At 59.6% G+C, this 138,695-nt stretch overlaps 6 protein-coding genes across 8 annotated transcripts in view; 2 read left to right on the top strand and 4 right to left on the bottom strand.

Moving 5' to 3' along the window:
• SCARA5 (scavenger receptor class A member 5) overlaps positions 1-36,954 on the bottom strand; it is a 40,907-nt gene extending 3,953 nt beyond the window's left edge. For 2 of the 3 annotated variants that reach the window (XM_082480925.1, XM_082480927.1), the window contains exons 1-7: positions 36,716-36,954; positions 35,342-35,463; positions 29,753-29,881; positions 20,491-21,165; positions 15,196-15,276; positions 12,661-12,759; positions 4,333-4,380 (exon numbers count right to left, since the gene is read on the bottom strand). In XM_082480925.1, the coding sequence (XP_082337051.1) occupies positions 4,333-4,380; positions 12,661-12,759; positions 15,196-15,276; positions 20,491-21,165; positions 29,753-29,881; positions 35,342-35,453 (1,144 nt within the window). In that variant the 5' untranslated portion in view covers positions 35,454-35,463; positions 36,716-36,954. The remainder of the gene's footprint in view (positions 1-4,332; positions 4,381-12,660; positions 12,760-15,195; positions 15,277-20,490; positions 21,166-29,752; positions 29,882-35,341; positions 35,464-36,715) is intronic. The other variant, XM_082480926.1, reaches the window with a different exon arrangement.
• A 13,750-nt stretch (positions 36,955-50,704) lies between these two features.
• Positions 50,705-76,033, bottom strand: LOC309669983 (L-gulonolactone oxidase-like; the record flags this gene model as incomplete). The annotated part of the gene is made up of 12 exons (XM_082480781.1): positions 50,705-50,833; positions 51,149-51,239; positions 51,706-51,870; positions 52,263-52,412; positions 54,095-54,171; positions 54,561-54,668; positions 63,188-63,373; positions 64,082-64,172; positions 65,817-65,911; positions 67,185-67,310; positions 67,952-68,053; positions 75,947-76,033. 12 exons carry the CDS (start codon positions 76,031-76,033, stop codon positions 50,705-50,707), a joined length of 1,407 nt encoding a protein of 468 aa, XP_082336907.1.
• Positions 76,034-77,805: 1,772 nt separating this feature from the next.
• On the bottom strand, positions 77,806-88,686 carry EPHX2 (epoxide hydrolase 2; the record flags this gene model as incomplete). The annotated part of the gene is made up of 19 exons (XM_082481003.1): positions 77,806-78,009; positions 78,128-78,186; positions 78,540-78,620; positions 78,706-78,775; positions 79,002-79,104; positions 79,183-79,228; positions 80,860-80,934; positions 81,267-81,378; positions 81,589-81,674; positions 83,797-83,823; positions 83,930-83,964; positions 84,193-84,271; positions 84,569-84,664; positions 85,020-85,094; positions 85,372-85,494; positions 85,618-85,808; positions 86,853-87,012; positions 87,130-87,214; positions 88,586-88,686. The coding sequence occupies 19 exons, from the start codon at positions 88,684-88,686 to the stop codon at positions 77,925-77,927; spliced, it is 1,689 nt and encodes a 562-aa protein (XP_082337129.1). The 3' UTR covers positions 77,806-77,924.
• A 3,101-nt stretch (positions 88,687-91,787) lies between these two features.
• Positions 91,788-92,894, top strand: LOC309669982 (uncharacterized protein; the record flags this gene model as incomplete). Its single annotated transcript, XM_082480780.1, has 2 exons — positions 91,788-92,260; positions 92,732-92,894. The coding sequence occupies 2 exons, from the start codon at positions 91,788-91,790 to the stop codon at positions 92,892-92,894; spliced, it is 636 nt and encodes a 211-aa protein (XP_082336906.1).
• Positions 92,895-100,336: 7,442 nt separating this feature from the next.
• CHRNA2 (cholinergic receptor nicotinic alpha 2 subunit) lies at positions 100,337-105,672 on the top strand (the record flags this gene model as incomplete). Its single annotated transcript, XM_082480999.1, has 6 exons — positions 100,337-100,400; positions 101,634-101,788; positions 102,599-102,643; positions 102,864-102,973; positions 103,447-104,557; positions 105,547-105,672. The coding sequence occupies 6 exons, from the start codon at positions 100,337-100,339 to the stop codon at positions 105,670-105,672; spliced, it is 1,611 nt and encodes a 536-aa protein (XP_082337125.1).
• A 2,845-nt stretch (positions 105,673-108,517) lies between these two features.
• Positions 108,518-128,758, bottom strand: PTK2B (protein tyrosine kinase 2 beta). Its single transcript, XM_082480448.1, has 30 exons — positions 128,516-128,758; positions 126,744-126,922; positions 126,521-126,608; positions 124,881-124,960; positions 124,621-124,683; positions 123,856-123,910; positions 122,863-123,003; positions 121,149-121,223; positions 120,945-121,046; positions 120,385-120,502; positions 120,083-120,122; positions 119,942-119,988; positions 119,547-119,600; positions 119,099-119,196; positions 118,920-119,004; positions 118,258-118,358; positions 118,037-118,152; positions 117,406-117,506; positions 117,171-117,260; positions 115,923-116,127; positions 115,374-115,482; positions 115,170-115,235; positions 113,316-113,441; positions 112,356-112,502; positions 111,150-111,182; positions 110,418-110,445; positions 109,978-110,024; positions 109,613-109,756; positions 108,834-108,914; positions 108,518-108,745 (listed from the first exon to the last, which is right to left on the bottom strand). Exons 1-30 carry the CDS (start codon positions 128,720-128,722, stop codon positions 108,530-108,532), a joined length of 3,042 nt encoding a protein of 1,013 aa, XP_082336574.1. The 5' UTR covers positions 128,723-128,758; the 3' UTR covers positions 108,518-108,529.
• Positions 128,759-138,695: the final 9,937 nt, after the last annotated feature.

The following is a 138,695-nucleotide window of genomic DNA, read 5'->3' as shown; positions in this document are numbered from 1 at the left end:
GGGTTTTCCCTGGCTCGCTTCCAGTGGGAAGGGGGCCACCTCTTCCAACAACCTCCGGAAAGCACAGCCCTTGCTTGGCCTCGGCACCAGCCGATCTCCCACTTCCAGGAGCCGCTTGGGGTCGGGCTCAAGAAGGGATCTGGAAACCCTGAGCGTGTTTTCCTGGATTGGGTCAGAGCATCGGGTTCGCAGAGGAGCCAGGAGACATCTCGTGTTGTCCCCGAACCATCTCACTGATATTTTGCACATGGACCTGGAGGGGTGGCACCACGTCTTAGCAGAGGGGCTCGCTTGGGATGCTGCCGGCTGTCCTCTTCAACCAGTCCTGACGATGAAACCCGATTGCTATCTGGGATGGAGTGCCTCCTCCCCGCCGCCGCGTGGCTTTGCCTTGGCTCGCCCCAGGGATGCTGTCATCTGAGGGCTGCACGAAGTGACTCTTCCAAGTCCAACCCGTACGCCAGAGCTGCGGGCACTGCCTGGAGCTGCCACACCAAGCTTGTGCCACATCCAACGCCAGTGTCCTCTGCTAGAGAGCCAGCTCAACCTCCCTGCTCCAGCAGAGCAAGCGGAGGGTGGGATGCAGCCAGGGAAACCCGGGGACCACCACTTCTCCTCCATGGCTCGGGTCGAGGCGGTGAGCCACGCAGTGTCACCTCCCCAGCTCCACGTGTTCGGTGACACCGACCACCAGCACCGCGGCACCTGGGGGGTGCCCCTTGCCCCCCGGCACCAGGGGATGCTGTGGCTTTGGGACCGCTGTCCCTCTTGTACCCTGCAGCATCCCAGGGCGGAGGATCCTTTCCTGGATGCTGTCACCTCCTGTCTGCGATGGCAAGAGCAAAACGGGGCACGGAACCCCCCAGCAAGTGTAATCCCCTCTGTGAAACCATCCAGCTCTGCCCCCAACGCTGCCCACGTTCCCTGGAGAACAGGCAGGTTACTGACAGCCCAGGACCAGCTCCCTGCATCCAACATCAGCTGGTTGCTCATCCTGTCCAGGACCAGCTCCGTTATCTCCAGCTCATCCCGACGTCCTCGTTCCTCCCCCTGCGAGTCCGTCCCTCACCCCAGCTCTCCGCTGGACGCTCCTCAGAGCCTGTGCGTGCCGGAGGACACCGACCGCTTCTCCGAGGAGGGGAAGCGATGCGCAATCAGGGCACGGGGCCAGGCACCGCCGGGACGTTCCCATTAATCAGTAGGGTGAGGACTGCTAATAAAGCCTCGGAGCTCAGCCACGTGAGCCCTGGCCACAGCCCTTCCTCTCGTCCTCTAGCAAACATTGCTCAGAGGGCTAATAAAAGCTAATAAAACCCAGAAGTCTCCTCCCGAACCAGTGCCAGCCGCCTGTAACGGCCCCGCAGCCCAGCCCAGCCCAGCCCAGCCCAGCTCAGCCCAGCTCAGCCCAGTCCGGGGCCGTTTCGGTGCCCGCGAGCCCTGGGGATTCGGCAAAAAAGATGCAGCTGGAGTTGGGGCTGCGCTCAGGTCCCGGCCCCGAGGAGCTGGCGGAGGCACCGGGAGCTGCGCAGGGACCAAAGCGGGTTGCCCACCTCGTCGCATAGCAGAAGGTCGCCCAGGATCGGGCCCTCCTGGGCTGCAGCTCCAGAGCTGCAACCCCCCGCCCGCCGGGCGGCCCGCCCCCCCCCCGCCTCGGAGCAGCTCCCTGACCCCTTTCCCTCTCCAACATACCCCAAAGTGTCATTTCTTTCTCATCCTCTGCGTGTGCGTTTGGTTTTGCTGCAGCAATTACTTCCGAAGCCCTCAACCTCCCTCCCTCCCGCCCCCCTCCCCGTCCAGCCCCCAAAAGCGGCAAAACAAGAAAGGAAAAGCTAAAGAGGAGAAATAACTCCCGGTGGCCGAGAAGACAAGGGCCTGATTCTTTGCAGCTGGGCTGAGATATCATCTCCCCCCTGGTAATGGAGACCATCTGCCCCCGGTTCCCCCGAGGTTCCCCACCGCCCTCTCCCGCTGCCCCCGCTCCGCTCGGGTCCCTCTGGTTTGGGAATATGGATGCGGAGGTCAAATTTCCAGGGAGGAGATGTGGGGTACGTCCCATCCCAGGAAATTAAATAGTGATGTACCCCATTGTTTGTACTTTGCGGGTGGGAACCGGCTGCGCTCGCCCACCAAGCAGTGGCTGGAGGGGACTGGGGACCCCCGTCCTTGCTGGGGTGCTGGTGCATCCCACTGGGGCGCTCCCCGCTCTCCAGCCACCTCTGCTGCTGCTCCCCATCCCACCCGGCTGCATCCATGCTCCTGCTTGGCACCATTTGGGTCTCGTTGGCGGCTGGTGGCAGGGAGCTGGAGCCCCTGCACGGGTGCCAGAGGCAGGAGGGATGTCCCTGGAGGGGCAGGAGGGATGTCCCCAAGGACGCATGTCCCTGGGGTGGCAGGAACTACGTCCTCAGGGAAGCAGGAGGGATGACCCTGGAGAAGCAGGAGGGATGTCCCCAGGGAGGGATGTCCCAGGGGTGCCAGGAAGGAGGTCCCCAAGGAAGCATGTCCCTGCAGTGGCAGGAGCGATGTCCTCGGGGAAGCAGGATGGATGTCCCCAAGGAGGGATGTCCCCAAGGAGAGATGTCCTGAAGGAGAGATGTTGCTGGAGAGGCAGGAGGGATGTCCCCAGGGAGGGATGTCCCAGGGGTGGCAGGAAGGATGTCCTCAGGGAAGCAGGAGGAATGTCCCTGGAGAGGCAGGAAGGATGTCCCCAAGGAGGGATGTCCCTGGGGTGGCAGGAGGGATCTCCAAAACTTGGAGGAAACCATCAGCATCTCCAGGGGTCTCAGGGACAAGGTCCGTGCACAGCACGGAGGAGCAGAGGGTGGGCAGGATCTGGCCCTGGGCTCCTTCCCTGGCATTTCTTGGCTTGCGGGCCCAGAAGGCCAATGCTGGGGATCGGTGGGTATGTGCTGGGCTTGGCCCCAGAGGAAGCCCCAAAGCAACGGCAGTGCTGCCGGGCACCGCCGCAGTTGGCAGCACGGCATGGCCCAGGTGCCTCCATCCAAACTGGCGTTTCCATCTTTAATCCCCGGAAAAACGCTTCCTCAGGCAAATCCTGCCGTAGGGCGATGGATGGAAGAGATGTGTCCTTCCAGACCCTCGTTCTTCTCACTGCCAGCTCCGGGCTGGTGATGATGCTCTTTGCCAGCAAAACGCCTGCGTGGGTGGGTGGGCTCAGCCCTGAGCTTGGTCCAGTTTGTTTCCCAGGAAGAAGTGGGGAGAGAAAAACCCCACCTGGCTTTGGGCATCCTCAATGCAATTGTTGAACCTCATGTGAACCTCCTGAGGGCCAACCAGGACAAGTGCAGCGTCCTGCACCCCGGGGGGGGGCAGCCCCCGGTGCCAGCACAGGCTGGGGGCGGCGGGATGGAGAGCAGCCCCAAGGAGAAGGGCTTGGGGGTGCGGGGGGGAAAAGCTGGCCAGGAGCCGGCACCGTGCGCTGGCAGCCCAGCGAGCCCCCGGCATCCCGGGCTGCATCCCCAGCAGCGTGGCCAGCAGGGCCAGGGGGGGTTGTGCCCCTCTGCTGCGCTCTGCTCTGCTCTGCTCTGGGGAGACCCCCCCCAGTGCTGCCTCCAGCTCGGGGGCCTCAGCACAGGAGAGACATGGGGCTGGTGGAGCGGGGCCAGAGGGGGCCCCGGAGATGCTGGGAGGGCTGGAGCCCCTCTGCTGGGAGGACAGGCTGGGAGAGGTGGGGGGGTCAGCCTGGAGAAGAGAAGGCTCCGCGCAGACCTCCGAGCCCCTTCCAGTGCCTAAAGGGGCTCCAGGAGAGCTGGGGAGGGACTCTGGGTCAGGGAGGGGAGCCGTGGCACGAGGGGGAACGGTTTGACACTGGAAGAGGGGAGATTTAGGTGAGATATTGGGAAGAAATTCTTGACTGTGGGGGTGGTGAGCCCCTGGCGCAGGGTGCCCCGAGAAGCTGTGGCTGCCCCATCCCTGGAGGGGTTCAAGGTCGGGTTGGACGGGGCTGGGAGCAACCTGGGCTGGGGGGAGGTGGCCCTGCCCAGGGCAGGGGGGTGGACTGGATGGTCTTTAAAGGTCCCTTCAACCCAAATGATTCTGTGATTCTACAGTCCCGCCCTACCAGCCTGGCTGGGCTTTCAGTACGCCGAGGGCTCTTGGGGGTGCAGAGCAAGTTTCTTCTCCCTGCTCGGCTCTGCCTTAACGTCACAACCACTTTCCTTGAGCATCCTCGGTCCTTGCATGCTGCCCACATCCCTCCCACCTCCCCACCGCTCCCTCTCCTCCTTCCCCAAACATTTCTCTCCTAATCCCCCAACCACCACCAAAACCGTGCCTGGAGCACTGGGGAGACAACCGCCAGCGAGCGCTTACCTGTGCCACCGCCTCGGTCCCCCTTCTCTCCCTTCGGGCCTCGGTCACCTGGGAAAAAAAAGAGCATGGGGCATAAATTTTGCTAAAATCCAATTTTTACTGGATATCCCGCTCTTAGGTAATGCTGTGTGCCTGAAGCTCTTGGAGGACTTTATCATTTAGGGGCAACTGAGGCACAAAGTACCAAATGACTTGTTAGCCCCTCTCCTGACCTTCCAGCCGTGCTGCGTGGTGATGGGACCCACCTCCTGCTCCTTTTTAAAGCCACGTCTTGGTTTCGGCTGGGAGGGGGCTGACTCTCCTGCGGGCAGCCGGGGCGGTGCTGCGCTTTGTGTTTGGGATGAGAATAGCGCCGATGGCACACCGGCGGGTTTGGCTGTCGCTGAGCTCTCAGGGCCGTTCCTGCTCCTCACACCGCCCCACCGGCGATGGGCCGGGGGGCACGAGGAGCTGGGGAGGGACACGGCCGGGACAGCCGACCCCAGCGGAGCATGGGGCTGTGCCATGCTGTGGGACGTCACGCTCAGGGTATGGAGCTGGGGAAGGGGGGAGGTTGGGAGCGATGGTGTTTGTCTGCCCAAGTCACCGTTGGGCGCGATGGAGCCCGGCTGTCCCGGGGATGGCTGAGCACCCCCTGCCGTGGGGAGCGGGGAAGGAATGCCGTGCGCTGCTTTGCTTGGGCACGGCTTTTGCTCTACCTATTAAACTGTCTTTATCTCAACCCACGAGTTTTTCCTCCCTTTTACTCTTCCAATTCTCTCCCCCATCCCACCTGGGGTTGAGCGAGTGAGCGGCTGCATGGTTCTGGCTGTCGGCTGGGGTTCAGCCACGACGTGGCAAAACCAACCTGGCCCTGGGACCACAATGTTTATCCCGTGTGGGGCCAGAACCTTTCCGGGCTCCACGTGTTCATATTTTATGCCCAAATTTCCTCTTTCCCTCTCCTTCTGTGGGCTGGGGGAGGGGTGCTGCCCTGGGTACCCCCTCGGTGGAGGCGTTGGGGCTGTGCAGTCCCTCTCCATGCTCGGGGTGCAAGGGAAGGATGGGAGGATGGGGAACCCCCCAGAAACCCTCCTGGGGTGCATGTCCCATAGCAGAGGGTGGACAGAGGGCTGGCGATCCCTCCAACTGTCCCAGCAGCCCTGTGACCCCCCACCCCGAACAGCCGAGCCCTCACTGCTGGGCAGCAGTGCAGCAGAAATAAAGGAAAGCAAACCCTGAATTTGGGGCTAAAAAAACCCTATTTAGGTCTAAAAAGGATTCATTTTGCAGGGGGAAGGGACAAGGATGTGTTTTCCCGCAGCCCCGATGGAGCATCGCCCCTTCCCGCACGGAGCTGGTACCTCCTCTCAAGCAGATTTACTGAACCAAACCCTGTAAGCCATCGAAAGGCGGTGATGCTGGGGGGCGTCAGACCAGCTGGGTAAACAGGCTGCCTTCAAAAACCCGCCTGTTTCCATAGAAAAATAATGAGCTCAACAATTATCTGTGTCAGGGCTTGGCTTCCCCCGCGGCTGGAGAGCGTGGGCTGCCTCTGCCCGCATCCCACCACCTCCCCCAGCCCCTGCCCGCGCTCCGGCTTTGCTCCTGGCGGGCAACAGTGGTGTTTTCCCGGGGCGTGTGCCGCTGAAAACACCATCCTGAGTGGGGCCGTGGGGTTGGCTTTGCCCACCCCGGCTTTGCCCCGGGGCTGCAGAGGGAAAGGGCCGGGGAAGGCTCCGGGGCTGCTCTGGCCAGCGATGCTTCGGGCAAGTTCCAACCCTGCGGAATGGCCCCGTTTGGATATATCCTCCTTTTTTGTCTCCGTGTCAGAACAGCAAACAACACAGACACGCTCTCAGAAATTTCTTATAAAAGAAAATAATAATAATAATAAAAATAAAAAAAATAATAATAAAAAAACCCACGTGCAGGAAATTCTTGCCCTTTAACTTGGAGGCTCTGGGAAGGCGAGATTGCTCCCCTGGGCGGCCGCAGCTGTGTCAGATGGAGGAAAGCTGCCTGCAGCCTGCCCCGCTGATGGGAACCAGATGACAATCTCCCCCCCCACACCCCCCCGGAGCAGCGGGAGAGAGGCCAGAGATGCTGCTCGCCAGCACGTGATGGTACTGGGACGCTGGAGCAGCCCGTGCTCTCCACCACCTTCCTTCCCCAGCCCAGAGGAGAGGAGGTTGGAAAGCAACAGTTCTTTTGCGTTCGTGCCCGAAAAATCCAGCTCTTCCAGAGCAGAAACGCTTTCCCTGTGGGGTCCGGGCTGCATCCTGTAGGGCATCATATAGGAATGATGGAGAGAGGTGCAGGTGGAAAGGTGGAGCTTGAGGGACAGGAAGATATCAGCTGTGTTGGGCAGAAGTGTGGTCTGAAACTCTCAGAGTAAATAACTCAAGAGGTTTATCATCGCTGGTCTCATGAGGGAGGTGACAGCAACTGGGACAAGTGAGGGACTTCAGAGATGCTGCAGGGGAAGGAAATACTCTAACGATGGGAGACCTCAACCATCAGAAGTGGTTAGAAAGCTTTAAGAAAAAAGAGACCAAGGCAAAAAAAAAAACTCCGCACAAATTGAAACTGTGCTGCGCCACTGCAAGAGGAACAGGTTGCCCAGAGAGGTGGTGGCTGCCCCATCCCTGAGAACATTCCAGGCCAGGTTGGACGGGGCTCTGAGTGACCTGGGCTGGTGGAAGATGTCCCTGCTCGTGGCAGGGGGTTGGACCAGATGGCCTTTGAAGGTCATAGAATCATAGAATTGTCTGGGTTGGAAGAGACCCTTGGGATCATCGAGTCCAACCACCTACCCTACTCTACAAAGTTCTCCCCTACACCATATCCCCCAACACCACATCTCAACGTCTCTTAAACACATCCAGGGATGGGGACTCAACCACCTCCCTGGGCAGTCTGTTCCAATGCCCGACCACCCTTTCTGGGAAAAATTCTTTCCTAATGTTCAGTCTATGGTCCCTTTCCACCCAACCCGTTCTGTGATTCTATGAAGAGGCACGGCTGACAGAAGGCAGCAGAGATGGTGCTGAGACCTCTCCAGCAGCCGGGAATGCCGCGGGGGAAGCCAGGGGGTCCTGGCACGGGCAGAGCGAGGTGCCCACAGAACTTCAGGGCCAAATGCTGCTCACCTGGGAGCCCTGATGTGGGTGTCATCAGCCAAAGGAGTGCAGTGGGATCACTAAAAAGCAGTAGATGGGCTCAGGTTAAGGATGCTGAGCTGCTAAAAATGGGTGTGGGGGCTCTTGAGGAGCGGGAACTGGTTACGGATGGGGAAGGAGGAGCCGGTGCAATGGGAGCTGCTGGAGGAGACAGGGAGGGCAGCCCCAGAAGCCATCCTGAGATCACCTATGGCCTGGGACAGTGCCACCATGCTCTCTGCAGGGCAGCTGGACCCATCCCAAATGTCACTGGGAACGGGCCATCGTGGAAGCTGGTCCTGCTCTGGGGTGGGTTAGTGGGACTCACCAAAAGTTCCGTGTGTCCCCATCCCCGACCTGTGCTACTGCAGTAGGTTTCAGCTGAGTCGGTTTGGGGTTTTTTTTAGCTTCGTACACATCTAGCAGAGGAAAGACCCTTTAAAAGAAAGAAGCACTTTATGGACCATGCCAACAGCTTCGCAAGGGTGCTTTGAAACGCTTCCCACCTTCCCCATCCACCTTGGCTTTTCCTGTGCAGCCCTCCAAGCCCCTTCGATTCCTTGCTCTCCTGGAAGGCTTTTCTTCTTCTTTTCTCTTTTTCCCTTCTTCCCGTCTCTCTTCTCTCCACAGAAGCTCTCCGGTGAGCAGAGAGGACAGCCCCTCCGGCGGCACAGCTTGCTGACTTCACCCTGGGGTCAAGCCCAGCTCTTTGGGCTGCCAGGGCTGGAGAACATCCCTAGCTGGGGACAAAGCCCCTCCGAGCTGGAAAGGAGAGAGCCTCAGGGCTGAGACAGAGCCCGTGAGTTCAGGAGAGCCCCTTGCTAGCATCACCGCTGGTCCTACCAGGAGGTCCTGCCTGGTGCCTTCACGCACCAAGTGTCAAGGTCTTGCTCAGCCGTTTCCCACCGTGGGTGAATCAGTGCAGCTTAGTCTGTTTTTTCTGGACCACGCGCACAATTTTGGCACAGGTGCCATGACGAGTGACCCTCAGCTCTTCCCACGGCAGATGCTCGGTCTCCACCAGTGTCCTGCTCCTGGACATCACCTCCACTCCAAAAATTGGCACTGCTGAGAGAGGCAGGGCACAAAACCTCCAGAGCTTGTGGGAGAAGACATCGCTGGAGGAGGGGGAGAAGAGTTCCTGGGTCTGTAGGGTGAGGTGGACCACCATGGTCTCAGAGCAAGCTCCAGGAGAAGCTGCAAAAGCCCCATCTTCAAAGGCAGAAACGTGCTCTGCCTTCAGCAACACTTCAGAAACCTCCTCCTCGCCTGCGCGTGGTGTTTAGGAAGGGGACTTCTCTTATTGTCCTGAATTTATCTATAGATTGGCAATCCCTTCCTTGGCTCATTTATCGCTGTTTCCTCCTGAACGTGTTCCCTGCACGACATTCCCCATGGAAGAGTGAAGAAGACTGATGTACACTCACTTTCCAGAATAATTTTCCCCATTTGGAAATGAGGAAAATAATACTCCACTGGGGTAATTTAGAGGGGAAAACGCATCAAGGATAGGAAAATACCAACAAGGGAAAATACACAGGACTCAGCTGTGGAGAGGAGAAGCTGTCCCTCGACCAGGTCAGACCATCTCTATGAGATGGTTTGACCCGGGATTTTCAGTGAGGAGGCTCATCCGCCCCAGATGCCCCCCGCCCCCAGAGTTTCCCGGGCAACCGATAGCTCTCCTGTGCTCAGAAGAAAGTCATTATAGATGTGTAAGACTAGTGCTTCAGAAAAACAGGCCTTTACTTAAAGCCCGGGCTTGGACCGTTGCCTGGCTCGGTGTCTGTTTCCTATAAATTTCAGAGAATCCCATAAACCGTAGAAATTCAGTGCTTGCTGCCAGCGTGGTTTGCTGTTTATTGGAGAAGGGGTTGGATGAAACCCCCGTATCTGTGCACCCCTGACCTCTGGGAGGTGGGAAACGGGGGCTGTAGTTTGGGGCTGTCTTCGTAGGGGACATGTCCAAGCACTGGAGGTGACTTCCACCCACAGGGGCCAGCAAGAAGAGGTGAAGGAAGGGACCCCTGTGCTGCCGATGGGTTCTGGTAGGACTGGGGGTGGTCCATCCCACCAGCAGAAATGCCTGATGGCTTTGCCACAATGGAGTCATCCTCATCCCAAACCAAGGATGCCTCCAAGAAATGCACAAGGGAGTGCATCCAGCCATGGCTGGTGGACCCCTGGAGACAACTTAACCTTCTTCAAGCCAAGAGGACTCCTCAGATACAGGGGTTACTCAACACCAGTGAAAGGATGATAGCTAGAAGCAATGCATCATATGGCAAAGATCCGATGACCTTCTGGAACGTCATCTGACACATCGCCTCCCAAAACCAAGAGCAGAAGTGCTTCGTCTTCCCAAGCAAGGGGGCTTGAGGTGCAGACTGGCTTTGAGGAAGGGTCACCAAGCTTGTGGGGTTTGATGTTCTACTACTGTGGCATGGGTATGGCGCTCTCCTGGAGGCAGAGGCTGTACTGGGGGTGGTCTCCACCACCTCCCGGGCTTGTGAGCACTGGAGAAATTCTTCATCCTCAGTGTTGTGTCTCCAGAGACCTCCTTGCTGGAGCTGTGATACCCACCATGGGGTCTGTTAACACATCTCAGTGCTGACCCAGCACAGCAGCTATTACCATCTCTGTCTCAGGGGTGGAAACGTGACGCAGGAGCCCATCGGCCTCCTCCCTCCAGAAGGGACACGTCCTCCGGGGATGCATTTTGCAAAACAAATCTGGCATCAAGGCTTGGTCCTCCACTGAAGCCCAATTCAACTGGCCCGGGCTCCTTGGGATAATTTGCTCATCTAATGAGTACTTGGCACCAGCCAGTGAGAAAAGCCCACTTTCCTCTGCTCCGGGGAAGGAAAGGAAACCGCAGTTCTGAAGCGTGTTGTGGTTTTGGTTGGCGGACCTCGGCGTCTGATGCGCTGCCAGGAACATCTCGGCACCAATGTCCCCCTTGCGTTAGCAGCCATCCCCCTCCAGCGCTCACGGCAAGGCTTGTGCCAGGGAGGCATCCGGGGGTTAGTTTGACCACCCGCAGCATCACGCCAGGCGTTTTCACCCCGCAGCTCAGATAAAGCCCTGCACCCCCCCAACACAATATTGCAATCCCACAGGCCAGAGTTACCTCCAAAAAACCCAAGAGAGAGTGCTGGAACACAAGCAGGAAATGCTGGTTTCTTTATTCTTGCAGCATTTATTCTGTATTTCGTGCCCCGCTGGCAGCCTCTGCCTTGGTGGGAGAATGGACACCCGGCCACATCAGCCCGGAAACCCTGAGCTTCCAGTTAGATGGGATGGGGTGGTGGGAATAGCACCCAGCAACGTTCTTCAAGACTACGCAGCACTACATCAATGTCATCTAACCAGCCACGTGGCCTGGAGAGCCACCTCCAGCAGCTATCAAGCCCCAGGAGGTCAGCTTGTGCCTGGACTGGGGTGACTGGGAGAGCGGTGGGATGAACAAAGCCATCGTGTAGGTAGGGTGGGTGATGACAGCAGCGATGGGTCGAAGGAAAGAGGACCGGACAGGCACTAATCCTGCAGGAGACCTTCTTGCTGTGGGCTGCAGCTCTGGGAGCTTCACGCTGCTCCCTTACTACAGAAGGAGGTCACTGGCGGCGTCTTATCTCCTGCACCTCCTTTCTACCTGGACCTTCCTGGGGCTACCTGGACCTAACTGCAGCTTCCTGGGACTACACGGGGAAGCAGTGGCACTGGGACGCAGATGGTGTGTCCCTAGGAAAGGTCCTTCTCCTAAAGACACCGTGAAGTGGAGAAGGGACAGAAGATGTGCTCCTAGACTAAAAGGGGCTTTCCGGTGGCATGCAAGATACAGGAGATGGCCACCACTGTGGCTACTGCACACAGAGGACGGGCCACCAGACACAAGACGGGGGTCTCACCCCGTCCCCTGCCCCTGGCCATGACCAGCACTTTGGAGGACGTACAGGAAAACTGGACGCCAATTCCGGCCAACTCGCCGGCTTGATGCCAAGTTTGCAGGTAGAGGAGAGAGAGGACATTTAAAGGGGACATTTTTCTTCAGCTTTCCCACGTGCAATTCACCCAAGGAGCTTGCTGCATGAAAGTGAGAGTTTGTGAGACGAATAGCACAGCGAGACCTGCCCGTAGGGCTCCGGGCATTTTCCAGACCTGGACACACTGGTTTGTGGCCACGGCCCCGGGTGCTGGTGGCCAGTGTGGCCACATCCCAGGTCGACATCCCCCACAAGCATGAGATGAGGGGAGCGCACCGCTTTGGCTCCCCTCGGCTCTGCCCGGGGTGGTGTCCCTTCCTTGGGCTGGGCTCTTCCTGCTACCCCCGCCCACAAGGTATTTTGAGGCAGAAAGAGCCTGTTTTGGGATTATCCGTGCTGTTTTAGGTTGGAGCGTGGAACTTCTTTTAAAAGGTCTCCTGGGACAGATCTGTCCTGCTAAATAGGTGAGTGGCCACTTCCTACGCCCACAGCTTCTCCCTGCTCTTAGCCGGGGTGTGGTGAGGCGCTGCGAAACCACGGCAAGCCAGAAAAGGTCACCAGAAAACAACCACAAGGCTATTCCTAAAACCCTGCCGGAGCCAAGCGTGGGAGGACAGCCCAGCAGGTCCTCACGGGGCTCTGGTGAGGGCTTGGTGTGGGCAGCGCTGCCTGCCTGCCCTCAACCCCCCGTCGTGGCAGGAACATCACAAACCCAACTGTTTTGCCTTTCTCCCTCCAGTCCCTGGACTTCCTCCACCGCTGGGCCTTGGTGGAAAGGTCTCGGTGCAGAGGTTGTTCACTGAAAGGGTTATCGAGCACTGGAATAGGCTGCCCGGGGAGGTGGTGGATTTGCCATCCCTGGAGATGTTTATAAAGAGGGTAGATGTGGTACTTGGGGACATGGTTTAGAAGTGGTTTAGAAGTGGTTTTGTCAGGTTAGGTTAATGGCTGGACTTGACGATCTTCTTCGTCTTTGATGGTCCCTTCAAACCTCAACAATTCTATGATTCTATGTGCACACTCCCAACGCAGAGAAATTTCCTCTCCCCCCAGGAGCCCCAGGTGGGTTGGGACCCACCACACTCACACCCATGACCAGTGTTTCTGCCCCTCATCCCAATGGTCTCCAGAGCCGGTTTGCCGCCCAACAAGCCCAGCCAGATCCCATGACGCACCCAGGAGCATGCACAGAGGCTGGTCCTTACCTTTGAATCCCCGCATCCCCACTGGACCTGGAGGGCCGAGGTCTCCTTGGTCCCCTTTCAAGCCACGTGGTCCTGGTGGTCCTCTCTCCCCGGGAAGTCCTGGAGTGAGGACAAAGAGGTAAAATGACCCCCTTGAAGCAGAGACCTACAAAAGACAGATGTGCACACACACACACACGCATGTCCCACTTTGGCAGCAGACGTGCCAGGTAGTCTCTGGTTCTTTGCCAGGAATTGGGGACCATCAGGAGACACCTGAGAGTCCAGCCCAGCCTCTCTTTCTACACCCACCCCTGGATACAGGATGGATTTAACCCAGAGGTGGGCTGGTGCTAATGCAGCTCTGAGCATCTTAAGGCTCAGATTAAGGTAATTTGGGCTCCAAAGCTGGAGACCAAGGAGGAAGAGCCAGAGTGGAGCAGAGACCCCAAGGAGACATGAGGTGCCCAGCATGAGCTGCAGGTCCCTTGCATCCATGCTTGCTGACCAGGTGGGTTTGCTATTTATCGGAGAAGGATTTGGATGAACCCCCCTTATCTGAGCACCCCTGACCTCCAGGAGGTGGGAAATGGGGGCTGTAGTTTGAGAGCCTGGGATCCTTTCGTAGTGGGCACATCCAAGCTCCAGAGGTGACCTCCATCCACACGGGCCAGCAAGGGGAAGTGGAGGGAGAGACCCCTGCGATGGTGAAGAGCTCTGGTGGGACCTGGGGGTGGTCCTACCAGATTGACCCAGCAGAGACTCACCCCGAGCCTGAGCCTGGACTGGATCCGAAGCTCCTGGGGAAGAAACCCTTCAGATGGAACTCTTCCAGCACGCGAGCTCAGCCCCCTGTCTGGCACGAGGCCACCCATCTCCCCTGCCCATGCTGAGGGAGCTCTGCATTCCCTTGGCCCTGTGCCTTCCACCCCTCCTGGGCTGGGCTTCTCCAAACCTAGTCAACATTTTCCTCTGGTTTAAGAGGAACAAAAGCTGCCAGGAGGAATTTGGGCACCAACTCCAGCGGAAACGGTCAGGGGGGCTTAAACTCTTTCCCTGCTGCATCCGGCCAACACCGCACCTCCCTCCCTGGGGGGATGCTGCAATGTGCCGGGACCTGGCTATGGATTTGGTAGAGAAGCCGGGGCAGAGGGAGGAATGATAAATTCGCTGTGGGAAAGGGGATTTACCAGGGATGCTTTACAACGCCTGGCTGCACCTGAACCTGACCTTCTCATACCCAAAGGGCTGGTGCTGCGACCGCATCCAGAAAAGCACCGGAAAAAGCGAGACAGAGAAAGACTTAAAAATAGTGGCTCTTCCAGCGACTCTTCCTGAAGGTGAACCCTCCAGAGTTTGTTTTGTTTTTCTGTTTAAAAAAAAAAAAAAAGAAAGAAAGGAAAAAAAAAAAAAAGGAAAGAAGCCAGACAATATATTTCTGATGCTTGTTACACCCAAGAAAAACAGCCATGAATCTGTCAACGCAAAAAAAAAATATAGCCGTCGGTGAAAGGAGCATGGGCAGCCAGCGCGGAGAAGGGCTTTCAGAGAGCGATCGGGTTTCCAAACTGGCTCTGCCTAACTTGGCTGGTCCTGCCGCCCGCCGGGGAGCCAGGCAAAAGGGGGTACCAAAATATGAGCTTCTAAACCCAGCCCAGGACCAGCAGATGCTCAGATGTGCTGGACACCCCCTGCTCTGCCACCAACAGTCCTCCGTGGGTCATGTTTTCAGCGGTCAAGGTGAAGCCAAGGCTGGGCAGCCTGGATGGAGAAGGAGGTCCATGCCCCTGACAGGATGGATCCTGTCACCTCAACCTGGAAGAGCCTCGTGGAGATAGAAACCCACAGAAATTCCTCACCTCCATCACCTCTGTGCTCTCCCCAGCTCCTGGATGCAAAGCCAGGATTTCTAGGTTTGGCTTAAAATTAGAAACAGGCTCAAGGCAAGTGCCGTTCTTGGGGGGGTGGGGGTGGTAGGGATTTCTGTTGGGTTTTTAATTGAATTTCTCTCAAAAACAATAGTTGGAATTAAGGAGGGGGGGGGGAAATTGGCATTCTTGACATTGAAAAAAATGTCCTATGAAAAACTTCAGAGCTGCAGCAGGTGGCCGAGTCCCCTCTGCCAGGTTGGAGGGCCCCCATGCCGGGTCCCCGTGTGCCGGGGACCGGGGGGTGTACAGGCAGTGGGGCTGGCCCTGGTGCCTTGTAAGGGCTTGTTTTTAGAGAGCACGGGGTGGTGGCCAGGTCCTGCGCAAACCTGGCCTGGGTGGCTATGTCAAAGGAGCCTGAGAGCATCAACCCGCAGGTGGTGGACCCTTGCAGCTCTTGCTGTGCTGGGGCCAGCTGGGAGGTGAGAGAGACTTTTTGCCCCTAATGACTGGTGGTCTGGCAGGAGATGGGGCAACGGGTTAATCCTGTTGGTCTTCAAGACTTGTGCATAGCCAGCAAGGTCCCAAGGGACAGGTTGGGGAGTCACCAGGAGGTGTCTCATTGACTCTATGGACCTTGGGTGAAGGCTCGCAGGGTTACGGGCACCCTGGATGTGGCGTTGCTTACCTCGCAGCCCAGGCAGGCCGGGAAGACCAGGTTCACCCTCCATCCCTTCATTGCCTTGGTCTCCTTTGGGTCCTGGTGGCCCTGAAACACAACAGCTATTGGAGTGCAGCCATCGCGCCCCAGCTTTGCAGCCGTGCAGCAGATGCATGAGTGCGTGCACCCACCCACCCACCCACCCTTCACCAGCCGTTGTCATTTATCGGCTCTCCAGGCAGCTCTAATAAACACAGACCCCTGAAGACAGGAGCAGAGTGTCAGGGAGGGAGCTTGCCAGCAGCCTTCTTCCACCATCTATGGATTTTGAAGGCCAAACACAACTCCATCAACCCATCTCGCGGGCCAGAAATCTTCACCTCGCAGCTCCTGCGGTTCCACCTTGAGCGTGACTCTGTGGGAAATTCCAGTCTCCTGGAATTTCCTTTTGACCACAACTTGTGACATCTCCAATGAAATAACGTTAAGAAAAAAGGAAAGAAAGACAAAAAAAAATATGCATTTGGAAATATTGAGATGCACCTTCAGGAGGGGATTTGCATCCCTGATCTCATCAGGAACTGCCCATCGGTGATTGCTTTTCGGTGTAAACTCTCGTGAGCGAGCAGAAAGTCCAACCCAGTAATAAAGTTATATTCCTCAGCCTGCAAAAGGGCCAAGTCTGCAAAGCTGAAAACAATTACGGGCTAAATCAATTGGAAGAAAGAATTTGAACAGAAAAGAAAAGAAAAGAAAAAAGACTCATGGGATGACAGAAAATAGGGCAGAGAGAGGCCTGGAGGGGTCATTTGGTCTTTGTCCTACCAAGCCAGGGTGATAATTGGAAACCGTTAAACACTGTTTTCCTAGAAACCCCAAAAGCCGTAATCTCACAGTTGTGCAGAAAGCAAACGGCCGGCCGGGGCTGCGGGCAACGTGGTAATGCAAAAAGGATGAGGGGGGATGTTCAGCAGTCCTAATGAATGAGCAATTAGGATCGGTGAATATTATGCAGAAATCAGCGAGTTCCTGAGCAGATGAACCTCAGCAAGCTCAGGAGACATCCCGAGCTGGAGATGGTCAGGGGTTGGGAGAGGACTACAGGGAAATACGGCATTATCTCACCCTGGGTTTCCTCCTCCCTCGGTGATGCACGCCTCAGGGTGCTGAGAGGACGTGGGGCTGGACCCTGGGGACACGTCTCCTGTTCTGGGTTGGCAAAATGAAAGGATGGAAAGAACAATGGGCACCCAGGAGAGCTGAGTACAACGAGGAGGCATTTTTGGGTGGGAACAAGAGGAACCACACACAGCAGGGATGCTGCCTGGCCCTGGGTTGGAGAGGCAGGATTCTCCACCATGCAGAAGGTCCAGCAACGTTCAAGAGTTGCTCCCCAGGGGCACGTGGGGCAGGAGCCAGGCGAGGTGTGCGCTGTATGAAGGTGCTGGGATGGCCGGTGAGAGCCTTTTCATTCCCATAGCGCTAAAGAAGGGCGTCACACAACAGCCATTACATCACAGAATGGTTTGGGTTGGAATAGACCTTCAAAGGCCACCTAGTCCAACCCCCCTACCATGGGCAGGGACATCTCCAACAAGATCAGGTTGCTCAGAGCCCCGTCCAACCTGGCCTTGAACACCTCCAGGGATGGGGCAGCCACCACCTCTCTGGGAACTTCAGGGTTTCACCACTCGCAGCGTAAAACTACACATTCTTAAAACCACACGTTCTTAAAACCACTTATTTGCCTGCTGGAGTCTGAAAAACTGAATAGACGGGCAAATAAACGAGCAATAGGAAGCACCTCATCGCATAAATAGATGGTGGTAAGTACAGCCATTGATTCTCAGTGCCCCAAAAGAGCGAGAGAGAGGTCAAGTCATGCCAGTTTGCTAGAGTGGAACACTCTGGGTATGTTTAGGCTGCCCCGTACCATCCAACCCCTTCAGAAATAAAGAACTAATGGAGAATGTAGAAGTAAAGAATTAAAAAAAGTCAATACCATTAAGTTCAGCCTATGGGGCGCTACAGAAAGCAGAGCCTCCCCGAGATCCATGGCTTTATGGAGGTGGTGGTGGGTTTGATGGGCAGCATTGGGAGTGTCAAAGCAAAAAGGGTTTTCTACCAGCGTATCTCCTGCCCGAAGGTCCCAGGTGTCCCAGGGTGAGCAGTGAAAACTCTGCATGACCCAGTCATGCTCCTGGGTTGGGGACAAGTTCTTCCCTCCCCTGCTGCAGCCCAGCACAGCAAAGGTTGGGCTGCTGAAAACCACTTGCTCAAACAAACCAGATGCTTTCCCACCGCGAGCAAAACTGAAAGCAACCCTGGAAACATCCGCGGTGGGAGCCACCAAGGAAAGGTCCCCCATTTCATCACCCTGCCTTTGCCCCTGGCATCCTCTCCGAGGGGAAAGGGTCCCACACCAGCGGCACTGGAGGAAAACTACTGCTGACACGAAATGACTTGCTACCCCCACGCCGGCTCCAGCATGGCTCGGCTGATGTCCCTTGTGCGGGGGCAGCTCTGACAACTTCCATCTGCTCTCGTTTTATGGGCACACTGGGAAATAACGCACAGTAGGGCCCCACCTCAGTTCTGTTAACCCTGGAAGGGACACGGGAGCTGCCTGCTCAGGGCACCTCTCAGTTGGGATGGGGGCTGGAGCTGCCCTTCCTTCTTAAAATCAACTGCTACAGTGCAGGTCCCCAGTCCTCTCCTCTCCTCTCCTCTCCTCTCCTCTCCTCTCCTCTCCTCTCCTCTCCTCTCCTCTCCTCTCCTCTCCTCTCCTCTCCTCTCCTCTCCTCTCCTCTCCTCTCCTCTCCTCTCCTCTCCTCTCCTCTCCTCTCCTCTCCTCTCCTCTTCTCTCCTCATCTCATCTCATCTCATCTCATCTCATCTCATCTCATCTCATCTCATCTCATCTCATCTCATCTCATCGCCTACACCATCACCATCACCATCACCATCACCATCACCATCACCATGTCTCTCTTATACCGACTCAGACAACCATCCCATGGGACCCTGGGAAGGTCAAGGGCATGGACAGGCTAAGAAAGGAACTAAGTTTCGTGGAAGATGATCATGGGCAACAGGCAATCTCATCTGCTCCGTAAGAGCTGGAGGCTGGGAGAACACAGCCAGGAAAGAGACATGCTGTCCCTCATTCCCTTTCCCTAATGCCTGGGGTTAGGAATGGGGCTTGGGGATGAGCAGATCCTGTTTGCTGGCTCTGAGGTTTTGGCATTCATCCTTCAGAGCTATTCCCACAGTAGTGAGCCCTGTGGTCCATCAACCACCAGAACATCTCCTCCTTGTTCCATCCAGGCAGCTGCATGAGCAGAGATGGTCCCATCCCCAGGGACAGCCGGTGGGATGGGACACGGGGAGCAGCTGGGGTGAGGGACGGAGGAGCGCTGGGAGGGGCGGCTGGGAGAGGCCGAGCAGCGCTGCAGACACCCTGCCAAGCTGGTCCCCACCCCACAGCGTTTGAGGTTTGCACTCAGGAAAGAAAACCCCGTCCCAGATGCACCCTTCCTTCACCCTCCTGCCTGCACAGGGCTGGGCTGCTCCCTGCATCAGTGGAGGAGAAAAACCCTCCGAAACCATCGGGATGAGGACTTTCATGACGTGCGCAGACCCAATGGCCAGATGGGACTGTTGCAACCAGCCCACCAGACCTGCCGCGAGCCAGCACATGACATCCCACCCAGCGAGTGGTGCCAGCGGATCCAGGTGGGCGGTGGATCCTGGGCATTCCCCCTCTGGGTGACACCGTTATTTAAGACCCAGAGCCTCTCTGCGCTGCGAGGTTGAGCCCTCCCCGAGACATGAGAGCTTCTTGGTGTGGTCATCTCCTGGAGATGAGCCTGGGGACCTCCCCAAGCTGCCATCACCAGCAAACAGCCTCAAACCTCAGAGCCCGGGGTAGCTAAGGTCTTGGGGAAAAGGAGAATGCACCCCCAGGCATCTCCCAGGACGGGCTCCGCTGGTGCCAATCCAGCTGGGAGCACGGCAGATTCATCTGAGGATGTTTGGAGCTGGGGTGAAGCTAGCTGGGCACAAAGATCCTAAAATTATCCAGCCCCAGGGTCCATCACTGCCAAGAGAAAGAAGGGAGGGTGGTGGGACGGGGAGAGAGGGAGGTGGGGGCTGCCAGGAATGTGTCAGAGCAGCGGCTGATAAATCAGGTGCCGGCTCGTGAGGAGGGGGGTTGTTTTGCTTTTGGCTCGTGTTAATGGGAGTAACATGGTGCATGGATGTCAGGCTCCGTGACAGTCCCCTTCCTCGGTGGCTTCACCCAAGGGAGGGTGACATCCTCCTCCACGGTGCCAGGGAGGGGTGGGCAGCTATGAAAACCTCAAAGCGGTGGGTGCGACGTGGTCCCAGCAGCCCCAAACCAGGCAACGGGAGCCAACGTCCCCCAAGGACCAGGGAAATGACCCCGATGAGCTGCTGGGACCCAAAGGCGATGGTTGGCCTGGGTGGGGAGATGTAGCTGCTGCGGTTCAAACCGCATGTGTCCCCTCCCAGCTCAGCAGACGGCCAGAGGGAGCAAGTGACTTGGCGTCAATCCCTTCCTTCCCCATCTGGTATTTCAGCTGGAAGCACCAGAAACAAAGCTCTGGTTGGAGTCGGGGGTTTCATAGCAGAGGAACAGCTCGTTGCCCCTCCTCAGGCGCACCCCGACAGCGTAGAAGCGGGGCAGCAACTGAGCAACCTCATCTGGTTGAAGATGTCCCTGCTCATGGCAGGGGGTTGGACTAGATGGCTTTTGAAGGTCCCTTCCCACCCAAACCCTTCTGGGATTCTATGATTTGCGAGGGGCTGAGGGTGGTAAAGGAGGAGAAGACAGGGGGAGGAAAGTGGAGTAAAGGGGATGTACTGTAAAGGGAGTGGAGCGATCGACGATGACTGGGGGTGGCTGGTGGGCAGCCCCCTGCTTGATCACTGCAGTGAGAAGCAGGACCAACTCCCCACCGTCTGCCGCGCTCAGTCGGGCTCACTTTCATGGTCAGGAGGGACCTGGCAGAGTTTTCCCAGGCATTGTTGAGGGAACCTCAGGAGCTTTCTTCCTATCATGGATGGGGGAGCATTTGGAAGGTCCCAACTGCACAGAGTCCAAGGTGATGAAGACGCCTGAACACTGCAGACACCTAAACAGCGGTGTCTGATGGATTTGATGCACCCTGAGACATCCCCGCAGGACATCCCCATGCCAGAGGGACCGTTTCCACTACCCAAAGCACTGAGGACACCCTCCTCCTCACGACAGCTTCACGCACCAGCGAGGGAGCTGCTCACAAGAGGTTTTCAGCTTACCCCGTATCACGGAGATGTTCTTCAGTGCGACGGAGTGCTCCCAGTCCTTCAGCCGCAGGTCCTCCGTCACATTGTTGAGGATGGCCAACTCATGCTTCAGCTGCTCTTCCATGGCTATGTGGATGAGACGCATCTGCCGGGCATCTTCGGTGGCGTTGCTGATCAGCACCTGCAGGTCCTGGATGCGGGTGTGGTGGATGTTCACGTCGTAGGAAAAGGTCCTGTTCATGGTGTCCACGGCCCCGTTCACGGCCGTCACCTGGTCGCTCAGGCTCTCCACCCTGCTGCCCAGGTGGCTCAGGAGGTGGTCGTGGTGCTGCAGCAGCAGCCGGCTGCTGTTGCCTTCCACAGAGAGCTTGTACATCTCCTGCTGAGCTGCGTCGCTCTGCTGGGTCAAGCTGTCCCAGAGGTTGGACACTGCCTTGTCAGTTTGGCTGGCCTGGGTCTGCAGGCTCCAGAGAAGCCCTTCCAGCTTCTGCAGTGACCCCGTCATGAGGAACAAGGAGTCTGAGTGGTTCTGCAGGAGGTCCTGGAGCCTCCAGATGTGATCCAGCACGTCCCCCTTCAGAGGTAGGTGCAGCAGCTTCAGCTGCATGTCCCGAAAGCTCTCGTTGAGGCGGTTGACGTTCCCCATCAGTGCCTTCAGGTCCTCGGGAGATGTCTGTGGCCTGGAAACTGTAAGGGACGGAGAGGAGGGGGCATCAGAAACCACCCCATGGAGGTGGGAGACCTCCTGAGGAGTTCAACTCCGTCTCCTCCCAAGGAGCGCTTGGACATCCCCCCTGTTCCTCGGTGCTTGGAGGTGAAAGCCCTACCTCAAACCAGAAAATGTTCATCCCAGCAACCCCTCTTTGGCCCCACAGTTTTCTCCAAGGTTGGAGAAGGAGGTTGGTTGCTGAAGGGCTGGAGAAGGAGGTACCTGGCTCAGGAAGGACAGCAAAAGCTCCCAGCAGCTCTGGGCTTCGGGGTGGCTCTGGACTGTGCCAGATGGGTCACGATGCTACAAAGCTCTGCCTTGTGTTTGCCTTTGGTCGGAGGACTGGCTGCTAACAGCATCCGCTTCCCTTTCCTAAAAACCGACCTTTAAAACTGCTTCTTCCCCCACTGAGGTTTTAATTTTCACTTTAACAGTCAGGTTTCCCTTCTGGCCGCTGCTCCTGGGCCTGAGCTCAGCCCTTTGCTCTATAATGAAGACCATCAGGCTGGGTCGGCAGGTCTCCACGGCTCTGGGTGCGGTTTGCTGACAGCCTCCAAGCACCGCATCCCACATCCCGGGGCTGCCAGGGCTCTTCCCGAGGGAGGAAACCCACCCTGGCTCCAGAGCATCTGCATCCCGCATCCCACACCTACCAGGGCTCTTCCCAAGGGAGGAAACCCACCCTGGCTTGGGAACATCATCCTTCATCCCACATCTACCAGGGCTCTTCTCAAGGGAGGAAACCCACCCTGGCTTGGGACCATCATCCTGCATCCCACATCCCGGGGCTGCCAGGTCTCTTCCTGAGGGAAGAAACCCACCCCAGGATGCTCAGGAGCATCCTTCACCCCCTGCCTCTGCACCCCTGGTGGGAGAGAGCTCCTGGCCATCCACGCGCCCACCCCAAACCCCTCCTGTGGTCTTGCGCCATCTCCCAGAGCACCGAGATGGGATTCAGAGGGGGAACCTGGAAATCTGGGGGGAACCTCTTACTCTCAGCAGCTCCTAGCACTGCTCCAGCAACCCCTTGACCAGCAAGCCCAGTAGCACCCAGTAAAACGCCATCTTGGACCCCATCATCCCACTGCACGCCCAAAAAAGTTGATCCAAGTAGGGGATAGCATCATCTCCCTCCGCCTTGCTGGGTTTCCAACGCAGCCCAGGGTGGGGGAGACTCAAAGCCAAACCCACAAGAATAATGAGATTTCAAAAAAAAAAAAAAAAGAAAAAAAAAAGAAAATTAAAAAAAAAAAACCTTATTGTTCTTTAAGCTGCGGTGGGGCTTGGGCTGGCGTGACGCCACGGGCTGGCGCGGGACCGGCCTGGCAGCTCACCCCCCTCATTTCCACGGAGGAGAAGCTGAGTGAAGGCATTTGGTTCGAATTAAAATCGCGGGAGTCGGGAGAGGGCGAAAGCAGCCGTGCACACGCGAGGGCTCGGGGCCACCCGCGGCGGCGCTGGGTGCCCGGGACAAGGGGGGACCGGGGACACCCACCGTGCCCAGAGAGGGGACTCTGGGAGCACCATGGGGCCAGCAGCCGCCCCCCAGCTCTGCCACGGGCTGGCGGGTGCTGTCACGGAGGAGCTGAGCATCTTCCAGGCACCGAAGGCATCTTTCCTCTGTTAATTAGCCCCCGTTAATAAATCCTGCTGCTGGATTATCCCAAGCTGGGCTGCAGCGTGCCAGGTCAGAGCTCTCCTGCCAGGGCATTTTGTCGCCTCTGCGTGTCCCTGCTTGTCACCTGCATCACTGCATGGGGACATCTCAATGTCACCGGTCATTGCGCGTCCCTGCTGTGCTGGGCGCCCAGTGGGCACCATCTTGGGAGATGAGGGGGAATGGCTTTAAACTGGAAGAGGGCAGGTTCAGGCTGAACATTAGGAAGAAGTTTTTCCCTGTGAGGGTGGTGAGGCACTGGGACAGGTTGCCCAGAGAGGCTGTTGAGGCCCCATCCCTGGAGGTGTTCAAGGCCAGGCTGGAGGTGGCCTTGGGCAACCTGGGCTGGTGGGAGGTGTCCCTGCCCATGGCAGGGGGGTTGGAACTTGCTGATCTTCAAGGTCCTTTCCAACCTAAACCATTCCATGATTCTATGATTCTATAACAGGGAAAGCAACCAAGCAACGTGCCCAAGGTCACCCCGAGAGGGGACAAATGGCAAGGAAAGACCTTGGGAAGAACCACCACGGGGCTGGCAATGGGGTAGGTGCTGCTGCCTTTGGCATGAGTGACCATCAAGTCTTTCTAGAAGCAAAGTGTCCGCAGTGAGAGCGGAGACAACCGCGGGTTCCTTGTGGTGAAACCAAGGGGAGAAGCAACCCTGCGTGGCCGGTGCGAGGAGACATGACCCCAACCCCGGGTCCCATTGTGTCCGAGGGCTGGGAAGCACGGGCGAGCTTCCCTCACTTTACACCTGCGGTTAGCTGCAAAGCCCACAGGCATTCCCCAAATTCCCCCAAAATTGCTTCCAGCCACCAGCCGGGATCCCAGTGGCTCTCTCTTGGCACCGCAACTGCCAAACCCAGAGCATCCCAGGCTGCTCTGGAGCAACCCCCCCTAGGGAGGTCATCCTCCCCCTCTGCTCTGCTCTGCCCCGGGGAGGCCACATCTGGAGCACTGTGTCCAGTTCGGGGCTCCCCGGGTCAAGAAGGACAGGGAACTGCTGGAGAGGGTCCAGCAAAGGCCTACGGAGATGATGAGGGGACTGGAGCGTCTTTCTGATGAGGAAGGGCTGAGGGACTCGGGGCTGTTCAGTCTGGAGAAGAGAAGGCCGAGGGGGATCTTATCAATGCTTATCAATCCCCAAAGGGCGGGTGCCGGGGGATGGGAACAGGCTTTGTTCAGTGGTGCCCAGTGACAGGACAAGAGGGAACGGGCACAAAGGTGACCATGGGCAGTTCCATCTCAACCCGAGGAGGACCTTCTCTCCTGTGCGGGTGGCAGAGCACTGGCACAGCTGCCCAGAGAGGGGGGGGAGTCTCCCCCTCTGGAGCCATTCCAAACCCGCCTGGAGGTGTCCTGTGCCACTGCGGGATGGGGCTGCGGGCACGGGGCTGAGCCAGAGGAGCAGAACGTGGGCGCTGTGGGTCCAGAACGCCCTCTTCGGGTTCTGCTCTCTGCACGAAATCCAGAGCCGGGGAGTCGTGGACGTGCCTGGAGCGCCTGGAGCGGGCGCATCAACGCACACACACAACTCATGTGTGTGCACACACGCGCGCGCACACATCTGCGCGCAGCGCAGGTGCTTCTTTACACACGCGCACGCACGCCTGTGCACAACACACACACACAAACACACACACACACAGAGTGAGCAAAGAGTCCCCAAAGGGCTCCGTGAGCAGCCGCTCCCCCCCCGGCTACTGCATTTTGGGGACATGCCACCTTCCTGGCTGCTGTCCCCACCTGACTACTCAAAAAAAAGAGATTTACAAGAACTCGACGGTTTTACCCCAAAAACCCCTTCCAGGCCCTCCGGTCGCCGCTGATGGGAGCAGCACCCACCCCGGGCGAGGTGACGCCTGGCACGCGTGCCGGTGGCTGTGCAGCGGGTGCGAAAGGTGCCGAAACGCTCACGGGCATCGCCCGAAGGCAGCGCAGGAGGCGGCTTCCCCCGGGTGAGCTGTGGAACAGCTGGTGGCAGGAGGGCTGGGGAAGATCGAGGAGAAAAATGCCTTGAGGTTACTAAATATACATATATTTATAGACTTGCATACCTATACATGCACACAGCGCGGTGGAAACAGGGCTGGGAGAGGTGGGGGGGTCAGCCTGGAGAAGAGAAGGCTCCGCGCAGACCTCCGAGCCTCTTCCAGTGCCTAAAGGGGCTCCAGGAGAGCTGGGGAGGGACTCTGGGTCAGGGAGGGGAGCCGTGGCACGAGGGAGAAGGGTTTGACACTGACAGAGGGAAGATTTGGATGAGAAATTGGGAAGAAATTCTTGGCTGTGGGGGCGGTGAGCCCCTGGCGCAGGGTGCCCCGAGAAGCTGTGGCTGCCCCATCCCTGGAGGTGCTCAAGGCCGGGTTGGACGGGGCTGGGGGCAACCTGGGCTGGGGGGAGGTGGCCCTGCCCAGGGCAGGGGGATGGGACTGGATGGTCTTTAAGGTCCCTTCCCACCCAAACCATTCTGTGATTTGATGACTTCTCCCGGAGGAGCCATGTGGAGTGGACGAGCGCACACACACACAGCCATACATGGACACCACTGCACCGCACACCATCACTGCCACCGGGACCCAGGTACCACTGCGCACCATGAGCATGTGCATCCTTGCATGCACCCAAAATCTCTCTCTCCCCTCCTTTCTGGCTCACATACAGCCAAGGGGATGCTGCCAAGCAGATGCGTCCATGATGGATACAGATGTTGGCCATCCTTGGCTTTCCTTGGCTGTCCAGCTTCTGCAGCATTACGCGGCTGCAGAAGACCAAGGGGCTGCAGGCAAAGTCTTGCGGGACACCTCAGCTTGCTTTCCAAGCTGCTGATGATTTGGCCTCAGCTCTGAGCCCTGGGGTATTGCCACCGGCTCCCCCGGGCTTCATTTCCGCGGGGAAGTTAGGCAAATGGGGAGCATGAGGTTCAACAAGCGGCTGGATGCACAACGGCAGCGGGGCTGGGAGTTCCCGCACCTCCAGCCCAAATATCATAGAATAGAATCCCAGAATGGTTTAGGAGGGAAGGGACCATTAAAGGTCATCTAGTCCAACCCCCTGCCATGGGCAGGGACATCTTCAACCAGATCAAGATGCTCAGAGCCCACCATCCTGCAGCCCCAGCCCTGCGTGGAAGCATCTCCTCCAGCATTTCGGAAAGGGTGGAAACCAAGCCCTGGGCTGGGAAAACAGTTGCAGGAGAAGGATTTGGCTCACCATGGGGCTGGGGCTGTTGCCTTCATCTCCCCCCACCATCGGCATCCTCACATGGTGAGTTTTGGGGCCACAACTCTTGAAACAGAGGGCGCTCCATTCCTCAGACGCTTCTGCCAGGCACTCAGCAACGCAAATACGAGCACGGAGATGGGGTGCGAGTCAGACCCCCATCCCTATGCGCTGTTCGGATGCCCGCACTAAATCACTTCGCTCATTAGCCACGTCCTAACGAGCTCATCCTGACCTCCGGCTGCTGCTGCTCAGGGCTGGGCGTCTCGGTGTGGGGCCAGGCGGGGATGCCAAAGACACCAAAGCGCATGCAGGATTTAACCCAAACCTTGCAAAAAAAAAGGCGAGATCAGAGACCTAAGTTTGGGCTCGGTGCTTTTTGGGGGGGGGATGAGGAGGGGTTCGGGGACGGGGAGAAAGGCAGAGTGAGCCTCCAGGAGCCAGCAAACCGCTGCCAGGCTTGCGAGAAAGGATATTAAAAGCAGGCTGCCTTGAAACCCCCCCGGCTCTGTTGCCGAAAACATCCTGTTTCCACAGCTCCGAGGTGGTTCGCGGTATTTTTAGCAGTTTACTCATTTTCTAACCCGTTTCCATGGGGCGTGGGGCGAGTCGCGGGACACCTGCTGCCCAAGCCGGCTTCGAAACGATGCCTTGGGGGAGTTGACTCACCAAAACCATGCGTATACGCTTCCCAAGGAGGTTTTTGGGGGGAATTTTCCTCCTTTCCCGGGGGCAGGATGGGAAGCAGCGGAGCAAGACAGGCGGAGGATCCCCAGCCCTGGGATGGAGGGATGCTGGCAGCGGAGGGCACAGTTGTCCCATGGTCCTTGCCCAGGCGGTGTGGGGAGAGATGCTTTTTGGGGAGAGATGCTTTCTGGGCACCAACCAGGGTATCGCAGCTCCACATCCCTCTCCAAAGAGCCTCAGGTCTGGAGATGAGCTGGACACCCCATGCTGGTTTGCCCTGCGGTGGGATGGTGTCTGCTCCAGGTGGGACCTGCTCCCACCGGGGTCCTCACGGCGGCCGTGGGAGGACTGGGATGGCATCAAGCGGCGATGTTCCTCTTACAGCTCTTCCCAACCCGAGGAGAACAAGTCTACTTCACTAAACGCTGTATCTCTCTGCGCATCCTCCCCTCTGAGGGGAGGCGAGGGGTGCTGGGCAGAAGGTCTCAGCTCCGACACGCTGGTTTCTGGTCTCCAGTAGCATAAAGTGGGATTTTCCATGGGAAAACCAAACCTCCACCATTAAGGGTGCCCATGACTACCCAGATCTGGTCCTCCATGGACTGTCAGCTCCAACGTTGAGGTTTCGGCCACAAACACCTGAAGCTGAGGCCCATCGGGGTTGTCTCCCTGGGCTACGTGTGGCTCTCAGCTGGATGGGGTCTCCTCCCCCCGTCGCAAGACCACCCTGTTCCTGTGGTTTTCCTTTGATGCGATAAGAGTGCTCCGGGCACCCGCGGTCGATATTGGCTGGCTCCAGTCAGCTACATCCAAAGCCCCGAAGTTTGGCTTAAAATTCCAGACATGCAGAAAGCGATAACAAAAAGAGATGATTTTTTTTTTTCTCTCTTTATTTTGCCTTTCTTTTCCAAGATTGCGGTCCACAACCCCAGGGAGGAGGGCGGGGGGAGGTTAAGGTGGTTTTACCGGGGTCTTACTGAAAGCTGAAATCCTGCCAGTCACGGGACTCCAGGAGGTGGGGCTTTGAAGATGCCTCCAGCTCTCCCCGCCGTCAGCCCCTGCCATAAGGGTCTTGTTATTGCTGGAGCCGCTTTCGGGTGAGCAGCTGTAGATCAGCCCGGGACAAGAGCGCCTGTCCCGAGCTCTTTTGCACAATACATGGCATCCCTCGCTGGGGGTTTCGCGGGCCAACAACAACATTAAAACAATGTAATGCAAGAAATAAGTGGGAGAGGCTTCAAAATTCCAGCGAAACCTTCTCCGTCCCTTCCCTAGCCGGGGAAAAAAAAAAACCCAAACCCGCCCTTCGTGAAAAGACGCAGGCTGCCTTCGCATGGAATCCCTCACCCCCCTCTCCAGCTGCCTGCAGGCGCAGAAAATCACCCCAAAAGGGACGATGAGGGGGACAGCCCTGCCCCAGCCCTGGAGAGCAGTGGTGATTTGGTGCTGGAAAGGCGCAGGGGGTCCATAGTTGTGTCCCCCGCCCCCGGCCATGGGTGCTGGATGCTGGGAAGGAGGTGGGTGGGAAAGGAGGAACAGGTCCTTAGTGGTGGCGTTTCCCACCCGCGCCCGCTGCGGCACCCCCCAACCCACCCCGCACCCAGCAGGGGGCTGGTACGGGGGCAAGGATTACTGGGACCATGGATTAAACTGGGCATCTTCCCAAAACTGCTTCCAGCATGACGAGGAGGGGGAAACAAGCCGGCGGCGAGGCGGACCACAGGGGATGCGTACGCAGGGACGAGCCGGGGCTGGGAGCAATTACAGGCTTTCGCGAGCAGCTTTTCAGTCCCTGTGCTCCGCAAAAAGCCGGAGGAGGGAAGGCAAGGAGCCCTGCCGGCACGTGCCGGCTCATCCTTACCCCACACAAAATGATGGGGGGCAGGGGGGTGACCTAGTTCCCGTGACGTAGTGATGGGAACGATTCCAACCCCCAAACACGGGGGTTCCTGAGCATCTCCGTCCCCAGCACGTGATGCTTGGACCCTGCGGTGACTCCAACCTCAAAGCTTAGATCGAAACCGCTCTAGACATGCAGTATGGAGCAGGGATGGGCTCATGTCATTGTCCCCAAGGAGCTGGAAGTGGGGCGCTTCTGCTGCATCCCATATTTTCCTCCCCTGGATGGCATGGAAAACCCTCCCAAACACCTCTGCAGTGGGAGCAGAAACGTGGGTCTGTGTCCACGGCCAGACCCAGTGGTCTGAGCTCCTGCAGAGGGGAATCCCAGACTGGTGAGTGCTGGAAGGGCCCTCTGGAGCTCCCCCAGTGCCACCCCCCGCCAGAGCAGGGGCACCTCCAGCAGTGGCACAGGACACCTCCAGGCGGGTTTGGAATGGCTCCAGAGGGGGAGACTCCCCCCCTCTCTGGGCAGCTGTGCCAGTGCTCTGCCGCCCGCACAGGAGAGAAGTCCCTCCTCAGGTTGAGATGGAACTGCCCATGGTCACCTTTGTGCCCGTTCCCTCTTGTCCTGTCACTGGGCACCACTGAACAAAGCCTGTTCCCATCCCCCCGGCACCCTCCCTTTGGGGATTGATAAGCATTGATGAGATCCCCCTCAGCCTTCTCTTCTCCAGACTGAACAGCCCCGAGTCCCTCAGCCTTTCCTCAGCAGAAAGACGCTCCAGTCCCCTCATCATCTCCGTAGCCCTTTGCTGGACCCTCTCCAGCAGTTCCCTGTCCTTCTTGACCTGGGGAGCCCCGAACTGGACACAGTGCTCCAGATGTGGCCTCACTGGGGCAGAGCAGAGCAGAGGGGGAGGATGACCTCCCTCGCCCTGCTGGCCACACTCTGCTTGATGCCCCCCAGGATGCCATTGGCCTTCTTGGCCACCAGGGCACACTGCTGGCTCATGGTCATCCTGTTGGCCACCAGGACTGCCAGGTCCCTCTCTGCAGAGCTGCTCTCCAGCAGGTCAGCCCCCAGCCTGTACTGGTGCAGGGGGTTATTCCTCCATAGAGTACCTCTTCACCATGGATGGAAGACCCAGGCTCAGCCTTACCTGCGAGGATGAAGACCCCGACGAGGATGAGGAAGACGAGGAGGTAGAGCCCCACCACGGCGTACTTCAGCGCAGCCAAGGAGCCCAGCCGGCCGCAACGTCCTGCTGCCTTCATCCTTCTCCCGGCACCTGGGGGGCAGAGCGGGGTGTGAGGGAGAGCATCACGCACTCAGCCCGACTGGGCTCCATCTCCCATCCGGAGAAAATATGGCAAATACGACTTCATCCCCACCTTCATCCCTGCGACTCCACCTGCCGGGCAGGGGACAGGCAGCAATAAGGGGATGGAGGAAGATAGGATCAGGGGGAATGGTTTTAACCTAAAAGAGGGAAGATTCAGACTAGATAGAAGGAAAAAATGTTTTACACTGAGGGTGGTGAGCCCCTGGCTCAGGGTGCCCCGAGAAGCTGTGGCTGCCCCATCCCTGGAGGTGCTCAAGGCCGGGTTGGACGGGGCTGGGAGCAACCTGGGCTGGGGGGGGTGTCCCTGTCCAGGGCAGAGGGGTGGATTAGATGAGCTTTTGTTGTGATTTCGGCTGGGAGGGGGCTGACTCTCCTGCGGGCAGCCAGGGAGGTGCTGCGCTTTGGGTTTGGGATGAGAACAGCGCCGATGGCACACCGGCGGGTTTGGCTGTCGCTGAGCTCTCAGGGCCGTTCCTGCTCCTCACACCGCCCCACCGTCGATGGGCCGGGGGGCACGAGGAGCTGGGGGGGGACACAGCTGGGACAGCCGACCCCAGCGGAGCACGGGGCTGTGCCATGCCGTGGGACGTCACGCTCGGGTATGGAGCTGGGGAAGGGGAAGGGGAAGGATGGGGGGAGGTTGGGAGCGATGGCGTTTGTCTGCCCGAGTCACCGTTGGGCGCGATGGAGCCCGGCTGTCCCGGGGATGGCTGCGCACCCCCTGCCGTGGGGAGCGGGGAAGGAATGCCGTGTGCTGCTTTGCTTGGGCACGGCCTTTGCTCTACCTATTAAACTGTCTCTATCTCAACCCACGAGGTTTTCCTCCTTTTTACTCTTCCAGTTCTCTCCCCCATCCCACCTGGGGGTGAGCGAGTGGCCGCGTGGTCCTGGCTGTCAGCTGGAGTTAAACCACGACGCCTTTAAAGGTGCCTCCCAAGCCAACCCATTCTATTATTCCAAGATGCCCGGACCCTGTTGTCCCTGCCAGCCCCTCCTTGCCCTCTCCCACACTACCTGCGATCCAGCTCCTCTTCCACACTGCCACGAGCAGTGGGAGCCGGGTGCGAGGGAGATGGGGTTTTATGAGTAAAGTAGCTGTGAGGAAAATGCAAGGAAGGGAGAGGGAAGGAAAGGCTCCCATGCCATGAACCCAGTGGCACCGAAGTCATCTGGTTTGGGGCTTTGCACGTTCTTCAGATCTTGAGCTCATGTTGAAATCTGGGCCAGGTTGTGGTCTTTGGTGGGACCCACAGCCCGATCTGGATACTGACCCCGCGTCCCTCTGTGCCCGGCCCCGAGGCTGCAGTGATGCTTCAGCCTGATGCTTTGGGAGATCCCGCGCTACTGGGACAGGGTGCAGGGCATCAGATGCCTGCATGTTTCTGTTGGACCCTTGCAGAAGCACAAGGTTTCCGAGAGCAGCTGAGAACCAGCAACTTCATGCCAGGTCAACAAGCGCCACCCGGTTTTGCCCCTTGCCAAGTCTGAGATGTCTCCAAAGAGATACCAACAAAAGGTGGAAGAGGAGTCCCAAACTCCCACCCCCTTGACATTTGGGTGGCTCCATCCCATTGCTTTCTGCCCTTGAAGCCCCAAGAAACAGTGTAGCACTGATCCCGAGCCTACATCAGCCCCGCAGAAAGGGTGAAGCAGGTAAAGCATCATGGCCCGGGAGCCAAACCTCCTGGGGAGGAGACCATGCTCATCCATGGCCATGAGCAATGCTCACTTCCAGCTGAGACCATCCCTGCTGGGCTTTGGGACCTCACAGCATCCCAGACTGGTGAGGGCTGGAAGGGCCCTCTGGAGCTCCCCCATCCCACCCCCCGCCAGAGCAGGGGCACCTCCAGCAGTGGCACAGGACACCTCCAGGCGGGTTTGGAATGGCTCCAGAGGGGGAGACTCCCCCCCTCTCTGGGCAGCTGTGCCAGTGCTCTGCCGCCCCCACAGGAGAGAAGTCCCTCCTCAGGTTGAGATGGAGCTTCCTATGGTCACGTTTGTGCCCGTTCCCTCTTGTCCTGTCACTGGGCACCACTGAAGACAGACCGTTCCCATCCCCCCGGCACCCGCCCTTTGGGGATTGATAAGCATTGATGAGATCCCCCTCAGCCTTCTCTTCTCCAGACTGCAAAGCCCCGAGTCCCTCAGCCTTTCCTCATCAGAAAGACGCTCCAGTCCCCTCATCATCTCCGTAGCCCTTTGCTGGACCCTCTCCAGCAGTTCCCGGTCCTTCTTGACCCGGGGAGCCCCGAACTGGACACAGTGCTCCAGATGTGGCCTCCCCAGGGCAGAGCAGAGCAGAGGGGGAGGATGACCTCCCTCGCCCTGCTGGCCACACTCTGCTTGATGCCCCCCAGGATGCCATTGGCCTTCTTAGCCACCAGGGCACATTGCTGGCTCGTGGGCATCGTGTTGGCCACCAGGACTGCCAGGTCCCTTTCCACAGAGCTGCTCTCCAGCAGGTCAGCCCCCAGTCTGTACTGGTGCAGGGGGTTATTCCTCCCCAGGTGCAGGACCCTACACTTGCCCCTCTCAGTCTTCTTTTTTCTAGACTGAAAAAACCCAAGTCCTTCAGCCTTTCCTCATAAGAAAGATGCTCCAGTCCCCTCATCATCTATTTAGCCCCATCCCACCTCCCATCCATGGGGCAGAAGCTCACCAACGAAGGCCAGGTTGGATGGGGCTTGGAGCAACCTTGTCTAGCGGAAGATGTCTCTGCCCATGGGAGGGAGGTTGGACCTAGATGAGGTTAAGGTCCCTTCCAACCCAAATTATGATTCTATGACTTTCCCTGTGGGACCAAGCTGGCCCTTGGGGTGCCAGAGATGGGAAGGACATACGACAGGTTGGGGGTGTCCCTAACTAGGCAAGAACCCTTCCCCGGCTGATGGTCCGTGTGTCTGTCCTGCTGGAGGACAGGGAGGTTTGCAAAAGCCTCCAGCCAGCGAAGGGTTACGCTGGGCGGATCGCTTAACTCAGCCCCATTTTGGGGCTCCGAAATGATAAAGCGCTGAGGTCAGGCTCGCTGACACCCCGAGGGGATCCCGCGGGGACGGGGGGTGCTCCAGGCGCCCCAGCTCAGGTGCGAAAGGCGGTGCCGCTCCTGGGGGACCCCTCCATCTGCGATTCATTACCCGCACGCGGTTCCCATTTGCCGTCACCGGCCAAACAGATGGAGCCGAGGGTTTCAGGATGAGGAAAGCTGCAATATTTTTCTGACATTAACACTTATATCAGGTCCTGGGAGACTTCGGGAGGAGTTGGCCCAGGGCCCCGAACCACCCACTCCTCTGTGCTGCTCTCGGAAGAGCAGGAGGGACCGCAGCTGCGTAAGCAGGGTTTTCACAACAGCCCGTTCCGAGGAGCCCATGGGCAGGCTCCGGCCAGTAACCAAGGGGAAAAGCAAATATTTCCTCCCCCTGCCCATGCCCGGGGGAGCTGGAGCTGTGGTCCGCCCGGTCAGTAGAGGTGCAGAAGGCGGGAGGCTGAAAGCAGCCAGGACTTGTCACCCCCCGAGCCATGGGGGATGGCCAGGGCTGCTGTCCTGGGCATGCTGGTCCTCAACCCCATGCCGAGCCCTTTCCACGAGCCCAGGAGGGACTCGGGTGGTCCCGTCCTCATGATGAAGCTCTCAGGGTTGACCTCACCCCTGCTGACCTGACACACCCCTACAAGTCTCCTTCCAGCAACCTCTCCCCTGGGAACGGGGCTCCTTGGAGGGCCAGCTCTGCATCGGGGTGAGTTACGGACGAGCAGGTTTGCCCTGAGGGGTCCAGGGCAACCTGCCACAAAAATGCCAAAGCCATGGAGACACCTGGAACCTTCCCCACCATCGCTCCATGCAAGCACAAGGTCTCTGCTGGGGATGGTTGGCCAAGACACCAACTCTTCCCTCCCATCTCTTCCATCGTTGCTCCCTACAGGCTCCACCACCCCCTTGCCGTGTTTGCAGGGTGGCAGAGCACGGGGACAGCCCCGTGGGCGGGATCTGCTCCTCTCTCTGCTGCAGGAAGGTGGGACGGGCGCTGGGTTTTAGAAGCTGGCAGCAGGAAGGTGGGCAGAGGCAGGAGCAGACCTGTCACCTTTGCAGGGCGACATCAGGTTTGGGGAACAGCATCAAGACTCAGCTGTCACCTGGATGGGAAATCCATCCTCCGGACTCAAGGTTGTCCCCATCCCAGGGGCTGGAGAAGATGCCCATATAGCAATGCCACATCTCCTCTTGCAATAACCACCACGAGCCACCTGCACCGTGCGATCATCCAGAAGCAGCTTGGCCAGGGCTGGGTGTTCCCAGCTCACTCAGTGTCTGGACGGGGCCCATCCTGGCCGTGGGCTGTCCTCTGGAAGCACCCAGTGCTCTCCATCCCATCCCAGGGATGTCCCACATGCTTAAACCCGAGAAGGTGAGTCCCCCGTCACCCCGATCACATGCTTGTGGTGGGGGGCGGTGGTGCTGGGAAGCTTGCTCGGAACAAGACCAGTTTCCCCAGTAGCCCCACAGGTCTCTAAGCAAAGCTGCCAGCCAAGGGGACCTCATGTCTCTGCTTGAGCACCCAACCGTGCCACCTTGGCCTCTCCCACCCGGGCTGCAAAGGCCTCGGGAAAAATTCCTCAGGGCTGTTTGCCTGGGGACCAAGCCTGGAGCTGGTGAAACGTGGACAGCGTTTCATGGGGTGAGAGCGAAGGAAAAGAGCTCAAGAAATCCACAGAGGAGCCAGAGACCAGCTAAGATGTGCAGGAGATGCAAGCAGGTCCCGCTCTGTCCTACTGGAAAGGCTCTGTCCTCTTCCAGAGGTTTGGAGGAGAAAAAAAACACCCCGAAAAACTCAAAAATCAACCTTTAGCAAGCAAAGGGACTTTCCTCGGAGCACAACCCTGGTCGGTGGCAGAACCAAATGAGCTCCTGTGCACCTGAAGAAGTCCACGGACCCTGGGTCTGTCATGTCCCCATCAGACCAGAATCACAGAATGGTCAGGGTTGGAAAAGACCTCTGAAGATCATCTAGTCCGACCTCCCTGCCAGAGCAGAAAGGACAGGACCCAGAAACCGCCTTGCAATGGGATTCCCCGAGCGTTTCTCCCCGTGAGGCCGTGCCAGCAGGAGAGGAGAAGTTTCCTGCTCCGTTTGGTGGACACACATTCGTCATGGTGCTACTTCCACCAGGGTACCCTCACCCGGGACAACCCAGGGCGGGGATTGCTCCTCTGCTCTGCTCCCCTGGGACCTGCAGCTGGAGCTGAGCACCAAACTCAGGCCAAACACCTTTCCCCGCCTGGGGCCACAAGGCTGAGATTCTTTCTGAGCAATCCAAGCTCCCATGTACCCCCCAAGAATCTCTCCAGGTTTCTGTCACCAGGTTCAAAGCCCCCCCAGACCAAGCTGCACATGGAGCCCATACTCACCGTCCTCACAGAGGTTCAGTTTGGAGAGGTTCCTCCCCTCGAAGGGCTCCTCGAAGATGGACCCATTCTCCCTCTCATTGAAGGTGTGAAGGTACATGGCTTTGTTCTCCATCCTCCTGCTGCTGGTGGAGCAGAAGAGGCACGTGAGATGGTTCTTGGTGGCTATGGTGTACCCTGACACAGCAGGGGCCCGATCCTGGCTAATCCTGTACCCTGCATGGCTCTGGCACCATGGCCCAGCGCAGCACGGTGTGGGCTGGTGTGGGGGACACGGACCTGCTGCCAGGGGGATCCTCTGCTCTTGCTTGGCACAGCTGACCACCGCATCTCAGCATGTGGCTTCTTGACTTGCCCGTGGCCCAGGCAGGGCCCCAAACAAGAGCCAGACCCTCTCAGCGAATGCAGGGAGAAGCTGGTGGGCAAGGTCAGCAGGACCACAGGTCCACCACCGCCTCATCCTTCCTGCGTCCTTGCAGCTCCACGAAACGCTCACCACCACCACAGACCCCTCACTTGTTGGCCAAGGAGGGGTTCCTACCACCCACCCACGCTTGACCACACGCCCCGCAGATGTCCAGCCTTGGTGTCCTCTCCGGGCATGTCCTGGACCTCTGTCCCTCCCCAGGGCTGCGAAAATGGGGGCTCAGGGTATGCATGCAAGCCCCCCAGGACCTCTTTTACCCCTAGGGCCACCACCTCGAGATCCCCCAGCACCACGACTGTGAGCCAAGCCTGCTGTCCCCATGGGCCTGATCCTGCTGTCACTGCCTCTCTGGTCAGGGGGCTTGAGTTGGGCTGGTCCCAGGGACAGGACCATGCCCACAGTGAGTATCGTCGGCCCTGGGGAGGTTGTGACACTGCTGCCACCGAGGTTTCGTCCCAGCACTCGGGCGGGGTGGGAGGGAATCAGCCCCCAGCCCCCAGCGGGGCTCTGGTGTGGAAGGGGTTAAAATCACCCGCTGAGTGGGACCTGCTGAGCACTCCCAAACTCATCACCTGCACCCCTGCGGCTCCAGCCTCCCCTCGCTCTCAGCACAGGGGTGCTGTGCTCCGTGGGGACCCCCAGCTCCCGCCACCCACCCCCCCACCACCATGGGACCGGGCCGCCCAGACGCCTCCCTGGCCGGGAACAGCATCCCCGGCCCCTGGTCCCACTCCCACGGGGGGGACACATCACCCGTGTCACCCGCAGCACCGTGGAGTCACACCTCGCTGCCCCCTCCTGCATCCCAGGGATGCTCGGGGAGACCCCGGCCCCTCCGCGCCCACCCCACGCGGGGAGATACGGGGTGAGGTGTGGGGGGGGACCCATCCCCGCGTCCCATCCCGCTGCGTGTCCCCTTTCTCCCCCCTCCCCGCCGCGCCCCCACTCACCTGCGGGGCGAACCCACGCGGGAGCGAGTTTCCCGTGGCCCCTTCCCCCGTGGCCCCGCTCAGTCCCCGGGCTGAGCCATGGTGGCCGCGACAGGGGGGCGAGGACAGCAAGGGGAGCCCCCGACCTCACCGCCAGCTCCCCACGGGCGCAGTGGGGCCGCCGCTGCCCGGCAGCCTCCCATGGGTCGGGGGGGGCGTCCCCGGGGGTGGGCGATGCGCGGAGCCGGCGGGGCGGCTGCGGAGCCGGCGGGCTGTGAGCAAGGACCGCTCGGCCGGGAGGGTTTTGTAGGCGGGGAACGGGAGGGGGGCCGGGCTCCCCACGCTCCCCCCACTCTCTCCGGGGCCGCCCCCATCACCCATTCGCCGGACTCGGGACGCCCCGGCCGCGGGGAGCCGGGCGGGGGGCGGGGGGCGGGACAGGAGCACCCCCCGGGGGGACCGGGGCAGGAGCATCCTCCGGTGGGACCGGGACAGGAGCATCCCCCGGGGGGACCGGGCAGGGGGAGCTGGAGCAGGAGCATCCCCCGGGGGGACCGGAGCAGGAGCATCCCCCGGGGGGACCGGGCAGGGGGAGCTGGAGCAGGAGCATCCCCCGGGGGGACCGGAGCAGGAGCATCCCCCGGGGGGACCGGGACAGAAGCATCCCCCGGGGGGACCGGGCAGGGGGAGCTGGAGCAGGAGCATCCCCCGGGGAACCGGGAGAGGAGCATCCCCCGGGGGGACCGGGACAGAAGCATCCCCCGGGGGGACCGGGCAGGGGGAGCTGGAGCAGGAGCATCCCCCGGGGAACCGGGAGAGGAGCATCCCCCGGGGGGACCGGGACAGAAGCATCCCCTAGGGGGATCGGGGCAGGACCATCCCCGGGGAGTTGGGACAGGAGCATCCCCTGAGGGACCGGGTAGGGGCAGGGGGGCCGGGGCAGGAGCATCCCTCAAGGAACCGGGACAGGACCATCCCCTGGGGGGAACCGGGAGAGGACCATCCCCTGGGGGAGGACGGGCAGGGGCAGGGGGATTCGGGACAGAAGTATCCCCTGGGTGCACTCGGCTTGGGGGGCAGGGGAGGGCTTCCCCCTGTTAGTCTTTCCCCTGGGGCAGGAGATGGGTGCGTGGGGTGGTCCGTGTCCCGTTTCCAGTGGGTCTCCACGGCTTTCACTCCCCCTGCCCAATTCCTGACCAGCTCAGCCCACAGTGGGCAGGAGCAACTGCAGCCACCCGGAAAGGTGAGAGGAGCTTGTCCCCCACTGCGCCCACGGGGAAACTGAGGCACAGAGGACCAGAGGGATCTGAGTTGACCCCAAATCACCACTGCTCTCGGCTTTGGCATGGGCCATGCAAAGCGGTGCAAGATGTGCACCCATTATGGTCAATCTCTGGGAGGGGATAAGGTGAGGACGAAGTTTTAAGGTCCTCTGCAAGTCCTCTGCTGCCTGTGGGGTGCTGCCTCTTGGGCTCCCAATGCGGTCCCCAGGACCCCATGTCCCTACCCCATCCCTGGTCCTGGAGCAGAGCAAAGCACCCTCCAACATCTCTGCAGGGTGGTGGGGACTGTCTTGGCCGGGTGGCGCCATCAGGAGGGTGACCGTTGGGGTGGGTGTGTGGGGGTGTACTGCTCCCTTTCTGGGAATGCCGCTTGAGCGAGCACTGGGCAGGCTGGGATGGTGGAGTCTCTGCTGGCTCACGTCTGGTTCACCACCCACAGGGATGGTGGGGCCAGGAGAGCTGAGCACGCTGCATCACACAATGAGCCACTCGGTCCTCCAGGTGCCATCAGACAGCCCATGACAACACACCTTTTCGGAAGCCGTAAACATGCTGGGATTGAGACCTAGACCTGGGACGAGGATGCCAAGACCTGGGCAAGCCCTCCTTACCCAGGGGCATCTCCAGCCATGGTGCCATCCCGAGGACATGCACTGCCTCTTCCATCAGGAGGAAAGCTCTCCAGGGGTGCAACCACACTTCTGCAGGCCTCATCCCACCATGAGTCCACGTCAGCTGCCTCCCACAGCCACCCCTGACCAAGACTTCTCCTTGGGACACCTACTGAGGACATCCTGAAGGTCTGGGACAAAGAAAGACAAGACACCTCAGGTCTGAACGGCCTGGGGTTGGGCTCTGACGGCGGAGCTGCCTTTCTTCTCAGAAAGGCCAAAAGCACCATCAAAGCGTGCTCCATTCAGACCCATCCGAACGGCTGCAAACGGTGCCCCAATGAAACCGAAGCTGCGGCAAATAAAGGCAATTATCGTAGAGTATTCCCACGGTTTCATCTTAATACAAAACAACCGACCAAACAATCCGGTTACTTCTTTTGTATTAAAAAAAAAAAAAACAAACAACCCCAGTCACGTGTAAACCAAAAAGGTTAATATTTTATTAGATTTCAGGTCATTTCCAGCGGAGTCGCGCTTTTCCATCTTTACAGCCTTCTCTGTTTCTACGCCACACAATAAATTTGCCATGGGAAGGTTCTGGGTTTGATTCGGGCTTAGCTGAGTCTCGCTCTGCTGGCTTCTACGGCAAAACTGAAATGCCTGGGGACCAAATGTATAAAAATCTATGCAGAAGCTACGGCTGACTTTTAGCATAAAAGCAACTAAACTCACGCACGTCATCTATCGCCCTATTTCCTAAAAGACACTCAACAAAGCAGCTGAGGCACCTCCGTTTCTCACCAAACAAGGCCAGCAGAGGGGAAAAGTCCCTTGGCGAGGGGCTGGCAGATGTGACACGGGACCTACAAGAGGTCCAGACCCTCCTGGGTCCTTACGAGCCGGCGTTTAAGCTATACTGAACTTGACCCATAACGTCTCTCAAATTCCCACTCACTTGATGGTCAACACAGCAAAGCAATGAGCTGATCGGTTAAAAGCGATTAAGGAAAAAAGGAAAAAAATATTTTTGATGGAAAAAAAAAAAAAAAGCAAAGAAAGACTCTTCTTGCAGGTCTTTTTTGGCCAGTGCAGCTGTCACAGGGATTTTGGCAAAGCCTGGATTTCTTGGCATTCCTTCCGGAAAGCTGCAAGGAGAAGAGCAAAATGAACCAGATTTAGTTGTTGGCCTCTTTTTTCCTTTGTAGAAGGGGAAGAAAATGATAACGTGTTCAGTAGAAATGAATGGGAACATGTAAGTGTGCTCGGCAGTCACGGACCTCGGCTGTTTGTTTGGGAATAGAAGGTGGGAAAAGACACACAGGACTCGAAGTCTGTCCCCAAGTTCTCTGCCACCCACAGCATTCATCCCGGAGAGAAGTTGGACCATACCTGGCAGCACCCCAACCTGTTGGTCCAACAGATGAAAGGTGAGGCTGAGCATGGTGAAAAAGTCCTTCTCCAACATCTTGGTGATACACTTCTGCTATGGCAGAGGACAACAGTGCCAGACGCCAGACGATGTCTTATGACCAGCAAAAAACCTGCTGGGGAAGCATCAAAACTGATCTTCCATACCCAAAGCAAATGAGGAGTTTATTAGGTGAGTCTACATCCCACCTAGATGTCCATCATCTCCAGCCATGCCGGCGCACCAGATCTTTGGCCAGTGTAAAGGAACTTCACTCCAGTCACTGTGACGAGTCTTGGCGGGTGTGATCACAGCCGGAATCCATCAGGTTTCAACGTACGCGAGTGATCTGAATGGCCAGAGGTGAGGTAGGAGAGCTCATATGAGGTCAGAAATCAGGAAAGAAGGGACCAAGCTAGGAAAATACTACTGAGAAAATTGTAATTTTGCTTGCTAAGTAAGAAAGTGGCAATGGTGGTTTTGGGGGGAAAACAGTGAATTGAATCCAAACAAAAATCAACTGATCAAGAGCTCATTTTCTCATTGAAATTCCTAAAGACCATCACATTTATGACGTTGTCTAACAACCTGCACTTCCCGCAACCACTCTGTCATCTTAGTAGCTACATCACATGCAGTCCATAAAGTTTCACCGAGCATTAAAAGTGCGCTGCAGTGGCCACCAGTCCGGCCATTAGTTGGTCTGTCACACTTTCTGGATTGACAACAGCCAGTTTTGAAGCATCACTCACCGTCAGATCTTGGAACTGGCTCTTCATCGTCTGCTTTGCTTTTTCAAACATCTCCCTCCCTCCCTTCACCTCAATGTCATGTTCCGAACAGGTTTTTATCCACTCCCATGTCTCCTTCCCACTTACCTGAGCAGCCCCTCTTGCAATGATAGGGAACATCAACGTGCTGCTGTTGACACTAAAGCCATGCTGCCTGGGAACCCACCAGTGGCCGATTTCCACCCCCAAGTCCCCCTCTTCCCAACCTCCTTTTGCCATCCTAAAGAATTCCTTCACCCAACAGCAAAACCTTCAAGCTACCTCCTCCCAGTTCTCCTCCAGCTTTCCCCAGTAGCCCTTGACAAGGTCTCAGCTCCCCAACCCCACAGGCTGCTCTCTCCATCCCGGGAAAGAAGAGCCTCCAGTTGACCCACAAGAGAAGCGCGATGGGTTTATGTGGTTTGACTATCAAGGGATGGGGCAACAGTATTGACAAGACAAGGGATTTATGCAGGTTTTGGAACTTAAACATTTTCTCTGGAAATAAGATTGTGACCCACTGAACACATCACCCAAAGGCACAAATTTACACGTTTTCCTTCAGCTGGTGAAGCTAAAGGCTTCTGTACCAAGACTCCATGCAAGAGCTGGGAAAAAGTGCCCCAGGGCCCGTCAGTGAACTCCCAGCAGCAGACGCAGTAATTCTGGAGAACCACTCCTACCTTTGGAACACAGCGATGAGGTGCTTTGGATGGCCAACACAAGGGACTCACAGATACTCCTCTTTTTCAAAAGAATTTATCTTTCAAGGGCTTTTATGAGGTTGTTTGCCCGCAGAAATTGATGTCAAGTGTTTACCAGCACCTCTCCAAAGCCTCGTTTGCCAGCAGAATCCCAACAGACGCTTCCAAGCCCGGGAGCAGGCGGAGCTCTCCGGGCGGTTACGCAGAATTGAGATGGTAAAACTGTGGGATATTGGGCTGCATCTACACGGCTAAAGCCATTCACAGTGGCCTCTGGCCAACAGGCCAAATCGTGCACAGGGATGCAGGATGCTCCCACCCCACCGAGGCATGCTGGGGTGTCCCCATGGCCAGCGGGCAGGAATTTGTGCGCACATGTGTGATTTTTTCCAGTTCCAAGTGCCCATAATAACAACGAAACTGTCTTCAGGCTGACTTGACTGGTGTTTTTATAGCATGGCCTCAAAGACAAAAGTATTGCAGGAGTTTGTAGCCGGGGCTGGATGTACCCAGCATGCACCCAGCTGGATGTACTCCTTGCAGTGCAGGGGATTGTTATTAGCTCTCAAGCTTAGGACCAAAACTATCATGGTCTCATCACCTGAGGTTCCCGTTTACTGTCCGTTACGTTCTAGCAGGGCAAACCACGGATGCCCCAAGGATAAATGGGGAAAGGCTGGAGAGCAGCCCTGAGGAGAAGGCCCTGGGGGTGCTGATTGACGAGAAGCTCAACATGAGCCAGAGTGTGCGATCGCAGCCCAGAAGGCCAACCACATCCTGGGCTGCATCAGGAGTGTGGCCAGCAGGTCAAGGGAGGGGGTTCTGCCCCTCTGCTCCACTCTCGTGAGACCCCACCTGGAGTACTGCATCCAGCTCGGGAGGCCCCAACACAAGAAGGACATGGACCTGCTGGAGCGTGTCCAGAGGAGAGCCACGAGGATGATCCGAGGGCTGGAGCACCTCTCCTATGAGGAGAGGCTGAAAGAGCTGGGGGGTTCAGCCTGGAGAAGAGAAGGCTCTGGGGAGACCTTATTGCGGCCTTCCAGTCCCTAAAGGGGCCTACAGGAGAGCCGGGGAAGGACTTTTTACTGGGGCATGTAGCGATAGGAGGAGGGGGAATGGCTTTAAACTGGAAGAGGGCAGGTTCAGGTTGAACATTAGGAAGAAGTTTTTCCCTGTGAGGGTGGTGAGGCACTGGGACAGGTTGCCCAGAGAGGTTGTTGAGGGCCCATCCCTGGAGGTGTTCAAGGCCAGGCTGGAGGTGGCCATGGGCAACCTGGGCTGGTGGGAGGTGTCCCTGTCTATGGCAGGGGGGTTGGAACTGGATGATCTTCAAGGTCCTTTCCAACCTAAACCATTCTACGATTCTATGATGAAGCAGAAGCTGAGCATCAAACACAGTTCTGCTGCACCCAATGCTGAATAATAACTACTGGTTATGAGAGGTCCCTCCTGAGTGACCATCAGACAGACGATGGGCTTCCCCCAGCTCACGGTCTCACCGGGAGCCACTGCTTTCCCAGGCATGAGAGGATGGAGGGGGCATCAAGGATAGGGGAGATGTGTGGGTGGGGGATACTGCTGACGTTGATCCTACCCCCAGGCCAGCCCAGGCCGAGGATCTGATCGTTGCTATTTTATTCTCTGCCAACTGGGGCAAGTTTCTTTTATCAGAAGGCACAGGATGAATTCAATTTCTTCTTTTCTTGGGGGAACGGGAGACAGGAAGATAGCAATTTTCTTCTTTATTCTGTCTGAACCTGTATAAAACAGCACAGAAAGGACGGGGCTGCAACCAGCGCTGTGATTTATAGTGCAGTACGTCAATCCCGGTCTTCCAGGTAAAGAAAGGCTGTGGGCTGTTGGCCGCGGGAAGATCAGAAGCAACTGGGGGAGAGATGAGCAAGTTGGTGAGACGCTTAATCAGAAGCTTTGCCTAGGTAAACCAATAATGGTGAGATATTTTCAGTTCCCTGGACGAAGTCGTGCTGTCTTAGACTTCCTGGGGATGAAGAAAGGCCTGAGTGCTTCCCAGACCAGGTTGCCTGCGGGTGAGTTTCCAAGTTTAGTTTTGTGGGGGTATTTCAGAAGAGACCAGGCAAGGTTAGACGACAGTAAACATTTCACCAGATGTGTGTATCACTGAGGGAATGAAGACGAGATGTACTGGGATACAGAGAGGTCTTCAGAGTTCTTTTATGAAGGATGAGAGTTGGGTCATCTTGTCCTGCTGAAGAAGGACTTTTTACAAGGGCACGTAGTGATAGGATGAGGGGGGGATGGCTTCAAACTGGAAGAGGGCAGATTTAGATGAGATATCAGGAAGAAATGTTTCACTGTGAGGGTGGTGAGGAACTGGAACAAATATCCCCGAGAAGCTGTGGCTGCCCCATCCCTGGAGGTGCTCAAGGCCAGTTTAGATGGGGCTGGGAGCAACCTGGGCTGGGGGGAGGTGGCCCTGCCCAGGGCAGGGGGGAGGAACTGGGTGATCTTAAAGATCCCTTCCACGCAAACCATTCTATAATTCTATGATTTTGCTTCTTGTTTATTTGGCTTTAGCAAGAGAATTAGCTCATTTGTTGCTCTGCTTCTACTAAAAATAATGAATGATGGCTTAAAAAAAAAATCAAAATTCCTGGTGGCGATTTTTATGTAACTGCCCAGAAAAACAAAATAAACCCCCTTTCTTCTGCTTTTATGCATCCCATTGTGGTGGTTTTGTTCCTGGCTTCCCAGGTCATTCTTGCTTGTCTCAATGTACGGAAAGAACAGTTAGAAACCCTCTGCCCCTGCTCCGTCCTTCCCGCAGCTTCATTTGGCCACTAGCAGCCTGTCTGAGCATAAAGAAAAGGTCTCTGCAGGATAACCCGTCCTGTCCTAAAAGAGGTAGGGCTAAAACTACCTCCTGTGGAGCCTCTCCCTTCACCGGCTGTAGGAGAAACCCAAACCCCCAGCTCAGCTCAGCTGACGGGTCTCCCACACCTTGCCCCACGCCCCAGCAAGAAAGCCAAGCATCCGCCCCAGACAAAGCCCTGGCGCAGCAGGGCTCACGGAGAACGGCAGAGTTGCCTTTGTTCTCCTCTGTGTCTCCAGCTGAGCACCATCCCCTTGAAGAAGAGCGTAAGGCTGTAGGGGCATGTGATGTTCCTTCTCCAACCTCGTCCTGCTATTGCACTGCTCTTGCTCTCTTTCCAGGAGCCCTGCTGAAGAGCAAGTCCTGGAAGAACTTGCTACTGGATGGGAGGACATCAGACTCTGGCCCATGGCATGACCTTGTTCAGCACCATCCTTGTCCAGTGCATTTCCCAAGACCTGGCTAATCCTGCCAACTGGAGCAACCTGGGCAGGTCTCCGACCACCTGCTTTAGGTACGGCATCAACCCCATCCCGGGCTGCATCCCCAGCAGCGTGGCCAGTGGGGCGAGGGGGGGTTGTGCCCCTCTGCTGCGCTCTGCTCTGCTCTGCTCTGGGGAGACCCCCCCCAGTGCTGCCTCCAGCTCGGGGGCCTCAGCACAGGAGAGACATGGGGCTGGTGGAGGGGGCCAGAGGGGGCCCCGGAGATGCTGGGAGGGCTGGAGCCCCTCTGCTGGGAGGACAGGCTGGGAGAGGTGGGGGGGTCAGCCTGGAGAAGAGAAGGCTCCGCGCAGACCTTATTGTGGCCTTCCAGTGCCTAAAGGGGCTCCGGGAGAGCTGGGGAGGGACTCTGGGTCAGGGAGGGGAGCCATGGCACGAGGGGGAACGGTTTGACACTGATAGAGGGGAGATTGAGATGAGATATTGGGAAGAAATTGTTGGCTGTGCGGGCGGTGAGCCCCTGGCGCAGGGTGCCCCGAGAAGCTGTGGCTGCCCCATCCCTGGGGGTGTTCAAGGCCAGGTTGGACGGGGCTGGGAGCAACCTGGGCTGGGGGGAGGTGGCCCTGCCCAGGGCAGGGGGGTTGGTACTCAATGATCTTCAAGGTCCCTTCCAACCCAAACCGTTCTGTGATTCTACAAAGAACAGCTAATTTCCCTTACAGCAGGAAGCTGTCAGAGAGCCAAATCTGCTTTATGTACCCCTCTGGAGCGACCCAAGTAGGCAATTTGGTTTTATTGTTCTCTCTAGAAACAATCTTCCACTGAACCCTCTGAGCACGGCTGAACCTTGGAGCGAGGTTTGTACTATTTGCAACGTTCCCCTTATTTCTGCTCAATGCGGTTTGGTGGGGAAGGTGCTTAGGGCCAAGAGGGTCTTTTCTCAGGGAGCAATCCGAATGAGTTGCTGCAGCCATAGGGGACCAGTATGGGATGCTCTAGCTCCTTGGGTAGCACCAGGATGTCTCCATCAGGATCCGAGGACTCGATTCTCCATAGAAATGGCCATGGTTGTGTGGTGCCACAGCCTTCTTTCCTCTCTTCCCTCCGCTACAGGCAGGGCTGCGATCCCTCTCCAAAACTTGCCGTGGTTTAGGCATGTCCCTGGCCTGCCCCGGTGCTGGCACGCACTCACGGCTTCTCATACTCACAGTTTTTAAGAGCCTCTTGTTCCTCCTGCGGCACTCTTGGTCGCTTTTGGGGTATTTCAGTTGCATTTTCACCCTCTGCACCTTTTCACGTTGAAAAGACATCTCATTATCACGACCTCATCAAGTGTGGACTGAAAGATTGAGAGGAAATGTCCTAAGATCTCTTATCACCGATGTTGGTCAGTCTCCAAAGCCTGAATTAAAGGTGTTTGGGGGTGAAAGTTTAATCCCCCAGGGTTGGGCATTGGAGCTCATTACCCTCATAGCCCCTAGAGATAAGGTCTAGGTGGCAGCTCACCTGACATGGGGTAGATGTCTACTTCAGGGCAAGACAGCTGCCTAAACTTTGCTGCTCATTCTCACCGGAGCTGCACGGGGCATCCCAGGAGCCAGGGGTTGGCACAGCTCTTCACACCTAAAATGTCGAAAACCCTCCACTTTGAAAGTCCTTTCCTTGCCAGCTGTCCCTGATCAGCCTTGACATAGACCTGAATTCAGGTCTCCAAAAACCCTCAGGACAACCTTTGGCCAAAGGGGGAGACTGTAGCAACCCTTGGGTCGGCCCCAAAGTCCCCTTAGCCAGGCAAATTGCTCCTAGCTGTGGCTTTTGTTGGACATTTAAGGAAAGAGCAGAAAGAGCAGAGCGGGATCGGCACAATGGACGCGCCAGTCAAGGGTAGCTCCCTGAAATGGGTGGTATATTGGGGTGAAGAAACCTTCTTGCAGGCATCCCATCCCCACTGCGCCTGCGGCGATCACTCCGCTTTGCCTGGCAGCATCTGTCGGTGAAGTGGGGACTGTCACACTCACATCCAGACCCAAGGCGGCCGTGGGGAGGAGGGCCAGCGATGGGGTTTGGGAACAGAAAATGCAGTGCTTTTTGGAGGTGACCCGTCTCCAGGACACTTTCCCGCTTGGGTTTGGCTAACTGGCCCAGCAGTCCATTTTCAGAATTAGCTAATCAAGTAATTAATGTGCCTTCCCAAAGCAAACATGAGTCACCTCTGGATTCTGGGTTTTCAACTTTTTCACTTTCTGGGTACGCCACCTACTGATGGGAAAGGAAGGCAGTAACGCGTCCATGAGGTCGCTGCTGTAGGATGCCAAAAGAGACACACAGAATATATTCATCAATGACCTGGATGAAGGGATAGAGTGCACCCTCAGCAAGTTTGCTGATGACACAAAACTGGGAGGAGTGGCTGACACACCAGAAGGCTGTGCCGCCATCCAGCATGACCTGGACAGGCTGGAGAGTTGGGCGGAGAGGAACCTCATGAAATTCCACAAGGGCAAGTGTAGGGTACTAGATCTGGGGAGGAATAGCCCCTGCACCAGTACAGGCTGGGGGCTGACCTGCTGGAGAGCAGCTCTGTGGAGAGAGACCTGGGAGTCCTGGTGGCCAACAGGATGCCCATGAGCCAGCAATGTGCCCTGGTGGCCAAGAAGGCCAATGGCATCCTGGGGGGCATCAAGCAGAGTGTGGCCAGCAGGGCGAGGGAGGTCATCCTCCCCCTCTGCTCTGCTCTGCTCTGCCCCGGGGAGGCCACATCTGGAGTATTGTGTCCAGTTCGGGGCTCCCCAGGTCAAGAAGGACAGGGAACTGCTGGAGAGGGTCCAGCAAAGGGCTACGGAGATGATGAGGGGACTGGAGCGTCTTTCTGATGAGGAAAGGCTGAGGGACTCGGGGCTTTGCAGTCTGGAGAAGAGAAGGCTGAGGGGGATCTCATCAATGCTTATCAATCCCCAAAGGGCGGGTGCCGGGGGGATGGGAACAGGCTTTGTTCAGTGGTGCCCAGTGACAGGACAAGAGGGAACGGGCACAAACGTGACCATGGGCAGTTCCATCTCAACCTGAGGAGGACCTTCTCTCCTGTGGGGGCGGCAGAGCACTGGCACAGCTGCCCAGAGAGGGGGGGGAGTCTCCCCCTCTGGAGCCATTCCAAACCCGCCTGGACGTGTCCTGTGCCACTGCTGGAGGTGCCCCTGCTCTGGCGGGGGGTGGCACTGGGGGGGCTCCAGAGGGCCCTTCCAACCCTCACCAGTCTGGGATGCTGGGATTCTGCTGGTGGACCCTGCAAACAGAAAAGCAGCGGCAGCACCCCTCAGCCGGGGCAGAGACCCCGGGTCCCCAGGCGCCGGGCTGGGTTCCAGTGGCCAGGTTGGGGCTACTGGAGGAGGCAGCCATGTTCAAGTGGGCACATTCATTAAATACCCTGGAGGTTTTTAAAAGACATGTAGATGTGGCACTTAGGGACATGATTTAGTGATGGATTTGTCAGTCTTAGGCTTGTGGTTGGACTCAATGATCTTAAAGTTCAGAAGATGGCGGCTCCAGGAAAAGAAAGTATTGCAAGATCCTCCTGAAGGGGAGAGAAGAGCATAGTCACGTTCTTAGAATCATAGAACCATAGAATCACAGAATGGTTTGGGTGGGAAGGGACCTTTAAAGGCCATCCAGTCCAACCCCCTGCCATGAGCAGGGACATCTTCAACCAGATCAGGTTGCTCAGAGCCCTGTCTAACCTGACCTGGAATGTTCTTCATTGCCTTGATTTGAGAAGGACATGCCCGCTGTCTCCTCTGGGGTCACAGCAGGACTTTTATGAAGTTTTCTGTTTCTGGCATCTTTGCAGGACACCAGACAAAATTTTCTATAAGAGTATCAAGCCCAGCAATTTGCATCAGAGGTGCTGAGAGACTTAAACCTTTTCCTTGGAAAGAAATCTCCCCACAAGTTACTGTCAATAAATACAGTGTTAATTAATTAATCAGGCTAAAATCAGGGAGCCTGTTATTTAGACAAACTACAGTCATTCAAATATCCACTGCCTAAGAAGAAGAAGCGTTACCACAAAATAAGTCCATTTCAAAAGAAATGGAGATTTATGTAAGTTTATACAACCTCTTCACTTCGTATTTGTAGAGTTGTTGGAAACTCCTCTTGCACAGCAGAAATGAAATTGCAGCAAAACCCGAGGCCGTATAAACCCCTCCTCCCGGGAAGGTGGCCAGCTTGCTCGTTTGAATCTCCACGCTCTTCCTCTTCACACTTTTTAACTGTCTTTTCAAAAAACAACTGACCTTCCTCTGTAAGTTGCCCTCAGGTTGAGCTTTCAAGATCTTGCATAAGTTTGAGAGCTAGAAACAAAAATTTCGGTGCTTACACCCCACCTGGCTCCACGGGCTGGAGACCAGGTAGAACCTCAGTGAACAGGCATCTTCTGGGACAAACCACCAGACATGTCACATGGAAGACCCACCATGCCGACTGTTTTTCCTCTCTTTTTCTATCATCTCCCTGTTGTCTCATCCCTGATGCTCCTGGGGACCAGCAGTGACACCTGGGTGTTGGCTGACACCTTCCTCCCGTGTTCCTCAACCCGTTTGCTTGGACATGGCTGGGACACCAGGTTTGTTAACCGACTTGGACATGATTCCAGCATCTTGCCTTGAGTGACTTGAGCTCAGTAAGATTGACGAGCAGTGGCATACCCTCCCCAGTGTCAGATGATGGTTCTAAAAGTCAAAGTACATCTGCCCATGAATAGGCTGTCATCATCCATCAACAGCAACCCCAGAGACATCATTGTTGGTGTCCCTCAACCTCTGTCTTGCTCACCAGCAGTCCTGGCCATGCCACCAGACACCCAGGCTGTGGTGCTTGTGAAGCTGTGAGGAGGGCACACACGGGGAAACCATGGCAAGAGTGAATGGGAGGGCGTCAAACCAACTGGTGGCACAAGTTTTGGGGATAGGTGTCATGCTCCTTTCCCATGGAACCCTGCACTCGCTTCTTACACGAAGGGCAAGGAGGCTGCATGGTGCTTTGACGGTGTCTATCTAGAAGCATTGTTGACCCACTGGCCATCTGCCCTGGCCATGCTGGGGAATCCTGCCGTTCCTCTCGAGAAACCCATGCCCCCTTCCCCATCTCTTGGGGAAGCAAGCGTGGCTTGGACCAGCGCCATTCAAGCTGGTCTGGCAGGGACAGTTTCTAGGAGAGGAGGGACAGGAGCATGGGCTTCACCCTGCTGGATCCTGAGGAGCATCTCCCACAGGTTTTGGCAGCGTGGGGCAGCCATGGTCCCACCTCAGGGAGGACACAGCCCACCTGCTTGTGCGTGGCTTCCCCTACACCAACGCAAGCCAGGCTGGGGTGGACCTGGCAGGCAGCCTCTTCCTCCCAAAATCTGCCTGCGTGCCTCTGCGAGGGGAAATGGCCTGAGCTCGAGGACGCAGATGGCACCAGCCCAAGGCTGTGCAATGGGCTCTGGTCTCCATGCCCAGCCCTGACCCCCGCAGTGGGGCTGTACCGGGGACACCGAGCCCCTTCCCCAGGGCCAGGCACCTCCATCGGATGCACGCCCAGCCTGAAAGCACGAACTCGGACAAGGTCTGCTCAAAGAGAAGTCTTTATTAAGATGTTGGCTTGGACAGGAGGCACTTGGGGCTGTAGAGGTCTTGGGGACACAGGGACATGCTCCCCCCCGAGCTTCTGGTTTCCAGGAGAGATTTCCAGGCACCACAGAGCCTTGTTAACATTGAGGTCAGAGTACGTCCCTGCCCATGGGGCCAGCACTTGCTACCTGCTGTCACGACAGAGGAGGGCAGATGAGGGCTGGGGGTGCAGCACCTTGGGACCACAGAGGACCATGAGCTTTGAGTGGGGTGTCCCAAGTACTGGAGGTGATGGCTGATTTTTCCTCCATCTCCCGCATTGCCCCTGTCAGTAAAACACCTTTTCCAGGTAGGAGTTCAGGAACATCCCCGTAGGGTCCAGCTTCTCCCGGACAGAGCAGAATTTGGGGAAGGCTGGGTACATCTTCTCAAAGTCCTTCCGGGTGCAGCTGTGGGCCTGCAGGAGACAAAGTGTCCAGGGGGGCTGCCCATCACTGGGGAATGTGTCACTGGCCACCACGTGCTGTGGGAACCCCCTTCATAAATGGTGGGACCTCCATCCCCTTATCTACATGCCCAAGGTAGGTAGCAAACAGAGGAACACCATCTCCTCGAGGCACCCATCTCCCTCTGGGACCAGCCTGATGTGGGGGCCTTTCTCTGACCCCCACTTGACTGCAACCCCCCCCTCCCATGAGGAGCTGCGATGGAGAAGGGGAAGGGACCCTCTTCCACCAACCCTTGCCTCCCAGAGGAGCGGGGCCATCGGTACCTTTGCCCAGTGTGGTCTCCCACCGTGCTTCTTCATGATGCCCTCGTAGGTCAGCCAGTAGTTGAGGCGGGGGACGTTCTTCCCGTAGGGCCTGGGGGAGGTCAGGCAGGGAGCGCGTTAACAGGGGCTGTGGGGGAATTTGCACACGCAGAAAACCTCCCCAAGAACCCGCCACCTGGGGAGAAGGGCAACTCCAGGGACCCATCACGGGCTCTTTGACCAGCACCAGGTGATGGAAAAGCTCTGGGAACCAGCATGCCACCAGCACTCAGCCAGTGGACCCTGACATAGGACAACATCGTCAAGAAGCAGGGGTGGGTGGCTCTAGGGTGCTCCAAGGCCACCTCAACCCTTCTGGCTTGGTGCCTGCAGATGTCTGAGTGGGGTGAGTGGGCAAAGGTGCAGGAGCTCCTTCGATCCAGATCTCCAGTGCCAGCCAAGAGCTGGTGCCGGTGCGTTTGAGCTGTGCGTTTGCTGCTGTCGGGTCTCCAGGCCAGCACACTGACCCGGGGAGGAAGAGGAGGAGAAGAAGGAGGTGGAATGGGGACATGGCGCACCTGTACATGATGATGTTCATGTAGCAGCTGTCCCGCTGGAAGCAGGGACTCAGCCAGATCTCGTCCCCCCGAGCAAAGCGCACCTCCACGGGGTAGTGAGCCACCATCTTGGGGTTGTTCTCCAAGGCGGCCTTCAGCTCCAGCAAGGCTTCCTTTGTCTTCTCGCTGCCCAAGAGAAGCCCCCAGCCCCAGTTAATGCCAGCATGGGTGCAACCAGCTCCCTTCAGGTTTGAAGCCCCATCCCCACAGCTCCATCCCTGGCCTCATGCTAATCCGGGGAACGGCTTGGCATGTCCCAGCACACCCCTCCCATTGCTTTGGGCTCACAAAGCCCCAAGACATGGTGTGGATTTGGTACCCCAGAACAGGGACGCAGAAGGGTCCCCATGCTAAGCTAGCAGGTAGGAATGGTGCCTCCTAGCCAGGTCCTTTTCTCCATGGCTTTGCTCCTGTCTCAGGCAGCTTGGGCTGGAGCAGAGCCCAGGCAAGGGATGGCATGTGGTTCGGGCACTGAGCCCGGTGGGGGATGGACAGGGAGGGTCTGCAGAACCATTTACATGGGGATGGCCCAGTCTTGAACGTGCTGCTTGAAGCGACACTCGTAGTTGAAGATCTTGTAGCTGATGGCAATGTTCTCCACCCGAGAGCTGAAGAGGAGCCAGAAGAAGAAGCGGTTGATCCAGCACACCAAGCTGGGCACGAAGGTGCTGCAGGGGAGAGAGCAGGAGGTGAGATCTGACCCCAGAGCTGCCACCCGGGGATTTGCCAAGGACAGGCTGTGAGCTGTGGTGCCCACAAGTCACACAGCCTGGGGATGCTGGGCACGGGGATGTCCTCTCAAGGGGCTGTAAGCAAAGCAGCAAAGCTGCAATCCTCCAAGGGTGCTGGAGCCCATGGGGTCCTGCAGCGCCTGTGCGCACCCCACCTGATCTTGGACCTTGCACCCTTGCCCTCAGTTGCCTCCTCCTCCTCTTGCTGCAGGCTAGGAAAGGGGTGCTCCGTCATCGCCTTCCCTCCCCCTCGAGACCTCAGTATGTCCAAGGCTGTGCACTGGGCAGCCTCACACTGGGGGACCGTGAGCTACTGGGGACAGGGTGGACCCCTTGGCAGGGCTCTAAGTGGCCATAGTCCCTCTTCATGGAGTCCAGCCTAGCTCTCCCGTGCCACCAGGGTCCTTCCCAGCCTAGCCTCCATGACCTGGCTGGGTCTCCTCTCTCCACCTTGGTGCTCTGGACATGCTCACAGCCAACACTGTCTGCCAAAAAGCAGCTTTGCTGCTGCAAACTGGGCTGGCTCAGCACTCTGCTCCATCGACGGGCCAAGGCCAACGGTGTGAGGTTCAACATGGCCAAGTGCCGGGTCCTGCACTTGGGTCACACCAACCCCATGGACACTATAGGCTTGGGGCAGAGTGGTTGGAGAGCTGTGTGGTGGAGGAGGACCTGAGGGTGTTGGTTGTCAGCAACTGAACACGAGCCAACAGTGCACCCAGGTGGCCAAGAAGGCCAACAACATCAATTCCATATCAGGGATAGTGGGGTCAGCAGGACTGGGGCAGTGATGGTCCTCTGTACTCGGCACTGGTGAGGCCCCACCGCAAGTGCTGTGTTCAGTTCTGGGCCCCTCAGCACAAAACAGACATTGAGGCGCTCCAGTGTGTCCAGAGAAGGGCAGCGGAGCTGTGAGGGGTCTGGAGCACACGTCTGGTGAGGGGCGGCTGAGGGCCCTGGGGGTGTTCAGCCTGGAGGAGGCTGAGGGGAGACCTTCTCGCTCCCTACAGCGCCATGAAAAGAGGGGGGAGCGGGGGGGGGGGGGTGTCTCTGCTCCCCAGGAACAGGCGATGGGACAGGAGGGAACGGCCTCAAGTTGCACCAGGGGAGGTTTAGGGTGGAGATTAGGACAAATTCCTTCCCCCAAAGGGTTGTGAAGCACTGGCAGAGGCTGCCCGGGGCCGTGGTGGAGTCGCCATCCCTGGAGGGGTTTAACAGAGGGGCGGCCGTGGTGCTGAGGGACGTGGGTTGGGGGGCGGTTGGGCAGTGCTGGGCTGATGGTTGGACTCCCGGCTTTAAAAGGTCCCTTCCAACAAAACGGTTCTATGATTCTATGATCTCTGTGCACACGAGAGGGCGGTGCAGCCCCAGACATCAGTCCCAGCGCGAACCCGCTCCTCCTGCACAGGAGCTTGCTTGGGGGAGAGCCAGCATCTCCTTCTTCCCCGGGGATGGGGGTGCTCCGGGTCACAGTCCCCCTTTGCCGTCATCCCTGGGACGCCCAGCAAAGCGGCACGGGTTCCAGTGTAGAGATAGAGAACGGATTTGGATGAGGCCAGCCCTGGACAAACCTACCCACCCCTACTTGTCCCCAGCCACTGCCCAGAGCGTGTTCTTACCTGATCCAGAGCAGAAACTCCAGCAAATAATAGCCAACAGCGTAATCCCACAACCAGCTGGCGGAGGAAGAGGGGGGCTGCAAAGCCAAGCGGAGGAAGATGATGGTCATTAGGGGGTAGCAGGGTTTTGCAGCTTTCTTGCATGCGCCTGGACCAGGACCGAGGCGGGAGCAGGAGTTTGGAGAAGGGCACCCCAGATCCCTCTCCCATGATGAAACAGGGCCACATCCAGCCCCAGAAGAGACCAGGCTTTGTCATGGAGGACGCTGCTAAGAGCTTGGACGGCCCCAGCTGTATCTGTGTCCCAGGACCCCCAGGCTGCGGAGCCCAGCCCCAAAATGCTGTTTCCCCAGTCAGCCCTCCCTGGCAGCCCTCGATCTGCAAGGCCATCCTGAAACGCCGGCTCTGGGAGGGCACCCAGCTTTGTGCACTTCTCCCTTCCCGCACGGAGCCCGGTGGGACCTGCCTTGTTGGTGGGGTCCTGGTAGATGACGCTGACGTTCTCGCTGTGAGGGAACCACAGGAATCGGAAGTATTGGGATCTCTTTAGGTGGTCCTCGAGGTGATCAAGGACCTGTAAGAATCGGAGAAATGGGGGTTGGTTGGTGATTGTCCCCTCCCCGGAGCAGGGATCCCAGGAGTGGAGGGGTGGAGGCACCATGGAGGACTCCCAGGGGTGCCAGGGCAGGTCCAAGGAGTCTGTCTTGCAGAGTCTTGGCAAGCCCTGGGCTGGATGGGGGGTCAATGCAGCCCAGCCGTGCACCAAGGGGGCTAACAAAGACCACGGACCCAATATTTGGGAAGGAAACAGGGCATGCCCCTTGCCTCCTCTGCCTCAGCCACGCAGATCTCCCCATCCTGAAGATGCTGCTGTGGTGTCTGGCACACGTCTGAGCTCAGAGCCCACATCCTCCCGCAATCACCCCTCTGCAGCCCCCGTCCGGCACCATCGGGCATTCCCGGACGTGGGGCAGCACAGACGGGGCTGGAGGGGGACGCCTCCAGCCATCAGCCGTACAGCAGGGCATGCTGAGGGCTTCCCAAATCCACCTCCTGGTCCAGCATCGAGGATACCCTCCCCAGCTCTCACACCCCGGCAGCAAAGTCCTCTGTGGCTCTGGAGCCTCAGGGCAACGGGGGATGGAGCCGGGATGCCTTACACAGCCCTGTCCCGGAGATGTCCCCCGCTTCAAAGGCAGAATTGCCAAATTATTCATAAAGACACAAAAAAGAGCTTTAAGGAAGGCAGCGCCCTCGGAGGAGCTGCCTGCCGGCAGCCGAGGACAGCCAGGCATGGGGACTCTGAGCGGGCAGGGGACAGGCAGGACAATGCGGGTGATGGGGCTCGAGGGGGTGACCGCAGCCCCGGGACGTACTCAGCCTCTTCCCAGGGCCACCGGGGTCCTGTCCCGGGGCTACTTGGAGGAAACCCCGCTGCCTGCCGCAGCAGCACCCGCAGAAACAGAAAGACCCTTCGGCCCTGGTTCCTTCTCCACGGCCGTGCGGGCGAGGGTGGAGGCACCCCCCGCTCGCCCCCTGCTCGGTGCTGTCCCAGCCAGGCCGGCGCCTCTCCCTCTTGCCAACAGCTTCTCCAACCACCCCCTGCTCCTCCTGCAGACATCTCCCATAGCTTCGCAAGAAGACTTTAAAACCCAGCAGCTTTGCTTCAAGGACTTTGCTTGACCCAAGAGAAGGCGCAACGACCCACGGGCATAGCCCCAGGGAGGTCGCGGCAACCTTAGCCCTGACGCCTCTCCTTTGAGTTTTGAGTTCCTCCTCTGGTCGTTTGGGTTGTTTGTCTTAATGAGCTATTAATCACCGGGCTGGGCTGCTTTAGCAACCAGCACCTTGCCATAAGGTGAGGGTCTTTGTGGGGTGGCGCAGCTGTAACACCGTGGTCCCGTTAGGGAGGATGGGAAGACAAACAGCGTATTCCTGTAACTGGTGAGAATTAATGCTAACGCCGTTGTCTCCATCGTCACATCTGTAGCTCCAAAAAAACACAAAATCTCTTTAAAATGTTCCCAAAACAGCCTATTTTTTTTTTTTTTTTTTTTTTTTTGGCCAGAGAAGTTCTTCTGTTGGAAACAGTTAAAGATCGTTCAAGTAGAAGCAGGACAAAAGCTATGACCCCACGTTTTCATCGGTTTGGTTTAGGAACAAACACACCGAGCGGCTAAAACGAGCGGGGGAAAGAAGGATGCAGCTTTCCCAAGGTGATCCTGCCAACGTCTGTTTGTCTTCCAGCCGCGGCGTTTGAGCGCAGAAGCAAATTGCTCGCGGGGCGACCTTTTCAATGTGCGCTTTTGATCCTTGTGATAGAGGAATAGCGGCCTGAAGAAAATAAGCCCGCCACTTTGTAGGATAATTACAGCGCAGCGGGCGAGAGCTGAAGGCAGCGAGCGAGCCGGCGTCGGGAGTCCTTGGGGACATTGTCTGCTGGCTGAGTGCCGGAGTCGGAGGCAGAGGTCGGGCCGTGGAAATCTTGTTGAGGTAACGTGGCCAACGCACGCAATGGAGATGACCCTGGAGCACGCCGAGACTTGGGGGAGTTTGCTGGTCTTTGCATCCCTCCCAGGAGCCCGGAATAAATCCTTTCGCTTCGTAAAGGTCAGGTCAAGAGAATTCGCTGGCTTTCTGGCTTGCAAAGACCCTGGAGGGCTCGCTGAGCTGAGGGTCACGCACCCCCGCTGCTGAGATGCAGGTTTGGTTGCTTCACATGGTCCCTGGGGAAAGGACAAGGGGCAGAGGTGGCCAAGGTGCTGTGGAGGACGAAGCACGAGAAGTCACTAGCACACATCCCGTAGGTCCACCGGAGCAATGACGGGGAGCCAGGGAGCATGGGGAGCTCGTGTTTTGGGAGAGGAGAGGGATGCTCAGCCGCCCCTTTTGCCTGCACGCCTGCCGGGATCCCACCCCATCAGGGGACGATGTCTGAGCACCAGTTGGAAGAGTCACTGCCATGCACCGAGGCCAAAAGCCACCATTTCTGACAAGGAGGGATGAGGTCAGGCCCAAGCAATGGTGAGGGGGTTTAGGCATTGGGTGGTCTTGGAAGAGTTGGCCTTGAGGGATCCGTCCCAGGTGCCTGAGACATCCCCCAAGGGGTCGAGGTTCAGGTGAGGGTTGGGAAGCGGTAGGCTCAGACCAAAAGAAGCACTTCTTCACCCACCAAGTCGCTAAGCCGTGCCGGTCTGCAGGCGACGAAAAGTTTGCGTGCGTTCAGGAGCAGATCAGAGACCTTCGGGGGTGAGAAAACCATTACCTTCTTACACATCTACAAACCACCTCCAGCTCAGGCAGCCCCAAAGCTGCAAAGATCGGTGGGAAGAAGTATCCTATCTGAGTCTGACCCATCCTCATCAGCCTCCCAGGGGGTCCGGGGCGAGGGGAGGCTGACTCCATCCCCGCCACCATCCAGGGATGCTCTGCGGATCTCTCTGGTGTCCTCAGCCGCGTCCGTCCCGTGCCTTGTTCCCGGTCACCGTCAGCAGCTAGAGCGGCTGAGTTTATCCCGGCGATAAAGATAATCACGAGGCCAGAAAAAAAAAGCAAGCACGCCGATCTTATATAAGCACAAATCCAAGCCCGGCTCCTCTGACACATATATTATTTGCAATGTCTTAGATAACTCGGGCTTAAATATTTCAAGCAACCTGCTCCCTTGCCATTATTCTCTTCCGCCTCGCTGGGCCACTCGACATGAAAGCCGGAGATCTGGAAGCAGGCGAGGAACGGCGATGACCGAGAATTGATAACGGCGTTAATATTTATAGAGTGCATTCTCGTTTCGCCCTCCTCCCGGCCCCGAGGGACGGGGAAAGATGGGCTGAGCCGCGCGGGGGCCGTAGCCCGGGCAGAGGATGCTGAGCAGGGTAAAGCCCTGCTCGGGGCAGTGGGGTCATCCTGCACGTGAGCTGAAGTTTCCTGTCTGAAAGGCAGATTTGGAGGCGTAAAACAAGACAATTTGGCGGGGGAAAGGTGCTGGAAGGCGCAGTGAAGGTCCGAGCAGCCTGGCAAGGGTGGGGGAGGACCAAGCGGTGGGCAGATGATGCTGAGCAGGGTCATCCTGCACGTGAGCTGAAGCTTCCTGTCTGAAAGGCAGATTTGGAGGTGTAAAACAAGACTCAGCCTGGCAATTTGGTGGGGGAGAGGTGCCAAAGGATGCGGGGGAAGGTCGGAGCAGTCTGGCAAGGGTGGGGGAGGACCAAGCCGTAAGGAGCTGGCGGGTTCCCACCAGGTTTCAACGTATTTAAATGGGTTTAAGGCGGGGAACTCCCTGCTGCAGGAGGTAAACAGGTGGTTCACAGGTAAAAGATGCTCCTGAGCCATTAAACACAAACTCTGCACTGGAAACTCTCCACCGCAGGCTGGAGAAATATCTCAGCAGGTTTCCCTTATTCCTCTGTCTTCCCTTCCCACTTCCCAGGAAAAAATAAGACCCCGAAGCGCTCCAGGTCTCCACTGCTCCGGTGCAGCTGCTCTTCGGGCAGGTAGACACGCTAACGGCCTCGGGAAAGGTGCACGGACCTCTCCGTCCACCTCCCCGGCCGGCCCAGCCGCCCCCGGCACGGCACAAGGACCACTGGGTCGCTTTGGATCGGGGCTTACGAAGAAGACACTGCAAAAAGCGCGTTAAACCCACGTTCGCGGCGGTGTTCGAGCCGCCCCGACGGGGCACTGAATAATTCAGCCCTTAAAAAATTAAGGACAGCATTTCTCAGAGCTTTACCAGTGCCGCAGCGCTGATCAATCCTGCCACAAATTTTGCCGGTTTTGTCCAAGGACTATTTATTTTTCATGAGCCCGACTTAACGAAGGCTTGCGCTGTCGTTAGCCAGGGCTGGAACCGGACCTGTGAGACTCAAATGAGGCAACGGATGAGGATGCTGCTGAGGATGCGCCGGCGGGGGCGTCAGGCCACAGGAGGACAAAGACAATCAGTGGTGAAGCAGCTCCACGCTCCTGGAGAGGTTCCTTTCCACCACCACCGCTTTCTTCCTCCTGATGGACTTTGTGCCTCAGTTTCCCCATCCACATATTTAACTCCTTCCGGTGAACGCAGTGAGTCCACGCAGCGTTTTAGAAGGCCACCAGGTCTTTCAACTTGCAGGTGGCCTCTTCTCTGTAGGCGTTAGCCTGTGCGATGCCGCAGCCTCCAGCGATGACCTGGTGCCCAGAGACCTGGGACAAGCTGGGGAGTGCTCAGCTGAAGGCGGTCGGTCACATCCTGACACGCCGGCTGTGCCAGGCTGTCCCTGCCATGGAGGGGCTGAGCATCAGACGGAACAGCTCGCTCCATCCGACTTCTCAGCACCGGGAGGGTGGGAGGGCTCCAAGGAGTTCACGTGACAGCAGGGACGGGGGGAAAGTGGGTTTTGATGTGTTCCCGGGAGAAAGAATTCCTTCAAATCGCTCTGTAGAAATGCTCATGGGACCTTCAAAATGCTTTCTGAGGGAACCAGATCACACCCACCGTTGGCCACAGAGCCACGTGGAGACCCAAGCTTGTCAAGTCCAAGGACACTGCCCCCAAAAAAGAGCATTTCATGCCTCTTTTGAGGGAAATCAGCCTGTTTCAGCCTGGTTCCTGCTGGGGATGGAAAGCTCGGCTGGAGGCACCCACTCTCCAGCACCGAGCATCTCTGTACCAGCATCCCAGAACACTGTCCCCAGTGCCTCAGCCCTGTACTGAACAAGGACCTGAACCTCTCATGCTCTCCCTGCTCAAGCAAACGCCTTTTCATGGGCTACGGGCAAGACGTGGTCTTCATGGGGGACGTGGCCACGAAGAGGGGACGACAGGGATGGATGGTGGGACAGCGGAACTTGCCGAGGAGGAGACCGCCTGTGAAGCCTTCAGAGTCACGCAAAATCCTGACCTGCGAAAGAGCAGGATCTTCAGAAAGCCACCCCCCTTGGGGATGTCCCACAAGGGCCAGTCACCCGTGCCAGGCACCTTAGTCTGGGCGATGGGGACCTTTGGCAAGACGGAGACGGAGAAGGCCAGTAGCAACGTGCCAATCGTTTTTAAGGACGTTTTCCATCACACGGCCCAAATGCAGCTCTGGAGTTGGATCCTGATAAGGGATTTGCTCTATCTGACCCTTGAAATGTGTCACCCATCACACTCCTCCTCAACCCCCAGCACCGTTTGGCCCAAGTTCAGCTGCAAAAAATAAACGGAGCGGGAGATGCAGAGTCCCAGCCCAAAAACTACCCTGCCCTCACACAGACGAAGGCACCAAGCTGTTATCAAGACCACAAGCTGCTCACGGACTATTTCAAGTGGCCCATCTGTCGCTGGAAAAAGCAAAGCTTTCCGTTAGCCGAGCAGCAGCAGGCAGCGGGATGGGAGACGACGGCGGCTCCTGGGGGAGCACACGGCTCGAGGCAGTGGCCGTGCCCCGTGGGACGCTGCTCCTCTCCTGCGGGACGCCGCTAGGCACCGCCTGCCCCCGGGGATGCCGCCTTGCTTCGGCCAGGCAGCACATCAGCCCACCAGCCCAGCCCGGGATTTCCAGCAAGGGCAATTTTCTCCAGCTGGAGAAATTAAAATTAAATCTGCATTAGGCTTAGTCATGCGTGCCCGGAGTTACCAGATCTCCGCCGACCTGCCGGCGCCCGCGAACACTGGGTTAAACCCAGCAGAGGCGTTGGCCGATCTGTCTCACGGTGACGTCTCCCACGGCCAGAAGCGAGCGCTGATGCCCGCGGGCTCCTGCAGCATCTCTAACTCGATTGCGCTGGAGCCTCCCTGCTCAGCCCCACGGCGGCTTGGAGGCAGCCCAGGGAAGATGAAGGTGACTGCCATGGGCAAACCTCCATCCCTGCTCCGGTGGGACCGCCGGCATCGCACAGCCCAGGAGGTTGCCAAGCCCGGAGCAGCTCCCCACCACCGCGGCTGCGGTTCCCCTCACTTATCCCCACCTGCAGCGAGACGGGGGAACAATTTAAGACCCAGTGGGGTGGTACGCAGGGGGTAGACCACAGCTGGAGGAGAGGGTATGATTTCTGAGTGCTGCCTCCAGCTCAGGGGCCTCAGCACAGGAGAGACATGGGGCTGGTGGAGGGGGCCAGAGGGGGCCCCGGAGCTGCTGGGAGGGCTGGAGCCCCTCTGCTGGGAGGACAGGCTGGGAGAGGTGGGGGGGTCAGCCTGGAGAAGAGAAGGCTCCGGGGAGACCTCCGAGCCCCTTCCAGTGCCCAAAGGGGCTCCAGGAGAGCTGGGGAGGGACTCTGGGTCAGGGAGGGGAGCCATGGCACGAGGGGGAACGGTTTGACACTGACAGAGGGGAGATTTGGATGAGATATTGGGAAGAAATTCTTGGCTGTGGGGGTGGTGAGCCCCCGGCACAGGGTGCCCCAAGAAGCTGTGGCTGCCCCATCCCTGGGGGTGTTCAAGGCCGGGTTGGACGGGGCTGGGAGCAACCTGGGCTGGGGGGAGGTGGCCCTGCCCAGGGCAGGGGATGGAACGAGATGGCCTTTATAGGTCCCTTCCCACCAAGACTATTCTATGATTCTATGATTCTGTCACCTCTGGGCTGAGTCAGGCAGAGGACAATCCATGCTGCGAAGTGAGGGTGATGCTGCAGAGAGGCCGGGACACTGGGACATTGACAGGGGTCTCTCTGCCCAGCCTTTTCCCTAAAGAGGGCACCGGCTGCCCTTCCAGCGGCCAAGCACCTCCCTACCCCCAAACCTGAATCAGAGGTGAAATCAATAAGAGGAGAAGCGTTTTCACCCTCCTCTCCCCTGCCTTGGTCCCACCAGTGGCACGCAGCTCCCGCTGGCCAACTCGAGCCCAGCCAGGAGGTCTGTCCTGAGCAAGAGCCCTCTGCTCCCCTGGATCTCAGGTTTGCGACGTAGCCCCTGCCAACGCAGCCTCTCCGGGCTGGGGACACTCCTGCCAGGCAAGTCAGCCCTCCCACCCCAACGTCGTGCAACACGGTGGTCCCATCTTCCCTGCCAGGACCCAGAGGGAGTCTCTGAAGGACACAGCTCAGGGTCATTCTCTGGAGCCCAAGGTCAGCACAAGAATGTCTGTGGCAGGTTCCTGAGGACACTGGAAGCCACCAGTTGGGATTCCCCTGCGGCCATGAGGTGCCCTGGGGCTGCACGGAGGTTGATCCCATCGGCTACTTGAATTTCAGGCTGGATAAATGCAGAACAAGTCTGTATCGATCTGGACCGGTTTTAAAAGAGGAGCGTGGGAGCAGCTCAGGGGTGAGCAGGGCAGTGATGGCAGAGGTGAGGTTTGGCATCACCTTCTCACCCCTGAGCTGCCCCGGCCCTGCTGTGGGGCTGAAAGCAGCTGGGAAGGGGCACAACTTCTCCTAGAGATGGTGCCTTGGCGGTTCTTAAAATCCACCGGGAATAATAAATACAAGAAATTACTTTCATCGCTGTGTCCTTCCCCGCAGCTCTCCCTCTCTGCCCCCCTCCCCCGGGCTGGACGCAGAGGGGTGGCTGCAGAGGGTCCCCGCTGCAAGGTACAGAGGTCCCCAGATTTTGGGGCCAGCAAAGCTGCCAGAGCACGCTCAGCCCTCGCCTCTCCTCCCGCGCGGTGCCCCTGAGGATGAAGCCAACATCTCCCCGCAGCACGAGAGGACTCAGCACCCCCGTTTCCCGCCCCCCCCCCCCGCTGGCTCAGCTCGCGACCACGCGAGGGGCTACACCCCAAACCTTTGCTTTGCTCTTGAACGTCAGCTGCACCGTGTGATGCACATCTTGCTGCAGGTCCCAACCACCCACCTCGCCTACGTGGCATGGTGGTGGCACTCGTGTGTACCCCCCCGCCTCACTACCTGCACCTCTCTGGGCCCAGAAGATGCTGTTCCCACCCATGGGAAGTTAAAATGGCATTTGCTAAGAAACGTGGCTTTTCCCTCCTCTCCTTTGTCACCCTGGAGAAGTTTCCAGCTTAAAGGACACCACGAAGCGCACCATGAAGATGCACAAGGAGCGCAACCTACACACACCTATGGGATTTCCTACCGGAGCCTATCCACTTCCCAGTCTCCCACTGACCATGTCGCCTCGCCAAGAACTTCGTTTGCCCCCAAGGAGGCTCTGAAAGCATCACCCACGGCCTACCTCGGTGAGGGTGGAGGGGAAGGCCACCTCGTGCAGGTGGAACTGGGGCACACACTGGAAGGTGACCGTGAGCACCACACCCAGGCAGCCGAGGTGCAGGCGGGCAGCCTGGAAGATGTCCACGTTGATGGACTCGGAGCACTCCAGGATCTCCCCCGAGGCTGTCAGCAGCGTGAGTGCCACCACCTGCCGAGAGGGGAGCAGAGCTTCAGCGAGCGTTCGACGTGTCCCATCTCCATTCCAAGACCCTGCATCTACCCCGAACCTTACAGCTGGGGGGTAAAAGCAGGGAGACCCCCGCACTACCACCAGCACCACGGGGTGCTTTCTGCTGACCTTGGCCCCACCAGCCCCTCTCCTGCCGCCTCTGATGTAGTGACATAAAACAATCCTCTCTCTGGGGGATGCTGGAAAAAAGCTATCAAATAAAGAAGTAAAACTCCCCCAAATTCACTTCTCTGTAACCATTGGTGGAATCACTGTGCCGGGTTTGAGGTAGGAGTGGAGGATTTTCATACCTGTTCAGTTAAAAATAGACCTGGGCCCTGTCGAAATTCGGGTTTGGGGGGCTCCGATACAAGAACTTCTTTCCCTTTGGTGCAGAGCTTATTCATTGATTATGAGTCCATAAAGCACGAGGACAGAGGAGTTTGGGGCTGGATTGTGTTTGGGATGGCAGATGAGGACGTCCCACTGTGCACAGGGGACTTGGGCGTCCCCCACAGGACCCCCATCCCGGGGGAGAGGACCCATCCTGCTTGCTGAGTACAGCGTGCTCCTTCCTTACCCCAGGGCTGGGCACACCAGACCCAGAGCAGGTGACGGGACATCTCCCCTGAAGCCCTTTAAGATGCTGATGTCCATTCAGCGCCACGCTCCCAACTCCTGTCTCACCTGGGTGGGGAGGATGCCGTGACTGATCCCGGTGTTGTGTGTCCCTGTCCCGATCACACCGGCCGCTGCCACCTCGGAAACGGCTCCTAAGCTGGGGGCAGATGAAGGGGCTGGTGAGGACCTGAGCCGGTGGGACACGGCGTGGGGCACAGCCCACCGCGCCAGGCGTAACGCCGCGTGCAGACCCCATGTGTAGGTCCAGAGTCCCCCAGGACACATCCCCTGTCCCAAGGAGCAGGGCGTCCCCCACAGGACTCCCATCAGGGGTTTCCACCCTCCAGGGTACTCTACAGCAACGGGTGGGTTTGTTGGCCACACGCGCATGTCTCCACGGGACGTATCTATCAGGACGCTGCCATAGTCCATGGGGGGGAAGAGGCAGCCGGTAAGCGCAGGTCACCATGGTCAACTCAGCTGTGTCCCATCTCACAAGTCCCCATCTCTTCCCATCAGGCTGGAGTGCCTCACTGGGGTGGAGACATCCTTCCCATACGCATTCAGAGCGAGGGGTGAGGAACCCGGCTTTACCCCAGAAACATCGCTGTGGAGCAGGGTTGGAAGCGGCATCCACAAGCACAAAGACAGCAGACCAAGGTCCATCCCTCCCACCACGACCAAGGCGGGCACGTGGGGATGGCAGAAGGTTGCAGCAAATGGTGTGCTGGTCCTGCCATATCCCCCAAATGCTCCTCCAGCTTCCACCAGCTGGGGGAGCAGAGACCTCCTGAACCAGATGTGGTTTCTATGGCCATGGTAACCCTTGGTGGATTCCTCCTCCAAGAAGGAGTCCTGCTCACCCCATGCACACCTTTGGCCGCTGGTCAGGTGCGGCTTATTTCTCTGAACCCTCACCCCAGCCCCGGCCAGGCCTCTGACAAACCGATCTCTTGTATTGACTGAGGAACACAGATATTGAGCTTGGCTGTAACTCAAGACCAATTTCTTCCCTGAGGTCAGCAAAATAAAAAGAGATCGGGTGTGAGAAATGCTCTCCTCACCCATTTCCTACCTGAACGCGGGTCCCCCCAAGCCCTTGGAAGACACCCGCTGCATGGGAGAACCGCATGTGTTGGAGGCAGAAGGATCAGCTGTGATCATCTCGTGGTGTCCCATCCGCTGCCCCCACATTGCCCTGGACCCCCAGCCCACCACTTCCACCTCCTCTTCTGGGGACAGCAGACGTCCCAAAGCAATGCAGAGCAAAGATTGTCCCATGCCTCCTGTTAAGATATTCCAACGGCTAATTGCCCTTTGCCATCAGAAACTCATTTCCGGCCTAATTTTTTCTACCATCAGCCTCCTTTGCCCGGAGCTCCCTGCTGTCGGCCTCTGCCCCACACAAGGTGTCTCTAGGAGGGGCGCTCTCATCTTTTTAGGGCCAGGGAGAGCAGAGTTTTCCTTCGTGACATGGAAAGGACCAACCTGGTGGGAGCCGTGAGAGTATAGGGTTGGTGTGGGGATAAAGGCTCCACTTGTCCACCCTCCTGCTCCGAGGCAGGGCCGGTTACTCCATCGTGGGGAGGTTGACCTGTGGTCTGCAGAGCCCCAGTAGAAGACCAGAGCCTGAAGTAAACATCCCTATTCTGCAGTAAAAGCTCTTCAGACATCCCTGTTTTGCCGTGTCCCAGCACTTGACCTGGGGTTAGGATGGACGCATAGGAGGACACGCAGGGATGTGTCCTCCCATGGCTATGATGGACACATGGGAGGACACGCAGAGACGTGTCCCACTCACTTGGCTAGGGCCAGCCCGTGCTTGCTCAGCTCGACATTCAGATCCGAGAGGAAAATCCCACCTTCCACCGTCACTTGCTGCTTCTCCTTGTCCACCTGCGAAGGATGGGATGGGATTAGAGAGGGGAAGGTCACAGAGCCCGGAGGAGAAACACTGCTTTGGAAACACCTCTGCTCAATGCAGTTGATAATGTCTGTGCAGGAGAGACACATACCATGAGGGACTTGCCCCACCCTGAGCTACCACCTCTCTCAGACCTTCACCCAACCCAAACCTCATCCAACCCAACGGTGCCACCGGTTCCTGCCCCTGGTCCAGACCCCGCTCCCCCCCGCTCTCCCCGGTCTCAGGGGTTTGTAACCTCTCCCAGAAGTTCTCCCAGGTGTTGGTCAATGCAAGGGAGAAGACACAGGGGAGAAGATATCCCCCAGCAAAGCTCTACCTTCAGCAAACCTCTCTGCTCTGCCCTCCCGCCCTGCTCAGCCAGCGTCAGCCAGCTCCTGGTGGAAGGACAGCTTATTACCATTAGGAGCTATTCATCCCACTTCTGATAGACAGAGCTGTCAGGGGGGGAGCCGTTCCTTAATTAATTATCGTTGTTAATTACGAGTAACGATCCACCTCTCAGAATATGCTGCTACAGTCAGGACTTTTTATCTTCAGCTGCACACGTACACACACGTGCTCACATACAGAAAGACACAGTAATGGCTTCAAACTGGAAGAGGGGAGATTTGGATGAGATATTGGGAAGAAATTCTTCACTGTGGGGGCGGTGAGCCCCTGGCGCAGGGTGCCCCGAGAAGCTGTGGCTGCCCCATCCCTGGAGGTGTTCAAGGCCAGGTTGGACGGGGCTGGGAGCAACCTGGGCTGGGGGGAGGTGGCCCTGCCCAGGGCAGGGGGGTGGACTGGATGGTCTTCAAGGTCCCTTTTAACCCAAACCATTCTGTGATTCTATATATATACATGCACAAATGCATGCATGGACACACAACAGGCATGGACACACATACGTGTGCGTGCACACACAACACACAGGCACGCACATGTGCACAGGGGCATTCTCTCACAGCAGCCCCACTAAGAGCCCAGTATCTCTCTACACACCGGAGGTCTGGATGCAAAGCAGAGGGCAGGAAAACCTCTCCCTCTCAGCAGCTCTCATTTTCCCACAGTCGTTCAGGATATGATCCACAGGACCAGGAAGATCTGGTCCTTTCCCAGTGCCATCAAACGGGGCAACCTCCCATGGGGACATTGCCCACCCTGGTTATGGCAGTGTTGGTCTCCCTGCCCCCGGTGGCCACACAAACTTGGGTGCCATCACGTTTCGGGGCCACCACGCCACCTCCCGGAAGCAGGTCTCACCTTGAGGACCCTGTTCATCTTCCCCATCTGGATCATGAAGTCATCGGTGCAGGCGATGTCCGAAGGAGAGTGGCCGCCCCCCACCACCTTCACCCTCTTGTCCCGCTGCCTGGCCATATCCAGGATCTGCAGAGACAACAGGCAGCCCTGAGCATCCAACACCTTTCCTCAAAGCTGTGTGCTAAGGGAGGTTCCAGGGGCATTGTGAGATGTCCCAAGCTAAAATCCCAGCCATCATTGACACCACCTTCACTTGGATAACTCACCATCCAAGGTTAAAACCACCCCTGCAGCCCAGACACCTCCTAAGACAGTCCTCGGGATCATCCTTGGGGGTTGGACTAGATGACCTTTAAAGGTTCCTTCCAACCCGAAGGATTCTATGTTTCTATGATCCCAGAAGAGGCGATGCCCAGCTGAGACACCCTAGGGTGACAGAGTTGTCTCTGGGGTGACAAAAGTGACACAGGACTCCCACACCTCAGCATGGCAGCTGGGGAGGGCAGAGGACTCCAGAAGGATGCCAGATGCTGATGCCCAAGGAACAGAGTCCAACTGGGGTCAGCCATGGAGGTTTTCTGCATCTTTTAGGTGTTTGAGGCGTCTGCTGGAACACATCTGCAGTTCAATAGGATGAGCTGAGGGAAGGACTCATCCTGTCACCATCTGTGACCACTCTGATGGAACACGATGGAGCACCACAGACTTTCCTGGCCTTTCCTCCTCTTCATTTCTAACACGTTGTCTCCTGGAAGCATCCCTCTTACCTCCCGGATTTCCTCCACCGAGGTGGGCTGGAAGTACAGTTCCGGAGAAGAGCCATAGGTCTTGGCCCAGTTCTGGAACTTGACTCCTCCTTGGCCGTGAACCTGGATCAAAAACAAGAGCTAAAGCAGCAGAAAGCAAGTACCTCCCCTGCTTTTCTGTACAGCCCGTCCTTCGTCCGCCAAGGCCACTGCACCAGAGCCAGGTTTCCAAAAAGATTAATTATTTATGGACACAGAGGTTCAACGCAACCCCTTGAGGCCCTAGACTGGAGATGTCTCCACATGAGTGAGTCAGCCCAGGCTCCTTTTGCAGTCAGTGGGGAGAGGTGTGAGGATGCCCTGGTGTGTTTGAGACATCTCCCTTGAGTGCAGTCCATCCCTTCCTCCTACAGCATGACGTGTGCTGGGGTCCTCTTGGTTTGCATGGCCTCTTCTGCTCTGGTCGCCTCTCAGACCTGGTCTCAGCACCCATACCTACCTCATGGCCTCATGTCCCAGTGTCCCCAGATGGCCTTATCATGAAGGACTGACCAGGACCAGGTTGGGACCTCCCTCCAACCTCAGCCACCCACCCCGAGATGCTGTCCCCAGGCCTGGCATGAAGGGGTGCTGCCAAAAGACCCAGCCCCATCCCATCTCTAGGCAGGACATCCCCAGGGCGGTTTGGATGGGTCTTGGCTGGGCAGGAGACACTTTCTCCCTGTCCGTGGCCAGCCCAGCTGGGGCTTGGGCAAGGAAGGACGTGGCATGGGGTTGGGCACCAAGGCCCAGAGATGGTGAATCCCTCTGCCCCAGGCAGGACTGGATCCAAGACTGCTGCTCCACCAACACGTGTCCCACCTTGGCTGCAGGGGATGACTTAGCTCCTTCCCACCTTCTGCTGCCTCCTCCCTCCTCCCGTTCCCTCCAGCCTCCTCTCCATCAGCAAACCCTCCGCCTTCCACCTTCCCACCCCCTGCCTTCCCCTCATTTTCCTCCCCCAAAGCAGAGCCCAAAACTTCTCCGGGGTTGCAGAAGGGGCTTTCCCAGGGGTGTCCGCAGCACCCCTCCCCCCTGCCACCCCCTTCCCCCACCACCCCAGCCCCCTCCAGCCTGCTTTTAGGGGCTGGACAGGGCAGGGCCACTGGATGGCCCATCACCCTGCCCAGGGAGGTGACACTGCCTGGAGCCAGGGCCATCAGGAAGCTATGGCAGATAGCCCCAATAGCAGCAGGGAGCCCTCGGGGCGAGGGGGAGGTGGGGCTGGGGCTGCCTCATGGTCTGTGAGCAAAGGAACAAAGGGAGAGAGAGACATAAAAACTGGAAAAAAAAAAAAAAAAAACAACCAACCCAAACCCCTAAGAAACCCCAAAAGAACAAAATTGAGGAAAGCAAAAACCCGTGGGTTAGAAAACACTCCTGCTCAGCAGCCGGAGCCTGCCCTGATTTATCCCGGGAACCTTCTGTCTTTCCTTCCCTCTCTCCTTCCCGAGACACCTTTCCGATCACGGCGGTGCTGGTTATTCAATCCATATCAAAGTTGGTCATAAAACCTCATCGTCCCGCCAGCCCCCAGCACGGCGCGTGGCTCCACGCAGCCTGCACCACCCCAAAAACCGGGAAATTCCCCCCTTGGCTTTTGCCTTACCATCCCACCGGCCTCTCCGGGAGATGCTGCTGGAGTGAGCGGGACGCCGGCTGCTCCGGCACCGGGGACGAGGGCTGATCCTGGCCGGATCAAGGCTGGCAGAGCTTGTTCCTGACCTGGGGGTCAACAAGGAGCTTCTCTCCAGGCTGGAAGGATAATGAGTAACAGCCCCCGCCTTGGGCTTCGCCTCATTCCCTGGGGGAGGAGAGGGGCTGAGCCCTTTGCTCCCAGCTGGCGGAGCGGGATCTGGGCAGGGATTTGAACCTGGGGTCCTACAGGGATGTTACGGACTCTGAGGGTTTGGGGGGCAAGGTGCTTCAGAGGGTTTTGGGGAGAAGATACCTTGGAGGGTTTGGGGGAGAAAACGCTTTGAAGGGTTTGGGGGAGAACAGTTTTGGAGGGTTTTGGAGAGACGATGCTTCAGAGGGTTTTTGGCAGAAGATGCCTTGGAGGGTTTGGGGAGAAGATGTTTTGGAGGGTTTTGGGGGAGAAGAAGCCTTGGAGGGTTTTGGGGAGAACAGTTTTGGAGGGTTTTGGAGAGACAATGCTTCAGAGGGTTTTGGGCAGAAGATGCCTTGGAGGGTTTTGGGGAGAACAGTTTTGGAAGGTTTTGGAGAGATGATGTTTCAGAGGGTTTTGGGGAGAAGATGCCTTGGTGGGTTTTGGGGAGAAGATGTTTTGGAGGGTTTTGGGGAGAAGATGCTTCATAGGGTTTTGGGGAGAAGATACCTTGGAGGGTTTTGAGGAGAACAGTTTTGGAGGGTTTTGGAGAGACAATGCTTCAGAGGGTTTTGGAGAGATGATGCTTTAGAGGGTTTTGGGGAGAAGATGCCTTGGAGGGTTTGGGGGAGAAGATGTTTTGGAGGGTTTGGGGGAGAGGACACTTCAGAGGGTTTGGGGGGGAAGATGCTTCATAGGGTTTCGGGGAGAAGATGCTTTGGAGGGTTTTGGGGAGACGATGCTTCAGAGGGTTTTGGGGAGAAGATGCTTCACTTTGGGGGGTCCTTGCCCTGTAGCGGGTCCCCTGGAACCTGTAGCCTTTGCACCGGGGAAAGGGGGGAATAGGGAAAAGGCCCTGCCAGGTTTGGGGGGATCCAGCAGTGGGGGCATAGGGGGGTTAAGGCTGCGGGTGATGGGACAGCCTCACTGCATCTCATCGCATGGAGAACGGGTGCTGGGGGTCTTCGCTCCATCTTGCGTGGAGGAGGGTGCTCCACACCTTGCGTGCTTGCCTTGCACCCCAAACCCGCTCTGCCGTCCCACCGGGAGCAGAGGGGGGACACAGGATCCATCCGGGGAATGGGTCTCATCTGAAGGACGGGGGAGGAGCGGCGATCTGCAGGAGCTCTGCGGCGCTCCGGGGCTGCGCTTTGGTGATAAGCAATCCCTCCCCGGTCCCTCATTAAAGAGGGGATGATAACGAATTTTTCCGAGCCGGCTAACGCGGGCAAGATGACCTCTGGGAGCACCGCTCCGAGCCCTGAGCGGGAAGGGAACCGCCGCTGCCTCGGCATGACCGCGGGATGCTCTCGGAGACGCGGTCTTTCCAGCACAATCACCAACCGCGGGGGGAAAATTGCTTCTTAATTACGGAGCAGGAGCTGTGCAGCCTGCCGAGGAGAGCTGACAGCACCTCCAGCAGCTTTTTCCATGGGCCTTCACACCTACCTTCAAAGCTCCTTGACCTCCTGACCATCCTGAAACCCCGCTGATGTTTTCCTGGCTGCAATGCAGCAAATTAATGAATAATCCTCCGGCACACCTTCGAGCCCAAAGAGACGCTGAGGGGGCCAGCGGAATGGGGCAGGACGCCTCCAGGGCTGCCCAGTTAACAGCTCCGGGTCTAAGTGCTGCTCAAAGGTCATCGAAACCTCCAAAAAAAAAAAGCCACCCTCCCAAAGGGATTAGGGATTAACAGCACGGGGTGAGGGGGACGCTGGCGGGGAGGGACGACACAGCTCGGCTGCGTGCAGGAGGGACGGCACAGCTCAGCTAATTACAGCTGAGCAGCGGGGAATAATTAAATTAAAGAAAAAGGGGGGGGGCAAAAAAGAAAAAAAAAGAAAAGAAGAAAAAAAGAAAAAAGGAAAAAGGAAAAAGAAAAAAGAAAAAAGAAAAAAGAAAAAAAAAAAAGAAAAAAAAAAGTGGTGTTTTGCCAGGTGTTGAAGCGATCTGTGAATTAATTTCTGAAATTTTTTGGGGGGGGTGGAAAAATGTGCGGAGTCTCTCCTGCGGGGATCCGGGCAGCAGAGCATGGCTGGGGCTCTCCTGCAGCCCCCTGGGGGGGACACACATCCAGACCTGGGAAGGATTCAATGCCCCAAGTTCACCCTGGGGATCGGGAGACCAGTGGTCAGCTGGCGTAAAATCAGGGGAGCACCATGCCAGCGGGTGCTTCATAGAATCACAGAGTGGTTTGGGTGGGAAGGGACCTTGAAGACCATCCAGTCCACCCCCGGCCATGGGCAGGGACACCCACTAGATCAGGTTGCCCAAGGTCACATCCAGCCTGGCCTTGAACACCTCCAGGGATGGGGCAGCCACAGCTTCTCGGGGCACCCTGCGCCAGGGGTCACCGCCCGCACAGGAAAGAATTTTTTCCCAATATCTCATCCAAATCTCCCCTCTTCCAGTGTCAAAACGCCCCCCCCCTTGTGCCATGGCTCCCCTCCCGACCCAGAGTCCCCCCCCAGCTCTCCTGGAGCCCCTTTAGGCACTGGAAGGGGCTCGGAGGTCTGCGCGGAGCCTTCTCTTCTCCAGGCTGACCCCCCCACCTCTCCCAGCCTGTCCTCCCAGCAGAGGGGCTCCAGCCCTCCCAGCATCCCCGGGGCCCCCTCTGGCCCCGCTCCACCAGCCCCATGTCTCTCCTGTGCTGAGGCCCCCGAGCTGGAGGCAGCACTGCGGGGGGGTCTCCCCAGAGCAGAGCAGAGCAGAGCGCAGCAGAGGGGCACAACCCCCCCCCCCCGTCCTGCTTCGGTTGGGGTTTGCCACGCTGGGGCGTGCAGTATGCACGGGGAGGACAGGGCTGGGGACACTGGCCATGGCCAGGGCTCCTCCAGTGCCACAGGGACACGGCAGCCACTGTCACACCTGCGCCAGAAATGGCCAATGCCTTCCCAAATTCCACTGCGTTCCCAATTCCAATGCTTTCCCAAATGGCAATCTGTTCCCAGATTGCAGCGCGCTCCCAGATTGCAAGGCGCTCCCAGATCGCAGTGCTTTCCCAAATTGCAGTGAGTTCCAAAACTGCAGTGCACTCCCAAATCATAATATGTTCCCAAATTGCAATGTGTTCTCAAATTGCAATATGTTCCCAAATTCCAATGCACTCCCAAATTGCAGTGCGCTCCTCAATTGCAATACGCTCCTAAATTGTGATGCACTCCCAAATTCCATTGCATTCCCAAATTCCAATGTACTCTCAAATTGCAATACATTCCCAAATTCCAATGCATTCTGAAATTCCAATGCTTTCCCAAATCGCAATGAATTCCCAAATTCCAACGCATTCCCAAATCACAATACTTTCCCATATTCCAATGTATTCTCAAATTCCAATGCTTTCCCAAACCGCAACGAATTCCCAATTTCCAAAACATTCCCAAACCGCAAGGAATTCCCAAATTCCAACACATTCCTAAATTTCACCGCTCTCCCAGACTGCAGGGCCCCCGCCTTGCCGCCGCGCTGGAGGGGTGGCGGCGGGAGGCTCTGCTTCCCAGATGGAATTTGCCCTAAAATCCGGCTTCTTGCTGGAGCCTGCCCCTTCCCTTGCCCCTGCCCATCGCCCCCTCCCCGGAGCCGCCGCCTCCCGCGCCACAGTGGGGAAACTGAGGCAGGAGCGCTCTGCCGAAGCCCTTTGAGCATCCGGGCCAGGCAGAAATCAGGCAGCGTTTGGGTTGGGGATTTTTTTTTTTTTTTGCCTTCTTTCTTCTCCGTTTAAAAATAAAACAGTTGAAATTTAATTATGGGCAGCTTTTATTCTTTACTCCTCAATCTCCAAAGGCTTTTTTATTTTTTTTTTTCCCCCCTTTCTTTCCGAGTTAATTGCTTCCTTTCTGAAACACATCGTCTGGAGGAGGGGAGGACAGGACCGGCGTTGGATCCCGTCTGGGAGCAGGGAGATGCTGTCCCTGAACCCTCACCACCGGTCCCCCCCTGATCGGCATCCCTGCTGCCAGCACCCATGGGTGCCCCGCAGCCTTGGAGGGAGAAGACAAAACCAAAGGCAAACAGCACTTTTCTAGGGTTTTGGGTTTTTTTTGGTCCATGGGACGAGCAGAGCTGGTGGCATCGTGCCACCGGGGTGGGTTTGGGTCCCCGGAGTGGGGGTCGACGCTGCGGTTTGAGCAGTGCAAAGGGACGTTGGCCCCGCAGGGACCTTTGCCATTGGCACGTGCCAAACTGGGCGTTTTCAGCCCCGGCGGGGCTGGAATATTAACCGATACCTCCAGGGAAAGCCGGAGCCATCCCAGAGTCCAGGGACGGGCTGGGTTGAAGTTTAACCGGGTGCCGTCAAGCTTGGTGGGGGCAAGCGACGGCGGCTGGGGACAACGCTGCCCCATGGGGCAGAGGGAGCCCTGGTGGCTGCTGTGGGGTGAGGTCCTGCACCCTCCGCAGCCCCCCAGTGTGGCCCTGCCGGGCTCTGCCCCCACCCTGCACCCCCCGGGGTGGGCACCCCATGTGTGCACCTTCCACCCCGGGTGTCCACCTTGTGCCCCGTGTACACCGTCTGGCGGAGATATCCCATCGGAGACTCGTCACAGCCATCGCAGAGACCCTGGTGGGGTCAGGGGGATGGAGGGAAGCCTCAGGGGGGCTGTCCCCCTCCCCTTCATAGAATCACAGAATGGTTTGGGTTGGAAGGGACCTTTAAAGGCCATCCAGTTCCAACCCCCTGAGGGCCACCTCCCCCCAGCCCAGGTTGCTCCCAGCCCCGTCCAACCCGGCCTTGAACACCTCCAGGGATGGGGCAGCCACAGCTTCTCGGGGCACCCCGCGCCGGGGGCTCACCGCCCCCACAGCCAACAATTTCTTCCCAATATCTCATCCAAATCTCCCCTCTTCCAGTGTCAAACCATTCCCCCTGGTCCCATGGCTCCCCTCCCTGATCCAGAGTCCCTCCCCAGCTCTCCTGGAGCCCCTTTAGGCACTGGAAGGGGCTCGGAGGTCTGCGCGGAGCCTTCTCTTCTCCAGGCTGACCCCCCCACCTCTCCCAGCAGAGGGGCTCCAGCCCTCCCAGCAGCTCCGGGGCCTCCTCCGGCCCCGCTCCACCAGCTCCAGGCACCGGGACAGGCTGCAGAGTTGGGCCTGTGCCAACCTCAGGAACTTCAACCAGTCCAAGTGTGAGGTCCTGCAGGAGGGTCGGGGCCATCCCCAGCCCAACTCCAGGCTGGGCGGGGAATGGCCGGAGAGCAGCCCTGAGGAGAAGGCCCTGGGGGTGCTGGTGGATGAGAAGACCCCCCCCCCGCAGTGCTGCCTCCAGCCCGGGGGCCTCAGCACAGGAGAGACACGGACCAAAGCGGACTTGGGCCTTCCATGCTGGCGGGCCCAGGAGGGCAAACGCCATCAGAAGCGATGCAAAATCCCCCCCCCACCGCTTTCCCCTGGGGCCTCGCTCCGTCTCTCGGAGGGTTTATTCCCAGGAGGAATCCTCCAGCCATAAACATGAGAGATGGCAGCGGCTGCCGCTGCCTCACAGCACCCGCAGGGCCCCGGCGCGACGGATGGCGTCTGAAATGAAGAGATAAATCTGGCCGCAGACCGAGCTCCTCTGGGCCGTTTCTTTTTGCATCCTGAAGCCGCTGGAGGTGGTCTCGTGCGCGGCGGGGAGAGGGGAACCGCATCCCCGGGGATGCTGCGGAGCCCCTACCAGCGAACCCCCCGCCCCGCAGGGTGGGCATGGTCTCCGTCTGCCCGGCGGCCCGATCCCGCTCCTCTCTCAGCTCTTCCATGTGAAAAGGATGAAGAAAACGTCTGGAAAAAAAAAAAAAAAAAACAACAAAAAAAACCCCAAACCCCTCCGGGTGGGTTTCAAAGCCCCCATCCCAGAAGTAGAGGCTCGGGAGAACCCCGCGTCCCAAAGCCCCGGCGTGAGGGGCAGCTCACAAAAGGCTCGGGGTTATTTTTTAAGAGATACTGGCGATTCCCGCTGGGGCCAAATCCGAACGCTCCCCTTTGAGAACACCACCAACGGTGGGGGGAAAAAAAAAAAAAAAAAAAAAAAAAAAGATGTCGAGAGGAAAAATGCCTCTGTGTCCGCAGGGGAGCGGAGAATCAGCCGTGGCATCACTCGACGTGTCCGGGACCGTGGCCGTGAGCACAGGGTTGGGTTTGCAAGGCTGCTCGCAAGGCGATGCACGGCTCACGGGGGCTAAAACGGGGGGCAGAACCCCCAAATCTGGCACCGCTGGTACGATGGGTGTCCCCCCCCTTCCGTACTCCGCGCTCGCCATTGCCGGTGGCAATGGACGCGGCTGCCAACGCCTCCAAAGGTCAGCGCGCAGATGGGGCACCCGCCGTCCCCAGGGACGCGTTGCTCCCATCACTGAGGGTCGGCAGCGATCCACCACCGCAGCCACCACCATCGCTCCCCGGGAGCCTCACCCCCCCCGTCCAGCCGCCTGTGCAGGAATTAATGCGTCTTTTCCTGTTACTTATCCTCCACTGGGGTTTTTTTTTAGCACTTAAGCAAGATCATAGAAGCACAGAATGGTTTGGGTTGGAAGGGACCTTGAAGACCATCCAGTGCCACCCCACTGCCCCGGGCAGGGCCACCTCCCCCCAGCCCAGGTTGCTCCCAGCCCCGTCCAACCCGACCTTGGACACCTCCAGGGATGGGGCAGCCACAGCTTCTCGGGGATATTTGTTCCAGTCCCTCACCGCCCTCAGAGGGAAAAATTTCTTCCCAATATCTCATCTCAATCTCCCCTCTTCCATTCCCATCCCTACCCAAGCCGGTCCCAGCATCTCCGGGGTGGGGGTGTGGGGGGGAACTGGTGCAGTGCTGGGCACCGCCGCAGCCTCGCAACCCTCCCAGAGCCGGGTGGAAACCCCCGGATCGGGCCCCTGCCAGGGCTGGGGTGCAGGGAGGGGGGGCGGGAGGCTGAGAAAACCTCTTAACCCCCCCCAACCCCAACCGCCGGTGCCAGGGGAGAGGCTGTTTGGGCAGCGCCCGGCCGGCTTCCCGCCCAGGGCATGGGTCCTGCCTGTCCCGGGGACGATGCTCTCGGATTTTACATCATTCTCGGATTTTACATCGCTCTTGCATTTTACATCTCATCATCAGGACTCCAAAGCCGCTCCGAAACCCGCTCCCAAGGCTGCCTCCCCCTGACAGCCAACCCAGCAAGGACAACAGCCGGGGTGATGGATAACTCCGGGCTGGATGGAGCAGGATTAAACCTCTCGCTGCCCACCCAGGGGCTGGGTTTTGGGTTTGGTTTTTTTTTTTTCCTCCATCCCTGCCCCCCCCCAAACCCCAAATGCACGCAGCTCCTTTTCCGGGGATGAAGCCGGCTGCGAAACATTCCCGTGGGCTCGCTGGCAGAGGGGGGAAGCGCCGGGAGGAGGGATGCAGCCACGACGAAAACCGCAAAGCCCCGGTTGAAAATAGTTGAGGGCTGGGGAGAAGGCGGCGGCGGTGGGGGTGGGAAATACCAAGCGTGTTTGCCCAAATCCTTACGCCATCCTGGATGAATGTTTCTAACGTCTGTTGGGGCCGGGAGAAGGGGCGGGAGCCCGGGGGAAGGTGGCGGCGGGCAGCCCGGGCACCGCGGGGATGGAGGGGGAAGAGGCAGGGGGATGCTCTGCTGCATCCTCTGAACCCCGCACCCCGAGGACCGGGGGGAGAGCAGAGGCTCCGGGGTCACTTTGTGCTTTATTTCTCATCGTTACAAGGCAGAAGGTGATTTCTCAGGCGGCGTTAATTATAATTAGCGCGTTAAAACCTCCACACCCCAAAACCAACCCCGTGGCCTTAAGTGGCCACAAACCGGGACCCGCCGGCCAAACCCCCCGAGCGAGGGGAGCCCCTGGGATGGGGTCTGGGTGATGTGACAGCCCCGGTGCAGCCCCTACCATGGCATGAGGATGGGTCCAGCCCCAAACCATCTCCCAGCACCCCCGGGACCCCCACGAGAGCTCACCGGCACCCTTTTAGCTGCACAAAGCAGGAGCGATGCTCTGCGCCGTCCTCCTCCCGGCCCCGGCTCCCCCACCGCTTCCACCATTCGAACCCCCTCCCCTAAAAAGTATAAATCAAGCCCTAAAAGCAAAAATCAAACCCTAAAGGTAAAAATCAGCCCGGGGAGGCGGGGAGGCACGGGACAGGGCTGCCAGCCGCGCTCACAGCCTGGAGATCTTGGGCAGGGGGGTTTCGGGGGGCAGCCCCTCCAGCCACTCCATCAGGATGCTGTTCACCGCCGCCGGCCTGGGGGGAGACAGCACAGAGCTGGGGTGGGATCTGGCTCCCCACTCCCCCCAGGGAGAAAGGGGGAGCCCGGCTCCGATGGAGCGAGGCCGTTTGGCGCCGGCGGCCGCGGCGGTACCTCTCCATCTGCATCCAGTGCCCGCACTCCTCGATGTGCCCCCGGCGCAGCTGCGGGATCTACGGAGGGATGCGCGAGGGGATGCTTTGCGCCAGGAGCCCACCCCGGGGCTGCCCCATACACCCCCCCCCCCGCCCAGCTCTTTATTTAGGCGCGAGCAAACCCCCTCCTGCCTGCTGCATGTGGCAAACGCCCCCCCCCCTTTCCCCCCACCCCCCCTGGCCCCGCATCAGCCTGTCCCCCCTTTATCAAGTGATGTCCCCATATCTGGACCGCATCCAGCCCATCGCGGCACGATGGGTCTGCCCCATGGCTCTCCCGTGGTGGCATCTTATGGAAGGGGGGGGGGGGGGGCTTCGGTGCACACTGGTCCTGGGTAGGGATGGGGTGGGACGTGACCACGCCGGCTTACCCACTCCTCCATGCCCTTGCTCATACTGGGACGCAGCACCACGTCCTTCCCGGCCGTGACCATCAGCGCTGGCATCGTGATCTGTAAGGGGACACGGGTGACAAGGTGGGGGGGGGAAGGTGGTGGGGCGGCCAAACCCTCCCCCTGGGGCAGGATCGGTCCCCACCTTCCTGTCCTTGGCAGAGAGCGCCCAGCGCCAGTTGGGTCGCATGTTGCGGTACCAGTTCAAGGGGCCGCTGGGAGAGAGGGGAATGGGGTGGAGATGGTGGGACTCGGCTCCTGCCACCGTCGCCGCCGCCGTGGGGAGCGGGAAGAGCCTGCAAGGGGAAAGCAGCCTCCCCCCACCAGCCTCGCCCCGTCTTGGGGTTATAAAGCAAGGCCGAAGCAGGTTTGGGGGTCCCCCTTCTGCAGGGGGGTACCCCACCAGCCCCCACTCCCCCCCCCCCGGGCTCCTGCCCCTACCTGAAGCCGGATTTTTGGAAGCGCTGGATGTAGTACTGCAGGTCGGGGCCGTGCAGGATCTGGCTGGCGGGGGGGTTTTCTGGGAAGCCCACCAGCAGCCCCCCTGCAAGAAGAGGCGCAGCGCTGCTGCCATGTCCCCACCAGCGGCGTCCCCACCCCACAGCAAGGTGTCCCCCCTTACCTCGCTCCCGGACCCCAAAGAAGTTGAGCGTGAAGGGCAGGCGGTCCTGCGGAGAGAGGGGTGTGAGGGCAGGCGGGGAGCGGCACCGCACCCCGGGGGGGAAACCCATCCCCGGGGGGGTCCCCGTGGCTGCCAGGCAGACCTGGGGCTCCCACACCCCTCCGCGCTGGGAGCCAGCACCGAGCATCGCGGCATCCCGAGGGATGCAGGAACTGACCGCACAGCCCCGGGATGCAGAGCTGGGAGCAGGCACTGAGCATCGCTGCATCCCAAGGGATGCAGGAACTGACTGCACAGCCCCGGGATGCAGAGCCAGGAGCAGGCACCGAGCATCACTGTATCCCAAGGGATGCAGGAACAAACCATGCAGCCCCGAGGCGCAGAGCCACGTGCTGGCCCAGAGCATCACTGTATCCAGAGGGATGCAGGAACTGACTGCACAGCCCCGGGATGCAGAGCTGGGAGCAGGCGCCAATCATCACTGCATCCTGAGGGATGCGGGAACCGACTGCATAGCCCTGGGATCACAGAATCATGGAATCTCTGAGATGGGAAAAGACCTGTAAGATCATCCAGTCCAATCATTCACCTCACACCGCCGAGCCCACCACTAACCCATGGCCCTCAGCACCGTATCTACACGACCCTTAAAGCCCTCCAGGGATGGGGACTCCCCCACTGCCCTGGGTAACGTGTCCCAATGCCTGATGACCCTTTCTGTAAAGAAACTCTTCCTAATATCCAATCTAAATTTCCCCTGGCACAACTTGAAGCCGCTATGGATGCAGAGCTGGGAGCAGGCACCGAGCATTGCTGCATCCCGAGGGATGCGGAAACCAATGATGCAGTCCCAGGCTGTGGAGCCAGGAGTAGGCACCGAGCATCACTGTATCCCACGGGATGCAGGAACGGACTGCACAGCCCTGGGATGCAGAGCTGGGAGCAGGCACCGAGCATCGCTGCATCCCAAGGGATGCAGGACCCGCCCGCGCAGCCCCGGGCTGTGGAGCCGGGCGCAGCCGGCAGGGCTGGCAGAAGGAGGCTGCCAGCAGGGCACGTCCTCCTGCATTTTCCCGAGGCGCTGTTATTTTAAACTGCAAAGGTTTCCCCCCCACCCCCCCACCCCCCGAAGCGAGACATTAACATTTGCAGGGGTGGAGGAAGCGAGCAGCACCGGCACTGCGAGGGCACGGGGAGAGCAGGAGCCCCTGCCAGGCTGCACCAAGACAGTCACCCCACAAATCTGCTGTTCCCCGGGCTGGGCTGTCCCCCCTCGAGGCAGCACAGCTTTCTAGAGGTCTTCTCAATCCCTCCTCAGGGTCAGTTTCGAGTCCCAGAGAGGTGCAGGCCCTGCGCTGCTGCTGCCAAGGATGCGTTCACTCTGGTCCCTACTGATGGCTTGAAGGAATGCAGACTCTGCCACGGACAGGCAGCAAAAGGACGGCAGGCACGGGGTGGAGCGTGCCTGAGGGTCACTGTGGGTCACTGCAAAGCCACCCCTGAAGCTTCTGGCTCCTGGCAAGGGCGAGGTGGGAGGGGAGAGGGTGCCACAGGCAGGAGAGAGGGAGGTACTTGTCCAAGCCCCAACCAGGCTAGCAGGGCTCGGAGAGGCCATCAGGCTGGGCTGGCCACGGCCTTCTGCCCCCACCCCAGGTCCACCCTCAGCCCCACACCTACCTCCCGGCGCGTGGAGCGGATCAGCACCTTCAGGGTGCGGCCGATGTCCTTCTCCAGCTCCGCTTCTGCGACACCCTGCACGGGGGGACGAAGCACCGCAGGTGATGCCAACCCTCCCCAGCACCCCAACCCACCCCGGGGCCGGATCCTGCCACCCCCTCGGGGCTCGGCTGGGGGCTGGGGCTGGGGTTTTCCCAGAGTTCAGCATGGGAAGAAGGTCTGGCGGGGGACCACAAGCCATTCGCAGATGGGGTGACAGCAAGAGCCCCACAGCGTGGCACCCCAGCTATGGGGCAGGAGATGCCCAGCCATGAGCTGAGGACCCCGATGTGGGCACATCCCCGTACTTGGAAGGGGTAAGTCCCAAAAGAGGGGTGGAGGATTAAAATCGGGAGTTCCGGACTCACCGGCTCCTGGAAGTAGAACTGGTAATCAAAGGTGGGGTGCGCTTTCGTCTTCTCCACGATGTCCACCGCGGGGTCGGCGGGTCGGTACGGGGTGTTGAGCGAGGCCACAGCCCTGGGACATCGTTGGGGGGGCAGGGAGGGGGTGGGGGGGATGGACACGGAGAGTCAGCATCGCACCCGGATTTGGGGTACCCAGCGTGAGCCAGGGCTTTGCTGTGGGGATGGGGGGGCAATAGCGAGGGCAGGACCCGGGGCGACTGGAGGGACCTTGGGGGGGGACAGGATCGGTCCCCAAGGAGTCACCCGCGTGGCACGGACCCACCTCACCCTCTCGGGGTAGAAGAGAGCCATGTTCCAGACCACGGCACCGCCCCAGTCGTGGCCGACCAGCACGGCCTGCGGGATGCCCTGCGGGGACAGGGGGGGGACATGACTGTGAGTGTACCCCCACGGCTGCACCCCAGGGGGCACCTCGAAATCCCCCCCAAAAGCAGCGCCCAGGAGCAACCAGCGGGTGAGAGAGGAGGTTTGCCTTCCTCCGAAGCAGCAAAAAGATTAGAAAACAGCAATTATTTTCTTTCTTGTTTCTTTTTTTTTTTGGTTTTGTGTGTTTTGTTTTGTTTGGTTTTTTTTTCCCTTTTTCCCCCCCCAAGGAACAAGCGTTACCGGATCCCCCGGAGCAATTCGCTCTGACTATAATTAAACATTTCAAGTACCTGTGCCCTCCAGAGGAAAAGGGTTTGATATTATCCGTCAAAACCACATCTGGAGGCTGCTCATCCCCTGGGGATCACCCGTACGGGGGTGTCCCGTCCCCCCCCCCCCGCCATCACGCGGGGTGACAGCACGGGGAATGTCGGAATAAATAAATGTGTATATATATATATATAAAAATATAAATATAAATACAAATATAAATGTCTCGAAGACGAATAAATCCCCAGCTCCTCTGGGAAGGGGCTCACAGCATCCCCCAGGGATGGCCGAATCCTGCCCGGAGCTGAGCGCACCGAGCTCACTGTTTCCCCCCCCTCCCCCCCCCATTCCGTTTTCCTGACCCCTCTGGGCACCTACAAATAAATCCAATTAAAACCCGCGCTCCTGACGATGTATAGCAGCCGGTTCATAATTAGCTGATATTTAGAAGCGTAATTAAAACTCCCTCCCGGCAGATGTGGCTGGGAGAGCATCGGGGGGGCTAAGGGGGGGCAGAGGGTTTGGGGGGGCTCCCGGCAGCTCCCACCTCCCATATGGGGCTGAACGTGCCCCCCTGTACTGATGGGTTTCATCCCCCCCCCCCATCCCTGCCCATCACCGCGCCGCCTCCTGGACCACTCTGCATCTTCTGCATCCCGACACGGGCTCGACCAACCCGTGAAGCTTCAGGAAGTCATTTATCTCCCCCAAAATCCCCCAGGTTGTCCCAGAGGGTGAGAAGGAGTCCGTCCCCCCACTCCCCGAGGGGGAGAGGAGCAGGATGGGCCCCGATGGGAAGGGAGGAGCGGGGAAAACCAAAGTGCCATCCACAGGGGATGCCACGACCTCGCACCCCAAAGGGGGATGCCGACCCCTTTGCCGGGCTGCGCATCAGCGGGCACCTTTCTATCCATGTTCCTTATCGGTTCCAACCCAGCGGGAAGGCAATTCCCCAGGGGAAAAAAAAAAAACAAACCAACAAACAAACAAAAAATCCCTGTGATTTATGCCCGCTGATTTATCCCCGCCTGCTCAGCACCAAAGTGGCGCTGCAGCCCTCAACTTGGTGCCCTCCCAAAACCCCATCCACCGCTCCTCGCACACTGAGCCCTTGCAAAAGCTCAAAAACCTCCAGGGCTTTCCCCCCCCCCCCTCCTTTGTTTCTTATTTTTTTTTTTTTTTTTAGCACTGCTTTGCGAAGGACTCGCTCCCTCGGAAGCCGTTTGGGGAGGAAAACGCCCTGCAGATGTTGGCATTTGCGGGCTGCGCTCTTCTCCTCCACGTCATCTCCTTTAAAAGGCACAGGAATCAACCCCATCCCCTCCACGGGATGGGAATTAAACCCGGAGTCCCCCAACCCACGTGGATCGGATGCCGAGGTGACAGCGGGTTCCAGCCATGCCGAGGGACAGTGTTGGTCCCGTGGCCACCACGGCCCCGGGGAGCTGCGACAGTCGGGGTTTAAGGGGATGCAGCCCAGTGTCCTTCTCCCCGAGCATCTCACCACCTTCCCAAAACCTCAAACAGGCGCCACCAACCCATCTCCCCGTCCTCAGCAAGGACACGAGGTCCAGGAGAAGGTGACATGGTGCTGGAGACCCTCCCAAGGATGGGTTGTCCCCACCGGCAATGGGTTGTATGAACATCCCCATCCCTAAAATCCCACCCATGGCGAACACAATGATGGGGCTTGGTGCTACCCCAAGGGTTTTGGACCAAAGTCCCCGGGGAGCTCAGCTGTCCCAGCACATGAAGGCAGAGGCAAAGAGCAGCCGGGGGGATGCGCACCCCAACCTTGCCAAGAAGGAGGGACCCATCGTAGGGGGCTCCTCACCAGTTTGTCCAGGAAAACCACCAGGTCCTGAGGAAAGGAGGAGAGAAAGGGTCAGATCCCGCCCGGAGCCGTGTCCTACCAGCCCACCCCACTGCGCTCATCCTGCCCACATCCGTGTCCCGCACCTCCTCACCTTGCATATCTGCTCCTGGGAATATTCTTTGATGTCTGCAGGGAAGACAGAACCGCCATAATTTCAACATCCGCACGTTTCTACGGATGCATTCTGCACCCATGGGAGCTGCTGGGGCCGCAGGAGGAGCGGGACAGCTTCCACACCACCACCCCCAGGAGAAGACTCCTCCACCCATCTCCTCCTGGGTCTTGTCCTTGGGACCGGCAGCTCCCACCCCAAAAGGCCCCCGTCCTCCCTAAACCCCGACAAGCCTGGCTCACCCGGTGGGGCCGTGGACTCCCCGTAGCCCTTCATCTCCAGAGCGATCACCCTGAAGCCGGCGTCGGCCAGAGCTGGGATCTAGGAGGGAAAGCAGCAGCCTCCAAAGGATGTGGAGACCGCTGGTGCCAGAGCCCATCCTCCATCTGCCCACCCCAGCGTGCCCGGAGACGTCCCCAGGAGGGCAGACGTGGGCTGGCGAGGCTGGAGGGTGGGCAACACTCCTGGGCAGCGTCCCGTGTCCCTCAAGGCTCAAGGCAGGGTGGTGGGACAGTCGCGGGTCCCCCCAGGAGCGGTGGCCATGCACCCCCTCCACTCTGCTCCAGCGTCCCACCGCCAGCCGCTGTGGTCCACCCTCCTCTCCATCTCCTCCATCACCTGGTAGCGCCAGGAGAGCCAGGACTCGGGGAAGCCGTGGCAGAGGCAGATGACAGGGCCGTGTCCCACCTCCACGAAGTGCAACTGGACGCCGGGCTGGAAAAGATGGAGAGTCCCCACCAGCTGTAGGTGGCACGGCTTCACCTCCCAACCCTCCACCCACCGCTGGTCACCAGGCGTGGGAGCGCACCACTCCCTCCAGCCCAGCAACCCAGCGCCACACCAGCACGTTTTAACCCCCGGGGTGGATGGAGAAGACCTCAACGATGGGGTAGCTCAGCATCCCCCCACCCAGAGCAGCCCACGCAGGAAGGTGGACAACCCAACAAGCCACCCCTGAGCTGGCACGTCCTTCCACAGGGTTCAAACACTCCCCAGGACGCCTAGGCCACCCTCAAGCCCTACCAAGCCCGGGGACACCTTGTCACCAAGGCAGTCCCCTCCACTCTACCCGGATGGGCACGTATCCATGGGTCACGTCAGATGGATCACACGCAGTTGGCAGAGGCTCTTCTTGGGTGAGAAGCTGTGGGGTAAGGAGCACAGGGTGAGCTCCTGAGCAAGCCTGGAGCTCCATGGGAAGTCCCCATGGTGGGACATCCATGCATTTGAGATGGACCTGGCTCAGCAGGTCCAGGCGATGAGGTTATCAGGGGGTGGGAAGGGTTTGCAGGAGGTCCAAAGCCACCTACGAGTCCTGCACCCGCACTGCATCACGGCAAGACCCAGAAGCCTGAGCCCATCCCTCCCACCCCTTCAGGGACCTCCAGGAGACAGAGAGGACCCAGACCACCTCTACATGCCTGGACGCCCGAGAGCTCCTCCAGCTCCTTCAGGACGGTTTCGGTGTCCTTGACGAGGACGGTGGCCATGCCCATCTCCCGGGCCGGCTTCAAGTTCTCCCCGATGTCATCCAGGAGGATGACCTGGAGATACAGCAGTGACAGCCGGGCTCAGCAGCCCGGGGAAGGGCAGCCACTGGGTTTGGCCAATGACTTTGGGTGCTTGGAGGGACCCTCTGTGCCCCGTTTTTGGGGTGGTGGCCATACCTCCTGCGGCTTCATCCGCAGCGCATCCAGGGCGTAGGCGTAGATCTTGGGGTCCGGCTTCTGCGCCCCGAGCCGGCAGGACTCGATCACCAGGTCGAAGTGGCGCTGCAGCAGGTTCATCAGTGTGGCCGTGAAGAGCCGCCCGGCGCTGTCATCCACCCAGTTGTTGGTGAGGACACCAGTCTTAAATCCTAGGGAAGGACAGAGCGGGGAGCGCTGGTTTTCCCACTCCGGCTCTCCAGAGACCGCTTGATTTCACCTCTCCTCCCCAACCACGTTTCTTGGACCTTCCCAGCCTAAAGTCTCCCATTTGCAAGGCTCTGTCCGGACCAGGACGCCCCAGTAGGAGATAAAAGGATGCTCCGTAGGAGCTTATGCCCAATTTGCACTTCCAGGAAAGCAAGGCTCAACCCTCCCGACGCAGGCAGGATGGGAGCCAGAGCTCAGGCACGCCGAGGTGCTGAGGACTGAGCCAATGGACCGGCCACGGCGCAGGGCGAAGGGTTACGGCATCCTACTAATTGCTGGTTGGTTGATAACACGTCTGATGGATTTGGTAGCACGGCTCGGAAGATCTAATTACAAATGCTGAGAGAGCGCAATGATGACAATGAGGGACTGAGCAGGGATCCCGTGGTGGGACCAACCAGGACCTTATGGTGGGACTGACCAAGGAACACCCGTGGTGGGACTGACCAGGAACGCCATGGTGGGACTGACCAGGGATGCTGTGGTGGGACCGACCAGGGAACCCCGTGGTGGCACCAGCCAGGAACGCCACGGTGGGATCGGCCAGGAAGCCCCATGGTGGGACCAGCCAGGACCTTATGGTGGGACTGATCAAAGAACCCCTGTGGTGGGACTGACCAAGAACGCCATGGTGGGACCAACTATGGAACTCTGTGGTGGGACCAACCAGGGATGCTGTGGTGGGACTGACCAGTGAACGCCACGGTGGCACAGACCAGGGATGCCACGGTGGGACCAACCAGGGAATGCCACGGTGGGACCGGCCAGGAATCCCCGTGGTGGGACTGACCAGGGAAGCCCATGGTGGGACTGACCAGGGAACACCATGGTGGCACAGACCAGGGATGCCATGGTGGGACCAACCTTGGTGGGACCGGCCAGGGAACTCTGTGGTGGGACTGACCAGGGATGCCATGGCACCTGCTCGGGAGGGGAGCAGCACCCTCCCTCCAGCACCCCTTGCCCAAAAGCCCCCCGGCGCCCACCGTTCCTCCGCAGCACCCTCGCTGCCCGCAGAAGGGGGGTGTTGACCGTCCCTTTGGCCGCCATCTCCTCGAAGGCTCGGGCGACGGAGAAGGTGGGCGGCAGGGCGATGCCTGAGGCGGAGGCGTGCTGCCTGCAGCCCTCTTCCATCTCCGAAAAGAGCTGGAAAAACACCCACGGAGGCATTCGATCGACCCCACACACACACCCCAAAAAAATAAAGCAGAGCCATCTCCCCTCGGCTCCTTCCCGAGCCCCCGGTGGTACCCGCGGGCTCACCTGGGACAGGGTGATCTGTCCCTTCATCGCTTTGGCATAAGGACTGTCGGATCCGCCGGCAAACAAGACCTTTCGCAAGAAATTCCTGCCAGGGAAAGAAGGAGAGGTCAACCGGGGGGGACCCCAATACCGGTGGGGGATGTTGGGGTGCGCTCCGGTGAGGGGGATGCTCCGTGCCGGGGATACGGAGCTCCGTCCTCCATCATCACCCAGGACCGGAGCATCGCTTCATTCCAGGTCCGGGAGATCGCTGCCCATTTATTTCCCGTTGGCAGCTCAATTACTTCGCCCTGCAGATAGAGGAGCGGGGAGTTTTGCCAGGAATAAAAAAAAATAAAAAAAAAAATAAAAAATAACGCAAAGAGCAAGGTATTTTGTAAGCCGTAGCTCAAGGAAAATAATTTGCCCCGATCACAAGAACACAAAAAGGCCTTCTCGGGCGGCAATAAAACAAGATTACGGCCACTGGCTTTAGGACAAAGCTCTTCTCCGAGTCGATAAAAACGCAGCTCGGTTAAAAATAAAGCGGCTTTTACCTGTTCCGGCGGGCTCGCTGTCACTTGGTACTTTTTTTTTTTAAAACATAAAGCGAAGCAAAAAAATGTTTGATGGCCCGATAATCTGGGAATTTATTGCTCCATCTGCTCCACGTCCTCCAGCATTCAGCTATTTAATATTTTATTCTTTTTTTTTTTTTTCCCCAACCGCCTGCTTGTCTGTTTTTTAACACCCACGCGCTGCCGGGAAATCCCGACGTCGGGCCGCTGCGCACAGACGGAACCTGTTCGGCTCCCGTTTGGGAGCTTTTGGGGATTAGGAAATCCCAAATACCTCGTGTTAAGTGGGGCAAAGGGCTCGCCAGGACTCGGAGGGCTGCTTGGGACCTGCTCGGGGGGTTCAGTGCTTTGGGTTTCGCCAGTTCCCACTCCTGCACTGAGTTGTGTCCAGTCTCAGCACTGGGGCAGGGATGGGCTTAATTAATTATCCGGCTTAATTAGGTATTAGTTGCTCTTTTCGCTGCTTCTGCCAACCTCCCCTATGGTGATCCTATCTCTTTGGGGGTTAGCTTTAACAGCTGGCCTGCACCCCACATCCAGGAGAGGACCCCCGCTTCTCCCCCCAGCCTGCACCCCACATCCAGGACAGGACCGCCCTCCCCATCCTGTACCCCACACCACGGCAAGGAGGTCGCCAGCCTGCACCCCACATATACACAGGGATCCCAACTTGCATCCCACGCCCAGGAGCGGGGGTCCCGCAGCCCGCACCCCACTCCCTGCACTGTCCTCCCACTATGGTGGCCTCAGCCGCGCACTCCCGGCGCGGGCGGCGGCCGCACACACAGTATTGCCGCCTCGTCTCTATGTGTCTCCGGCCGAGCGGCGACTCGCCGAGGAGAGGGAGGGCGAGTGCCGCCGGGCAGGGCCGCACCGTGTCAGGCCGGGCTGGGCCGTACCTGGGCAGAGCGCAGTCCCGCTCGCAGGAGCCCAGGAAGTGCTGCAGGCCGGGCCCGAAGAGCACGCCGCCAAGGTCGAACAACACGGCCCGACGCGCCATGACCTCCACCGTCGCCACCCGGACTCGAACCCGCGACCCCACCTCCCCCAGCGCTGCGCGGCCCCTCCACCTCCCCGCAGGCCCCGCCCCCTGGACCTCGCCCCGCCCCCTACTCGGGAGCTGCGCTGGGTCCTAGCGCCGCCACGGAGCGTGCCCTCCCCGACGCCTGGGACCCCCCTGCAGGGGGGACACCCCCCTGCGTCCCACCAGCACCCTCCCCCGCTCCCCTGGGGCTGTGGGACCCCCGGCCCCCACCTTTAAGGCTGGCAGCTCCCCGCCCCCGCCCCGCGTTGGGTGCCCGCCTCTCCACCCGCTCCCTCCCGCCGCTCCCCGGGGTTTTGCCCAAAATCGCGTTTTCTCGCATGAACGGGGAGCCCGGGACCCCCCCTCAGCTCCTGCAGCACCCCAGGGTGCAGCAGCACCCACTGACCCAACCCGCCCGCACCAGCTCCCAGCGACATGATGGGGCAGGACTGGCCACGCGTTGCAGGTACGCACACACATGTACACACACATGTACACACATGTACGCACACATGTGCACAGATGCACACGCACATGCCCGCATACATGCAGGAGCACGTGCACACATATATGAACTTCTGTGTGCACATGTGTATGTGCATACCTACACGTGTGCACACCTACATGCGTGCACACATATATGTACACATGCACACACAGAAATGAATGCGCACAAACAGGCACATAGGCACATGCAGACACGTATGCACACGTACAGACATGTATTCACACGTGCACACAAATCTACACATGCATACAGACACACATGCACACATGTGCACATATGAAACACACGTGTGCGTGCTGAGCACATATGCACACCACCAGGCACGTTGCTGGGGAGGTGTGTGCACTGGTAATCGTGTGTGCACCTCTGAGCGTGTGTGTGCACACTCGTCATATGTGTGCGCTGCCAGGCACGTGTGTGAACACTCATCATATGTGTGCACACTTGTCACACGTGCACTGCCAGGCACGTGCGTGCACACTCAGCACACATGTGCACTGCCAGGCACGTGCGTGCACACTCAGCACGTGTGTGTACTCCCGGCGCACATGTGTGCACTGCCAGGCACGTGTGTGCACACTCAGCACATGTGTGCACATTCAGCACACATGTCCGCTGCCAGGCATGTGTGTGCACACTCAGCACGTGTGTGCACCCTTGGCACATGTGTGTGCTGCCAGGCATGTGCGTGCACACTCAGTCCATGTGTGCACACTCAGCACACATGTGCACTGCCAGACATGTGAGTGCACACTCAGCACACGTGTGCACTGCTGAGCACGCGTGTGCACCCCCAGGCCGGTGTGTGGGCACCGAGCATGCACATGCACGCTCAGCACACGCCTGCATGCCCAGCACATACGTGCACACGCGTGCACGCTGCCCGGCTATTTGAGCAATCCTGAGACCCCCGCGGAGGGGCAGCCCCGGGGGGGGGACGCGTCACCCTCTGGGCACCCCAAATTCCCCCCCGGCCTGCCGGCTGCCAGACACGCCGTGGCGGTGGCGGTGGCCATGCGTGTGCGTGTGCCAGCCCCGCCTCGGGGAGCCGCCGGCTGTGCCGTGGCGGGACGGGACGGGACGGGACGGGCGGTGTGGCCGAGCGGTGAGCGGGGGACGGGGGGACCGGGAGGGGTTTGGCAGGCGATCGCAGCACCGTGCCTCAGTTTCCCCACCTGCGGAACGCACGGGGGGATGCCGGCCCCGGGGCAGCACCCCCAAAACCGTGCAGCGGAGCTGGGGGTGGGGGGGTGAGGGGGGGCTTTTCCTTGCTGGGATGGCTACCGGAGAGAGGGCAGAGGGATTTTAGGGGGGGCTCAAACCCAGCCGGGCCACACATTTATAGGCAGCCGGGGCTCGGTGTCCCCCATCCCACTGTCCCCTGGAGACTGCCACCCCCCCCCCCCCCGCCTCCCCCGGCCCCCCCAGCATCCTCCCGGGGGGTGGATGACCCCCCTTTTCCCTACCTTCTGCCACGGCTTTTCCTCCTCCCAGCTCCCCCCCAAACTGGGGGGCTGCAGCCCCCCCTCCACCCCAATTCCCCGCCACCTCCTGGGCAAAAAGGTGGGAGCATTTCGGAGGATTGGAGGGGGGGGGGGGCAAAAAAATAGAGGGGAAAAGAAAGAATTTTGCTGGCCTGGCGCTATTCCGGTGGGAAGAGCCGGAGAGGAAGAACCCGGCGTCGGTGCCAGCGGAATGCCAACACGGCTACGCCTCGGAGACCCGCCAACCCGTGGCAGGGCTGGGCCGCTGTGGGCTCTACTGCTGTGGGGGGGGGTCCCCTGGTTGCTGACCCCCCCCCCCCGCCCCATACAGCTCTTTTGGGACCCTTTCGCTGCGCAGCGATAACCCCCCGCCCCTGCCAGGTGCTGGCCTGAGACCTGAGAAACTCATTGCACCCCAGGGTGGGGGGGGGTTGGCAGGGAGCCGCCGTGACATCCCTCTGCCGAGGGGCTGGGGGCCGGCTGGGTGGGTAGGGGGTGATGGGGGGGGGACACCTCCCCTCCCCCCCCCCCAAGCCCCCACGCTGGCCGCCTCTGGCACCCGCTCCCCCGGCCGCGGCGCTGAGGTTTTCCGGCGGCGGCGGTTTTGAAAGAGCCGTATTGTCTGCCCCCCCCCCCTCCCGCCCCCAACCCCCCCCCCCCTTCCATGGCCTCCTGCTTTTCCATGGCTCCCGAGGGTGGGGGGGATTTGGGGGGGGACAACAAGCTGCTCCCGCTCTGGCAGGATCAGCCTCACCCCAGCCCTTAACCCCTCCGTGCCTCAGTTTCCCCATCGCTATGCTCCGCGTGGTGCGCTGGGTGGGGGGCAGAAAGGCCCCCCCCATCCCCTATGTGCGGGGGGGAGTCCTCCATGCTGTGGGGAGAGTGGGGTATGGCACCCCCAAATTCCGAATCCCGCCAGCCAGGGGTGCATATGCCTGGAAAAATAAGGGTGTTTTAGGGATTTTACTGGTGTGAACTGGGGGGGTCCTGGGGGTGGGGAGCCAAGAGGGTCTCAGAGGGTGGCTCAGCCACAGGCTTGACACCCCCCCCCCCCCCCCAATTTCTCTTTGCTCCTGCAGGACACCATGGTGCCAGGGGGTCCTGGCTGGTGCCTGCTGGTGGGGCTCTGCGCCCTCGTCCCCCCCACCGCCACCCAGGGGGGACCAGAAGAAAACGTGACACCCAGCGCCAGGATGGAGGCGTTGGGGTACCACCACCCCCAGGATGGGGACCCCCTCCAGGACCCCCAACGCTGCGGCATCACCTTCCACACCCCCAGCCCTTGCAGCCCCCGCGGGCCACCCGCCTCCGCCTCTCGCGATGAGCTGGATCATCTCAAGAACCTCTTGCAGGCCACCAAGGCCAGCCTGAAGGACGTGGAGATGGCAGCCACGCTGGAGGACAACCAGACCCGCTACCAGGACGTCATCACCGAGGCGCTGCCTGCCATCCGTGGGGCCAACCTGGAATTTCAGGAGAGCCTGGACAACGTCCGCAGGGAGCTGGAAGCTCACGTGGCCGAGGCCGATCACCCACAGATGGCTGAGAAGAAGGAGAAGTGGGTGCCATGGGACAGGGATGGTCCAGGGGGGATGCTCCATGGAGCAGATGCTCCAAACGCCATGGGTGGGAGCCAGCCCCCAGTGTCCCCAAGGGTCCCGCAGCCTTCCTGGTGGCTCTCAGGTGACACGTGGGGTTTGGATGTTCAGCAAACCGCTGCCGTTGACATCCGCGAGTGTGTCCCTGCCCTAAAGCCACCGCAGCGGGGCCGGTGAGGGGTCCTCCGAGGGCAGGGTGGGATGTCAGGAAGGGGGGGGTGTCACTCCTAAACCAGTGACCCAGTGCAGCTGAGCCACACCGTGGTGATGGAGCAGCGTTCTCCAAGATGGAGGAGTTGGGGTACCTCCTTTCCCGGGGTTGGGGACCCCCTTTGGGACCCCCAGTGCTGCAGCGTGACCTTCCCCACCCCGCTGCGGGGACATAGGGGACGTTGAGCCCACTTTCCCCCCCACCCCCCCCTCACCTCCAGGCTGCGGAAGGGTGTCCGCGTGGTGGCCCACATGCTACGTCTCACCAGCCGCCTGGCCCAGAGCCTCGACACCGCCTCCCGCCGCCTCCACGCTGAGCTGAGCCGGCGCCTGCGGAGCTCGGCCGCCCACGCCGCCGCCACCGCCGCCACCGCCGAGCCCTAGGACAGCGGGGACGGGCTCCGCCGTCACCCTGCCCGCGGCCTTGCTTGCTGGTAGGACCCCAACCCGGCTGGTCTCCACGGCTTTTGGGGTGTCCTGGCTCCTCTCCCTCGTCCTGGGAGCCGCGACTTCGGAAAATGGTCTGGGGCAGGCAGTGGGGGGAGGGGATGGGGGGGTTGCTGCCCACCACGTGATGCCATCGCACAGGCGATACCATCACACACACGATGTCATCGCACACGTGATGCCATTGCAGACGCAATGCCATTGCACAAGTGATGCCGTTGCACACACGATGCTGTCACACACGCGATACCATCGGACATGTGATGCCATCACACACGTGGTGCCATTGCACACACGATAGCATTGCACACGTGATGCCGTCACACATGTGATGCAACTGCGCATGTGATGCCATTACACACACAACGCCATTGCACATGTGATGCCATCACACAAGCGATACCACCACACACATGATGCCATCGCACATGTGATGCCATTGCAGATGTGACGCCATCACGCACATGACACCATTGCACACACAATGCCATCGCATGTGCAATGCCATCGCAAACATGATGCCATCGCATGTGTGCGGCCATCACACACAAAATACCACTGCACATGTGATGCCATCGAATATGTGATGCCATTGCAGATGTGATGCCATCGCACGGGATGCCATTGCACAGGTGATGCTGTTGCACACGCAGTGCCATCACACACATGATGCCATTGCACATGCGATGCCGTCACACATGCGATACCATTGCACACGTGATGCCATCGCACATGTGATGCCATCACAGACGTGATGCCATCACACACATGACACCATTGCACACACGATGCCATCACACATGCAATGCCATCATGCACATGATGCCATCGCTTGTGTGATGCCATCACACACGTGATACCAGTGCACATGTGATGCTATTGCACATGTGATGCCATTGCAGATGTGATGCCATTGTGATACCATCACACACGCAATGCCATCACACACGTGATACCATTGCACATATGACGCCATTGCAGATGTAATGCCATCGCACACGTGATGCCGTTGCATACGTGATGCCGTCACACATACAATGCCATCGCACATACAATTCCATTGCACACGCAATGCCATCACACAAATACTGTTGCACACATGATGTCATTGAACATGTGATGCCATTGCAGACACAATGCCATCACACACGTGCCACCAATGGACACACGATGCCATTACACGAGCGATGCCATCGCACACACAATGCCATCCTGTGTGTGATGGCATTGCACATGCAATACCATCAGATACGCAATACCATTGCACACGTGATGCCATTGCACATGTGATGCCATTGCAGATGTGATGCCATCGCAGATGTGATGCCATTGCACATGTGATGCCATTGCACATGTGATGCCATCACACACGTGAGTGCGTAACCCCAGCCCCAAGCGTTCAATGCATTTATCCTACAGGTCCTCTGCCGTGGTATAGCAGAGCCGGGTGCCACCGCGCGTGCCCAGCGCCATGCCTGGGGGACACCCCGTCCCCCCCATCCCCAGCAGACCTCTGCGCCCCTTCCGTCCTCCCTGGAAGAGCTTGGTCCTCGCAGCGAGCCAGCCCTGCCCGCCAACAGCCAAGCCATCCCACTCGGAGCCTTGCCTGAACCGGCTGGGATGACCCCCCCCCCCTGCCTGGGGGTCCCCAGAGGGTTTTAAAAATGAACCCCAGGAATTTGGGACCCAGCTGCATCTCTCCAGTGGTCCGGCAGCATCACCGCCCGCGGAGCCGCCGCCGGTCCCGGTTAAGCCTTTTCCCTTGGGAGCATCTTGTCTGGGCTTGGGAGAGCCTTTTTGCCCCTGGGGTGGTATCAGCAGAGGCGAGGGGGTGGATTTTGCCCCCTGCGGGTGGATGGAGCGGAGGGGATGGGGCTGGAGACGAACTCCCCCCCCCGCCTGGGGATAAATCAAAGCTGGCAACTCCAGTGCTCCCAACCCGCTGAGGTTTGGGCAGCGGGAAAAGAGCTGGAAGCGGAAAGTCCTGTTGTGTTTGCAAAGCCGGAGGTGCTCCCGGGGAGGATGGGGGGGTGGGGGTGGGGGAATGGCCAGGGCCACCCCCCAGCACCCCCATGGGGCACCCTGAGGGTGGGCGAGAGGCGGGAATACCCCCCGGGGCAGCGGCGCTTCTGCAGGAGCTGCCGGCAGCGAAATAAAGACGCGTTGCGCTCTGCCAGGCGTCAGCGCTCTCTCCGCGCCTGGTTTCTCCCCCCGGCGAAGGCAGAAGGCGGATGGGGGGAGGTCGTCTGCGGCGGTAACAGCCCCTCCGCCTCCAAAACGGACCACCCTGAGCAGGACCCCAGCAGAGGGGACGGACCCCTCCCCCCCAGCATCCACGATGCTTCCCACCCCCCCCCCCCCCCCCAGCCTTCAATCCGCCATCCAGCGGTCCGCTCTGGTTTTTCCTCCTCCTCAGAAAATCAATGTTGGTTGTCTTTCTTTTTTTTTCTTCCCCCACCCCCACCCCCCCCCGATTAATTCCCTACTGTCTTACCCGACTCATCCTTCTCCCTAATTCCTTTCCTTTGCCGGGCCCTGATCCATCTCCTGGAGAAGCCCTTGTAATTCCCAGCTGCCCCCCGTCCCTCCGGCATCCATCTCCCCAGTTTTGGGGGTCCACCCGACACCGAACCCCCTCCCTTCGGCCTCGCTGGCAGCCGTGGGACGCGGCCGTGGGCTGAGGGCTCTGCACCGTGGCACGGGGACGGGGCTTTGCGTGGCACGGCCGGCCGCAGCGTGGTTCCCCGGGGCCGGGCAGCTTTGCCCAGGGAGGGGTTGATGCCACCGTAACATTGATGGTTAAAAAAAATAAGGGGGTGGTTTGACGCAATCGTGGCATCGGGGAGACACCCACATCACCCCGGCGCGACGTTTGCCTCCGTGAGATGCTCGTGGCCACCGGTCTGGAGAGAGGACAACCCAATATCTGCCTGGGCTTTGGCGTCGGCTGCTGCTGGGGTGGTGGGATGGCGGGGTGCCGGCTCCGCGGTCCTCTTCCCCATGGATTTCTGGTATTCAGCATCCCAGGGACGGAGGGGCCGGGCACAGGGGTGCGGGCAGGACGGGGGTCCTGCCGGCCGAGCCCCCCCGGGGGGAGGGGGGGGAGCAGCAAATTCAGGTGCCCTCCGTGCCCGGCTCTGCCTCTTCGTTTATCTCCCAGGGGAAAGGAAGCAAACCGTGGGGCAGGTCCCCCGGGGCTGGAAATTACAGTCCTGGGCTTCACTGGCAGGAAGGTCGCGCATTACATTTCCTAGCAGGAAGGAAGGGGGGAGGCTGCTGGTCCGGGGGGAGAGGGCCGGCTCGTCGCCCGGCGGCTCGGGAAGCAGCTCTGCGTTTCCCATCTTCTTGCAGTCAACACCCACCACCACCACCACCACTTTTCCTGCCCCAAATAACCCTGTCCCCATCCCCGTCCCCTCGGGTGGGGACACCTGAGACAGGAGGGGGAAAGGGGTCTGCAGCGTTGGGGGAGGCGCTGGGTGTTGCCCTGTCTTTGCTTCCCCAATTTTGCGGCCGTCCCCTTCGGCTGGGTTTTACGGGGGTAAACGTGGGCCGAGGCAATACTTTGCACCCCGTTTTCCCCAGAGCTGGGGGGGGAGGGGAGGGACGACGGGGACACCACCGCTCCCTGGAGCCGCCCCACTCGCGGCCAGGATGGCACCAAACCCCCGGCCCGGGGCCGTGGGGGCAAGTGGGGAAACCCTGCTCTGGTGGGGAGGGGGACAAGCAGCCCCCGGCTTCCCCCCGCCGCGGCGCGAGCCTGGACTTTGCCATGCCCACCCTGAGGTGCCCCGTGACGCCCGATGCAATACCCCACGGGACGCCCTGTGAGATGCCCCGTGTGATGCCTCATGCGATGCCCTGTTCGGTGTCCCCTGCAGTGCCCGTTAAAGCCCTGTATGATGTCCCCTGCAGTGCCCCGTGCCATGCCCTGTTCAGTGTCCCCCCTGCAATGCCCATTAATGCCCCATACAATGTCCCCTGCAACGTCCCCTGCAGTGCCCCATGAAATGCCCTGTTCAATGTCCCCTGCAATGCTCTTTAATGCCCCATACAATGTCCCCTGCAATGTCCCCTGCAATGCCCGTTAATGCCCCGTACAATGTCCCCTGCAGTGCCCCATGCGATACCCTGTTCAATGCCCCCCTGTGATGCCCCGTGCAATGCCCATTAATGCACCATACAATGTCCCCTGCAGTGCCCTGTGAAATGCCCTGTTCAATGTCCCCTGTAATGCCCTTTAATGCCCCATACAATGTCCCCTGCGATGTCCCCTGCAATGCCCGTTGATGCCCCATACGATGCTCCCTGAAATGCCCCATGCAATACCCTGTTAGTGCCCCCCTGCGATGCCCATTGATGCCCCAAACAGTGTCCCCTGCAGTGCCCCACGCAATACCCTGTTCAATGTCCCCTGCAATGCTCTTTAATGCCCCATACAATGTCCCCTGCAATGCCCGTTAATGCCCCGTACAATGCCCCCCACGATGCCCCGTGCGATACCCTGTTAATGCCCCCCTGCGATGCCCATTAATGCCCCCTGCCATGTCCCCTGCCATGCCCCATGCCATGCCCATGCCCAATGTCCCCCGTAACGCCCTTTGATGCCCCACGCAACACCCCCCACAGCGCCCCCTGCGATTCCCCCTGCAGTGCCCCATTCTCTGCCCCGGCTCCGCCGCTTCGCCGCACTTTGGCTGCTGTTCCCTTTCCCTCTCCCTCCTCATCCTCGCACGTAAAGCCCAACATCCCCTTCCCTCTCCAAGGACCGAGACTGAGAAATCCCTGGCAAATTTGGCCCTCGCCGATCCCCGGGGAAGCTTTGCCAACCCCGGGGAGCTGATGCCCCTCCGGCCTTCCTCCCCCCTGTCCCCCTCCTTCCCTGCCTGGGCACGGCTCTCCCTCCTCCCACAGCCCCTGTCGTCACCGCCACCGCTTGGAGTAAGAGCTGAGACATCCTTCGCCAGAGCTCAGTCCTCGCCGGAGCCCTCCGCGGCGCAGCATCCCGACCCCGGCACGGCAGAGGGAACGGGGCTGGGGGGGGGGGGCTTCGGGGACCCCTCTTTGCTCCCCCTGCAGCAGGTAAGGGGGTTGGGTGGCTGCAGGTTGGGTGGGATGGAGAGAAGCTGTTTCCCCCCGCAAATAATCTGTGATTAAAGCCGTTTGCAGAGTGCCGAGGACGGACGGGGAGCGAGGGGGAGGCAGCAGCAGGGAAAGTTTCCCAGCTCCGCACGGAGTTCCCATCTGAAAAGCAAAAAAATCCCCCGCTGTCCCCCTTTAAAATCCGATAAATAAGTCAGTTATTCTTGCTGCCTCCCTGACTGAATTTCGGGACGCTGAGAGCTTCGCTGGGCTCACCGTGGCGACGGGCATCCTCCGGTCCAGCCTTCGGCATCCTCCCCGGGGCAGGATTCTGCAGCCCTCCAGGGCAACGGTTGGCACGTCCCAGCCGGCAGCGTTTTGCCGGCACGGAGGTGCCTCCCGGGGCATCCCTTCGACCCCCGCGTGATGGGATATCCATCAGGGAAATGGTTCGGATGCAGGCGGGGATGCAAAAGGCAGGCGGGAGGGGAGGGCAGCCGGCCCCGCGGCCGGGATCTCTGCCGGAGCTGCCCCAGGAGCGCCGAGACGGGTGATGCAGCGGCAGGAGGGATGGGGGACGCGGGTGACGCAGCGACAGGAGGGGTGGGGGACACGGCCACCCTGGGGTGGCTTGTGGGGGTGCGTGCCTGCCGTCTCCCACCCACGCAGCCCCCTTCCCACTCACCCGCCCATCCCCATCCCCACCGCCCCCCCACAGGCGCACGTTCCGCGTGGGCTTCTCTCCGCCTGTGTCCCCCCCAAACCCTCTTTGTCACGGACGGGCGGTTTCAGGCACAGCTTTGCATCACCCAAAGCACCTCCTTCCCCTCTCCAATATCTACCAGAGCTTTGGGGAACCCGTGACACCCCACTTGCGTGACCCTATAACCAAGCCCGGAGCGGGAGCAGCTCCCCCAGCACCACCAGTACTCTCGGGTATATTTAAATATCTCAGCCAGGAGAGGCACATCCATAATTTTCCCTCAGAGCGGTGGCCGTTGTTTCTCCTCCCGTTTCCCACCCCCTCCGCCATCCACGTATTAATTAGTTGAAAACTGCGCAGAAGATGATGATGGGTTCAGGAGGGCTTCGTGGTTTTACTGGGCCAGGGAGGAATTTAAGCTAAAAGAGCTTCTTGTTCAGTGACATCAGTGCTGGGCTGGGAATCTCCTTCTCTGCAGGGTTGGGAGCCTCTTGGAGAAGGGATTCTGCTCCTTGGGGGTGTGGGTCAAGCATGGAGGGGTCACCTTGTAAGCGGTAGCAGATTTTGGGGCCTCTGCAGAGCAAGTGATTTCTCCTCTTGCAGGGATTCACGTTGCTGGGGAGGGGAACCACAGACATCCATGGATGGATGGATGGATGGATGCATAGGTAGATGGATGCATGGATGCATGGGGGCATCGATAGATGCATGCATGGATGGATGGATGAGCAGATGCACGGATGGATGGATGGGCAGATGCATGGATGGATGGATGGATGGATGAGGCTGGATGGTGGAAGGATGATCCCTCTTCCAGAAGTGAGGGCTCCCGGAGAAACCAGCCCCAGGAGCCCGTTCGGGGCAGCGCAGCTTCTTGGAGCGGCTGAGGTGCTTCCCCCTGTCTCGCTCCCAGGGCATGAAGCAGCTTGGAGTTGGGGAGGGCAGAAAGATGGTTGAAAACAGTTATTTACCATTTGCTCCAGTAAAGGTTTGGAGCACCAGGTTCCATCTCTGCTATTAAATCAGCCGGGGGCAGAGCTGGGCTCCCCATCGCTTCGACTTATGGGGTCTGGCTGCCCAGATCCGTGCCCCACCCGCCCGAGGAGCACTCGTGAAACGGGGAGCAGATATTGTGGGGACATTTTCCCTTGACTCAGCTATGGCGGCAGCTCAGCTCAGCTCCAAGCCCTGCTCACGGCTGGGAGCAGCTTTGAGGGGACCACAGTGGGACCGTCACCTCCTAGACCTGTACCGCGGTGGCATCGGGGTGACGGTGCCGCTCTCTACTGTCTTTCCAGGAATGAAATTTGGGGCAGGTGACTTGGCAGAGCATCCCAGACCACGCACCCAGCCTGGCCCGGCTGTGTCCTTGCTGAGGTTCTCCCAGCCCACGTGCAGTTCCATCCATGGCTCCTCCAGCGCTCGCTGATGGTGGGGACACGCAGGACACCCCGTTGGAGGTCCCCTATGGTGGCTTTCCCTGCTGAGCCTCCTCTCCCACCACCGCCTCAGCTCATCGCTCCCCCTGGTCCCTCCAGCAGCTTTGCAGACTGCTCCAGGGAGGGGGTCCAGAGGAGACACGAGTACAAGGAGGATGGGGTGGCTGTCCCATGGCATCGTCCCCCTCGTTGTGTGGTGCTTCATCACCTTCCAGGCAGGTAAGGGCGGCTTTGACTTTCCCCAGGGTACCCGAATTTCCTTCGCTTGAGCTCTGCCTTCCCACAGGTGCCACCCATTGGGGGGCACGGGGTGTAAATTTGGGGAGAGGGGAGGAGAAGATGAGGGGACTGTGGTCCATGGGCATGGAAAACCAGTTCTGTCCCAGTTTAGCCCCATCCAGTTTGTCAGCATTCCCAGTCTCCACGCTGGTGGGGTGTCCTCCACCACGCACCGTTCTAGGATGGGGCTCGTGTCTTTGCAGAGCACCTTGAAGCTACCCAGATGCTTGGGTGGGGGCGGTCTGCTCGGGGTCATCCATCCCAGGGGATGCACCTCTGGGACCCCAGATCCATCCTGTGCAAGCTAGAAATGTTGGAGAGATGGAAAAAAAAAAAACGGATTTTGCTTCCGCCCCCCGTCAACGCAAGGAGCTGGGCATCTTGCTTGTCCCTGCACTTGCGACCAGCCCTCCCCAGCGCCTCTAAGACCCCCAGTGCTGCTCAGCACTTCGTCCCTGGCCAAAGCACAACAACCAGGGTCCCTCGCTGGGCTTGCCCACCCGGTGGGGAGAGCTCGCTCAGGGCATGGGGCATGCTATGGGGCTGTACCCCCATCCTTCTTCAGGGCAGAGCCACCCCTGCGATGGCTCTTCGGTTGCACATCACTGTGCAAAGCCCTCCCTCCCTCCATCCCTCCCTCCCTCCCTCCACTTGCTGGTGGAAATTTATGGGGCTCTGCAGTGAGCAAGGACGGCCGAGCGATGCACCGCAAGCTGACGGCACCGAAGACCAATGCTGACAATTTCTAGGCAGAGCAAAGAGCCTTGGGCTCATCCCAGCCCAGCCCGAGGGATGGTCTCTGGGCAGGCTGCAGCCGTCCCAAGGACTGGGTCAGCATCCACCTTGCAAAGCTGAACCAGTTAGCGCCAGTAAGAGCAGCTGGAGGGGACTGGGAGAGGAACCTCAGCCACCCAAGAGTGGGATTTTCTCGGCCAGCGTTGCGAGGTTGCCCTTGCACCGCTCTCTGCCCCCCGGGAGGAGTGTGGGGCAGCCCTGAGGGGGCTAATTCCCCTCTCCCCCCCCCCCAGAGTGGGGTTTAGCATCCCTGCCTGCTGCAGCAGAGGGGGGGTTTGCCCAGAACGGACCCCCCATTCCAGTGGGGTGCAGGGATGTGGAAGGGGGTGGGTTCAGCAAACTCTCCCCCAGCCCATCCCCGTCCCTGTGTCCCCGCAGCCGCCTGCCTGCCGGAGCAGCGTGGCAGCCATGCCGAGGAACGCCTCTTCAAGCACCTCTTCACTGGCTACAACCGCTGGTCGCGGCCGGTGCCCAACACCTCCGATGTGGTCATCGTGAAGTTCGGGCTCTCCATCGCGCAGCTGATCGACGTGGTGCGTAGTCCACCCTGGGGAGGGGGGGACAACCCTGGTCCCGCTTGGTGTCTGTCTTTTGACCAGTTGGTCCTACTGGTCTGCCAGACCAAGGCCTGGGGACACCAGTGCAAGGGTGGGTGTGGGAACTGGCAACCTCTTGGCTGTCTCCAGTGCGTGACAAATGACCCACTCTGTCTCCCCCAGACCTCCAAGGAGCAGGGGGGTCTGCACCCCTCCTCTCCCTCCCAAACGCTCCCTTCCCCTGGCAGCAGGAGACCATCAAAGGAAACTGCAGGTCTCCATCCCTCTCATGTCCTTATCCACCATCTACCTGCCCCAGGGCACCTCTGGGTTTGCCTGTCCATCCATCCTTCGCTCATTCCTTCCGTGAACACCCATCTGTCCACCCATCCACCTGTCTATCTATCCATCTATCCATGCATCTACCTATCCATCTGTCCACGTGTCCACCTATCAACCTATCCACCTGTCCATCTATCCATCTGTCCATCTATCCATCCTTCCATGTGTCCATCTATCCATCCGTCAATCCCTCTGTCCACAGGACGGTACATTTGGCCATCCATCAGAGCGGCTCAGCTGTACGCTGCAGTATCTTGTTTCTTGCTGCCATCTAGTGAGCAGATATTTTGGGGAAATAGAGGGTCTCCCCGGACTTCTACTGGTACCGGTTGCTCCAGGAGCCGAACCCCAGAGGTGGAGGGCAGAAAGTGAAAGCAGTAATTTTGAGGGCCGATGCATTGATGGGGCAAACCCTTGGGCTCTCTCTGCCTGTCTCCTCTCATCTCTCCCTCTTCCCGGCCACAGGATGAGAAGAACCAAATGATGACCACGAACGTCTGGCTGAAGCAGGTAGGAGCCTGTTCCCCCTCTGGGGTGAGGACAGGAGCGTGCCAAGGGGGGCACAGCATTTGGGGCAGAAAGTCCCTGCTCAGGGGGGCTTGGTGGCACCTCCGTGGTGCTGTTCCTCAGAGGGATGCTGCTGGAGGAGGAGGAGGAAGGTGGCATTGGGCAGCTCGGTCCCACCAGAGCAAGGGCCACCTGATGCCCTCCCCTCTGTGTCTCCCTCCAGGAGTGGAGTGACTATAAGCTGCGCTGGGACCCGGCCGACTTTGACAACGTCACCTCCATCCGGGTGCCCTCTGAGATGATCTGGATCCCTGACATCGTGCTCTACAACAAGTGAGTGATGGGGCAGCCCTAGGGTGAGATCCACCATCCCATCCCATCCCATCCCATCCCATCCCATCCCATCCCATCCCATCCCATCCCATCCCATCCCATCCCATCCCATCCCATCCCATCCCATCCATCACCCCATCCTATCCCATTCCTGCAGCACATTCCATCTTATCCCACCACTTCCCAGCAGCTCCCTGGCATTGCCAGCTCCCGTGGGTCTCCTGCCGCCCATCCCACCCCACAGGTAAGGATGCAAATCAGCCTGCATCTGTCTCTCCATGGCCGGTGCTCACACTCCCACCCATCTCCATGCTCTGGATGATGCCCAGGGGGGTCAACTCAGCACCATGCAGGGATGCACGATGCGGCTGCAGCCTCAAATCAAGGCTCGCACCAGTCCTGAGAGTCCTGGCCCTGTTTTAGGGGGGAATCCCTTCATCCTCCTTTGACCTTCTACCTCTCCACCCTTGCAGTGCCGACGGGGAGTTTGCTGTGACCCACATGACGAAGGCCCACCTCTTCTCCAATGGGAAGGTGAAGTGGGTGCCACCCGCCATCTACAAGAGCTCGTGTAGCATCGATGTCACCTTCTTCCCCTTCGACCAGCAGAACTGCAAAATGAAGTTCGGCTCCTGGACATACGACAAGGCCAAGATCGACCTGGAGAACATGGAGCACCACGTGGACCTCAAGGATTACTGGGAGAGCGGTGAGTGGGCCATCATAAATGCCATCGGCACCTATAACTCCAAGAAATATGACTGCTGCACCGAGATCTACCCCGACATCACCTTCTGCTTCATCATCCGTCGCCTCCCGCTCTTCTACACTATCAACCTCATCATACCCTGCCTGCTGATCTCCTGCCTGACCGTGCTGGTCTTCTACCTGCCCTCCGACTGCGGGGAGAAGATCACCCTCTGCATCTCCGTCCTGCTTTCCCTCACTGTCTTCCTGCTGCTCATCACCGAAATCATCCCCTCCACCTCGCTGGTCATCCCTCTCATCGGCGAGTACCTCCTCTTCACCATGATCTTTGTCACGCTCTCCATCATCATCACCGTGTTTGTCCTCAACGTCCACCACCGCTCCCCCAGCACCCACACCATGCCCTGCTGGGTGCGGAGCTTCTTCCTCGACTTCATCCCTCGCTGGCTCTTCATGAAGCGACCCCTGGCACTGCCTCCCCCCGAGGGGACCGCGGGGCAATACGACCTCCCGGGGACGAGGCTCAGCACCTCCCGGTGCTGGCTGGAGACTGATGTGGATGACAAGTGGGAGGAAGAGGAGGAGGAGGAGGAGGAGGAGGAGGAGGAAGAAGAGGAGGAGGAAGAGGAGGAGAAGACGTACCCCAGCCACATGTCCCAGGCGGGCTCGCGTGGCCAGGGCTCCCAGTGCCGCTATGGCTGTGGGCGCCAAGCTGGAAAGGCATCGGCGGGCTCAGCCCCACGGGTGCCCCCCAAGGGGGAGGAGGAGGAGGCGGGCTCGGACCGGGGGCTGATGCTGTCCCCCAGCATCCTGAAGGCCCTGGAAGGGGTGCAGTACATCGCGGACCACCTGCGAGCAGAGGATGCTGACTTCTCGGTGAGTGGGTGTCCCCAAGGGCTGGGGGGTGAGGAGGGGGTCCCCCACATGTACCTCCATGGGCAGGGCGGGGGAGGTGTCCATGCTGGTACCCCCAGTTGGTTCCTTGGCTGCTGAGGACCCAAAGCCAGGGAGAAGATCAACAGCCACCTCCTGGGAGATGCCCAGTCCACAGGGTCATAGAATCACAGAATGGTTTGGGTGGGAAGGGACCTTGAAGACCATCCAGTCCCACCCCCCTGCCCTGGGCAGGGACACCTCCCCCCAGCCCAGGTTGCTCCCAGCCCCGTCCAACCTGGCCTTGAACACCTCCAGGGATGGGGCAGCCACAGCTTCTTGGGGCAGTTTGTTCCAGTGTCTGGTGTCTCTCAGAGTGAAAAATGTCTTCCTCATATCTAATCTAAATGTCCCCTCTTCCAGTGTCAAACCGTTCCCCCTCATCCCATGGCTCCCCTCCATGATCCAGAGTCCCTCCCCAGCTCTCCCAGAGCCCCTTTAGGCACTGGAAGGGGCTCGGAGGTCTCCCTGGAGCCTTCTCATCTCCAGGCTGAACAACCCCAACTCTCTCAGCCTGATCAGTTGTCCCACTTGTCATCAACCCTCTCAGTAGAGGGTTCCTCCAGCTCCTGTCCCTGCCAGTTGTGGGGATGTTGGAGGTTCCTCTCCTGCCCATTGCGTCCTGCCCTCGGAGAGCAGCCATGGCCCAGTCTGCCCTGCTGGGACCCAGCTCAGAGGCTGCACCACTACTTTTAGCCGGGTGGTTTCAGAAAACTCTTGGGGGGATTAGCTCTGCCCCAAGCAGCGTCCTCAAAGAGGTCCACCCCCCAGCCCTGCCGCCCCAGGAATTTCCCAAGACACAGGGTATCTCCTCGCCTTGATGCAAATGGTGGGTGCAGAGGAAGCCCCGGGTGGCCTCCTAACCCCAAGGGGTCCTCACAAATGGGGGCTGCATCTTCTGCCCACACTCACAACCCCTCTCTCCCCGGCAGGTGAAGGAGGACTGGAAGTACGTGGCCATGGTGATCGACCGCATCTTCCTCTGGATGTTCATCATCGTCTGCTTGTTGGGCACCGTGGGGCTCTTCCTCCCACCCTACCTGGCGGGGATGATCTAGGGGCTGGGCCAGGCTGCGGTGGGGATGGCAGGTGATGCACAATGCCTCCTCCCGGGGAGCGGGCACGGTGGTGCCCACGTCCAGCTGGACCGTTGCCTCTCCCTGGGAGGACACAGGTGGACCATGGAGGACCCTTGGATGGGAAATGCAGGATGAAGCAAGGGTTATGCCAAGGGGTGACCTGGGGATGGTGCGGAGGGACAGCTGCCTTCCATCCTACCCGGGGCAGTCGCAGCCATCCTGGCATCGAGAAAGGCATGGTACAGCTTCTCCATTGCCCAAGCACAAGCTGGAGGCATCTAGGAGAGGCACCTGCCTCCTCGAGCTGCTGCAAGTCCTACCCAAAACCCACGAGCTGCGTCTGGTCATGACTCCAACGTGCTGGGCAAGAAGGGGGGACATCACAGCTGCTTTAGGACGCATCCTGACCACTGCGTGCTCAGGACCGCAGGCGGGCGAAGTCATGTATGACATAGGGCAGGCAACAACGCTTTGGATGGTCCATGCAGAAGGGACACAGCCATGGGAGGAGAGAGCTCCCTGCTCGGCAGACCCTCTGCAACCCGCTCCCGCACCATCCCACGCTGGAGCTCGGGGCGGCAGGGAGACGGGAACAGCCCACCCAGAAACAGGGATGGCTCAGAAGGGAAAACCCACCCTGAGGAACGGGATAACCCACCCAGCCACGGCCAGAGAGTGCCCACGGACCCCGGGAGCTCAGGGGGTGCTGCCTCGCGCCGAGGTGGGTGGACTCAGCTGGTGTGGGGAGAACCTGCACTGGCGAGGTCCATCCCCAGCAAACCCTCCTCTCCATCCCAGGGCAGACCCCAAACCGCCGGCCTCCGACGACTGCTGCGATCTAGCTATTAATGGCTGGCCTCCATATACCCTAAAGAACCCACGCTTGTAGAGCATCTACTCTCCTCCATGCCCTGAGAGACACCAGGTTTTTTCCTGCAACCTTTTCTCCTCCAGGAGACCCGACCCATCGCGGTGCTGGCGGCGGTCCGAGGGGTTTCGGAAGAACGCTTTGTGCTTGCAGGAGAGAAACGGGCTGGAATAAACGGTGCCACCGCAGGGACCTGCGCGTCCCGGGGGGTGTTGCAGCCTCTTGCGCAGCCTTCGGAGCGGGCGGGATGGCTCGAGCGTGGGCACATGGGGCTGAGAAATGAGATGCGCCAGGGAGCGAGCGCTCGGGGGTGGCTGGATGGATGTGTGGGCGGGTGTACGTGTGTGTGACCACCCCCTGACCCCCTACGCAGAGCCGGGAGCGCAGGGGTGGAGAGAGCTGTGAGGATGGTTTCTGGCTTGGCACCCTGGGGTGACGCAAGGGTGGTGGCTGGAGGTGGACAGGACGGGGTGCCCGGCACCCTGGGTGCTGCCAGCCCATGGCACAGCGTCAGCAGTCCCCACCGCCAAGGGGCAGAGGGGGAACTTGGTCCCTTTCCCACGTTAATCCCCTGTGGTCCCTTCTCGCCAGAATCCACCACCCATCTCGGCTCAGCCCTGCCTGGCTGATGGGGCCACCAGGGCACAAGATCTGGGGTGACCCCCTCCCAGTGTGGCACTCGACGTCACAAACATCCTTCTTTTTGGGGGATCTCATCTTCACGGCTGCGCTATCCCACATAAACCACCTCCCGGCAGCCTCCACCAGGAATTGTCCCTCGTTCCTGATGCTCTTCAGAAAGCAAAGCTCTGCAGATACTCTCACTGACAAGCTGTGGGGTGGGAGCAGGGGGGGGTCCAGCACCCTCGTATGGACTGTGGGCTCAATGGGAGGGAAATGGGGCTCTGGGGAGGACGTGGATGTAGCAGATCCAGGTTCACCCCAGCAGGTTCCCCGGGGATGCTGCCACCGGGACGGCGCTTCCCCACACCGGCAAGATGGCTCAGGATGGGCAGGTGACCATTTCTCTTTCTAAGGAGGTGCTGGTGACCAGGGGACTTGTCCCCAGGGTAAAGGCAGGGGGTGACAGGCAAGCTACAGGCACAGCAGGACTTTGTGCATGGTTTATCTCAGCCGGAATGAACAGCGTTGTGGGAAGATGCTGGGGAAAAGCCCAAACCGTACGGTTTCCAACTCAAAGCACAAACCGAACAGAGACTTGGTTTGCCGTCGTCGCTTACACAGAGCAGCTCGGAGGAAAACTCAGCTGGAAGAGGCACCGTTCTCCTGGTTTGTGTCACCAAAGGCTGCGGTCTGCGGGGTCCCATCCCTCCCAGTGCTCTCTGCAGGCTTGGGGCTGGGCACGCTCCGGCCACGGGCGCCGGAACCGCCGGCTCCGCCGCGACGCGCGGACCCGCCTCCCATCGTTAAATAAACTTTTCTATACAATTTACAAGGAAACGCAAACAGTCCCTCCGGCCACCGCTCCCACGACCACCGGGGACCCCCGCGCGGCCCCCCCTGGGATGCCAGCTCCCCCAGCCGCCATGCCCCCCGGCTCCCGGCGGTGAGGAGCGGGGTTCAGCTCCCCATCGCGACACGCCGCCCGCGGCCGTCTGTCCTCAGAGGGGCCGAGGGATGGACACACAGACCTACGGGCAGCTGGGGAGCTGCTGGGCCAGAGGGATCCTCAGTTGCCCTCGGAGACGGCCAGTTCCCCCCCAGCCCTTTCCAGGGACGAGTCACCAGATGCCTCCCTTCTTCAGAAGACCAACAAGACGATGCTAAAGACATGAGCAGCTGCAGGAGGAGGGGGGACAGGGAGGGCAGGACGGCGAGGCCACGGGAGACACACAAAAGCCAGCTCCTCCGCAACGCTCTCCTCCCATCTCCGCCGACCAAAGCGTGGCGGTCCCTCTCCTCTTCTCCTTCCCCACCCCTTCTCCTTCCCTCTCTCCGACCCTGCCCTCACTCCAAGCACAGCTTCACCAGGTTGGCCTGGACCTTGGCTTGGTCCACGGCATCCAGGAGGTTCTTGGCATCCACGGCCAGGGTGTGGGAGGCCGTCAGCATCTGCCGCTTGCACTCCTCGCTCAGTGAGGTGACGGCGTTCTGCTGTGCCAAGCGCATCTTGTTGATGAGGTCGGCCAAGTCCTTGTTGAGCAGCTTCTGGGTCCCCTCGATCTGACCAAGACACACAGGGGTTACAGACAGGGGTGCCACCAGCACCCAACCCCACGCCGGACCCCCTCTCCCTCCTCCCAGGTCCTACCTCGGTGCGGGAGGCGGCGGGCAGGATGGGCAGGATCTCGTCGACACTGCCAATCAGCTTCCGAAGAGAAAGTCCCACGTTCTGCGGGGAGGGTGGCAGGGTTAGGGTGACACCAGGCACGGGCACAGGGAAGCGGTACATGAGAATAGCTTGTGTTGCTGAGTCAAGGATCCCATCTGGGAAAGGAGCATGGTGGGAGACCCACCCCAAGGACCCAACAGAGGAACAGGGAGTGCTGGAAACGCTGCCGCCATTGACCCAAGGACCCAACGGAGGAGCAGGGCATGTTGGAAATGCTGCCGCCATTGACCCAAGGACCCAACGGAGGAGCAGGGCATGTTGGAAACGCTGCTGCCATTGACCCAAGGACCCAACGGAGGAGCAGGGCATGTTGGAAACTCTCTCATTGTTGACCCAAGGACCCAACGGAGGAGCAGGGCATGTTGGAAACGCTGCTGCCATTGACCCAAGGACCCAACGGAGGAGCAGGGCATGTTGGAAACTCTCTCATTGTTGACCCAAGGACCCAACGGAGGAGCAGGGCATGTTGGAAACGCTGCTGCCATTGACCCAAGGACCCAACGGAGGAGCAGGGCATGTTGGAAACTCTCTCATCATTGACCCAAGGACCCAACGGAGGAGCAGGGAGTGCTGGAAATGCTCCCTCCTACATGTACAAGACCTTCCTGAGAAGGATGCTTGGTGGGAGTTGCTCAGCAGACTTATTCCCGACTCCCTCCCCCATTCCCCTGGTGTTTCCCCCTCCCTGCCCTCCCTACCTTCACCACGAGGATGTACCCCTCTGGGGGCAGGAGGCTGATCTCGTTCTTCAGCTGCAGCACAGCCCGCACCAGGTCCATGACGTTGCTGTACACTGTGTCATCTGTGCGGTCCAGGTTGGCAGTAGGGGCTGGGTGGATGGACTACAAGGGACACAAGGGGGCAAGGAGGGAAAGACCAACAGCTATGGGGAGCCCTGGCCAGACCCATCCATCTCCCACCTGCAACCCCAATGCTGCCGGGTTTGTCTGACCCCTTTGGGGCCCGGGAGAGACAGAAACGTCCCATCCTGCAGATGCAGAGGGATGATGGAGGTGGAGGAGGAGAACTGAGACCATGGTGGCCCCGTTCAGGGAGGTCTTACCTGTGCCCCAAGTCTTGGAGGCTTCTGCGGGGGCCCCGTGAACTCCGCTATGCCATCAGTAAGGGAAAGAAGAAGTCACTCTGGCTGTTCCCCTGGGCACACGGGCATGCTGCAAGACCCCAGGGACCCCATGCCACGTCCCCGCACCACCCTGGAGAAGCGTGTCCTACCTGGACACCCTGACCCACCCCAGCTGTGCCACCTCCCCACAGGGTCAGACCCCCATGCCCGGGACAGGCAGACCCCCTCGTCCGTGGGCAGACAAAGCTGCTCCCCATGATCTGGGATTTCTTTCATGGAGGATGCCAAAGCCGGGAGGGATACAGCCCCATGGCGCCTGGAAGCTCAGCACAGGGTTCCCCGCTTGCAGCCCCGAAATGGGTGCTGCTGGGTGGGGGGCCACGGGCAGCCCCGCACCCCGTGCAGCTCTGGGCACTCACTGTAATCCGTCTCCTTCTCCGGGAGCAGCTGCGGAGGGAAGAAACAGTGAATGAGAGGCACAAAGTCCCGGCTGGAGACAGCAAAGAGGGAGGAAGCATCGCCATCCCCTCCTGGGGCATCTGCTGGGGAGCTCTGGACCACCGGTATTTCACCCCATTAACATTTTCAGATGAATTTTCCCAATGTGAGGGGCACATATATAAATATTTATCACCCGTCCATAGGGTCATAGAATCGTCAAGCTTGGAAGGCACCTTTAAGATCATGGAGTCCAACCGTTAACGCCATCAAAACCACCACTAACCCATGTCCCTCAGCACCACATCTACATAACTTTTAAAGACCTCCAGGGATGGAAACTCCACCACTGCCCTGGGCAGCCTGTGCCAGTGCTTGACAACCCTTTGGGTGAGGACATTTCTCCTAATCTCCATCCTAAACCTCCCCTGGCGCTACTTGAGGCCGTTCCCTCCTGTCCCATCGCCTGTTTCTGGGGAGCAGAGACCGCCCCCCCCTCGCTCCCCCCTCCTGTCAGGGCGCTGTAGGGAGCGAGAAGGTCTCCCCTCAGCCTCCTCTTCTCCAGGCTGAACAGGTCCCTCAGCCGCCCCTCACCAGACGTGTGCTCCAGACCATGCTGAAGCAAATGAGGATCTCCAGATACCCCCAAGAGAAGGAGCCCCTGCACCCAAAGGCACCCCCAGCCCGGTTTCTCTGGGGACGGCACCACTCACCGGAGGAATGTTGTTCATAAACACCGTCGGATCCTGCAAAGAGGGAGAAGCTTTGTGAGAGGCATGGAAAAAAAGGAAAAAGAAAGGAAAAAAAAAGGGATTTTCCTGATTTCTGGAAGACTCATGAAGCACAACACAGGAACCCATCTCTGCAGGGGCCGGGAATGTGGGAAGGGAAGGGGCTTCACGCCCATGGTTGGTCCCATCTCCATCTCATCCCATCCCATCACCCTTACCTGCTCCCCACCTGCTCCCGGGGTACCAGAAACCTCAAACTGCCGCTCCAAAAAAAATGAAGCTTAATTCAAGCAGCTGGTTGCAGCCGCTCGGCACCCGACAGCCCCGGGAGCGCTGGGAGCTGGGCTTTGCTTCACCGGCTGTGTGAGTCTATCAAATAAAACATTTCCTGTCTCCTTCCAAGCCCGTCTCCCCGCAAACGGACGGATTAGTCACACATTAGAATCATAGGATCACAGAATGGTTTGGGTTGGAAGGGGCCTCAAAGATCCATCTCACTACACCCCCCTGCCCTGGGCAGGGCCACCTCCCCCCAGCCCAGGTTGCTCCCAGCCCCGTCCAACCCGGCCTTGAACACCTCCAGGGATGGGGCAGCCACAGCTTCTCGGGGCACCCTGCCCCAGGGGCTCACCGCCCCCACAGGAAAGAATTTCTTCCCAATATCTCATCCAAATCTCCCCTCTGTCAGTGTCCAACCATTCCCCCTCGTGCCACGGCTCCCCTCCCTGACTCAGAGTCCCCCCCAGCTCTCCTGGAGCCCCTTTAGGCACTGGAAGGGGCTCGGAGGTCTCCGCGGAGCCTTCTCTTCTCCAGGCTGACCCCCCCACCTCTCCCAGCCTGTCCTCCCAGCAGAGGGGCTCCAGCCCTCCCAGCATCTCCGGGGCCTCCTCTGGCCCCGCTCCAACAGCTCCATGTCTTTTCTTAGCTCTCTCCAGTCCTTATTTCAAAAGCGTTATAAAAGCTCATTAAGACACGATTGCAAGCATTTAAAATTTGCCCAAGTTGCCAAAACTTCATTTTGAAATGAAGCAGCTCCGTGAGATCTTTACGGGTGCGGAAAATAAAGGGGTGCCAGAGGTTTGGCTGCTGGAGGAAAACTGGCCTTTCCAGCCGGGAAGAGCGACCTCAACGGGCTGCTGCCGCTCTTCCACCACCTTCAAGAGGTTGCAACAGCCGGAGGCCACTCACCAAGGACTTCTCCTCCTGCCGCAGCCACTGGTAGTCCTCCACCATCTGCTTCTGCTGCTTGTCCAGGACCTGCCGCATCTTCAGCCTCTCGATCTCCCACAGCTTCTGCGCCTCCTCCCTGCTGCTGGGACGGAGGAAATCTTCCTCCTGGTGTGCAGAGATGGTGGTGACCGGAGGGGTGTCGGGAGACAGAGCCCCCCACCTTGATTTTGGCACGGGACCCAGAGGCCCTCTCCACGCATGCAAGCCATGCGCCAGACCCCGACGGCCACGAACCCCCACACCGAATTTGGGGAGCACTTGGGTTTTCCAGCAGGGAGACGAAACCACCAGCTGTCCCTGCACCTCCCACCACCGCATCCCAGCACTGTCCATGGGCAGCATGCATGGACCACCCCGGGGAACAGCTCATCCTGCCCACGGTGCGGCCGCGCTCAGCACCGCGGCCGTGCCAGCACGCTGGGCAGAGCGTCACACCACGCACCCCAACACCCAGCTCTGATTTCGGGGCTGGAATAACCCAGCTCAGGCTGCAAACCACCCCTGGCGCTTTAGGTGACAACGCCGAGCGTGAGGAGCTGACCCAAAAGCCCTGAAGAGCAGCAGCCGCCCGGCCCCGGCCCGTTTTTGGGGACGCGGTGCCAGTCGCTCCTCCACCACCATGCCTTCACCGGGATGTGCGTGCAAACATGCGTAGCAGGGGGCTGGAGACACCCCGGAGCCCTTCACGGGCTCCATCCCTCCATCTCGCAACGGGATGACAGGATTTGGCCCTTCCGCAGTGGGGTTGGGAGCAACACGGAGCTCGAAGCAGCGGAGACGAGAGCACGGAGCGGAGCGGCGGCGCGGCGAGCATCCCTCCCACCGAAGCCCTCGCCCTCCGGCAAGGTCCCCGGCGCGTCCCGGGGACGAGGCCACCCAGGAGCGGGATGTCCTCGGGATGCTGTGGGATGCTCTTACCCTCATGCTGTGGCGCTTGAAGACGTTGTGGCGGTTGAGCGGTGGGGTGTGGAGGGAGTTGGCCGGAGACTGGTACTCGACGGGGCTGGTGAGCGTAGGCGAGCTGGCACACAGACCCTCCGGCACCTACGGGTGGGCACGGGGCAGGGGGAGCGAGCAGCGGGGCAGCACGGGCACAAAACAAGGCCACGGGGGGTTAGTGCGGACAGACGGATGGACAGACGGAGCAGGCAACGCGGGGGGAGAGCAACTTTCGCACCAGGAACAGCCTCTGCCCCAATCCGTGTGGTAGGATTGGGTCCTTCCTCCCTGCTCGGCTCTTCCTCACCCAGAGTGAGGGCTTGAGACCTCCCGTGCTGCTGCTTGAACCCCTGCCCAGCCCCAAAAGAGCCCCCCAGATAGTTGCTCTTGAGGTTTTCACCCTGATGCTGCGGGGACCAGCACCGGTCCTTGCTGGGGGGGAGACCTGTGCTGCTGTAGGGCGGCCAAACTCAACCCAGGTAAAGCCACGGAATCCCAGCATCCCAGACTGGTGGGGGCTGGAAGGGCCCTCTGGAGCTCCCCCAGTCCCACCCCCGCCAGAGCAGGGGCACCTCCAGCAGTGGCACAGGACACCTCCAGGCGGGTTTGGAATGGCTCCAGAGTGGGAGACTCCCCCCCTCTCTGGACAGCTGTGCCAGTGCTCTGCCGCCCGCACAGGAGAGAAGTCCCTCCTCAGGTGGAGATGGGACTGCCGATGGTCACGTTTGTGCCCGTTCCCTCTTGTCCTGTCACTGGGCACCACTGAACAAAGACTGTTCCCATCCCCCGGCACCCGCCCTTTGGGGATTGATAAGCATTGATAAGATCCCCCCTCAGCCTTCTCTTCTCCAGACTGAACAGCCCCGAGTCCCTCAGCCTTTCCTCATCAGAAAGACGCTCCAGTCCCCTCATCATCTCCGTAGCCCTTTGCTGGACCCTCTCCAGCAGTTCCCTGTCCTTCTTGACCCGGGGAGCCCCGAACTGGACACAGTGCTCCAGATGTGGCCTCATCGGGGCAGAACAGAGGGGGAGGATGACCTCCCTCGCCCTGCTGGCCACACTCTGCTTGATGCCCCCCAGGATGCCATTGGCCTTCTTGGCCACCAGGGCACATTGCTGGCTCGTGGGCATCCTGTTGGCCACCAGGACTCCCAGGTCCCTTTCCACAGAGCTGCTCTCCAGCAGGTCAGCCCCCAGCCTGTACTGGTGCGGGGGCTATTCCTCCCCAGGTGCAGTACCCTACACTTGCCCTTGTTGAATTTCATGAGGTTCCTCTCCGCCCAACTCTCCAGCCTGTCCATGTCATGCTGGATGGCGGCACAGCCTTCTGGTGTCAGCCACTCCTCCCAGTTTTGTGTCATCAGCAAACTTGCTGATGGTACACTCCAGAAGGGCAAGAAGGAGGACCTGGGGATCCTCAGCCTTTCCTCATAAGAAAGATGCTCCAGTCCCCTTATCACCTCCGTAGCCCTTTGCTGGACCCTCTCCAGTAATTCCCTGTCCTTCTTGACCCGGGGAGCCCTGAACTGGACCAGAAGCCAGAGCACAGCAAACCTCCTCTCCTCCCAGCCGAGTGCACAAACTGCCCTTCCCTGGGGCGAAAGCCACTCTGCCACCATCGGGGACAGACTAAACACAGGGCGGGCAGGGCTGAGCCCCGAGCAGTGTGGTGTCCTGCTGGGCAAGGCGGCGGGAGGCACTCGGTGGTGGCGTGGGGCACCTCGGAGCCCCAAAAGCTGCGAGCCCCCGAAGGCTCGAGCTCCAGGCAGGGCTTTCCAGCATCGAGCCCTTTCCTCATGTCCCTGAGGGAATGCTCCGGCCCTGCAACCTTACCTGGAACTGCAGCTTGGGAGCCAGGAGGTTGTTCTGGGGTGGTGGCTTGTACCTGGGTCTGCTGGGCTGCAGGGAGCGGAGGAGGGAGAACCGTACGGTGGGTGCAAGATCGGGGAGGTCCCGCTTCTGCAGCACCCATCAGCGGGTCGAGGAGGGGAGATGGACATGCCTGCGCTGCCCACACGGCCTCTGCCTTCTCCTTACCTTCGGAGGTGGTTCCTGGAAGGATGGCGGCTCCATGATTTTGGGAGGCCGGTGGCGGTTGTTCTTCTCCTGCTCCTTGGCCAGCTCCTTCTCCATCAGGTAAATGTCACTGCAGGGGGAGACGGAGGGTGACATTGGCACATCTCCCATATCCCAGAGCGTGGCGATGCGTGAGCCGGATGGGCCATGGAAAACACGAGGGAACAAGGAGGGATGGGAAGAGCGAAGGGAAAGGACTGGGAGAACATAGCTTGGTCATGGCCAACCACACAAGCATCACCATGACTGGCCCCAACGAGATGTGGGGTACGGACTCTCCTGCAAGACCCCTCGACGTGAAGAAAAGCATTTCCATTTCAGCCCAGGCACCACCACCACACCCCTGGGGGCAGGTGGCCTCAAATGGTCTCAAAGGGTTCTTTGAGTTCAGACTTGGCCAGAAAACTCCAGACCCAAAATCTTGCATGGCTTCCTTTTTCTCCTTCACCCACTTGCCCACCCTTCCATCAAACCATGGAACCCTCAACCCATCACGGGTCCCCCTCTCACCTCAACCTGCACACCAAGTCCTTGAACTTGGGCCTTTCGCTGGGGTCGTAGTCCCAGCAGCGCGTCATGAGGGTGTAGAGGACCGGGGGGCAGAGGTCAGGCTTGGGCAGGCGGTCACCCCTCTCCAGCACCCCGATCACATCCTTGTTCTCCAGCCAGAAGAAGGGCTGCTTGCCGTAGCTCAGGATCTCCCACATACACACGGCTGTGGAAGCGAGACGAGCGACCTCAGCTGACGCAAGAGCTGGGGGACTGGCCCCTCGCTCGGGTTTTTGGGGACCTGGTGACATTGCCACGCTTTGCTGCGTGACACTGGGTCACTTGGCTGCTGGGCCCTTTCTGGTCCCTGGGGGAAAAAAGCAGTGGAAAGGGCTGCCGGCTCTCCTGGGAAGCTGCAAGGAGTCCAGATCCTGGTTTCTGCCAGCCATGGGCCTGCTAGGGACGGACAGATGGACAACACGAGCCCCAGAGGCCATGGGGATGGGTAGATAGGAAGGGGGATGGATATTTGGAGAGGGTAGAGTTTAACTCATAGAATCACAGACTCATAGATGGTTTGGGTTGGAAGGGACCTTGAAGATCATCTAGTCCCACCCCCTGCCCTGGGCAGGGACACCTCCCCCCAGCCCAGGTTGCTCCCAGCCCCGTCCAACCTGGCCTTGAACACCTCCAGGGATGGGGCAGCCACAGCTTCTCGGGGCACCCTGCGCCAGGGGCTCACCGCCCCCACAGTGAAAAATTTCTTCCTAATATCTAATCTAACTCTATCTTCTTCCAGTTTGAAGCCATTCCCCCTCGTCCTACCACTCCATGCCCTTGTAAAAAGTCCCTCCCCAACTCTCCCGGAGCCCCTTTAGGCACTGGAAGGGGCTCGGAGGTCTCTGCAGAGCCTTCTCTTCTCCAGGCTGAACCCCCCCAACTCTCCCAGCCTGTCCTCCCAGCAGAGGGGCTCCAGCACTCGCAGCATCTCCAGGACCTCCTCTGGCCCCGCTCCACCATGTCCATGTTTTTCCTACAGCCTCCCTCCCTGCCAACTGTCTTGAGTTCACTGGAGGAGGAAGCACCTAAGGATGGTTGACTGGGAGGAAGCTCTGCCCTGGGAGCCCTTCCCTGGGGTGTCTTTCCCCAAGAGCAAGGCTGGGAGAACCCCCCCTGCTCTGAAGCAGGATTTGTCCCTGTGCATGCAGATGGTGCCACGGGAGGCAGATAATGCCCAGGACCCCGCTCCATCCCCATCCCACCACACACCGAACATCCAGACGTCACTGGCCGTTGTGAAACGACGGAAGTTGATGGACTCTGGTGACATCCACTTGATAGGGAGACGGGTGATGGATGCTGGAGGGAGAGACAGAGGGTGGCCATGCTCACCGCAGGGGGATGGAGCAGACCCAGAAGAGGCAGGGCAAGGCAGCGAGGTCTCACCATGGTCTCTGCCCTCACAGGGTTGAAGCGAGCCCCAAACCCGTCACGCAGCCCTTACCTTTATAGTACTCCTCGTCCTCGATGTACCTGGAGAGCCCGAAGTCGCCCAGCTTCACACACTCTGGGGAGGCCACCAGGACATTTCTCACGGCAATATCCCTGCAAGGAGAGAGACCCTTGGCTGGGGAGAAGGGATGGAGAAGGGACGGAGAAGGAGAGCTCACACCCAACAAGGGGAGAGTCTCTTGGCTGGGGACAAGGGATGGAGAAGGGATGGAGAAAAGGGATGGAGATAAGGGATGGAGATGAAGGGATGGAGATGAAGGGATTTAAGAGACATTTAGATGTGGTTTTGGGGGATATGGTGTAGGGGAGAACTTTGTAGAGTAGGGTAGATGGTTGGACTCGATGATCCCAATGGTCTCTTCCAACCTAGACAATTCTATGATTCTATGATTGGATGGAGATAAGGGATGGAGATGAAGGGATGGAGATGAAGGGATGGAGGAGGGATGGAGGAAGAGAGCTCACACCAGCTCACCCAGTTGCAAAAGCGGTCTGCAGCAAAGGATGCTGCCAGCCTCTACCTCTGCCCGCTCCTGCTCCCCACCTGCCTGTCCCCCCGCGGTCCCTGCTGTCCCCTGCCTCTCCCAGCACCCTGCCCGGCTCCTTTTCCCTCCTTGCCCTACCTGTGCACGCAGTTGATGGCCTCCAGGTAGGCCAGGGCTTTGCTGATCTGCAGCGCGTAGAGGATGAGGGTGGGCACGGCCAGGCAGTGCTTGTTCTGCTCCAGGTATTGCCCCAACTGGAATGGGACGAGCGAGGGGGGCTCAGGGACCGAGGGGACCGAGCAGGGCCAGGAAGGGTGGCAGGGGGGCAGGATGGGCTCCAGGGGTGGGACCCCGCTCACCTCTCCGTAGGGATAGAGCTCCATGATGATCCAGGTGGGCTCCTCTTCCGCGATGCCGATGAGCTTCACGATATGGGGGTGGTCCAGCTTCTTCATCAGCACTGTGGGGACACCGCGTGAGACACCCTGCAATGGGGGGAGCCCCCCTCCGGGGAGCCCAAAGCCCTGTCCTGGGGTGTAGGGGCAGGTCTCTGCCATGGAGCCAGAGCCGGAGCAGCAGGAATTGCCCACCAGAGCCTAGTACCTCCCCAGGGGCTGCTGGTTTCCAGCTCCCCAGGGTTCTACATCCCAGTGGTGGTGCCCATCTGCTCTCACGCAAGGATTCAGCAGCCTTTCTCCCACCCACCCCTGGTAGCCATCCCATAAACCAGGTATTTTTGGAGAACATCCATGTCACAAGGTGGGGAGGGCACGGGCCACCTCCCTCCTTCTGCTCTGTCCTGCATGGAAACGGTGATTTGTCCCCAAGCCAGGACCAGAAGATGCCAGGGCAGGGTTCTACCATCCTGCCTCTAACGTCCCACCATGGCAGTGCTGCAGGCACCGCTGGGCCCCCCACATCTGTCCTCTGCCCCACTATGTGAGCGCTGGGGGGGCGGGGAAACGAGTCGCTGAGAAGGCTCTGTGCCCCCCCAAAAAGGCAGCAGGACCCTCCGACGTACCTGCTTCACTCAGGAACTTGTCCTTGTTCTCCGGGCTGCAGTCCTTCTTGCAGGTCTTCACCGCCACATTGACCCGCTCCCCTTTCTGCAAGGAGAAGGAGAGGAGGGGGCTGCTTTATCCCGCTCCCCCCCAAGCCGCGGAGGAGGCAGGCAGGGCAGGGGGAGGGCAGGACACTCACCGGCGTGGTGTAGATCCCCTCGTAGACCTCTCCGAAGAAGCCTTCTCCGAGGATCCTGCCCAAGGTGACGTCCTCCCGGGAGATCCCGTAGTGCTGGACTTGATGGACAGGGGAGCAGGGGCAGAGGTGACAGTGCCAGCGGGCAGGAAGCTGCCTGTACCCCTGCCCGCTCCTGGGCAGAGCCCCTGCTCTGAGCAGGAGATGTTGGCCACCCCTGGGTACCAACCCTCCCCATCACCCCCTCGGCAAGGACCCACAGGTCCCGTCCCATGGCATATGGGGTGATCCCAGCTCCTTCAGCCCCTCCGGGGGGTGTGCGTAAGGTGGGCAATGCAGGTAAAACCTCCTTCCTAGTTTTGGGGGGATGGGGGGGGCAGGAGGAGGTGGGAGGGCCCAGCTGGGGTGCTGGGAGACGGGCTGAGAGGGCACCCAAGGGGGCGGCGCCTACCTCCGGACCTCGGTCTTGAAGATTCGTCAGGGATTTCAGCGTAAATATCGGATTCTAGGGCAAGGAGGAGGTTGCAGGTTGGGATTCGGGCAGCTCAGGGGGGGGTTCTTGCAGCACCCCCATGGGCTCCGGCCACCCAGCCCCAAGCAGCCCCCACAGGCACCACAGCCGTCTGGGATGCCCGCCTGACCCTCCCCGAGGATCCCCCTCATCTTTAAGGTCCCTTTCAACTCTAACCATTCCATGATGCTACGTGTGGCTGCATGGCGACCCCCAGGCAAAGGTCTGGGGGTGTCCAGCTCCGCCAAACCCCCAAATCCCCCGGCACTGGTGTCCCACAGCCCTGCCTGCACCCCCTGGGCTGGTGGGAAGGGAGAAGACCCCCAAAAACTCACCCACGCTCACGCTGTTGGACAGTGTGGACTGCCTCTCCTCCAGGTGCCTGTGGGGTGGGAGGAGGTCGGGGTCAGGGAGTGGGTGGGCTTGGGGGGGCAGGATGGGGTCCCAGCCCCACTCCGGGGTCAGGAGCTACTCACGGGGCCGGGATCTGTGGCAGGCTGATCCTCTTCTCCCGCTCTGCCGAGAGGACCACAGGCAGTCATTTCTCAGCCAACCCCATCAGATCCTGATGGGAACTGGGCCCCACCCCCACCCCCACCCCCCCGCCATGCCTTGACCACACGTGCAGTGAGTTTGGTGGGTCTCAGCTGGGGTCAAGCCAAAGCCACGGGTGATGCTGTGGCCATGGAGAGAGCGTAGAAGGGCTCGGGGGGGGGGAGGGGGAGGGAGCACAGGTGGGGACCGTGTGGGGGTTAGTGGCCCCCCCCAGGGTGCTCACCTCTCCTGGGGAAGACGATGAGGGAGGTTTCCAAGTCCCCTTGCAGCCGGCAGTAGCCATCGATGAGGTCGGCCATGTTCTCTGCCTCGGCCAGAGAAGCTGTCTTGATAGCCAGGGACTGGGGGGGACGGCAGGGACAGGGGGATGGGTGAGCCCAGAGCTGGGGGGGATGCTGGGATGGGGGGTCTCCCCGTCCTTTCCATCTCAGGGTAGCTCAGTGACCATCTCCCTGCTCTCCCAGTTTCTCCAGCATCGTCCTTCCCAGCATCCCAGGACAACCCGGCCAAAACGTCCAGCCCCAAAGCACCTCAAGGCAGGCATGGACACCCCCGGGGGAAGGGGGGGATGGCACCCCCAGGGCAGCCTTGACATACTCTGCTTTGGGGGGACAGTCACCCCTTGGCTGGGGCTGGAGGCAGAAGCTCTCCTGGTGGAAACAGAGCCATCCACCCAGTCCTGCTTAACCCACAGAGATGCGATGCCGCCCCACAGCATCCCCCATCCCACCCACACACCCCAGGACCCGGGACACCCCTCTGCCCCCCCCAGTGCCTCCTCACCTGGGGGGTACTGCTGAGCCCCAGCTGCAGCACAGCCCGGCCCTCCTCCACGCTGGAGCACTTGATGGACTTGATGTGCTTGAATTCGGCCAAGCACGTGGGCTGGGGGAGAGAGGCAGAGCCCCCAGCGTCAACTTTAATCACCAATTTAAGAGCAGTCACCCCTTCTACTCCCCATCCAGCACCCAACAACCCCCCCCATACCTTGGCCTCCTTGCTCGTCATCTGCCGGATGCCCTTGGGTCCTATGACCAGGTCCACCGTGATGTTCCACCCTTGCTGGGGGGGGGGGGGGGGTAGCAGAAGGAAGATGCAAATTTGGTGGTGGTGGTGGTGAGAAGTATACCCCCAGAGCCAGTTTCCCCCCACCTCAACCTGCTGCGATGTGTGAGACACCCCGGGAAAAAATCGCCTTCCCGGAGGGACTTGGAAAGGGGATGGTTTGGAGAGGGGGTGGTGGATGGTACAAGGCATGGAGCCCAGCGTGGGCGTTTTTCCTGGCCCCAAAGGGGTGCTCAGCGCTCCTGGTTTGCTGCCTTCTCACCCCAAAGGGGTTCTGCAGACCTCAGGCACCGGCTCGCACCCACCGGGCTTGGACCCTTGGGGGTGGAAGGTCCCCAGAGCCCCCCCTGCACCCCCAACCCAGCAATCAGCATCCTCTGCCGCGAGGAGGGGAGAGATGCTCAGCATCCTCTCGGGGAGGTGATGCCGGGGGTGCTGCAGGATTGGCAATCCCATCCCCGGGGCATTTTGGGTTTGTGCCCCCCTTGGGGGACAGTGAATGATTTCCAAGCCTTGGAAACTCCCCACGGGGTCTCCCCTGAGCTCAGTGCAGCCGAGTCCCCCTCATAGCCTGGGGACTGTGGCAGGGAGCAAACCACAGCAGGGTGGCTTTGTCCACGCTGCCACCTGCGTGCATCCTGGTCTGCACCGCCCAAATGGTGCCAGGGGATGCTTTGGGTGGCAGCTCACTGCCCCACCATGCAGTGTTAATTAACACCTTAAGACCATCCCACCACATCCCATCGCATCCCATCCCATCCCATCGCATCCCATCCCATCGCATCCCATCCCATCGCATCCCATCCCATCCCATCCCATCCCATCCCATCCCATCCCATCCCATCCCATCCCATCCCATCCCATCCCATCCCATCCTCTCCCCATCCCATTCCATCCTATCCCATCCCATTTAATCCCATCCCATCTAACCCCATCCTATCCCCATCCCATCCCCATCCCATCGCCATCCCACCTCATCCCATCCCATCCCATCCCACCCCATCGCATGCCATGCCATGCCATGCCATGCCATGCCATGCCATGCCATGCCATCCCATCCCATCCTATCCCCATCCCATCCCATTCCCATCCCATCCTATCCTCATCCCATCCCATCTCCATCTCCATCCTATCCCCATCCCATTCCATCCCCATCCCATCTAATTCCATCCCATCCCATCCCATCCCATCCCATCCCATCCCATCCCATCCCATCCCCATCCCCATCCCCATCTCCATCTCCATCTCCATCTCCATCTCCATCTCTATCTCCATCTCCATCTCCATCTCCTTCTCCATCTCCTTCTCCATCTCCATCCCCATCCCCATCCCCATCCCATCCCATCCCATCCCATCCCATCCCATCCCATCCCATCCCATCCCATCCCCAACCCCATCCCCATCCCCATCTCCATCTCCATCCCCATCCCCATCCCCATCCCCATCCCCATCTCCATCTCCATCCCCATCCCCATCCCCATCCCCATCCCCATCCCCATCCCCATCCCCATCTCCATCTCCATCTCCATCTCCATCTCCATCTCCATCTCCTTCTCCATCTCCTTCTCCATCTCCATCCCCATCCCCATCCCATCCCATCCCATCCCATCCCATCCCATCCCATCCATGGCCTCACGATGAGCTCGCAGCGGTAGGTCTCCTGGTCGATGTTGGCGAAGGTGGCGAGGGTGTGGAGGAACTTGAGGATGCACTCCTCCTCCCGCAGCAGCGCGTACTGCTGGAAGGTCTGCTGGATCATCTTCCGAAACTGCTTGGGCTGCGGGCACAGCGGCTGCTAGCCACGCTGGGCACGTGCCAGGCATGCGGCGGGGATGCGGGGTGCAGCGGGTGTGAGCGTGTCCACGCACGCACATGGACACACACATGCACTCACCTGCCTATATGGATACGGACCCGCACATACGCACATGCATCTGTGTGCACACGCCTGTACGTCCACACGTGTGTGTATGCTAGCATGCCTTTGTGTGCGTGCTCCCTCATATGTGTGGGCAGATGGGCACGCACACGTGTGCAAATCAATGTGTGCACACATGGCCACGTGTGTGCATACATACGCACATGTGTGTGCACGCAGACGCATCATCACTTGCGTGAGCAGATGTGCCTGCATCCCTCCATAAGCACACCGGTCCATGCGCAGGCATGCATGTACACCTCCACGCGTGTGCGCACACACGCCTATACACGCCAAGCCACCCGTGCACACCGATACACACGGGAGCGCACACGCAGCCCTGCATGGGAGCGCACACGCAGAGGCAGACACACCTTCACCAGTGTGTGCGAAGCGCCACAACTATGGGCAGATGTGCATGTCCATGTGTGTGCAAACCCACGCGTGCCCGCTGATGCGCACATCTGGCTCCATACGTGCACGTATACACACAGGCACATGGGGGGTGTGTGCAGACACATCTTCACACGTGTGAGCACAACCGCATGTGTGCACAAGCGCAGGCAGACGTGCACACACATGCAAATCCACGTGTGCACTCCCCCGCACCCACACGAGCACCCGCAGCCCCGTCTGCGCACACTTACACACCCGGCACCCGTGCACCCAGCCCGGCGTGTATGCACCCCCGCCCACCCACGCGTCCCTCACCTTCAGGTTCTCCTGCATCTGGCTGGGGAAGAAGAGGTCCAGGCCCACCTCCTTCCTGGAGAGCAGAGACCCCCGGGCACCTTAGCGGCCCCGCAGGGACCCCCGGGGCTGCACGGGGGGGGGTGCCTGGGGGGCTGCAGAGCGGTGCACGGGGGGGAGGCACCAAGCAACGTGGGTGCTGAGGGGCAAGGGGGTGCTCCTGGGGGAGAAGCCACCCACCCGGGGAGAAACCACCCACCCAGCCCAGGGTGAAAGGTTCCCATCTCCCTCTCCTGGCACCCTCCCCATCAGCTGGGCTGATGGTTGTGAGAGGATGAGGAGCTGCGGGGAGGATCAGGGGCTGCGGGAGGATGAGGAGCTGTGGGGAGATGAGGAGCTGCGGGAGGATGAGAGGGGTGAGGAGCTGATAGATGATGAGGAGCTGCGGGAGGATGAGGAGCTGTTGGAGGATGAGAGGGGTGAGGAGCTGATAGATGATGAGGAGCTGCGGGAGGATGAAGAGCTGCAGGGGGATGAGGAGCTGCAGGAGGATGACGGGGGTGAGGAACTGATGGAGGATGAGAGGGGTGAGGAACTGATGGAGGATGAGGAGCTGCAGGGGGATGAGGAGCTGCGGAAGGATGAGGTGGTGTGGAAGGATGAGGAGGTGTGGGAGGATGAGGAAGGCCTTCTGCAGCACCCCAGCCCCTCCAGGCCGGCTGGACGGGGTGGACGGTTTGGGGGTAAGGGGATTTCTGCCCGGTGGGACGGGCTGTGCCTACTCACTCCAGGAACTCGAAGTTGGACTTCTTGTCCAGCGCATTTTGAGGCATGTCTTTATAGAATCTCCTGCGAGAAGGGAGGGACGTCAGGCGGCCGCTCTGCGGTCACGTCCCCCCCCCACCATGTCCCCCCACCGTGGCAAAGAAAGAGCTGGAAACTCCCTCTTCTCCTGCAAAACCCTCCCCGGCCCCAGAGCCCCCTGCTCCCCGTCCCCCCCAGCCCTCCCGCTGCCGCAGACGGGCCAGGACAGCGGAGGCACGTACCTGAGCTCGAGGCAGCCCAGCTGCAGGGCCATGCCTTCGCTCACCTTGCTGGCGTAATTCTGCATGTACTCGCTCCGGAGCTGCCGAGGAGACGCGGGGGTCAGGAGGTGGAGGGGATGCTGGCAGGGCATGCTCGTATGGGATGCTCTCAGGGGACACTCATGGGATGCTGGCAGGGGGTGCTCCGAGGAGATGCTTGTATGGGATGCTCGTAGGGGATGCTCGTATGGGATGCTTACAGGGGATGCTCACGGGGGATGCTCTCAGGGGATGCTCCGAGGAGATGCTTGCAGGGGATGCTCATATGGGATGCTCGCAGGGGATGCTCGCAGGGGATGCTCATAGGGGATGCTCGTAGGGGATGTTCGCAGGGGATGCTCATATGGGATGCTCGCAGGGGATGCTCGCAGGGGATGCTCACAGGGGTTACTGGCACAGGATGCTTACAGGGGATGCTCATGGGATGCTGGCAGGGGATGCTCCGAGGAGATGTTTGCAAGGGATGCTCGTATGGGATGCTTGCAGGGGATGCTCACAGTGGGTGCTCACAGGGGATGCTCGTATGGGATGCTCGTATGGGATGCTTGCAGGGGATGCTGGCGCAGGATGCTTACAGGGGATGCTCGCAGGGGATACTGTCAGGGGATGCTGTCAGGGGATGTTCATGGGCGGCTCACAGGGGATCCTTGCAGGGGGTGCTCACAGAGGACGCTGGAAGGGGATGCTGGCACAGGGTGCTCATGGGATGCTCACAGGGGATGCTTACAGGGGATACTCACAGGGGATACTCACAGGGGGTACTCACAGAGGGTACTTACAGGGGATGCTGGCAGGGGATGCTTACGGGGGATGCTGGCAGGGGTTGCTTGCAGGGGATGCTCTGAGGAAATGCTCACAGGGGATGCTCATAGGGGATGCTCACAGGGGATGCTGTCAGGGGATGCTCATGGGATGCTTGCAGGGCATACTGGCAGGAGATACTCACAGGGTATCCTTACAGGGAATGCTTACAGGGGATTCTGGCAGGGGGTGCTTGTGGGGTGCTGTCAGGGGGTGCTGTCAGGGGGTACGTCAGGGGGTACTGGCAGGGGGTGCTGGCAGGGGGTGCTTACAGGAGATAGTCGCAGGGGGTACTTGCAGGGGACGCTCACAAGGGATGCTGGCAGGGGGTACTCATGGGGGGAGCTGTCAGGGGATGCTGGCAGGGGGTGCTCATGGGGGGAGCTGTCAGGGGATGCTGGCAGGGGGTGCTCATGGGGGGTGCTGTCAGGGGATGCTGGCAGGGGGTGCTCACGGGGGGTACTTGCAGTGCATACTCGCAGGGGATGCTCGCAGGGTCCACACCCTCCCACATCCCGCGCTGGGACACAGCAGGGGCAGGAGCGGGTAACAGGGATGGGGGCGGCTGTCCCTGACGGAGATGCACAGACCCAGCAGTGGGATGGGACCACAGGGGCTGCCCACGGGCTGCAGGTTGGGGGGTTCAGCAGCCCAGGGTGAAGGTAAATGGTCTCGGGGCTCTTGGGAATCACGTTTTCTGGGCTGGGGAGGAGGAGCCCCTCCTGGAGCTGGGTGGTGGGTCAGGGTGGCTGGAGAGCAGACCTGGCTGGGGCTAGGAGACCCCCGGGGCCACCTCTGACCTGCTGGTAGAAGTAGAGCAAGGTGGTCCTGTCCTCTTTGAAGCGCTCTATGAAATCCTCCGGCAGATAGCGGATTTGGAGATCGTACCTGGCAAGAGGAGAGCCCCTCGATGAGGACCACGCTGGAGGAGCTTTCCCTCTAACAGGGTTCGGTGGTCTCCGTGACCCTGTCCTGGGTGGGTTTGGGGACACGGAGAAAGACACCACCGCCACCGGGTCCTACCTCCACTCAGCCTCCAGGTGCAGACACTCGTACTTCTCCTGCACTTCGCCCACTGTCAGGTCCGGGTGCAGCCAGTGGATCTCATCCGACTTCACATGCTTCAGGCGGAGCCCGTAGCACTCGGCCAACTTGATGTCAGGCCCAATGCGGCCGCTTAGCAGGATGGACCTGATCACCTCCTGGGGTGGGAAGGAGCGGGGCTGAGACCTGAGCATCCCCAGCCAGGCTCCAGGTAATGGAAAACCAAGGAGAGAATACAGCACAACCACAACAGAAATGTCCCTGGAGTGAGAATGCAGCCCCGGGCGCAGCCACCAGCCCCAGCCATCTCCATGGGAAGCCTCCAAAGATGCCTCCAGCCTGAACATGTCTCTCATCCAACCTCCCAGAGATGTTTTGGTTGAGGATAAAAGCCCAGGTGGGTCATTTCCACCCTTCCTTATGCCTCAGCTGAGCTAACACCCGATGCACGGCATCGTTCGGAGCAGGTAGCAAAGCAGGCACCGTTGCTGCTGCTGAGCTTGCGGTGCAGCTTGTGTCTCTGCTTTCCCCCCCAGCGCTGGGGCAGTGCGGGCAGGGTGTCCCCAGGACCCTGCCAGGCCTCTGCTCTCACCCTGGTACCTAAATAACCAACTAAAAGCTGATAGTTGTTAACACAACCGGCGGCTGGGCTCTTCCCGGTGAGGAGTGACCGCCTCCGGCTTGCTCCGCTCCTGCGTCCCGCTGTCTGCGCTCCCATCCCTGCCCTGGGGACAGCCGGACCATTGCTGTTTCATGGCTTTGTTTGCCTTTCCCCTCCCCGGGCACCCCCCCTTCCCAGCCCAATAAGTCCTCTCCTGCTCCGACTGCTCCTCTGAAACCTTCCTCTGTGCCACAACCTCCTCCTGGAGATGGGAGGAGCCCTGTCCCTCTCCATGTCCCACCAGTTGAAGGACAAGCCCCAGCTCAGCTGTACTTTGGTCACCTCCCCATGACTTCATTGCAATGCGCTGCCCTGAGGACTTGCCCCAGGAGAAGACACAGCATCACCCATCGCACCCAGGGTGTGTATCTCATGGTGGACACTAATCCTACATCACCCAAGCGCAGAGCTTGCACTGGCCGGTAGGTCCCCAGTGCCCACACATCCTCCCCCGGCTGGGAAACCCCAAGATTCCAGGTAGGAAGGGTGAGGAGCACATTTCCAGCCCAAAGCCACCATGTCCATGATGGAAAGGCACCAACATCACCGTGGCTGTCCTCCCAGCCCCACGTGCCCACAGGAAAAGGGCAGAAGTCAGGTGCAGAAACCCCGGTGAAGGTCACTGTCCCCCTCACTGCCGAGGACCTGTGTCCATGCAGGTCCGTGGGGATGGAGGAGAGGTGGGGACCCAGCGCGGGCTGAGCCCCAGTCCTGCAAGGCACCATCATGTCCCAAATCCACATGTCCTCTGGCCTCCTCCCATTGCTCCCTGCACCACTGCACCTGAGGATGTCTTCTCCAGGGCCTGGACACTCCTCTTTGCTGCCCATGAAGGGGACCAGCAGAGACTCGCTGGGTCCGACCCTCGCTGCAGGAACCAGCAGTGGGGCTGATGAGCCCTCGCCCTCTTCAAGCCCCACCTTGGGCCACCAGAGATGGCCAAATTTGCTCTCTGTCCTCCAGGTTTTGGTTCTTCTCAGCCACGGGGCTCTGGGGGCTCCCATGCCATGGGGAAGGGTGTCTGGAAGGAAGCCAGCTCTGACGCCAGATGGACAAACCAGTCCCCCATCCATCCCCTCTGCCCACCTACCCGGATCTCCGTCGTCACCGGGCACTTCACCAGCTTGAAGTTCTTGCCCATGTTGAAGCTGTTGCTGTAGAAGCAGACCTTGAGGATGCGCATCTCCTCCTTGTCCATCTCCAACGTCCCCATGCCCAGGGTGGACTCCAGCGTCCCGGCCAGGCTGCGGGAGGAGCTGCTCCGCGGGCGACCCAGCGCCTCGGGGATGGCCGACATCCTCAGCACGCCCGGGGCGCTAGGAGCTGAGCATCCCTTCCCTGCGGAGAGACACCGCGCTGGCACGGAGGGGACCCTGGGGAGGACGGGGTGGGGGGTGGTGTCACCCTGTGAGGTGGGGAGATGGTCGGGAGGGTTGGGGATGCGATGGGAAGGGATGGGATGGGATGGGATGGGATGGGATGGGATGGGATGGGATGGGATGGGGGAGGCAGGGGTGGGATGGGGACAGCGGGGACACCCCGGGGTGGGTTGGGGAGGGGAAGGAGGGAAGGGATGGAGAGGTGGAGGTGGATGGGGACAGAGATGGAGAGAGAAAAGAAAGAGTGCGACAAAGGGTGCCCTCATCACCCATGCGCGGCCACCGCCGGGGCCCCAAGCCCAGCTCCTCCGAGCAGAGCCTTGTGTCCTTGTCACCTCCAGAGCATTAACTCTGCCTCCATCACCACCAGAGCAATAGCTGTGTGTCCTTGTCACCTCCAGAGCAATACCTGTGTCCCCATCACCTCCAGAGCAATACCTCTGTGTTCCCATAACTTCCTCAGCAACACCTCTGTGTCCCCAGCACCTCCAGAGCAATAGCTGAGTGTCCTTGTCACCTCCAGCGCTACACCTCCATGTCCCCAGCACCTCCAGAGCAATACCTCTGTGTCCTTGTCACCTCCAGAACTGTACCTCTGTGTCCCCAGAACCTGCAGAGCAATAATTTGGTGTCCTTTTCATCTCCAGAACATGACCTCTGTGTCCTTGTCACCTCCAGAACTATACCTCTGTATCCCCAGCACCTGCAGAGCAATAATTTAGTGTCCTTGTCACCTCCAGAACATTAGCTGAGTGTCCTTGTCACCTCCAGCACTATACCTTGGTGTCCCCAGCATCTCCAGACCAATAGCTCAGTGTCCTTGTCACCTCCAGAGCAATACCTCTGTATCCCCATCACCTCCAGATAAATACCTCTGTGCCTCCATAACTTCCTCAGCAATACCTCCGTGTCCTTGCCGCCTGCAGAGCAATACCTCGGTGTCCCCAGCAATCACCATTTCCTCGCCCCCCCAGGAAACCCGGGTGAGAGCTTTGGGCTGCAGCTTCCCAGTAGGTACCTGCAACTGCAGCTGTGGTTCAGCAACGTGACCTCCCAACCCAGCTCAATTTAGCACGCAGCTTTGCAAAGAAAACCAATAGAGAGCAAAATGGGGTGAGAAAGCTGGGTTCCTTCTCCCCCGGAAGGGTGATACTGGTTTATATCGATCTGCTCTTTTATTTTTAGAGGGGATAAAACCCAGAAGCCAGTTAAAAAAAAAAAAAAAAAAAATGTCATTTGAGCCAGAAGGGAAGTGGCTTGGGTTGTCCCTTTGCTGAGAAAAACAGTTTAAGGGGGTACGCGGGTCTTGGGTCATCCGAATGGATCCAAAATTTTCCTCTTCCCGTGACTTTTGGGTTGTGAGCTGGGCAGGGCTGGCACAGACGAGGGTTTGCTCCGGGTGGCTTTCTGTACCTTTTCATGCACCTGGGCTGAGGCCGGGCAAACTCAGCTCACATAACCCCCCCAGGGCAAAGGTGTTTGTGTCAGCCCGGCCACCGGCTTCCTGGGAAAGCCCAGAGCTTTGCACAGAGCCTGAGCCAGCAAAAAGGGTTGGAGAGACACGGACCTGCTGGAGCGGGGCCAGAGGGGGCCCCGGAGCTGCTGGGAGGGCTGGAGCCCCTCTGCTGGGAGGACAGGCTGGGAGAGGTGGGGGGGTCAGCCTGGAGAAGAGAAGGCTCCGCGCAGACCTCCGAGCCCCTTCCAGTGCCTAAAGGGGCTCCAGGAGAGCTGGGGAGGGACTCTGGGTCAGGGAGGGGAGCCGTGGGACCAGGGGTAATGGTTTGACACTGGAAGAGGGGAGATTTAGGTGAGATAGTAGGAAGAAATTCTTAACTGTGGGGGTGGTGAGCCCCTGGCGCAGGTTGCCCCAAGAAGCTGTGGCTGCCCCATCCCTGGAGGTGGTCAAGGCCGGGTTGGACGGGGCTGGGAGCAACCTGGGCTGGGGGGAGGTGGCCCTGCCCAGGGCAGGGGGGTGGCACTGGATGGTCTTCAAGGTCCCTTCCAACCCAACCCATCCTGTGACTCTACGGTTCTATGAAAACCGAGCGCCGACTGGGCAGACGGCAAGAAAACCGCGCAGCCAGGAGCTGCCCGAGGGTTTTCTCTCCCCGTTCCCCCATTTCTCCTTCCTCGCTGGGCTTTGCAGCACCCTTTGCGCGGCCCTCGGAGGCGGCTTCGCCGTCATTACCGCCCCGCGCCAGCCCGCGCGCGCAGCGGCACGCCGTGTGCCGCCTCCCGCCAGCTTCGGCTTTTTAAAGCCACTCGCCTGAGTCACCGGCCTAAAAATACGCGCGGTGGAGCCTGGCACTTTCGGGGTCTGTACCGAGGGGTTCGCTGGCAGCGGTGCAACGCGTGGAACGGCCCAGACTTTGTTTGCCAGGTTTCTCCCAGGGAACAGGCGAAGAGGCGGGAGCGTTGCTACGGCGGCGGTGGGATGCTTAAAACGGACTTGAGCAAAGCAGCGGCGGCGGAGCCGGGTACCCGTGGCCCCGGCACGGGCCGGCAGCCACGCTCACGTGAGCTCACACGCATTTTTCACGCCGGGAGGACCTTGCAGCAGCCCACGTCCTCTGCAGAACGCCCCGCACCTCCGCGGGTGATGCTCCCTTTAGCCAGGTCGCCTTCCCGCGTGGGCTGGCGCCGGCCGGCCGAAGCCATGTCACGGATGCTACGCGGCTGCGCGACGCCGAAGCGCAGCGGTGCTGTGGCTGCCCGGCACCCGACTGCGCTGGATGAGCGTTTCCAGCCCGACCAGGCTCAAAGAACAACGGGGTGAAGGAAAAGCGGCGAGTCCCCATCCCAGGGATGGGCGCAGGCGCAGAGGTGCTCCGCTTTAGGCTTTGCTACAGCACTCACCGCTCTGCAGAAGAGGTCGGTACCCAAAGAGCTTCTCCTCCCAGAAACAGCTGAAATGAAGGTCTCCTCCGCTAAATAGCTAAAAAAGCAGCACCTGCGTCCTCTGGGTTTCAGAGGGACCCTCCCGGGGGGGTGGCAGGGTGGGGGACGGGGGCCCCAGCCAGCCCCTGGGGAGGGGGAGCTCAGCTCTCGGTTGAGGGGGGCAATAGCTGAGCACACGTGCCCGAAACATTTCACTTTGCCTCTTCTTTTTCCCCACTTTCTCTTCATTTTCTGTTTCCTTCCTCCAGTGCCGTTCCCACATGTCCCCTCACGCTCTCAGCGCAGCGATGGGGCTGAGCCCACCGGGCCAGGACTGGGACTGGATGTCCCTTCTGTGGCCCTACATCGGGGAGTGATGCTGCTGGGGAGCAGGATGCAGAGAGTATCCCACAGCGAGCATCCCGCAGGTGACATCCCACAGAGAGTATCCCACAGCGAGCATCCCGCAGGTGACATCCCACAGACAACATCCCACAGCGAGCATCCCGCAGGTGACATCCCACAGAGAGTATCCCGCAGGTGACATCCTACAGACAGCATCCCTCAGGTGACATCCCGCATGGAGCATCCCTCAGACAGCATCCCACTGCCCCTGAGCACCGTCCCCGGCCCGTCGCGGTTAGAGATGCACAGGGCTGGAGGCAGCCAGGATGGACACGGGCACATCCCGCGTTTCGATGTCCCCTCCAGCCCGGCACGGACACGAGGGACGGCTCCGACCCCTCCAGCCGAGCCCCCCCCGCGCTCTCCCAGCCCTTGCACGCCCCGGGCTCATGCTCTGCCCTTGCACATCCCCACCTTTCTTGGCCAAGATGCCCACCTAAAATAAAGCTGGGGAGCGCAGCGAAGGCGCTGCCTGCACCCTGCCTGCGCCCTGCCTGCACCACGGCTGCGCAGCACCCGGGGGGCACATCCCAGCTGCCCCCCGGCCGGGCACCCGTTTGGCCGGAGGATGGAGAAGGGGCTGCGGCCACTGCTTGAGCCCCCCGTACCTCCACCCCCTGTCCCCTCCGGCGTAGGGACACGTCCCGCGGGAGCCTGGCTCTGTCCCCAGCGGGGACAGCCGTGCCAGACACATGACGCAGCCCCAGCCGGGCACATGGGGACGGAGGAGCCCAGGAAAGGAAACCGAGAGCGTGCACCGCTGCCACCGCCACCAACGTCCCCTTGCTGCAGCATCTGCGTGTTGTCCCCCCCCAAAGGCAGACCCCGCTGCCTTCTCCTGCGGGTGACACCCCGAAAGGTCCCCGCGGTGGCTCAGAGCCACCTCCCATCCCACGCCCCGGCGCGGCTCCAGACCAGGAAGTTTTTCCAGTCGCTCTCAAGCTTTCGGAAAAGTTCGGTGCCTCGGGTGCCGCTTCCTCCAGCCCTACCCCAAAACCCCAAACACACCTGGGCTGACACGGCCCCGGCCACATCCTGCCCCAGGGACACGCCGAAACCCCACCGAGCCCCTTCCCCCAACTCAGCGTGATGAGTTTGCCCGTGCTCAGCCTTCCGCCCACCTCCTTCGGGGTGAGGGTCTGGGTCCCACCGTCGCACCTCGGGGGCACCTAGAAAAAGGGGTGTAGGAGGAAAGCGGCACTTACGGAGCGGCGGCCGTCCCCTCCGTCCCCACGCCGAGCACCCCGCTGCCGGTGCTTCCTGCTGCGGCTGACAAGTGTGCGCAGAGGCATTTGCATAGCAGCCAGGCGCGGAGGCAGGGCCCACGCGCAGGCACGCTCGCACACGTGCTGCGAGCGGCTGCTCCGGCACATAATAGAGATGGGGAAACTGAGGCACGGCTCACCCAGCCCGGGAGAGCAGTTCGGGGGGGCTCAGCGCGGGGCGGTGGATGCAGGCAGAGCAGGCAGAGTAGGCAGCTCGCGCCCCCCTCCTTGCAAACCCCAAAACCCAGGTCATGCTGAGCGATGCTGCAACCCCAAAGCGCCTGTGCCGGTGGGGAATCCGACCCGAGGACCCCACAGGAAGCCGGGGATGGGGACAACGGTGACTCATGACTTACCCCGGCTACCTGAGAGGGTCTCCGGCTGCCTGAGAGGGTCTCCGGCTGCCAGATTGGCCCGTGGGCTCCGTCACCCCTCACACCGGGACCCAGCGCATCCCTCCCCGCACCATCCTGCCCCTTCCCTCGGTGGATCCCAGCTCCATCCGAGGAAAACGCGGCCCTGGGAGGACCGCAGGGACCCCAGCCCGGCCTGAGTCACCCCGGGGAGCTGCGTTCCTCGATGGCAGGGGACGGCGCAGGCAGGGTCCCAGCAGGCAGGGCTGCCTGCTCTGCCCCCGGCCCTTCCCCTATCTATGCAGGTATTTACATGACTCATTACTTTATCGCTGCTGTTCCCAGGGGGAACAGACAGACTCTCCCCCTGTTTCAGGCCGGGGCACCGACCGCATCCCACGCCAGCCCTGCTTCAGCACCGAAACCAGTGAGTTTCCACCATATAACTGGGAGAGGGGATGGGTGGTCCCCAAGCCATCACCCGCAGCGTCCCCACCGCCCTGCTGCGCTCCCTGCCTTATCTCTCGTTCCCCGCATCCACCCCAAACCTGCCTTGCCCAGCTCCCATCCATCACTTCAGCCCTGGCCCCAGCAGGCAGGGGGAGCGGGTTTTGGCCTCCCTGCCTCAGATCCTGGCGAGGTACGGATGGCCGGCAACGCAAAAACACGGCGTGTGGCCTCGGGGCGCTGCTGGGACATCCGTGGCGGCTGGCAGCCAAGCTCCAGCCATATCCGAGCCTCTGCCGTGGGGTGTGACACCGGCTGTCCTGCCTCCCCGTACATGCCATCCCTGTCCTGCACCCCTTCTTCCCCTGGTCCTGCCCTCCCGGGGCATCTCTTTCCCCACCAGCAAGGGTTCATCCATCCCTGCGGGGATTTCAGATGAACTGGTCCCGGCGCATCCCCGGCACACACACGATGCTGCCGGCTCGGCAGCGGGATGCGACGGCCCTTGGAAGTGGGACGTGGGGTGGGATAGTAGCGGGGAGCGTGGTCCAGCGGTGGGAGCTGGCTTGGGGGGGGGGGTACCGGAATGGTCCCACCGTCCCCATTCCCCACCCCGGGGCAGGCAGCGCTGGGACAGGCTGGGGACCGAGCGCTCCTCACGTGATGTCCCCGCAGAGGAAGCCCGCGTTTCGCAAAGCGAAGGAAATGACACAGGCTCTGGCTGGCGAGGAGGGGCCACCCGGGAGGGGGGATGGAGCAGGTACAGAGGCTCCGTCCCCTCTAAGGGACCCCAAAACACACATATCCCCCCTGCTGACACCCCCCATCCCTGGTGCAGCAGGTCCCCACGACAGCTGAAAACACCCCCAGCAGATGACAAGCATCCCCCAGACCTCCTCAGGTCCCACCGCCTTTCTGCCCACCTGACCCCCCCCTCGCTACAGCAGCAGCCCAGGACCCCTCTTCCCGTCTCCTGAAAGGGGGGTGTATCCCTCCCCCAGGCAGGCACCCCTCTTTTTCAGACTGGGAAACCATTAGTGTGGCTGGTTTTGGGTGGAGGGCTGAGCATGGACTTGCACCCCATCTCCACACTGCATCCCATCTCCCCCTGCACCCTGTCTCCCTCCACATCCCAATTCCCCCTGCCATCCCGTCTCCCACTGCATCCCATCTCCCCCCCCGCATCCCATTTCCCACTGCATCCTAATTCCCCCTGAATCCCATCTCCCCCTGCATCCCATCTCCCTGCTGCATCCCATCTCCCATTGCATCCCAATTCCCCCTGAATCCCATCTCCCACTGCATCCCATCTCCCTCCACATCCCAATTCCCCCTACATCCCATCTCCCCGCTGCATCCCATCTCCCATTGCATCCCAATTCCCCCTGAATCCTGTCTCCCCCCACATCCCATCTCCCCCCACATCCCATCTCCCCGCTGCATCCCATCTCCCCCCAACCCATCTCCCCCACATCCCATCTCCCCCCACATCCCATCTCCCCCCGACCCATCTCCCCCCGCATCCCATCTCCCCCCACATCCCATCTCCCATCCCGACGCTGCGACTGTGACCTGCACCCGAACAGCCGGTGAGACGGCCGGTACCGGCGCCGTCGCTCCCGGGGAATTAGAAATAACACCCGGAGAGCTGCCGTCAAACCCACGCGCGGCAGCTCAGCTGGAGGGGGGTGACTCAGGCACGGGGGACAGATCTCCGTGTTCCCGGCGCAGAGCAGCGCTGTTTATCTGGAGCCGGGGATGGGACGAGGCAGGACCATCTGGGGAAGAACTGCTCACCAGGAGATGGGGACGGCAGCTCTGCCGGCGGCTCCTCGGGGACGAGACGGCAGACTGCCGGCACGCCGGTCTCCGAGGCGCCGGGATGCCGGTGCACGGCTCCCCAGGAGGGTACACCAGGGCTCGGGGCTCAGGGACCCGCTTGCTTTGTCCATAGTCAATGCCGTGCCCGGTCCTGATGTCCAACTGTCCCCCCTGAGCCCCTGCTCCCTGTCACCTCCTCCCCCGGGGAGGGCGGCGCTGCCGCCACCCCCAAAGCGTTTGGTGGGTCCCGCGGCCACAGGGAGGGCACAGCATGCTCTCCCCAGGGCAGACTGCCCAGGTTTCCGACAAAAGGTTTGCTACAGTGGTCCCTTCTGGTCTCCACTTTCTGCCAGAACCACCTGAGCGTCGCCCCTTGGCCAGGCCAGAGCCATTGGCTTCTCCACGCTGCTCCAACTGGGAGCAATCCTGTGGCCAGAGGGGGGAGAAACATCAGCCCAGGCTTTGCAGGAAGCCCTAAATCCCTCATCTTTTATGCCAGGAGAGAAACAACTCACACCTGAGCCAGCAAAGCTGCATTTTTGTACTCCCCAGACACAAGAAGGACCACGGGCGGGCTCCAAGGCCTGGGTTCCAGCCCGTCCTCCGAAGGGACCACGGTCCCAGAGCCCCCCCAGACCTCCTACAATGCTGTATGGCAGGGGTGGTCCCGGGGCTCCCGCTCATTCTTACAATTAATAATGGAATTATCACTTGGTCTGTGTTTTTTCTTGTACCTACACCACCAAAAATGGGTCCTACGCTGCTCCAGCCAAGAACGATGCGACTGCAGCCTAAGAAAAAGGATCAAATGTGCCAACAGAATAATCGAATGACAGAATGGTGAGAGTTGGAAGGGACCTTTAAAAGCCATCCAGTGTCCCCCCTGCCCCGGGCAGGGCCACCTCCCCCCAGCCCAGGTTGCTCCCAGCCCCGTCCAACCCGGCCTTGAACACCTCCAGGGATGGGGCAGCCACAGCTTCTCGGGGCACCCTGCGCCGGGGGCTCAATAGCCAGGAAGAGCTCCCAAAATCAGGCCTTGGGGGGGCTCTGAAAACCCTTGAGGACAGTTGTAGGGGAGATGTTGGAGATGCTTCTCGTTGTGGGATGACGCAGGAGGACGGGGCTGGAGAGGGCCGGCAGGGCTCGACCTTCCCCGCCGCCCCCAAACCAAACCACCCACGCGCACGCAACGCCCTCAGGCTAAAAATAACCCCTGAGCAGCACTCAAAGCCCCCCCTCGGGGAGGGCAAACAGCTTCCCAGGAACAGGGTGGGCGTCTTTCCCGCTAACCTTTCCGCGGGAGAAGGAAGCGGAGCGGGTTGAGGGTTCGCAGCATCATTTTTGGCACGGCGGGAAGCGTGCCGGCGGGTCCCGGTCGCTAAGCATCCCGGTCGCCAGGCAACCCGTGGGAATCACGGGAGATGCTGCTCCGGCTTCGTTTCGGGAAGGGAAAGGAAAATAGAGGGTTTGGGGTCGAAACCCGTCCTGTGGGTGAGGCCGGGAGGGCGCCGGCGCTGGGCACCGGCCGTGGGACGCGGCTGGCGTCACCGCGGCGAGGAACCCATCAGGTACCCGTTTCTGGGTGCTCACCCTAATTCCGATTATTATATTCATCTCATCTTTCTGAAGGAAACTCATCTCCTCCTAAACTCCTGCCGAGGTCGTGGCTATTTTTTTTATTTTTTTTTTTTTTTGGCAGAAATTCCCCGGGAGGGTGCCATGCTGCAGCTCCCCCAGCGCCCACCCGAGCCCTTCCCCAGCACCGACCAGGAATTTCAAGCCCAACCTGCGTCTGCCCCACGTGCTGGGAGGGCTGGAGCCCCTCTGCTGGGAGGACAGGCTGGGAGAGGTGGGGGGGTCAGCCTGGAGAGGAGAAGGCTCCGGGGAGACCTCCGAGCCCCTTCCAGTGCCTAAAGGGGCTCCAGGAGAGCTGGGGAGGGACTCTGGGTCAGGAAGGGGAGCCATGGGACGAGGGGGAACAGTTGGACACTGGAAGAGGGGAGATTTGGATGAGATATTGGGAAGAAATTGTTGGCTGTGGGGGCGGTGAGCCCCCGGCGCAGGGTGCCCCGAGAAGCTGTGGCTGCCCCATCCCTGGAGGTGTTCAAGGCCGGGTTGGACGGGGCTGGGAGCACCCTGGGCTGGGGGGAGGTGTCCCTGCCCAGGGCAGGGGGGACACTGGATGGCCTTTAAAGGTCCCTTCCAACCCAAACCATTCTGTGATTCGATGATCTCCGGAGCCTGGAAAAGCCCTTGGCCACGGTCACACCGCGTGATGACAACTTCCCCCGGCCAAGAAACACCAAGCAGCAGCTCGGAAGTCACCCCCGAGCACTGCTTCGAAACTCATTTCCCTTTCCAAACTACCAGCCCCTCCCCCCCCCAGCATCTCAATACGCTTGGGGGGTTCCTCAGCAGGTCCCACACCACCCATTATATTATCTATACTGCCCCATATGGTCCCGTGTCCCCCCCCCGGGTTGGGCTGCCTTAGGGCTGCGCCGTCCCGGCGCACTCGGCCGGGTTTGCAAAATGCGGGAAGTTTGCGTTTCCCCGGGGGAATTCAGCTGCGTTTTGGGGGAAATTAATTGCTGTCATTTAATTAAGCTTTTTACCTTCTCGCTCGTCAATCACGTCTACCGCGCGCTATCGCGCCGCTGCGCAGGCTTACGCAAGACCGGCTCCCCACCAAACTGCAAGTTTTTTACCCTCTGTGAAGTTTT

The sequence above is a fragment of the Vanellus vanellus genome (assembly GCF_965231255.1).
Source record: "Vanellus vanellus genome assembly, chromosome: 3".
In the NCBI taxonomy this organism is placed as follows: Eukaryota; Metazoa; Chordata; class Aves; order Charadriiformes; family Charadriidae; genus Vanellus; species Vanellus vanellus.
Note: the sequence above shows the minus strand (reverse complement) of the source record. Positions and strands in the feature narration are given on the sequence as shown.

What these genes read in the sequence shown, in the direction of transcription:
- PTK2B (XM_082480448.1), bottom strand. Translation starts at nt 128,722, where the DNA reads ATGTCGGCCATCCCCGAGGCGCTGGGTCGCCCGCGGAGCAGCTCCTCC. An exon ending in AGATGCAGGAGAACCTGAAG is followed by an intron (nt 123,004 to 123,855) that starts GTGAGGGACGCG and finishes CTGTGCCCGCAG; the next exon opens with CCCAAGCAGTTTCGGAAGAT. An exon ending in CAGTGACGTCTGGATGTTCG is followed by an intron (nt 116,128 to 117,170) that starts GTGTGTGGTGGG and finishes TCGCTTCCACAG; the next exon opens with CCGTGTGTATGTGGGAGATC.